At 39.4% G+C, this 132,317-nt stretch overlaps 4 protein-coding genes across 4 annotated transcripts; 3 read left to right on the top strand and 1 right to left on the bottom strand.

Moving 5' to 3' along the window:
* Positions 1 to 15,319: 15,319 nt before the first annotated feature.
* Positions 15,320 to 19,187, top strand: LOC130922357 (keratin, type II cytoskeletal 8-like). Its single transcript, XM_057847100.1, has 9 exons — positions 15,320 to 15,797; positions 16,509 to 16,717; positions 16,786 to 16,846; positions 16,940 to 17,035; positions 17,122 to 17,286; positions 17,356 to 17,481; positions 17,889 to 18,109; positions 18,193 to 18,245; positions 18,344 to 19,187. The coding sequence occupies exons 1-9, from the start codon at positions 15,420 to 15,422 to the stop codon at positions 18,493 to 18,495; spliced, it is 1,461 nt and encodes a 486-aa protein (XP_057703083.1). The 5' UTR covers positions 15,320 to 15,419; the 3' UTR covers positions 18,496 to 19,187.
* Positions 19,188 to 34,223: 15,036 nt separating this feature from the next.
* On the top strand, positions 34,224 to 37,351 carry LOC130921646 (keratin, type II cytoskeletal 8-like). Its single transcript, XM_057845774.1, has 9 exons — positions 34,224 to 34,716; positions 35,289 to 35,497; positions 35,581 to 35,641; positions 35,719 to 35,814; positions 35,901 to 36,065; positions 36,135 to 36,260; positions 36,694 to 36,914; positions 36,994 to 37,049; positions 37,130 to 37,351. The coding sequence occupies exons 1-9, from the start codon at positions 34,312 to 34,314 to the stop codon at positions 37,276 to 37,278; spliced, it is 1,488 nt and encodes a 495-aa protein (XP_057701757.1). The 5' UTR covers positions 34,224 to 34,311; the 3' UTR covers positions 37,279 to 37,351.
* Positions 37,352 to 63,299: 25,948 nt separating this feature from the next.
* vstm2l (V-set and transmembrane domain containing 2 like) lies at positions 63,300 to 102,342 on the top strand. Its single transcript, XM_057847113.1, has 4 exons — positions 63,300 to 63,463; positions 96,107 to 96,273; positions 96,463 to 96,507; positions 99,143 to 102,342. The coding sequence occupies exons 1-4, from the start codon at positions 63,358 to 63,360 to the stop codon at positions 99,398 to 99,400; spliced, it is 576 nt and encodes a 191-aa protein (XP_057703096.1). The 5' UTR covers positions 63,300 to 63,357; the 3' UTR covers positions 99,401 to 102,342.
* Positions 102,343 to 104,069: 1,727 nt separating this feature from the next.
* Positions 104,070 to 131,657, bottom strand: tgm2b (transglutaminase 2b). The gene is made up of 13 exons (XM_057847112.1): positions 131,553 to 131,657; positions 125,899 to 126,078; positions 120,365 to 120,583; positions 117,248 to 117,366; positions 116,739 to 116,867; positions 116,501 to 116,678; positions 116,234 to 116,366; positions 116,035 to 116,141; positions 115,715 to 115,954; positions 112,455 to 112,730; positions 112,014 to 112,174; positions 111,792 to 111,928; positions 104,070 to 104,813 (listed from the first exon to the last, which is right to left on the bottom strand). The coding sequence occupies exons 1-13, from the start codon at positions 131,590 to 131,592 to the stop codon at positions 104,663 to 104,665; spliced, it is 2,070 nt and encodes a 689-aa protein (XP_057703095.1). The 5' UTR covers positions 131,593 to 131,657; the 3' UTR covers positions 104,070 to 104,662.
* Positions 131,658 to 132,317: the final 660 nt, after the last annotated feature.

The raw sequence follows: 132,317 nt of genomic DNA, 5'->3' as shown, positions 1-132,317 counted from the left end.
CATACTAACAAGAAACAAATGTAAATTGTCACAAGGCTTGGGTGGCTGGAGCTGCTCAGTAAGTTTTTCTCACCAAACGCAAGCAGCAAAGCCTCGCCTTGAGCCAGATACACTGCAAATTTATAACATCTTAATCAGACTTTTTTTCTTAAATCTAGTCAAATAATTTTCTCCATCTTATTTTTTGTGTTAAAAACTAGTCAACAGATTAATGTGTCAGATTATTCCACTTACTTTAAGTAAATGTTACTATGGCTAGGCCTAGACTTCATAATGTATTGACGGGACCCTTGGCACGGGGCCAATAAATAGGGGGCCTGCATTGTTGGCGAGTTGTCAAAGCTGACCGAGTGGAATCACAAACAAAGAGCTTTTTTATTTGAAAATTGTTGTGAATAAATGCTTAAATGCGTGAATTCTTTATAGATATGGACGTAAAAAAGTCTCACTTGTTGGTTAAAAGCAAAAAAGGTGAAGTTAGCAATTATTTTACGTAAATATGTCGAAGTACAATGCTAGTCTATTAGTTAATGTAACTAGCGGCTACCTTATGTAAACAGAGCTTTTGCGTTGAAAATCTTTGTGAATAATGCTTAAATTGGCGAATTCTTTATTGATTTGAATGTAAAAAAGTCTCGATTCTTGGTTAAAAGCAAAAAAAAAAACAACAACTATGCAGTTAGCATTTATTTTACGTAAATATGTCAAAGTACAATGCTAGTATGTTAGTGAATGTAGCTAGCGGCCGCCTTTGGTAAACAAGGCTTTACCGGTGAAAACTCTTGTGAATAAATGCTTAAATCCCCGAAATCTTTATAGATATGGACGGAAAACAGTCTTAATTCTTGGGTAAATTCAAAAAAGCAAAAAACAACGTGGAGTTAGCATTTATTTTACGTAAATATGTGGCTGAGTGGTTAGCACGTCTGCCTCACAGTTCTGAGATCAAGGGTTCAATCCCGGGCTTCGGCCTTCCTGTGTGGAGTTTGCATGTTCTCCCCGTGCCTGCGTGGGTTTCCTCCGGGAACTCCGGTTTCCTCCCACATCCCAAAAACATGCATGGTAGGCTGATTGAACACTCTAAATTGTCCATAGGTGTGAGTGTGTGCGTGAATGGTTGTGTGTCTCATTGTGCCCTGCGATTGGCTGGCAACCAATTCAGGGTGTCCCCTGCCTACTGCCCGAAGTTAGCTGGGATAGGCTCCAGCGCCTCCGCGACCCTCGTGAGGAATAAGCGGCATGGAAAATGAATGAATGAATGAATGTCAAAGTACAATGCTAGTCTGTTAGTTAATGTAGCTAGCGGCCGCATTATGTAAACAGGGCTTTTGCGGTGAAAATTCTTGTGAATAAATGCTTAAATCCCTGATTTCTTAAAAGATATGGACGTAAAAAAGTCTCGATTCTTGGTTAAAAGCAAAAAAAAAAAAACCCAAAACATGCATTTAGCATTTATTTTATGTAAATATTGTCGAAGTACAACGCTAGTCTGTTAGGGAATGTAGCTAGCGGCCACCTTATGTAAACAGGGCTTTTCCGATGAAAATTCTTGTGAATAAATGCTTAAATCCCTGATTTCTCTATAGATATGGACGTAAAAAAGTCTCGATTCTTGGTTAAAAGCAAAAAAAAAAAAAAAAAAAAAAAAAACGTGCAGTTTAGCATTTATTTTACGTGAATATGTCAAAGTACAATGCTAGTCTGTTAGTGAATGTAGTTAGCGGTGTGGCATTGTCAACTAGTTGTCAGTCAACAAAGCATCACGAATGTTAGGAAAATATTTAATAAAGGTTTAAAAGTTACCTAGTGTTACTTTAAGCCCATATATCTAAAATGTGGTCATTTTTCAAATAATGTTTTGAACAATATCTATTTTTGAATTAAGAACATTTCTAACAAACAACCTTTTTTAAAGATCAAAATATACTAATTTATTGCTTAAAGTCAAACTTATTTTCAGCTTGCTATTTTTCTTATTACAATCTGAGTATAATTTACTTGAAGCGCGAGCAGGTAATTTTGCTTATTTATGGTAGCTTTAGGCTGAAAACAAGGGAATGTAACTAGTTTTAAGGAGGTGTGTTTTTGCAGTGTAGAAGCATTGACAGCACATGAACCTGTCAATTTTGTTAATTCGCAATTTCAGTCAATTGGCTGTAAACGGATTGCCATAATTGGCTGTCTGTTTTACAATGTGCTGCTGGAAAAACAGGGTGGGTATTGCGTTTGTCTTTTCAGTGAGCTATTTACTACAGCTCTGGTATGAACAAGTGAGAGTATCTGCAGTAATAGATCAGAAGAGCCACATTCATTGAATTTCTATTGCAGTTCATACACCCAATAAAACTCCAGACAAAAAATATGTATATGGCGGAAAACACTCAGGTGACTTGAAGTTCCGCTCTGAGACCTCCAATTTGGCCAAATTTCAAAATTGTCCGATATGCATGTGTGACACATCATTGGAAAGCTTAAAAATCTCAATTTTCTGGGGGAAGAAAATTTTTGAACAGGAGGGTATTTAAAACAAAACAAAACATTTAAACAGTAAAACCCTAAGTGGAGGCGAGAGCACGCGAGAGCAGAATTAAAGACGCCACGATTTTAACGAGATATTATCGCGTACTTACCTTGTTTCGATCCCAAAACTCCATGTAGCATGTCTCACCGACTGTCAAGACACAGCTTTGAATGGCCACAGCCAGATTTTTGGGGGATTTTATGGGTGAAACATGGTGATATAACAAGAGTCGCGATGCAGAAATCGCAGACAACAAGGAGTGGTTGAGATTTTCTTTTTCATATATTTGCCCTTTTAAACGTTATTTTTCAAATTTTCTTTGTTTGAATCGATTATTTATCATCCAACATATCGGGGAAAATGCGAAAAAACAAAACAAAATACACGATAGTTATTAGGTCGATATCCGTGACTTTTTTACAGACGCCAAATTATTCATTGTGACGTAATTTGTTTAAAAGTTTAAAATATGCGAGTGAATAATTTCTGTGAGTGAAAGTCTTTTTCTTTTTTTAAACTAAATATTAGACATCAGTTAATGATTCTAAGCTAAAAATGACAGACATTTCGAATAATAAATATTAATTGCTTACCTTCTTTTTATGGCTAGGTTGAAACAAAAGCGGTTGCGCGATGTCTGTAAACGTTTTTTTTGTTTTTAGGGTAAAACGGACAAATTAAAAATAGTTTGGGTGCTTAATGCGCCATGAATCTGCTATGGCAGCATATAGACATATTGTTTGGCTTAAAATACAGCAGTTTCTTTAAAAGACAAGTGCAAGAGCAGAAACTGCTTTTTCAGTCTTGTCTGTGTTTTCCGCCATATACTGTACATGTAAAAATATAGTTTGCTAGTCTCCTTGCTAGCTACACTCAGCGTGCCCTTAGGCAAGACACTATGCCCGACGTAAGAGGTACAGCACTGTTTGCACACCAATCTCTTTTGCATATGTGTGATCTGGCCCTCTGTGTAGTGTGCACAACAAAATTTACTGTGGAATGTGTGTTGAATTTATCTGTAATGGGTATAATAGATGAAAAAAAATGAAGGGAGAAACAAAAGGTTCCTTTAGATTTTGGTGCACAATTTTTTGAGGCAATAATTGCAATTCTAATTTTTGATGGCCTCTTTAAATGCATTGGGCAAATTACACGCATGTTGTTTTCAACTGATGTCAGTTCCCATTCTGTGTGTTTTTAATTGAAAGAAAAGTTGTCAAATATTTTGTCCGTATCAAGGGCGAAGGTTTGCATAGGGATTGTACGGACATAGCACTACCAACTTTTAAGGATGCTCAAATTGTCCCCTCCAACTTTTAAGCAACCTTATTCTAGTTATATAATGAGTTCAGTTATATAAAGGTAATTTAATTTGTCTTCCCATATATTGTAAGGATAGAATACACCCTCGCCCTCCCAATATTAAGTAAATTATTTTTATTACGCCCAGACTTACATATACAGTGTATCACAAAAGTGAGTACACCCAATACCAATACCAATACCAATACCAATACCAATACCAAATGCCAATACCAAAAGTTAATCTCAATACTTTGTTATGTACCCTTTGTTGGCAATAACGGAGGCCAAACGTTTTCTGTGACTCCTCACAAGCTTTTCACACACTGTGGCTGGTATTTTGGCCCATTCCTCCATGCAGATCCCCTCTAGAGCAATGATGTTTTGGGGCTGTCGTTGGGCAACACAGACTTTCAACTCCCTCCACAGATTTGCTATGGGGTTGGGATCTGGAAACTGGCTAGGCCACTCCAGGACCTTGAAATGCTTCTTACGAAGCCACTCCTTTGTTGCCCTGGCTGTGTGTTAGGGATCACTGTCACGCTGAAAGACCCAGCCACGTCTCATCTTCTATTTTGGTTTCATCTGACCATAAAACATTCTCCCAGTCCTCTTCTGGATCCTCCAAATGCTCTCTAGCTCTCTTCAAAAGCTCTTTGGTCTTGACCATAGTGGCGTTTGGAGTGTGACTGACTGAGATTGTGGACAGGTGTATTTTATACCGATAATGAGTTAAAACAGGTGCCATTAGTACAGGTAACGAGTGGAGCCTAGTGAGACCTCGTTAGAAGAAGTTAGACCTCTTTGACAGCCAGAAATCATGCCTGTTTGTAGGTTACCAAATACTTATTTTCCACTCTAATTTGGAAATAAATTATTTAAAAATCAAACAATGTGTTTTTCAGTTTTTTTTTTCACATTCTGTCTCTCATGGTTGAGGTTTACCCATCTTGACAATTACAGGCCTCTCTAATCTTTTGAAGTAGGAGAACTTGCACATTTTGGTGGTTGACTAAATACTTATTTGCCCCACTGTAAGTATATCTTTTCATGGGACAACACTGACAAAATGACACTTTGACACAATGAAAGGTAGTCTGTGTGCAGCTTATATAATAGAGTTAATTTATTTTCCCCTCAAAATAACTCAAAATATAGCCATTAATATCTAAACCCCTGGCAACAAATGTGAGTACACCCCTTAGAAACTACGTACATCCCTAAATGTCCTAATTGAGTACTGCTTGTCTTTTTCCCTCCAAAATGTCATGTGACTCGTTACAGGAGTGCTGTCAGCATTGCTGCACGGATTGAAGAGGTGTGTGGGGGGGTTTCATTCCCACCACCATGCTTGACTGTGGCCACGACACACTTATATCTTTATACTGCTCACCTGGTCGCCGCCACATATGCTTGAGACCATCGGAAACAAATTAATCTTCATCACATCAAACCATTGGACATGGTTCCAGTAATCCATGTGCTTTGTTGACATGTCTTCAGCAAACTGTTTCCAGGTTTTCTTGTGTGCCGTCTTCAAAAGAGGGTTCCTCCTGGGGTGATAGCCATGCACACCAATTGGATGTAGAGTGCGGCGTATGGTCTGAGCATTAACAGGCTGACCCCCCCACCTCTTCAATCTCTGCAGGAATGCTGACAGCACTCCTGTAACGAGTGACATGACATTTTGGAGGGAAAATGACAAGCAGTACTCAATTTGGACATTTAGGGATGTACATAGTTCCCATGCGGTGTACTCACTTTTGTTGCCAGGGATTTAGATATTAATGGCTATATTTTAAGTTATTTTGAGGGGAAAATAAATGAACTCTATTATATAAGCTGGACACAGACTACTTTTCATTGTGTCAAAGTGTCATTTTGTTGTCCCATGAAAAGATGTACTTAAATATCTGTAGAAATGCAAGGGGTGTACTCACTTCTGTGATACACTGTATGCCTTTTCCCTTGCTGAATGAGCCGGTCTCTTTTTTTTTCCCCACAAGCGCACATTTGATTGGCTGATGACTTGACCATCCCCCTCCCCACCCAACCCGGACAGACAACCCCTCACACAGCCCCGACAGATTAATGTCGACAACATGCCGCTTCCTCCGCCCCTTCGAGATAGAAGTTTTTTTCGGCCAGCAGCAGCCACTGTGAGTAATGTAAAAAGTAGTCAATGTGGAGGTGGGGGAAACACCACAAATTTTGCCACTGAAAGTCCAACCTGCATCAGAGTCAGCATAACATTAAACTGTGTGTACTTGCTAACCTACAATACTATGCGGTCAGGCTAGTACTGTACTGTAGCTGCTTATAGTCTGAAAATTACGGTAGGTCAAAAAGCTCCTTCAGAAACCTGTAACTAAGCAAATTTAAATGGCATGTGCAATAGTATGTATTATTAGTAGTTGACGATAGAGGCTCTAAGCTTTATGATGACAGATGTGCGTGGGTGTCTGTGTATTGTAGTAGTGTCTGGTGTTGCAAGGATGACAAAACCTTCAGTAATGTGCTTATCTATGAAAACTGTTGTGCATAACAGTGCTAGCAAAAAAAGCAAAGACAGAATATGCAATTGAAGAAACATTTACAAGTTTCATGTTTTTTTTTCAGCATTTATTTATTTAATAAAATTGTAAATGTGTGCAAAAATATTCTCTAAGGTCTTTGCCTCTCGGAATGGACATTTCACTGTGTTAAAAAAAAAAAAAAAAAAAAAAAACCTTTTCCATCATTGCTATAGTATTTTTTTTCGGTTTGTACTTATGTAAATGTCGGTCCACACATAATGTGAATTATGTTTTTTTTTTTTTTTTTTCCCAATAAACGGGATTAACTATGAGGAAGCCAAGACAAGCCTGCTAAACTGCACCTCCAAGGAATGTTCACACCTACTTTACACATACTGTAATGGAAAAAAACTTTAGATTGTTATCATACCTGCCTTAGTTTTGTTAGGATCAAATAAACCTATAACAGCCCATGAGAAGCATGCATTTTGGTGCATGCAGATTAAGAGTGCACATCTGTCAGAGGTTGCATTCATCTCATGTGATCCTTTAAAAAGACATACTTAGTGTTTGTTTATAGACGCATGCATTCATGCAGGGTTTATAGACTACACAGCAATATTTACAGGATTTGTGTGGCTTGTGACTGAATTGAAATATCATCAACAACAATATAAATTACGACTTACAAATGCAATAGTGTTTCTACATGCACGAATTAGATCATTTCCCTTTCCGATTATTTTGTCTCTACTACTGCAATTGTTTTAGCTTTCTAACATTCTGAATAAAGATGTCCCGATCGATCGGGATGCCGTCATGTAATTTTCAAAGTATCGGAATCGGCAAAAAAAATATCGGACATGCCTTTTTTTAATATATATATTTTTTTGTATTTAAATCGTTTTCTAATTGTATTTAACGTGACAGACAAAATGTCTTACACTCATACAGAGTATTTTTGGCTTAAAGTAGGGCTATCAAATTTATTGCGTTAACGGCGGTAATTATTTTTTTTTAATTAATCACGTTAAGTAATTAACGCATGCACTGCACGACCCACTCACGCATTATTGCGTTCAATCTATAAAGACGCCGTTTTACCAATAGATACAGTACCTGTCTTCAGAGTTACTAGATTGAAAAGACATGTCTGCAGCTCAACCACACCACAAAACTTGCACAGTTCTCGAAGAACAAGTCCAAAATACAATCTCATGTCCAAGATAAGATTTTGTCACAAGTCGCCCAAATATTTTCAACAACCCCCACATTTATCTCTTGCTTTGAATCTTTGAAAATAGCGCAACTTGCGAGGGAACGTGCTAAGTTTGGAATCAAGTTTTAGTTGTGCTTACACCTATACACCAGAGGGGTGTTCAAAAAGCAGGTTAATATGAAATCTCTGAGTAAGTAAAGTCTGAGATGCGTAACTCTAGCTGAATCTACTCAGAGTTGATTTAATCAATTGAGATTAAGACCAAGAGGAGCAGGATCCGGTTGGAGAGCTACCTTGCAGCAACATGTGCAAATGAGTAGATGAAAAGGTTCAGCATTCACACTGCACCAACTAGAGGCGTGCGAAATTTCCGATTCTTAGATTATTCGCGATTCAGTCGTGGAAGACTCGGGAACGATTCACAAATATCCAAATTCCAATTATTGAATTATACCAGGTAAAGCGGAAGTAAAACACAGTCAGCACTGTCTTTGGGACGCAATGAGGAATGGACCAAGAGTAAATTTCATGTTCAACTCATGCTGCTAGATAAAAAAAACAATCATACCTGACTACGGCCGACAGCCGCTACAAACAACGCCCAGTTGCTAGTTGCTACAAACATACGGCTAAAGTAGATATCATATATATGTAGAACTAGATGCAAAATGACAGACGACGTCGGTGTTAGAACATGTATTATTGAACATAGATGCGAAATGACAGAGTTTCCAGCGTAAGTAAACAGCCGTCATCTTATAGCAGTAGACCTCTCTAGAAGGCTCTGTTGTAGCGAACCTCATTAACTTTTTATCTAAAATACGCCTAAATCGGCAGAATCTTGTCTTGAATCTATCTTTAAATGATGAAATAGTTTTAAAACTTTGACAAAAGTAGACAGAAGGGAAATTATGGAATAACGGGAGCAATTTTAACAACTGCAACAGTTGATTCACAACATTAAATTAATTGAATGTTGTTTAAAGCTGCTGATACAGAATGGGGACTGGAGTTTTTTATTTACTGTTATTTTTGTATTTTGAACAATTTTGGAACTAATGTACAAAACATTAAAAAAATAAATAAATAAAAATAAATAAAAAATTTAAAAAAGGAGGGGGGTGCATCAATAATCGTTTTAATAATCGAATCGGAGCCTCTGAATTGTAATCGTAATCGAATCGTTAGGTGCCCAAAGATTCCCAGCTCTAGCACCAACCTACCTAACTTTTTGTGTAGCATGACGTGGACAAAAGGCACACTCATTGATTGGACAACTTTAGAAGAGGAAATCCATACTCCCCTCCCTCCTGGGAGGGGAGTATGGAGGGGCACAGCACCACGCTGTGACGCTGCGACATCACATAATATAGCATAGCATTATTCTTCCATGTTAAACTGTTTATAGTTTTTTATTTTTATTTTTTAAAATTACTGTCTATTATTTTGCCATGATAATATAACTGTGCATCTGTATGTCAACTGTCAATTTTTTTGTCAACTTACTGTTTTGTGAAACAGAAATTTGTTTGGATGTAAGTTTGAAAAAAAAAAAAAAAACGTCATGTAGCATAGTAGCAAAGCATACCAGGTTGCCGCTCGGCCAGCAGCGGGGACGCGCCCTCCCGACTTGAGTGAACAGGAGTATATAAAAAATGCATTGGAGAAAATTAAATCACAAAAGGGACCTCAAGTCACACAGGTGTGCAATCTCTTTCACTTGCATGACTGTTTGGACTGTCAAATTGTCGCCACTGCCAGGAGAGTGAGACTCCCCAAACCCTAGAGGCTCCGCCTGTCTCGGCTAGTCACTCTCACACAGTACTTTCAGCAACAGCATGCAAAAGACAGAACCCAATTCTGTGTGTCAAATCCAACTGCTTAGCGCGGCACAACAACATTTGGCCATGGCTAATCGTCTGTCATCTTGCCATTGTTGATTTTGAATAGTGTCCGCGCTGTACTTCCGCTAACAAGGATGCCCTGTCCCCGTGTACCGTCACAGCCCAGAGCATCACAGCTCCACGCTGTGACACTGCACATAAAGTTGCAAAAGCACACCATGTTCCAGTTGCTTTTACGAACAAAGCAGGGTGCCCTTAAATACGGAGCGAGACCCACGATTTTGAACGGACGAGTTTTGTTTTTTTTTTTGGTCCAGACTAGAGTTCGGATGCGCATTCACCTTTACAAAATTAGGCGGACTATCAGAGAAAAAGAACTCTGGTCCGTTTAAAATGGACCAAACAGTGCTAGTGTGAAAGCGCCCTCGGTGTTTCCAATATACAGTAAGTCGCACCAGCCATAAAATGAAGAACGAAGAAGAAAAAAACGCATAAGTTGTGTTTTTGGGGGAAATTTACATGATAAAATCCAACACATAGAGCGGATATGTTATCTTGAAAGGCAATTTAATATAAAAATACAATAGAAAACAACTTGCTGAAAAAGTGTACAGTATGATAATGTTACATGATGCATGAACAACGAAATACGAATATACCAGGACGCTCGGTCCTGGCTATACAGCGAGCTAAACTACCAAATGACGATACTGGATGTCCGAATAATTTGCTGACTTTATTTTGCCCGTCGTTATGACGCCATCATTTGAAGAGTGAAACAAAAAATAGAAATAATACAAATCAATTTCATCCTCGATACCAAACAGGTTCGCATCAACGTAAATTAGCTGCTATTACAGCAATGATGCAAACGGTTAGCATGCATTCGATAGCATTAGCACATCGTTCAAACAACCACACAACTGGCTCTAATTGTCCGATCACGGGTGGAAAACACACAACAACAACAGAAAAGACGATACACAAAGGCTTTGCCTCTGTAGAGATATTTTACAAGCATAAACAATGAACGTAGGTTCGCAGCCGTGTCTCTCGCTCTCTCGCCCACTCGCTCAGACACTGCGTAGCTGACCGCCTTCTCCTGGCGTGTGAGCGCTCTTCTTCTCGTAAACAAGTGCGAGTGCGCCCCCATTTGGGCATGAAAGCACTACAAACTAAAAGCATGCATTTCAATATAAAAAGTCAATAGTAAAATTGAACACACATTGCCAAAGGCAGAACGCGAACGTGGCCATAGCTATTAAGAATTATTCAGATAACTATAGGATCAAGAACATGCTAACCAGTTCAAGTTCAAACCAAGTTTACCAAACCATCAGTGTCACTCCAAAACACCAACATAACATTTACATATTACTGCTACGTACATTCCTCCTATTACTGCGTGTTTTTCTGCTTGTCTAAGGAATCACCGCCTAGTAAACGAACCCAAAAACCTCCCTGACCATCGTTAACATTGATTAATCAAAATGGTGAAGGCATGTGTGGTGGTTGGTTGCAGTAACAGAGAAGATAAACGATCATTTAGTAGTTGCTGTGTGCCGATTGTTAAAAGGCCAAATCTCTAAAGCAGCACGGTTTGTTTATCTCGGTCCATGATGCGTTTGTGTCGACAGCCGTGAAAACATCAATATGATGCCAACACGATCGCAGACATCATCAGACGGAGACCACGAAGCTCGTCGCAACGGTCGCGCAGCAAGAAGGTGGGCGCAACAACAGGTGTTGTGCCAAAAAATAGCCGCCCTGCGTGAAATGTCCCCCCTGATGGGAGCTCCCACACGGAAACGACTTTCTTGTACCGTGAATATGTATTATTTTACTCTGTTTGAACTAATAAATGTCATACCTGTGTGATTGTCATTGGGATATGGGCGTGAAAACCTGTAGACTAATACATTTTTGTTCAAAGATGGTTATGTGGCCCAGTCCACGATTTGTTACTAAAATACAGTACTAATATTTTGTGTAATTTAATTATTTAAAACTGATCTTACAGTTGTAAATCCATTACTTTAATGCATCCATGAAAACATTTGATGTTTTCACGTCAGTATAGCGTTATACATAAGCGTTCCCGTCAGGGGGGACATTTCACCCGGGGCAGCTATTTTTCGGCACACACCGGCCCGTTGTCGATCAAGTTTCATTTTACAATCGTGACAACGGTGACGCTCAGCTGACCAAATGTCGGTTTATATTCGGGCCGGTGCCGATTTTGGGTACCCGACTCCTCATCGTGAGATAAATTGGAGTATGATTGGAAATTTTGTGATCTCAGAACGAGCTCTGTTGCACGGGACGGGACAGGAAGGGAGGAAACATCAGTTTGGGCATCAAATAGGGATCTGGCGGCTGGATCGACCGAAGCTTTTCCAAATAACAGGTTTTATGCAACTCATCCAATGAGTTTACAGCGTCTGAAAGCACCGGGGCTTCCATAATTTGCAAGTGAATCCACCTTTAGAAACTACGATCATTGACAATACGGACACACAATGACGGAAAATGTGGCGGCACAATACAGCGATCACGTGATTGTGTGACGTTGGTGATTGGGGTCTATAGTCCGAAAAATACGGTCCTTTAATTCAGAGTTGACCGATAAACTCACAATTTAGTGAACCTTCTTTTTGGAATCCCCCAAATGCATGCATACCACATCAGCAAATTGTAATTATTCATGCATTTCTTGAGTAAACGTGTGCATTAAGATTTCCTCACAAAAAAGGAAAATATCAAAACACCACTTTCACATTGTCACTTCAGACTGTTCCAGTCGAAACCTGGCCTAAAGTTCTCAAAATATTACTGCTTAAGCCAACCTCCGAACCCTCAGCTCTTGTGCCTCAGGTGGCATTTCTCACTCTATCATTCTGGTTTCATGCTGAATTAACACTAGATAACCCAGCAGAGGCCGACTTGGCCTTTCCCAAGACAAATACTCCTAATATTCTCCTTATATATTCCCCTTCTCATGACACAAACTCAGCCTGTTACTGTTTTTCTCAAAGTTTTCACACATTTTTCTTGGACTAATTTTAGACACAATGACCACAATTTATGCTCCATGCCCCTGATTCAGTCCTTCTAAACTATAGACATTCCTGCTTTACACTCAAATTGCAGATCTAAAACGCTATATTCCGAAACAATGTATATATTTGAGCCATTTTTTTCTGTTTTTGTGTGTAGTGTAGGAGAAGTGAGTTAAAAACTGTGTGAAAAGTGTAAAACTCCATGAATACATGTAAATGAATAAATATGTAGCTTGACTTGAACTGACGCAAACTATCACATGACTAGTTCAACAGTGGTGTGTTCCTTTCCATTTGGGCCGCATACCAACACAATGTATTTCTAGTAGATGCATTTCCATATGAACGTTTTTTTTGTCTGTCGGACAACGACTTGCCAAAAGCATTTGGGTCATTTTGGCCAATTCTGGATTTTCCCAGGGGTTAAGCCATATCGGGCATTACTTGGGACTGTTAGGAGTACCAGAATTCCCTGGGACTTTTAGTGTTAAACCAAATCTGTACATACATTTTCTCCAAATAGTTGGTGGATAGCTGCCATTTTAGTTGGGGTAAAGTTCCACCGCATGGGAGAAATTAAAGGTATGCACATGTGAAACATTTGGAAAGCATTAAAAAGAATGCAGGCTCATTGCGACTGAACTTACACAGGGTTAAAAAAATGTGGATGTGGTTTGAGAACGGAAAAACTGGGTGTGGTTAAATCATGCATCCAGCACACCTGAGATGCACTCTTGCGGAAAATTATTTTCCAAAAAACAAGAAAATTTTGAATTAGAAAATATATAGTACCAATATAAGGGTTCAATGCTATACGTGAGGAACCACCCTGCAACAGTTTAATTTGCTATCGTTGCAAGTGACTTCCCTTTTGTGAGAATAACTTGCCTCAAGGCTTTTTGCTGAACAGCCTAAACAACAGAATGTTTGTCCTCTGTTGGTAATCTTACCTAATGATGACACATTGAGCAGGACATAGTATGCACATCAATTCAAACACTGCAAGTTGGTTTGAGTGGTTTATTGAATCGAATAGTATCAGCTATTTGGTAGGGAATTATGTTCTCCTTTTAGTAATGTGCAGGTAGAATTTTTTTATGCTGAACTCCCGGACACTCACCGTGCATTATTATTATTTTATTTATTTATTTATTTTTGAGTTCTTTCTAAAAACCACCGAAATTCAAAGAAAACTGCGTTTGGCACTGTTGTATCTACAGGTATAGCACACAATAAAACACAGCAGGTCTTACGCATGCATTATGCTACTGCATTGTTGTAACATAACTGTAAAAAGGCATACATAAGATTGAAATGATTTTCATTAAAGATTTTATTGTTTCAATGCTGTGCAAAATATCAGTGAACAAAAACACCAGTAACCCTGACCTCCAACTCCTCCAAGTTTTCTCATGTCAAATTGGTATACAGTGGGGCAAATAAGTATTTAGTCAACCACCAATTGTGCAAGTTCTCCTACTTGAAAAGTTAGAGAGGCCTGTAATTGTCAACATCGGTAAACTTCAACCATTAGAGACAGAATGTGGAACCTGTTTTTAACTCATTATCAGTATAAAAGACACCTGTCCACAACCTCAGTCAGTCACACTCCAAACTCCACTATGGCCAAGACCAAAGAGCTGTCGAAGGACATCAGAGACAAAATTGTAGACCTGCACCAGGCTGGGAAGACTGAATCTGCAATAGGTCAAACGCTTGGTGTAAAGAAATCAACTGTGGGAGCAATTATTAGAAAATGGAAGCCATACAAGACCACTGATAATCTCCCTCGATCTGGGGCTCCATGCAAGATCTCACCCCGTGGCGTCAAAATGATAACAAGAACGGGGAGCAAAAATCCCAGAACCACACGGGGGGACCTAGTGAATGACCTACAGAGAGCTGGGACCACAGTAACAAAGGCTACTATCAGTAACACAATGCAACGCCAGGGACTCAAATCCTGCACTGCCAGACGTGTCCCCCTGCTGAAGAAAGTACACGTCCAGGCCCGTCTGCGGTTTGCTAGAGAGCATTTGGATGATCCAGAAGAGGACTGGGAGGATGCGTTATGGTCAGATGAAACCAAAATAGAACTTTTTGGTAGAAACACAGGTTCTCGTGTTTGGAGGAGAAAGAATACTGAATTGTATCCGTAAAACACCATACCCACTGTGAAGCATGCGGATGGAAACATCATGCTTTTGGGCTGTTTTTCTGCAAAGGGACCAGGACGACTGATCTGTGTAAAGGAAAGAATGAATGGGGCCATGTATCGAGAGATTTTGAGTGAAAATCTCCTTCCATCAGCAAGGGCATTGAAGATGAGACGTGGCTGGGTCTTTCAGCATGACAATGAACTTTTGGTATAGACCAAATACTTATTTTCCACCATGATTTGCAAATAAATTCTTTAAAAATCTAACAATGTGATTTTCTGTTTTTTTTTTTCACATTCTGTCTCATGGTTCAGGTTTACCCATGTTGACAATTACAGGCTTCTCTAATATTTTCAAATGGGAGAACATGCACAATTAGTGGTTGACTAAATACTTATTTGCCCCACTGTACATATATACATCCTTCAATACTGTAAGCCTTTGTTTCCTTACATAACAACGCTTTCCCTCTGTTAACCTCTTACTTTCTTCTCCCGCAGCCTTTCCCAGGTTGGGTGTGTCACAGTTTGCCTTCTGACAATGCCTTCGTACCTGTTTTACAGGATTGGCCACTCCTGTTGTTCAGAGCCAGAGGCATGTAAGTAGGGAGTGACAGTGGTTGGCCAGTAAAAGTGAGAGGACAGGTTGTAATAATGAGGATCCTCCCCCATCAGCTCAGCTCAGGCATAAAAGCAAGCGGGCATTTCAGTCAGACACTCAGAGGGACTTGACTCTCCTTTGAAGCCAGCACATCTCCAGTTCTCTTCCCAGTCTTAACAAACAAACCCAAAACTCCAAGATGTACTCCAGAAAATCCTTTTCAATTGCTGGCTCAAGCGGCAGCTCTCGGAGATCCCTAGCGGGACCCACATCTGGTAGCTTCACCATCAAGAGAGCCAGTTACAATGTCGGTTCCGGTGCTGGTGGCTTTGGAGGTAGTGCTGTTGGTTTTGGTGCTGGCGGCTTAGGTTTTGGCAGTTCCTTTAGCTCTGGCTCAATGGTCAGCGGCGGTAGTTATGGGGGTGGAATGATTGCCCCGATCCAAGCGGTCACTATCAACCAGAGTCTGCTGACCCCCCTGAGTCTGGATATCGACCCTAACATCCAGGCTGTCCGCACACAGGAAAAGGAGCAGATCAAGACCCTCAACAACCGATTTGCTTCCTTCATTGACAAGGTTGGTTTCTATTGATTTCTCTTTGACTTGATGATGTTAAGTATCGCTTTGTATCGGTAGCAAACTTCTTGATAGTATTTGATAGCTTTGCCTGTATCTGCAGTACATTCAAGTCATCCAAACTTCAATGAATTTCACTGACTAAGCAGCAAAGCCACGACGCTTATCTTCCTGCTGTTGTATCCATCAATGAGTAACAGTTTGTAGGACAGGAGTGATTAGAAAATAAAGTCTGCTCAGTTTTAGAACTTTTTTTAAATTCCTGACTACGTCCAAGCTTCTCGTGGTGAACGCTTCCAGCTGTAATACCTTACATTAGGAAAAATGGAAAGCTGAATCAACTGCTTGTCTTTGTCAGCTTCTGCAATTTGATGAAGTTTGATAAACGCCTTTGCATCACAAAAATACAATTAGCGATAACATTTCATGGTAACACAACACATCATCATATAAAATTTCAAAGTAGTGCTAAATGAAGGTATTTGTAAGAGTTACTGCTGGGATAACAGGGAGTGTCTATTCAGATATGAACACAGGCTTGGCATAGAGATCAGGCAACACCCTTTTTTTCCTTGGTGCATCTCACTTATTTGCAAAATAGATTACAATAACTGACAACAACATTATAACCTTGTGTAATTCTTACACATAAAATATGATAGTGTCATTTCTATTCTATTTTAACAACAAAATATTGCTTCGTTTTTCCAGGTCCGATTCCTGGAGCAGCAGAACAAGATGTTGGAGACCAAATGGAGCCTCCTGCAGGAACAGACCACCACCCGCTCCAACATTGACGCCATGTTTGAAGCGTATATCGCCAACCTGCGCAGGCAACTCGATGGGCTGGGTAACGAGAAAGTCAAGCTGGAGGGAGAACTGAAGAACATGCAGCTCCAGGTGGAGGACTTCAAGAGAAAGTGAGTGGTTTTGATGATAGTGGATCAATTATTTAGAAAATAGCCTTTAATTTGTTCCCTGTCTAAAGGTATGAAGATGAAATCAACAAACGGACAGCTGCAGAGAATGAGTTTGTGGTCTTGAAGAAGGTCAGAATTATTTTATACTAGTTTTGTTCGTGTGTTTTATATAAGTTTGATTCTGGAAACCACTTTCAATCCTCTAAAATTCTGTGTTTCCAGGATGTTGACAGTGCCTACATGAACAAGGTGGAGCTGGAGGCCAAATGCGATGCTCTTCAGGATGAAATCAACTTCCTCAGAGCTGTCTATGAGGCTGTATGTCTACTTACCACTTGCTAATTTTGCCATTGTTAGCATCTGTCCAAAGACCTGATTGTTTGCAACAACGTGCGGTTTTGTAGGAACTTCGGGAGCTGCAGTCCCAGATCAAGGACACCTCTGTCATTGTGGAGATGGACAACAGCCGTAACCTTGATATGGACGCAATTGTGGCTGAAGTCAAGGCTCAGTATGAGGACATCGCCAACCGCAGCAAGGCTGAGGCGGAAAACTGGTACAAACAGAAGGTATGAGCAATGCTGACCACTGTTGCTTTATTCCACAGACTTGATATCACGTTGTATTTTACCCACCAGTATGAGGAGATGCAGAACTCTGCTGGACAGTACGGCGATGACCTTCGCTCAACCAAGGCTGAAATTGCCGAGCTGAACCGCATGATCGCCCGTCTCCAGAATGAAATTGAGGCAGTGAAGGCACAGGTAAAGATAAGTTAGCTAAACATCTTTAGGCAACATATTTCAGTAGAGAAAGAACTTGTTCAGACAATAAGCCAAAATCTGATTCTTAGCCCATTCAGATTAAAACTGGATCGCTGTTTTGCGGTCTGAACAGTCACAAAGCACATAAATCAGATTTTTGCAAGACGGATTGAAGCCACCTACAGGAGGTAGTTTCATATCAGATATACTGTAGACAAGATGTTTCTCAGTCTCCTGTCAAAATTGTCATTGGTGTGACCCAGTCTGAACAGGCCCAGATCTGATTTGGGCACTTGCTAAAAATCGTGTGAAAAGTCAGCCTTAAAAATTCAGATTTGAGGGAGAATCCGACTGGAATCAGACCTGCCTGAAGTCTGAACGCAACCTTTGTAATCACCTTTACGCAGAGGGCTTCCCTTGAGGCCCAGATCGCAGAAGCTGAAGAGCGCGGTGAGTTGGCAGTGAAGGACGCCAAGCTCCGCATCAAGGATCTGGAGGAAGCCCTTCAGAGAGCCAAGCAAGACATGGCCCGCCAGGTGCGCGAATACCAGGAGCTGATGAACGTCAAGATGGCCCTGGACATTGAAATCGCTACCTACAGGAAGCTGCTGGAAGGAGAGGAGTACAGGTAGAGCCAGCTTTCAATATAAAGTCTGTCATTGCTGTATAGTTAACATTGCTCACGTATTAATCAAAACGTGCCATTATTAGACTGGCCTCTGGACCCGCCAGTGCAACCATCCACGTGCAGCAGTCCTCAAGCGGTAAGCAATCAATCTTCTACAGTCATCAATTACATTATCATTTAAAAATCATACACAAACAAATCCCAATACTGTTTCTCTTGCACAATCTTCTTCAGGATACTCCAGCGGAGGCGGCTCAAGCTCTGCTGGATTCGGCTTTGGTGGTGCCAGCATGTCTAGTGGCTATGGCGGTAGTATGTCTGGTGGTTATGGTAGTACCGTCACCAAGTCCACAGTTTCCACAACCAGTTCCAGGAGATTGCTTTAAGAAGGAGAGTAGTCCCTCTTCACTTTCTGAAAACCTTCAATTGACCAAAATCGGTTTGTCCTGCCACAGTGCCACCATGGTGCAGGCATGCTAGTCCAAAATCGAGCCTTTTGCCAAATTATACCAGCTAAAAAAAACTGCTACCAAGGGTGTCCCAAGAATCTCTGGGTCCATTAAATACTCAGTTGCAACATTCATCGTAAATAAAGAGTTTCTGAAAACAAATGTGGCCTCAAACATGGGCCGGGTCTGTTGCGAATTGCAAAATGAGTCATATTTCTGTACTGACAGAAAAGAAGCCAAAAAGGAATGGACTGTTGTAACCATGCAAGGGAAACAAGCATGTTTTGCACACAATCTTGAGGAATAGATGCTATGAAATAGACAAGGAGATTGATTCAGTTCTCAAAGTCTGCAATTTTTAAATTTTAGTGCCAACACCGGTAAAGAGAACTGGAGTTGAAAAGTAGGAATTTCACGTTTACAATTTAGAATAAAACATGAGTTAAAATGTCTACTTCCATAGTCTTTTTATAGCACTTTCAAATATGTTCCCCTTCTTTTTTCAACATTTCATTGCCTTGATGCTTCAGTTACATTGACACCAGATTTATTTTGAAAAAACCCTCTGAGCTACATGATTGATGATATTTGCATCAGAAACATCACCAATAAAAATCTGAGTACCGGAACTTCTGTGTGTCTGAAAATTATTTCAAGGAGGGGGCTGCCTGGTGAGCATTGTACCACTTTCCTTTACCAGTTTACACAAAAACCTGCTTTTGTCTGATTCCAGAATACCATTCTTCTTTGATCCCTGGAAAAAAAAACAGCTACAACTAAAGATGTCCCGATCGATCGGCATCCCGATCGCGTCATTTTCAAAGCATCGGAATCGGCAAAAAAAAATCGGACATGTCTTTTTTTAACATATATATAATTTTTAATCGAATCGTTTTCTAATTGTATTTAACGTTCCAGAAAAAATGTCTTACACTCATCCAGAGTCTTTTGTTTTGGCTTAAAATAGGGCTATCAAATTTACCGCGTTAACGGCGGTAATTAATTTTTTTTACAAATTAATCACATTAAAACGCAATTACCGCATGCGCTGCACGACCCACTCATGCATTGTCGCGTTCAATCTATAATGTCGCCGTTTTATCTATATATAGAGGTAAAAGGTAGCGTAAAATGAGTACAGTGAATTTTGGCAGACTTTGGAGCCTTATTTTAATTGGCTAAAGCCTTAAAATCCCTCTCTCATCAATTAAAAATATCATGAGAAGCAATGTGGGGAAGAAAGGTAGTGGTTGATCTTTTTCTTAACACCCTATGTTATTTCCCAACGCAGAGAAGATATATCAATTGGTGCCACTACGCACAGTCATGGTTGCACTTCCCATCATGCATTTGGGCAGAACAGTTAAATGGCTACAGTATAATTTACTGAAAGCTCAACAAATACACTAGATGGCAATATTTAGTTACAATATACAAAGTCACATTTATCCTTTAAGAATTACAAGTCTTTCTATCCGTGGATCCCTCTCACAGAAAGAATGTTAACAATGCAAATGCCATCTTGAGGATTTATTGTCACAATAAAAAAATACAGTACTTAAATGTACTTAAATTGTACAGTACAAAATGTGTATGATCGGGAAAAATTATCGGGAATGATTGGAATTGAATCGGGAGCAAAAAAAGAAGCAATCGGATCAGGAAATATCAGGATCGGCAGATACTCAAACTAAAACGATCGGGATCGGATCGGGAGCAAAAAAACATTATCGGAACAACCCTAGCTACAACCCTTCCTTGACAAACTAAAGCACATCTAGACAACAGATTCATATTTATAATCAGTGGTGGATCTAGAAATATATTTATGGGGTCACGAGAAGGGGGCTGGAACTTTTTGAGGGTGGCAAATATTTAGTGATGGTACAAGACTTTATTGAGTTACAGATCAGCACCACTGGAGTGTGAAGCGTCCCCTGCCGAGTTACTCATGGGTAGTAAATTATGCACCACACCACACACCACAAATACCAAATGTGCATGAAAACAAAAACTGGACTGACAAGAAGAAAAGGCTCAAACACAGACAGAAAATGATTTATGATAAAATAACTAGACGCTTGGAACCTCTCTTCATGGATGACAATGTAAGGATCGAAGGACAGGATTGTTGGGACAGAAAAGCTATTGTGTTTAGTGAAATCAGTCCAAGATCTTTCATCGTTGAGACAGAGGATGGACATGAATTGAGTTATCGAGCCTTTGGACAATGATATCATATTCTGCAATGATTCGATTCAAGGGCCGTCGATCAATTTAATACAAAATTCTGAAAACGTTTAACACTATCAGTTCCAATTTATCTAAAACAATAAAAGATACAAATAAGTTTTGATGTCAATTATAATAATAATTTTATAATAATAATGACAATTATGTTGATAAAACTTTTTTTCAAACAAAACCGCATATCAAAATTATAGTCATTTTGCATTTTGATTGCATTACATTCATTTGTGCTCTGCAAATCAGAATATTGATCAATTAATTGTTACGCCCTTAGTGCCAACATGTATGGCAGAGTTGCTAAAAAAAAAAAAAAATCATATGTAAACAATACAAAAGTGCTATAAGAATCCTCACTGACACCACTACTTATATGATGGCAGTAGATGTCAAATTCACTGAGGCTTTTTTCCCCATCAGTGCCGACTGGGGTAGCAAGCCGGTATTTCAGGTTGCCAGTTGCCACCGTACGCCACCCTGGTAGATCCGCCCCTGCTTATAGTTACACTCAAACAAGTCACATTTTAATTATCTTATTGCCAGCAAAGCAGCCAACAGAGTATGCAATTTCGCTTCCGATCCCATCAAAGGTCATACTGTAGATGTGTTCCATGCTTCGGCACCCCTGTGTGGCGTTCACATGTTTTTTCTGGGCACTCCTACTACATTCCAAAACATTATCGAATACTCTAAGTTGTCTATGGGTGTGAATTGCTGTTTGTCTAAACTGTATATTTTCTTTGATCGGCAGGGAAGCAGTTCAAGCTGCACCCTGCCAGAATAAATGCATAAAGCATATAGGAAAGTTTATAGCACAGTGAAAAAGAAAGAATGGATGAATATTTATCTATTTCCCTAGTTTGAAAAGCTTAATACAACTTCCGTTAAAAATGCTAATTAAACATGTTCTAATAGGAAATGAAGCCAAAAGGGTGGATAGATGGACTTCTTCCTATTAAATGCTTGTAGTTTTCTAAATCTTGTGATTTTCCATTGGGTTTGGGTCATTTTGACTGTAGCAAAAATATAGCATTTTTTTTTTCTGGTCAGTTTCTTAACAAAAAGGGGGGTTCTCCTGGGTGGGTTGTTAGCCCTCCGCAGGATAGTCGGTTGGTGGGGCATCTACCTCACAGCGTACCGACACGCTGGGGTCTTGTATGTCTGGAACCTACCTGGAGACCGTCCTGCCAAGGGTGACCCTACCACGAGCAGGCTCCAGACGGTATAGCTCTCCAGGGTCACTGGAACGAGCTAGCCCCCTCGCCACATCAAGGCCAAGACCCAGAGGGAGATTAATTGTATAATCGACCACCTGAAGTGCAGGGTCTGTGAGCAAATACCCGGAGTGTCCCTTGGCAACTACCAACTGACCGACCTGGAGTACGCATGTATGGAGTATGTATACCACTGTTGTAGAACTCAGCCGGTTGATCTCTAAGCCAATTCTTGACAGCAGTTTTCACTTCATCATTGCCATATCGGTTGCCCCGGAGTCCTTCTTTCATTGGACCAAAGAGGTGGTGGTCTGACGGTGCCAAATCAGGAGAATATGGCGGATGTCCATCCAAATAAAGTGATGACCTCCATGGTCCTGATGCTTGTGTGAGGACGTGCATTGTCATGCTAGAGGAGCACATTGGCCATGTCCAAGTTGGCCGAACACGTCGAATTCTTGCTTTGAGCTTCCTAAGAGTCTCAATGTATACCTCAGAGTTAATGGTTTCCCCCTTCGGCAAAAAATCCACAATGATTACACCTTGAGAATCCCAAAAAACGGTGTCCATAATTTTGCCAGCTGATTTTTGGGCTTTGAACTTTTTGGGCTTATCGGCTATGCTGGTTTTACCCACCTCTTCGTGGTCTTCAGTACTGTTTTTAAATCGCTGTACCCATATTTTTACAGTACTATAGTCTATGGTATCATCCTTGAAGATATTTTCCAGCCTGTTGTGAATCCTCAGAGGGGTTTCTCCCTCTGCAACAAGGAATTCGTTTACAGCTTTTTGTTTCTGACGAGCTTCAAGAGGCCGCCATTTTGGAAGCTAGTTTAAGCTTTAAAAATCTGAAAATAAGAAAAACACATATAACAATCGCAAAAAGGTGTGTCCTATCATGTTTGTGCCAAATATAAACAAGATTGGTAAAATCCTGTACGAGCAATCACTTGAGTGCATTACTTTTTGAATGCCCCTCGTATTTATAGAGGAACAGTAGGTATCGACTCCATCCGCCAAGTGCCAAAATTTTTCAGAAAAAATACTCATAGGTGAGAATTCAAATACCATATTTTTTTCAGACTATAAATCACACTTAAAATCCTTTATTACTATCATTGATTTAAAACCATTTATTCATAAACATTCCCTAACTCTATATCATTTTTTTTTTTTTTTTTTTTTTTAATCTAAGATGCTATTTCCTCACATTAAAGTGTGTTTTAGAATTCAGGATACCATCTAACTCTGAAAACCGAACAATAATCAGGACAGCGTGTGCAAAAAGCTTAAAATCACAAGTCATTTCAATCCCAATTCACATCAAACCAATGATTAGGCAGGGATGTGTCTAAACGAGCTTGGAGTTGGACTATTTCCTTCAACTTTACCTGAGGCTGAGTTTTGGCAGGTATTATCATTCATTTATCCACTTATTTAGACATTAGTTTTACTTAAAATAGCTCCTGTCAAGGCTCATGCCAAATACTATAAATATTTCTAACTTTCCTATTGCCTTGTGCTCAATGTTGACACATGAAAAATGAGAATTTTTTCTTTTAGTGTTAAACACGCTGTTTTACATGCCCAAGTAAATGCACAGCATATTTTCTTCCTTTTTTTTTTAATCAATGTCACCGTCATTTATCAACAGGTCAATAAATCAGCCCTGGAATGAACTCAACCTCCTGATTGATCAGTAAGTATAGAGTACCGTGTGATTGACTGGTAAGCAACTGGTTGCCATTGATCAGCTTGGATTTGCTACAGGAACCCGGGTACTGACCTCCGTGAAGTTGGCCTACCATCAGATGCAAATTTATATAAAAATGAAGTCAATCGTTTGTGCTACGTTTGTGCTGCAAAAAGTTTCATTTGTGCTGCTATTGTTTTTGAGACATTTACAAATCTTCTACAGGCCAATATGAGGTCATTTAGCCCCCCATTTCGATTAAAAATGACAAAAAATTGTGTCAATCGTTTGTGCTGTAAAAATTTTTGTTTGTTTCAGTGGTTTTGTAGATACAGTGGTACCGCTACATATGAATTAATTTCGTTGCAGGACCTGGTTTTGTAAGTCAAAATGGTCGTATGTCGAGCAGGTTTTTCCCAAAAGAATACATTCATTATAATTCGATTGATTTGTTTCACACCCCAAAAACCTACGCTAAATATCCTTAATAAATACTGCTGGTAAAATTGCAAATAACAATTAAACATAGCAAAACAAATAAAATATAAACATAATAATAATGTCACGAATTGGGTTCTAATGTGGCGGTTGTGTTTTGCATAGAAGTGCAGCAATTAATCGACAATTAATCGATTAGCAAATTAATCGACGACTATTTTAAATAACTAATTTATCGTTTAGGACGTTCCTAACCTTAAACTTGTCTAAATATTGAAATTCTAACACATATGTAGATAACTTTTAAATACTATCAGATTCCTTCATTATATTTTTGTCAAGTCAAAGTAGCACATGAAAAAAAATCAGCTTTTACTTTGGAAAACAGCAATTCACATTTTTGCCAATTTTCAGACATCTTACTATCCAAATTAGCTTCTTGATGAAGCTGCAACAACTAATTGATTAAATCGATTGAAAACGATGAATAAATTAGTCGCCAACTAATTTAATCATCGGTTTTTGCCAGCAACTATGATCAGTCCTGTTTGGGTCCTTGTTTGTGTGTAATGTGAGGCAGCGGGCACGTGCCAGTGATTTGATCAAGAGAGAGAGAGTTCACTGCTACACTTGGGTTGGGTTGCTGAGTCAATAATATTACAAAATGTTGAGAGTCAGACTGTTTTTTGTGTTGTTAAGTTTGATGAAACGTTACTACTTATCACAGAGTGCTAAGCTAGTTAGCAATTATGCTACGAGTGTCCGAAGCGTCCATTTGTATTGTGTTTTGGAGAAGCATATTAACGTTTGGCTGATTGTTAAAATTGATGGTACATTTCTTTTTATACAGAAAGCACACACATAAACCCATTCACATAAAAGCTTAAAGTCTCAACGCAAACTCCCATTATAACTCTAAATTGTCATACAAGAGAGTGTGCTTCAAAATTAGATTTTTTCTTCATTGTTACTTACAACATGCCTGAAACAACTTCAAGTTAAACTGTGAAGGTATTTGAAAAAAGTGACATTTATCTGATTAATCGATTAATTGTTGAATTAATAGGCTGATTAATCGATTATAAGAATAATTGTTAGTTGCAGCCCTAGTTTTGCATGCTGTTGAATGCTGCTGAACGCACCGCGGGACTGACGAGAGAGAGGGGTGCAGTAGAGTTGAAAGTTTTGACATTTTTCATGTTGTTGGTGGTGTTGGCATCAGCTACGGCGGACAGTAGCCGTGTTTTGTTACATAAGTTCTGAAATTAATGATTAAAAACCTGACGAAGCTGGCGACTTCCTTGCCAATGTTACAATAACAATGATGATAATAATGATGTGACAAATTGGGTTCTAATGTGGCGGTTGTGTTTTGCATGCTGTTGAATACTGCTGACGAGAGAAAGAGAGGTGCGGCAAAGTTTTTACGTTTTCATGTTGTTGTTGGCGTCGGCTACGGCAGACAGTAGCCGTGTTGTGTTGCACAGGTTCTGCAATAAATGATTAAAAACCTGACCAAGCTGGCGACTTCCTTGCTAAGTTTACAATAGTATTGATAATAATAAAAATTAATAATAATAATAAATCAGAAATAAAAAGTGTTTTGATTGTCACCTTGACTTATAGAGCTTGGTGAACAGAGGTCGGAGGAGACTAGCTATATTGTCGAGCCAGTTCACTCACACTCACACCACGCTCATTTTTCTATAATTTACTTCATAATTTCAATGGTAAGTGTCACCTTTTTCCATTTTTTTAACACCTGCACTAAACTTTCTTGGGACTCATGTTGATTTCTCTCACAAGAAAATCCGCCGTGCCTCTGTCTTGCGGGAAAACAATTAAATGTCGACACTATCATAGATTGTCATATTTTGAGCATGTCGCCATATGTTTTACATCAAGTTTTACGTCGGATGTCGAAAGGATCCTATGTCGAAGTAACATTGTAATATGCTGTTAATTTGTAGAGATAACGTCATGCAGACCCTAATTTACTGCGAAATACACCAGAAGTAGTGCTGCTTGTTTGTGCTACGTTAGTGCTGTAAAAATTTTAATTTGTGCTGCTATTGTTTTACAGATCTTGAGATACTAAAATCGAGGGACGGCGACACTTTCAGCTCTTCCATATCCTAACTCCGGCAATTGATGGAGTGTACCAACTCACTCAATAACAGAAGGGTGTCAAAACAACATGCAAAAATGAATGGCACCAGTGTGGGTCTATTTTGCAGTAAATGGGTGTCTGCGTGATATCATTACAACAAATTAAAAGCAAAATATCTACAAAACTGTTGCAGCACAAACAAATAATTTTTTAGCACAAACCAACACATACGGAGCACAAACAATTGACACCATTTGTAGCCATTTTTCATCAAGATGGGGGCATAGTTCACCTCAGATTGACCTAAAAAAAGAATTGTAAATATCTCAAAAACAATACCAGCACAAATGAAACTTTTTACAGCACAAACGTAGCATAAAAGATGGACATCATAATACAAAGTTGCATCTGATGGCGGGCCAACTTCACGGTGGTCTGCAACATCAACTGCTGTGAGAATAAGCATTATGGACATAGGATGGCTGGAAGTTTAAAGTAAATTAGAACACAATTAATACCACAGAAACCTCCACTGCACTTGTGCAGCATTATTCAAGGCAAGCTGAAAAACTTGTTTCTCTGCATTGATTAGTGACAGGAAATTTAAGAACTTCGCAGGGTTACGTAATAGACAAATGTAATAAATGACAGAAGTCTCTGCTATCTTTTGAGTGATCGTGGACCTAGCATCCAAGCGTTGCCAAGCAAAAAATAAATAATATGCGAAAAATAAAAATGATTAACTTGTCTCATGTATGGACTCGAGGAGATTGTCGTGGTATGTGGTCTGACAAGCCACGTTGCAGGACAGGGGTGTGACAAGGCCCAGCATTTTACTCTGCCGCACTCAATTTGAATGCGTGGTGGGACACACCTCATGTTGCACTCAGAAGGAGATTCTGAAGATGAAGTTTTTCCAAAATTGGGTTAGGGTTGGTTAGGGTGAGGTAAAGTAAGTAAGTGTGGAAACATGATCTGAAAAAAGATTCGGGTTGTTACTCCGTGTAAGCAAAGCACCGCATACCAAATAGTAGCTCGGTATTTTACTATGTAGCTCGACAGCTTAGTCATAATATGAGACCTTGCTGTCAATGTCATCACTGAATGGATCATTTCCACTATAATAAGTGTTTGTGCAAACGTAGTTTCACCTGTTAAAACTCACCATGAACATTTACTGATTTAAACCAATGGTACAATGGCTATTAAATAAAGTGCCTGTCTAGATTGTAATTTCTACAATGACAACATTTGAACAAGAAAATGAAACTAAAAAGCAATTTGAACTAGGACTGCAAGCAGAACTGAACGGGGCCTCGCTGTTTGGCGCAACTCGGACGTACACTGCGAAAAACGCGAGAATACAGTGAATTTTTTTTGCCGTATTCCTTTGTTTTTATTCCCCTGCTTTTCGCGGTGTTGGCGTTTTTACGAAAAATGCAAAAACCACGAAAAATGCGAAAAACGAAGGAATACAGTGAAAAAAAATTCACTGTGTTCCCTCGCGTTTCCGCAAAAACTGCGAAAAACGAGGGAATTTCGCTATATTTCCTCCGCGAACACCGTGAAAAGTGCGGGAATACAGTGAAATTTTTTTTTTTTATCTGGAGTCCCTCGTTTTTCGTGGTTTTTGTGGTTTTCGCATTTTTGGCCCAATTCGACCAAATGGGCCAAATTTCATGGCTCTATGAGCTGCCTAAGTCCATGAAAAAAAAAAATCTGCTTTCGTTTTAATAGCGAACAGAGAGTCGTTATGGCAACAAACGGAGACATGTGGACATCGGCCTTTAAATGTCACCTTACAAAAGGTCTTGTAAATACAATTACCTAACTGGACACGTATAAGTAAAAGAGTGACTTTCTGTTGCCACTAGTTGGCGCTGCAGAGTTGATGCAACTGACCCTTCAGGGTACGACTCTCGCCAAGCACGGAAAGTTTGGTGCAGATATATTGTATATCTGCCAAGTTATGGATGTTCAAAATTTGTGGCAAGACAAAATGGCAACGGTCAATTTTACTTTCCTGTTTTGCCCCTCAGCTTCAACGAAACCTTAAAAATTTTCATCAGGCAGCTGAACACATGTCTTAAGGCTTTGAGGTCGATTGATTTCTTTCCCTTGGAGGAGGAGCCTGTCTCACAAAAAAGGACGTTTCCTGTTCCCACTAGGGGGCCTAATGGGTAATATTTCAATGCAGTCATGTTTAGGCTGGGATACCTTTCATACATGACAGATATGAAAAAGACTGCACCTTGTATCAGGGAGTTATTAGTCATTTACTAAATATGGTGTGTTGCCATAAAAATGGCCAACTATAGCACCCCGCCCAGGTCAGGCCCGTGAATGAAAACTCACTATTTTGATAACTTAAGATCTCATATATCTCATGAACAGTCTCACCAATTTTGAGGAGGATCCAACTAACTCACTAGGCGCCAAGGTCTCAAATGTGCACCCTGTAAATCGATAAAAATGTCAGATTCAATCCAAAATACCCGATTTCCTGTTGAAATGTGGGTGCAAGACACTTTTTGGAGCAGCTTTGCACAACGTATCGACTCCCCAAATTTCATCGCTGTGCGTTGAATAAAACCTAATAGGAGAGGCCTTTTTGAAAAAATTCAAGGGTCGCCACTGAGACATTTTGTTACATTTTTTCACAACGCTGCAAAATTATCTAAATTTATGCAAAGCCGCATGTATGTGCAAATTTGAGTGAGTTTTCGTGCATGTTAAGCCCCCTAAATTGGCCATTTTCATTTGCCATGAAAAAAATAATAATGCTTTGCATTCCAATAGGGCTTACGTGTCAGTTGGTGCGTGGGCCCTAATTGCCGGTACAAGAAATACATCAAGAAAATGGCCTGAATTGTTAGAAGAATAAAGTACCCGAATCACAATGGGCTGTACCCTAGAAGGTGACTGACAAAAGCAAGGCCACGATACTGTGAATCTTCAGTTCTAGACCGACAAACAGCTTCTGGTTAAACAACTAAGCATAGTTATGATCGACAAAAAAAAAAAAAAAAAACACGGTAAAATTTATGGCAATGCCAGCTGATGCCAACAGCAGTAAAAAGAAACAAGGGGGTTGAAGAGCACCGAAGGGGGAAACAACAGCTGGAACACATGCGGAAGGTTAAGGAGAGTGTGGTCTCTATGGAGAATAGTGCACCACCAAGGCGGAGATTTTTGGACCAAACCATTTGGTTTCCTGTCATTGAAATAAAATTGAGACTGTTAAGTCACAGGTAGAGAAAACATGTTGCAAACCATTAAATTTCCTTTGGAAAAGAAAATGGTAAGTGGTAATACCATGAAATTAGAGTTGTCCACTATTATCGGGTAGCTGATAATATAGGCCGAAAAAGCATTTAAAAATGATATCGGATAATATTGACATCGGTTTTTCACTATCAGTTTTGGGCCATCATATATGTTGCCTTCAAAGTGAATGTAGAAACCTTCTGCCTTTGTACAGGGGCTGTTCACAGCTTAACACAGCAGTTATGCTATTAAACTATTCGATGTTTCCAAACTAAGATGCTTGGGATTTGTTATGTGAGCGGACCATTTGCATTCATGGTGCAAAAATTACATGAACAATAAAGGATTGAAAAATAATGAACATGTATGGTCCACAACCGCAAACAATGATCCCTCATTTTTCGTGGTTAATGGGGACCAGAACCCGCCTCTGAAAGTGAAAAACCGCAAAGGAGCGCCCCCGCCTATGAAAAAAAAAAAGAATAAAAAAACAACAACTTTTATTTATATTCATATTTTTAATAATTGTTTTAAAGCAGTACAAATGTAATAATTATGATAAGTCCCCTGCCTTCTGCCCGTAGTAAACTGAAGATTTAAACGTCACTGTCCCACTGAATTACTTTTTAAACAAGAATAAAGTAGAAAAATGCTTGTCTTTATTAAATGCTTCATTGAGCGAGTCCACTCAAATCCCCTCAAGCTGCTCACTTACACATAATAAGTTGCCAAAGCAACTGTTTTACAAGTTAAACGATGATTGACGCATGCGGCGCTTTGAGTTTTCTGCTTTAAGCAGCTCTGGCAAGATCAAACTTTAACGTCTGTCAATCATCGTTAACTTTCGTAAGCAACTCTAGTGCACTGCCTGACTAAGAAAAGCGGCAGGAGTGAGAGTGAGAGACTACGTGATCGAATCGGGAAGGCTCCATAAAATACCGCATTTATTTATTTATTTGTTTTTTAATTGATAAAAAAAATCCGCGATGGACTGAGGGCACGAAGTTTGGAGCGCAAAATAGCGAGGGATCACTGTATATCGGTATCGGTTTGATATCGGTACCTGATTTTTGGAGTTGGACAATATCGGGATATCGATTAAAAAGTCATTAATGGACAACTCTACATGAAAACATTTGGGTGTTCGAAGTGTGACTAAAATCATTGTAGAATACCTATTGAATGAAAACAACTTCCAGTATTTTAAATAACGTAATTTTCTGACTATAAGCCGCTACTTTTTCCCTTCATTTTGAATCCTGCGGCTTTTAGTCCAGTGCAGCTTGTTTGTTGATTTATTAGGGTTAACTGGTAACACTTTATTTGACGTCTTAAGACTGTCATAAGACACTATCATCGGCATTACTGAATGCTTATGACAGAAGTCATTTGGTGTCATCCGGCAAATTATGGCAACTCCATTTACAGTATATCCAGCTTGGATCTTTTACTTCCATTCAAAAGTGAGATAATTTGACAGATAATACTAAATGACATCTGTTATAAACATTAATTAATGCACATGGTACTGTCATGTCATAAATGTAAAGGTCTTATGACAGTCTTATCGTGCCACTGTCAAAAAAAAGTGTTACAAAATACTATATCTAGCAATTAATGAAACAACTGGAACAAAAACTGAAGAAATAATTGGCACGGAACATGAATTTTGATTGTTAATTACATCTGTAGCGCTGCAATGCATGCTAGGAGGCATGTTGGACAACAACAAATGTTGACAGCAGATGGCGGCAGAGGTTGACTGTCTCCCCCAAGGGAGCAGTGATGGCCAAATGAAGCATCATGAAGCAATGAAGCTTTGCAGCCAATTGGTTCGAAGCTTCATGGTGATTCATTTGGTCTTTTGACCGTCGTATAATGCTGCTGTCAAATAAAGTGTTACTGGTTAATATCTTTTCATTTAAATATCCCAGAAAACAGCTGCGGCTTATACAGGGTCCCCCCAGGATTAATAAATCTAAATTCAAGACTTTTAAGACCTTTTTTAATGCCATTTCAACTGAAAATTAATCCTTTTCTCGCACCCATTATTTAGATAATATTGAATCATATTAAAAAAATAAAGCACTGAACATCAAATTTAACCTCAATTATTATTGTTTGACAAAAGAATGCACATTTACTGAAGATACAATTAAAACATTTAAATATGAGGTCTTTCAGATTTTTTTTTTTCCCAGGATAAAATGGATTTTACACTATTTTTGTGAAGCAACTTCAGAAATTACATTTGCAATACAACAGGTTTCCCTTTTAAGAGGACCTAGTCAAGGTGGTAGGTTGGTGATTGTCAAGTTGGTCACCTTAACTGTAAAGTGCTTGGGAAAATCTTGCAATTGGCAGTGAAAGTTTAAAAACAGCCACTAAATGGCAGTAGTTTACCATTAATTACCACAAAATAAAAAAGCTACACATGACCATTTCCCTTGGTAATTGTTTTTTTCTAATCACATTACAAGAAGTATACAAAACACATGTTAATCCTTTGTTAGCTATTGAAGACATTTCTTTTAATCAGATAGAGAAAATCCATACTCTTATTCAATCAAGAAAAACATTTAAATATATCAGGAGGTGTTTTACTATCACCTACATTATAATTTGCCTATCACCATGCCATGTTATTCAGATCAACGTTACCCCGCACCCGTTCCAATAATAGTGTCTACCGTGTTGTGTATCTGAGGGTGATGGTGGATCTACGACTCCGGTTTATCCATGCTAAGGCTAGTGCACCTGCCAATACCCCATTGAACATGGCTAACTCTTGAGTTAAAACTACGAAATTCAAATTCATTCGAAAGGCAAACCATGCAGAAATACATTATTGCATCTAACACATTTTAATTGGAGAAATTGGCAACTTACTTTGAAATGTTAAGGAGGTCCACTGCCTACGCATGACCCATAAACTGCGACCCAAAGTATCTGGATGCGACTTGGTCGCTGATCCAATACCTCACATGCTGGTCCAACTGTTTGGACTTGGTTGTCTTGTTGAGGCTTTCGTCAAACATAACAACTAAGGCATCTGAGAAGTTCTTTACGTTAGCACACAGTACTGTGCGATTGCCTGCTGTTGTGATGTTGATGCTAATGATGCTAACAGCGCGCACGCACGCATGAGGTGCATTATGATTTGTAGTGCAGTGCATCGTAAAAATTCTACGCGTCATCTTCGTTATGGATTGAAAAAAAAAAAATAAATACTTGGTCACGGATATAATTTAGTTTGCACTGAGATGTTCTTCAAAATTAAAACCACGGTGAAAAAATTCCAGACTTACGACAGCTAATTTAATACTTTTAATACCTTTAATAATGGAAAACTAAACTCAATGCTTTTTAAATACTTTTAATAACTCGCGGGTACCCTGTTATAGTCCAATGCGGCTTTTCAATGAACAAATCTTGTTTTCGTGCCAAATTTGGTGGGTGGCGGCTTATAGTCAAGTGCGCCCTATATTGTGAAAATTACGGTATTAATATTAGTCAAATTAACAGATTTTTAATTGAAAGTCACTTGTCTTACTAATATTGGTTAAATTCTACAAATAGAATTACATTTGCATTGCTTGAGAAAGTAGCTAAATACTAATGCAGAAGTGGCATAGTCATTATATTTCAAAGACTGCATTACTGTAATAAAATCGATTACTTTTTAATTATCAGTGACTTGTAACCTGTGCAGTACATGACAATTTGGTAGAAACTTGCTGTTCAACAGTGGCTGCTACAAAGACTTAGATCAGTGCTGAGGAATGCTGAAAACACTAAGAGCCCGGAGATGCATGTCACACATCTAACTTGGCAAACTGAGATACCGTACAGAATTTCACACAGCAATGGTAGGCTGACACCATTTATCATGGGCACGCAGGGTTTCTGAAAAGTGTTCTTTACTGAAACACAGTACATAAGAAGCCATTACAGCAATCTATACTGTAGTGCCTGCTCAACTGTTTAAGCAGCATGAAATTTCACAGCCTTCTGCCACTTGCTGTAAACCCAAAATTGTTTCTTGCAGTATTAACACAGTCCATCTGCAGCCCTCTGGTCACTAAACTAGACTATCCACCAGACCACTCCTTCAAAGTGGTCTGTCTTGTCTGCCTGGCTTTTTTTGGGAGTGGCTGGGCCTCCTAACCTTTATGATGAGGTGTGGTGCATTGCATGAAAACTATAAACTTGCATTAGTCAGTGGAAGTGACACACATTCATTGCTTTCTGTGATTCAGGTGAAGTCATTTGAGTAAATAATTGCTTATGAATGGACCAAACGATACAGTATATCAGACCATGTATGTACACTTCAAAGTTGCAAAAAGTGATCGATTTACCGAGCCAATCTCGTCATTTTATATGGACCGATGAGACAGGGTTTGTTTGCTGCTTCTGCTGTTGTGTGCGACCATTTTAATGAGTGTTGAAAAGTGCATTGGTAGGATATTTTCCTTAAAGTAAAAGGAGTGTCTCTGTTTATTGAAGAAAGAAAGCATATTTTAGATGTTTTTCAGGACTGGCAAGTCCTGTTATTCAGAGCCAGAGGCATGTGGGGGGTGGTGTGGGTGGGAGGGAGTCGAGTTGGCCAGTAACAGTGAGAGCACAGGTTGTAATAGGGAGGGTCTTGAGTCCACGCCTGTCAGCTCAGCTTGGACATAAAAGCATGCAGACCTTTCAGTTCGACACTCGGAGGGACTTGACTCTTTTTTGAAGGCTGCAGATCTTCAGTTCTCTGCCCCCTTGACCACCGCATCTACATCATGATTTCCAGGAAGTCCTATTCAGTGGCAGGCTCCAGCAGTGGGTCCAGACGGTCTTTGGCAGGACCCCAAACCGGCTTCAGATCCAGCTACACTCTCAGTTCTTCTGCTGGTGGTGCTTATGGCGCTGGTGGTTTTGGTGCTGGTGGTGTTGGTGCCGGTGGTTTTGGTGCCGGTGGTTTTGGCGCCGGTGGTTTTGGCTCTATGAGTTCTAGCTCAATGGTTGGTGGTGGTTTTGGAGCTGGAGGAGGCTTTGTGGCACCACCAATTACTGCAGTCACAGTCAACAAGAGTCTGCTGACCCCCCTGAGTCTGGAAATTGACCCAACCATCCAGGCTGTGCGCACCCAGGAGAAGGATCAGATCAAGACACTCAACAACCGCTTTGCTTCCTTTATTGACAAGGTTGGAAATTTGGATTTTCATTGACTTGATCACCACTGAAATACAGTTTTTACAGTATAAAAACACTGGAGTCGATTGGTTAGCACATCATAGGCACCATCTCGCATAAGCTGTATAAGGTGAACAAACTAGGTTTTACTGTAGGCCTCACTTTCAGCGGGTTTCAGGTGATCATTATTGCAGGAATACAATTATTGGCATCTGTTTTAAAACAGCAATAACACTATAAAAAGCCTAATAGTTACTGTTTTTTCTGCTATTATGCCTATCAAGTTTAAGCATATGACATAAGTTGCAGCAACTGATAAGAAGGTCTACGTAAAATAACATTAGTGCAACAGTAGGGTGTGGTTATTCACGTATAGAGGCTGAATTCACAGCCACAGTGGTAAAGGTACAGCCTTCAAACTTGATGGATAATGCGAAACCAAACAAAATGTAAGATTTTAAAACCATTGTCCGTTAGAATAAAGGAATTTTGTCAAAACACTGGTAATTCACGATATACTCTAAGGGAATGTGTAATAAAAAGCATACAATTCTGTGTTTGTGTGCTTTTTTTTCCTCCCCAGGTCCGTTTCCTGGAGCAGCAGAACAAAATGCTGGAGACCAAGTGGAGCCTCCTGCAGGAACAGACCACCACCCGCTCAAACATCGATGCCATGTTCGAAGCCTACATTGCCAACCTGCGCAGACAACTCGATGGGCTGGGTAACGAGAAAGTCAAGCTGGAGGGAGAACTGAAGAACATGCAGCTCCAGGTGGAGGACTTCAAGACAAAGTGAGTTCCGAGACATATTTTTCAAACTTAATTTGAAGACAATATTGGGATGATGTGGTGTGTAAAGTCTCCTTTTCATTTAGGTATGAGAATGAAATCAACAAGCGCACAGGTGCAGAGAATGAGTTTGTCCTCTTGAAAAAGGTAAAAAAATTAATGTGTTTTTAGATTAGATCCATTTCTTAAAAACATTTTCTGATTATTTCTTAAAATCCTTCCAGGATGTTGACAATGCCTACATGAACAAGGTGGAGCTGGAGGCCAAAGCCGATGCTCTTCAGGATGAAATCAACTTCCTCAGAGCTGTCTATGAGGCTGTATGTCTACTTACCACTTGCTAATTTTGCCATTGTTTGCATCTGTCTAAAGACTTGATTGTTTGCAACAACGTGTGGTTTTGTAGGAACTTCGGGAGCTGCAGTCCCAGATCAAGGACACCTCTGTCATTGTGGAGATGGACAACAGCCGTAACCTTGATATGGACGCAATTGTGGCTGAAGTGAAGGCTCAGTATGAAGATATCGCCAACCGCAGCAAGGCTGAGGCGGAAAACTGGTACAAACAGAAGGTATGAGCAATGCTGACCACTGTTGCTTTATACCACAGACTTTATATCATTTTGTATTTTTCCCACAAGTATGAGGAGATGCAGAACTCTGCTGGACAGTACGGTGATGACCTTCGCTCAACCAAGGCTGAAATTGCAGAGCTGAACCGCATGATCGCCCGTCTCCAGAATGAAATTGAGGCAGTAAAGGCACAGGTAATGATAAGTTACCTAAAGATGTTTAGGAAGTTATTTCAGTAGAGAAAGGCCTTGTTTGGGCTGGTAGCCAAAATCCAAGGTAGGATGGCTATTTTGTAGTCTTAAGTCCTAAAACACAGAAATCTATTTTTAGTGAGACTGGTTGAGGTAGTTTCATATCAGATATAGACAAGATATTTCTCGGTCTGAACAGCTCAGATTGGTTTTTGACTGTTCATGTCAATTTATGCTGTATGACGCTTTCGTTGCCACAGTAACATGTCAGAAGTGTCGATAGTGTGGCCCAGTCTGAAGAGGCCCAAATCTTATTTGGACACTTGATAAAAATTGTGTGAACAGTCATCCCTAAAATTCAGATTTGAGGAGGAATCCGACTGGAATAAGTCATGCCTGCAGTCTGAACGCAGCCTTTGTGATCACCTTTGTGCAGAGGGCTTCCCTAGAGGCCCAGATCGCAGAAGCTGAAGAGCGCGGTGAGTTGGCAGTGAAGGATGCCAAGCTCCGCATCAAGGATCTGGAGGAAGCCCTTCAGAGAGCCAAGCAAGACATGGCCCGCCAAGTGCGTGAATACCAGGAGCTGATGAACGTCAAGATGGCCCTGGACATTGAAATCGCCACCTACAGGAAGCTGCTGGAAGGAGAAGAGTACAGGTAGGGTAAACATTAACTAATATCTGTATAGATTCCTGAATCATGCAATCATTCATTAAATCGATTGATCAATCCACAGACTGGCCTCAGGACCCTCCAGTGCAACTATCCATGTGCAACAGTCTTCCGGTGGTGGTAAGTGTTCCCACTTCTACTGTCATCAAGCGTTTGCACTCAAAACTCACAAACAGATGAAAACATGTCCTCTTCTTCAGGATTCTCCAGCTCCAGCGCCGCTGGTGGATTTGGTTTCGGTGGAAGCAGCATGGCGGGGGGTTATGGTGGCAGCAGCATGGCCGGTGGTTATGGTGGTTCTGTCACAAAGTCCAGTGTGTCTACAACCAGCTCCAGAAGATACCTTTAAGAAAGAGTGCAGTCCCTCTTGCATTGTCTGTATCAATATCAATAAACAGACAACGTGGTCTAATAATATTGTCCCTCAGTAGAATATCATTCATAACTATTGTAGAGCTTTTATCTAAATCAGGCATGAAAATGCGTCAGGGGTTAAAAAGGTGTGAAGGGTGTGGAGGAAATATGTTCCGGTACACTGTACAATCCAACAAAATATTGAGCTCTGTCGACCCACACTGTGTTTCAGCAGGGCCGTGTAGAGACCGGTGGAGGGGCGGGTGCTCGTACATCAAAAGGGGCACATGAACAAGTATTTAATACACCTTACAACAACAGAACTTTAATTTTGACCAGCTTTAAATAATAACTGGCTGACTGCAACATACTTTAATTGGGAGGGGGCAACAGTTAATAGAATTTAACACTGTCATCAACACTTTCTGGCTGTGACTCAGTCAGTCTGCCTCTTTTCTTCCTTCAGCCTCTGCATCAAAACTTCCTTCCTCAACTTGTTGTTCATCTGAGAACAAACTACATCAGATGGTCACTGAGCCACCAACAGCAGTTTTCTCAAAATTATTATTTAATTATTATCCATATTTAACTACTCTAGCACCTAATAATTAACAAAGCAATGACATAAAATATTATAGAAAAATAACATTGTAGCTTTGTTTATAATTGCATTTTGTACCCAACTATCCTTGCAAACTTATTCTTACCAAGTGTGCTGTTCACCCTGCTGATGAGGTATCCACTGCATTTAGCAGCCTCATCCGACTCCTTTTTTTTTTTTTTTTTTTAAATCCGTCAATCTCCTTTCCTTACGAGGCAAGTCTATATAATCAAATATAAATCTTAAAAAAAAAAAAAAAAATCAGACTCCCCGGTGGCTTTTATTTTTTTTAAGCTTTCTTAATTTCTTTCTCTGTCAATAACTATGGAGGAAGATTTCTGTCTTTATTATTCAATTAAAAAAAAGTTGCTTCCATCAAAAACAAAGTTGCTTCAATCAAAATATATATTTTTAATCCCAAAAAATACTATACTTTACTGTACTGTACTATGATACTTCTGGAAAAAAAAGTGAAAAAATATGTCTTGTATATGTATCTTTTTTCCAATGTTAAATCTGAGTAAATACATTGAACACGCACACAAAAAATGGGGGGGGGGGGGGGGGGGGTACTTCGCGGTTTTCACTTACTGCGGCGGGTTCTGGTCCCCATTAACCGCGAATAACGAGGGATCACTGTGGAGTTGAAGAGGCTTATTTATCATATTTAGTTTTATTTGCTCTGATGGGTAGTTTCAGAACATAGCTGTCAATGTACACTTTGGACTTATATTTGTTCATTTATGTTCGGCCACTTATTCATTTCCTTATGATTTAAAATTTTTTAGCCAATTTTTGCGCGATCTTCAAAATATATTCCATTTCACTCTGTATAATATAAATCATTTGTACTTATCTTTCTGAATGTATGTTACTTATATCTTTGTTATTAAAAAGCAAAAAGTAAATGTTAACATTCACTTTAATTTCAATATGCAGCCTATGTTCTTAAGTAGTTAAAATTGAGAATTGGCATTTAGTATGTGAGGAAATGAGGGAAAATAAAAATTAGAGATGGAGGTCGGGGTTATTGTTGTTTTTGTGAACTTTTATTTTGCAAATCATTTAAAAAATAAGTTTTTGTATGTGTTATAGAAGTAACTGTACTAAAACAGTTTTCTTTGCATTTCAGTAGTTTAAGAGGTTTGGGGACCCCCCCCCCCCTGAAATAAATAAATATATAAAATTTGGCTACCTTCACGTCGGGGAGTTCCGGCAAGAAATTCTAGCCACTTTCACCCTTGGTTAATAGGTAACACTTTATTTGACAGCGTCATAAGACCGTCATAATTATGACATGACACTGTTATGGGCATTGATGAAGGCTTATGACAGATATCATTATGTGTCATCCAGCAAATTTTACCACAAACTCCATTTATGTCCAGCTCTGACGTTTTACATCCATTTAAAAGTGCCTGTAGTTAGCTGGGATAGGCTCCGGAAAATGAATGAAAAATGAGTGTTTAATGGTTTTAAACATACCCATTATAAAACAAAACAATTGGATGAGAAGGATCATCAGCATTGTTGCCTTAACAATTTCAAGTGTAATGTAAACTATTATCTTATTAGTTGAACTTGATGCAAAAAAAACCCCTGCATGCTTTCTTTGGCCACAGCCTGTACACCTAAACTGACATTTAATACAGTGAGTCAAGTATTATTTCACCAACATTTTATTGTTGGATGTGGTAAGAGTATGCTTTGTGTGGAACGATACAGTATCACATTGAGGTAAAGATCTGATATAGTATTTGCTTGAGAATCCAATTCACACCCATGGTTAATTGACTAAAAGCATCATTTTAGCAAACAGTTTTAGCATTGGTAGAGTGAATAATTTATTTACTTCTTATATCAGAAATTGCTTTGCATGAAATCAAATATTTAATATTGAAACCAAATTATTCATTTGCACCAAAATAGGAGTTTGACAAAATATCGAAATGTTGATATATCGTGAAGGGAAAAGCTACCATCATCGCACACACCATATAATTGTTTGCATTCGTCTAACACATTCATCGAACTATTGTTTCCGCAGACTCCACTACACGCCCTTTGACACAGTAAAGTGAATCGCCTTTTCCGGGCTAATGAGGGGGAGATGAGAAAAAATGGTAGTTTCTCGTAGGCACCGTCTAACTGTTTGCATTACTCTAACACACGTAATATAATTAATCAGGAAATAGTATTATTTTCATATTTACGGTAGGACTGCACTACTAATATAAAATAAATAGCACACCATAGTTTAATGAGAAGAAATAGAGATACACAATGCCGTCTTATCACAGAACCCCAACGCATGCGTCACAAACAAGATTGACGCACCAACTCTTGCAATGAGCTCTCCCAGCAAACTCCAAGGACAAAGCGCTTTGTCCTAAAACAAGTACAGCCAGCCCGGACAACAAAGTTGATAGCGGGCGTCCCATCCGCGCACGAACCTAAGCCGCCCAAAACCGGCCACCGAGGGGAAGACCCAAAAGCAACGCCCAGACACACCTTCGGACACGCCTTCGACACGGCCCGCTTCAGCAAAGACTTTAAAAAGACTGGACACTGAGATAACACAGATTTTTGCTGCTCGGTAACATGTAGCCTTGTTTTGGATCCAGAATTGTCCCTCCGTCGTCTGTTTTTGCCTTGTTTTTTAACATTGTCGACGAATAAATTGTCAACCTGTTTTCGGTGAGTGTTCTTCAAACTTTTGAAACATGGAGTCAGTACAAAGGGTTAAAAATAAGAAGAGAACGCGCAAAGTTCTGCCTTCCCAGTTGGCGCGCGCGGGGGCAGCATCAGCAGAGCGGCACTTTGTTAGGCGGTCACTGTTCCTGTGTGCCTTGGCCGGGGGGGCGAATTTCAACAATCGTGATAACTTGTATCCCAACAGGTTATCGATATGCTCTTCCCAAGATCGAAAAATCATATTAAATAGGATTCACTGTCTTTCTGTTCATTTTAGGGAATATACAGATCACTTCCTGTTGAGTTTTACTCACTGCCTATTCATTTGGGGAGATCCCTGGGTCACTTCCTGTTCTGTAACCCAAAAAATCAACAGGAAGCGGCACATAAATGCCCCCATGGGTGGGTGTTCGCGCGGCAGGCAGATGGGTGGGCGGCTGCGGGGGGCGGGGGTTGATCGGGGCCCTGTTTGGGGAGGGGGTACATCAGCGTTGCCTCCTCACGACAGGACCCGCCATTCCCGCACCTCTTTTAACGCACCACACACATCATACTCCACGGGGGAACTCCGCCAAGGGGCGGTGTGATGGGCGGCTGGGTTGAACCTCCATGCAGCGGTCCCACTGTCCCAAGCCGAGCTCTCCTATTTTAATGCATACACTGCACTACCCTACCCACACAATCCCATTACAGTGCTGGGTGATGGCTGCCAGTTGGGGACCTGGCAGCCGGAGTAATAGGGTGTTAGGTGGGTTCCACACTTTTTCTGCATGGCGTGGCTCCCGGGGCGTGGCCTCCTTTCTGCCTGGGCTGCCGACCGCGGGATTGGGGGGAGGTCGGGGCTCCAATCTCGCGTCGGCCCTCGGCGGACCCTCAGCACCCTCCTGCCTTCCTCTCTCTTCCCTGCCACGCCCTGCGGTTGGTGAGCCGTCGAGGGTCCCACGGTGTTTTGCGCCGGCTGGGGGGCTGTGGCTCGTGGGCCGGGTGGGCGGGCAGTAGCGGGGTGGGGGTGGGGGTTCGTGGTGCGTCCCCTCTTTCCATCCATGAAGGCCGGTTGATGAGGATGCAGGTGGCCCGGGGTACCACACTGGATCCCTGGGTGGTGGCAATGGCCCCATTGCTGGGCTGCGGGAGGAAGGATGGGCTGCGCTGGCTCACCCCCCCCCCACACACTTCTAGATGGGCTGCGGAAGGGCCGGGGCCCTGGGGTGGAACCTACGCGTCATCTCCATTTGTCTGCGGGACTATCACATGTTAGATAGGACTCACGCAAGACTAGGTGAAATTAACACACTCAAGTAGGAAACCTCGGTGTCAGGATTAGCAAAGAGACAGCATAGAATAGGATGCCACCATACTCACACTCACAAGGGATTAACACAAATCCTGGGTTCTAGACCACATGGCTGATTTAGGTACACTTCCAATCACTTATCTCTCAGACAACCCCCTCCCTTTTCCTTGGTTATCAGGCCCCCCACATGCTGTCAAACGGAAATACGATACCTCCAAGATATTCCTAGTTAGTTAGCGTAGGCGATTAATGTATTTCTTGTTGTTGTTTGTGCTTTTTCTGTCCCTCTCTCCCTCTTTTCTTTTGTTCCCCCATAGCCCCTTTCTGTTCGCTGCTTTCTCCTAATAAACGAGGTACGTTGAATGATCACAATGGTTGTATGTCATACTCCTATGTGATACATTGAAACTGTTAGTTTAGACAGGTAAAAAAAAAAATGCCCCCAAATCAGCAGGAAGTGAACCAGAATTCTCCCAAAATCAACAGGAAGTGACTGAAAGTCAACAGCATATGACCTGAAATGCCCCTAAATTAGTCAATGGTTGCCATTGACTGCCATAGACATATACGTCCAATCCGTTTGAAGTAGGGTTGTTCCGATCATGTTTTTTTTTGCTCCCAATCCGATCCCGATCGTTTTAGTTTGAGTATCTGCCGATCCCAATATTTCCCGATCCGATTGCTTTTTTTTTGCTCCCGATTCAATTCCAATCATTCCCGATAATTTTTCCCGATCATATACATTTTGGCAATGCATTAAGAAAAAAATGAATAAAACATTGACGAATATATACTTTCAACATACAGTACATAAGTACTGTATTTGTTTATCATGACAATACATCCTCAAGATGCCATTTACATTGTTAACATTCTTTCTGTGAGAGGGATCCACGGATAGAAAGAGTTGTAATTCTTAAAGGATAAATGTGACTTTGTATATTGTGACTAAATATTGCCATCTACTGTATTTGTTGAGCTTTCAGTAAATGATACTGTAGCCATTTAACTGTTATGCCCAAATGCATGATGGGAAGTGCAACCATGACTGTGCGTAGTGGCACCAATTGATATATCTTCTCTGTGTTGGGAAATAACATAGGGTGTTAAGAAAAAGATCAATTACTACCTTTCTTCTCCACATTGCTTCTCACGATATTTCTAATTGTTGAGAGAGGGATTGTAAGGCTTTAGCCAATTAAAAAAAGGCTCCAAAGACTGCCAAAATTCACTCTACTCATTTTATGCTGCCTTTTTGCTCTATATACGGGTAAAACGGCGCCTTTATAGATTGAACGCGACAATGCGTGAGTGGGTCGTGCAGCGCATGCGTTAATTGCGTTAAACGTGATTAATTTTTAAAAAATGAATTACCGCCGTTAATGCGATAAATCTGATAGCCCTACTTTAAGCCAAAACTAAAGACTCTGGATGAGTGTAAGACATTTTGCGTGTAACGTTAAATACAATTAGAAAACGATTTAATTAAAAAATATATATATTAAAAAAAGGCATGTCCGATATTTTTTTGCCGATTCCGATACTTTGAAAATTATGTGGTCGGACATCTTTAGTTTGAAGTGGGAAGGATGGCACCAAATGAATGAATGTTACTTCACTGCATATAGACCCTACCCACCGACGTCACAAAATCACGTGCTCACTGTATGGTTCCGCCCCCTTGTCCGTCATTTTGTGTCTGTATTATCAATGGTCTCAATTGATCGAGCAATTTATAATGCATTACATGGAAGACCCGGTGCTTTCGGATGCCGTAAACTCACTTGATGCGTTGCATAAAAGGCGTTATGTGGATAAGCTTCAGTTTATCCATTCGCCAGATCCATATTTGATGCCTAAATCGATGTTTTTCGACCCGCTGTCTCCGCCGTATTTGCCTGACATCTGCTAGCTACCCTGATATGTACAACTATCTTGTCCACACAAAATCAGCCTATTCTCACGAAAGTTTGAAAAACTTTAAGAGCTTGGAGGCTTATAAATACTTCGTTGCTGGTTGGGTGAAACAGGTCCTCGTCCACGAAAATTCGGCAGGAATCTATCTTGTGCTTGGAAAGGTGAGTTACGAAATTTTCAATTCAAAATCTTTTGTTATTGCTAACATCCACTGTCAAGTCTAATGTATTTCATGTCGTTTGTCAATGGAGTTAGGGCTTTTAATGTTTTATGGTTTAGCGATAGCACTCTCACTACATACATACGTGTATGTTGTCGGCGATTAGCCTAGCAATGATCTTAATTGTGGTTGTCAGCCCAAAACCCTCTAAATATATATTAAATGCATCTTACCAGATATAAAATGACTACTACATAATCTGTGGTAATCGTTTGGAGCCCAGTTTTCTCGTCGAATTCCAGCAGCCCATCTCGCTCTCTTCTCTCCGGGTCTCTCGGAATCCGGTAGAACTTCAAGTCTCTCCGTCTTCTCCGTGTATCTTCTCTGTTATTGCAACCGACCGCCACACACGCCTTCACCATTTTGATTATTAATGTTAACGAGCAGAAAAACACGTCGTAAATTGGAGGAATGTACGTAGCCGTAACAGGTAAACATGATGTGTTGACGGACAATTGGGCGGCACCAGTCAGGAGGAAGGAGTTGTGATGTCACGTGGGTAGGGTCTATAGACCTTTTGTGGCCATGGGTGGTAATGCAAATGCTACTTTTGAAGGAATTGTATTAAAAATGCAGACAGATCTAAAACCATTTGAAGGGAAACATACTTGTTGTGTTGTTGGGTCATGTCTGCTCAGCCAATTTGTAGATTGAGGGTCATAAATAAATATATTTATAGAAAGCAGCCACTGTGCAGTGATAGCAAATTCTAAGATTTGCTTCACCAAAGTCTGTCGAGAAAATGCTAGCCAGACCTACGTACATTGAAAACTACTGGAGGGGAAAATGATTGTGTGGCACGCGGGTGTGGGGCATTTGCTAAGGATGGGGCGGTAGAGAGGTGAAGACAGGTTGTTGAGTTGAAGGCATGCATCAGTGAGAAAAATGATTGAGCCTAGAGAAAAAGGAATGGTGCTTAACCCCATGAGCTCTGATACGTGCAAAACAAGAGGGAAAACAAACTACTACTGGGATTCTTACAGTAAAAACCTATTCTACATACACATCGAGCACAATTTAGAGCAACTGCTATTAGAGGATGGAATGAGATTGATATTAGGGCATTCAATTCTTACACATCAAAGTCATAACATCGCATGCAATGAAAAAATGTGGTATATAAAAGGAAAGAATAACTGCAATTATTGTATTTAGTTTTTTGCATAAGAAATGAGGTCATATTTGAATAATGGCCACCAAGCATGAACCTGTTAACTGAAATGTCACATGTAAACTGAATAAATGCAAAACACATATATATTTCATCTGTATTCTCCCTTCTCTCTTCATTTACTTCATTCTTCGCGTTTAACTGGTTTTGTGACTGACTTAATGTTGTGTTATACCACCCCCTATTGTTAGTTAAGAAGACACACGGCTGCCTGAGCTGAGCTAGACTTCCATAGCGTACCTCAGTATTAGGAAAAAGCTGTTACACTTTGAATGCTTATGACAAAGTCATAATACTGTAACAAACTTGACACGACCCCGTCACGAATATGAATAAATGCTTATGACAGATGTCTTTAAGTGGCATTCAGTAAATGATGTCACTTTTAATCCAAAGAGGACACTGTTTAAAAAAAAAAAAAAAAAAAAAAGGGTTAAATGCTGGACTTCTGGCCGGCCACATGTGCAAACCACGACCCATCCATCTTCCAAGGAAGTGGGCATTCAACCCTGCGACATTTTTCTTTGGGGTTGGTTGAAAGAACAAGTCTACTCACCCAAACCAACAACTTTGGAGGAACTTGAAGGGCGGATACGTGAAGTTAAGACTTCCATCACACAAGAGTTTCCTGTGAAGTCAGAAATGAATGAATAAATGACTATGTAAGGGACTATATATTATCAATGTGTATAAAACTCTACAAATGCAGGTTATCATTTCAACATTATAGTTTGAAACATGTAAATAAAGTAAATAGTAATATAAATAACAAACATAAAATCTCATATGATTCACGTGTCTTTGAGTGTACATACACGCATACATAAAAGTAAATAAAGTGTACATAAATATGATTTTTGAACTATTTTATTCTTATTACAAAATACTCATAAAAAAATTTAATAATCCGCCATGTACTGAGGGAGCGAAAGTTGAGCCGCGAAGGAGCAAGGGATCACTATACTGTATACACTGCTGGCCAAAAGTATTGGCACCCCCACAATTCTGTCAGATAATGTTCAATTTCTCCCAGGAAATAATTGCAATTACAAATGCTTTGTTCGTAATATCTTCATTTATTTTGCTTGCAATGAAAAAACACAAAAGAGAATAGAAAAATAAAAATAAATCATTATCATTTTACAAAAAGACTCCAAAATTGGGCCTGATAAAAGTATTGGCACCCTCTGAAAATTCATGTGATGCTTCTCTAATTTGTGTAATTAACAGCACCTGTTACTTACCTGTGGCACATAACAGGTGGTGGAAATAACTAAATCACACTTGCAGCCAGTTAAAATGGATTAAAATTGACCCGACCTCTGCCCTGAGTCCTTGTGTGTACCACATTGAGCATGGAGAAAAGAAAGACCGAAGAACTTTCTGAGGACTTGAGAAGCAAGATTGTGAGGAAGCATGGGCAATCTCAAGTCTACAAGTCCACTTCTGACCCAGAGACATAAAAAAAGCCAGGTTGGAGCTTGCCAAGACCTACCTGAGAAAGCCAAAAACATTTTGGAAGAATGTTCTCTGGTCAGATGCGACAAAAGTAAAGCTTTTTGAGAAAAGGCATCAACATAGAGTTGGGAAATAAATGAGGCCTTCAAAGAAAAGAACACGGTCCCCACAGTCAAATATGGCAGAGGTTCCCTGATGTTTTGGGGTTGCTTTGCTGCCTCTGGCACTGGACTGCTTGACCTTGCGCATGGCATTATGAAGTCTGAAGACTACCAACACAATTTGCAGCATAATGTAGGGCCCAGTGTGAGAAAGCTGGGTCTACCTCAGAGGTCATGGGTCTTCCAGCAGCACAATGACCCAAAACACACTTCAAAAAGCACTAGAAAATGGTTTGAGAGAAAGCACTGGAGACTTCTAAAGTGGCCAGCAATGAGTCCAGACCTGAATCTCATAGAACATCTGAAAATGGCAGTTTGGAGAAGGCACCCTTTAAATCTCAGAGACCTGGAGCAGTTGGCCAAAGAAGAATGGTCTAAAATTCCAGCAGAGCATTGTATAAATCTCAATGACGGATACCGGAAGCGGATGTTCGCAGTCATTTTGTCTAAAGGTTGTGCTACCAAGTATTAGGCTGAGGGTGAAATATTTTTGGCCAGCACTGTACATACATAAAGGTAAGTAAAGTGTGCACGAATATGATTTAAGAACTATTTCATTCTTATAATAAGGTACTTATAACAAAATTTTAAAATTCGTGATGTACGCAAAGTACCGAGTCATCACTATATACTGTATAGTGTGTGTGTGTGTGGGGGGGGGGGTGCTTGCGTGCGTATTTAAACGCAACATTTTCTATTTTTACTGAGGCACAAATTTGAATTTCAAGCTATGAAATTGTAAGATGGAATGTATTAATGCTTTTATAAGGCTTTTGGAGGCTTTCTTGTTTTTTTTTTTCATCTCACATGTGCAGATTAGAGGATGGTTCGCTGACAGCATGGAATAGAGTTTCATCTTTTCTGGGTGAACAGCAGGTGACTGCAACGTTAGGGAAAGCTTGGTATGAACTGGACTGCTTTGATGTTAAAACGGTGTACTCTTTACATTGTATGGTCAATCTTAACTGCAGTAGAGTCTTTTGCAAACATTTCACTGTAAATATGTTGACGACAAGGGACTGACAGTCTAATTTGAAGTTTCCAGCTTTGCCAAAAGTTATTAGTAGTTTATGTATTTTCTTAACAGCCATAGAACTCATACAGTGAATTGAATTAATCCATTTTAGGACAAGACAAGGAGGCAGTTTAATGAAGTGAACTTTGAGTAGCAAGTGACAAAACATTTTCGATTCCACACCGTGCTTTGGTAAAAGTGGAAGAATTGTATCCTTTCTCCAGAAAGAATAACATCACACACAAAAAAGGCAACTGACAAGGTACTCCTTGGTGTCCAGCTGAGGCTCCGGGGAAAGGGGACTAACGCTGTGATTTGTCGCCCTGCTGTGGCGGGCACATGCGAAACAGATAACTGACGTCGGTTGGAGGCGGCCGGAAGTTGGACCTGAAGCTATTCTGAAGCTTTTTATCACTTCAAAGGATTTACTCAGTGGGAACTTCTACCTTGTTGAGCACACCAAGGGATTTGTTCTGTTCCTTGTCGTCTTTGTGAAACCCATTTTCCCTCACCACCTCTCACTTTAGTCGCAGGTCTATCATTTGGGCGACAATGTTTTCTGTCACATTTTTTTCAATGGAACCTCGGACTTTAAAGCACTAATGTGAAGTAAGGTTGGCCAACCATGTTTTTGAATAATATCAATGGCTAAACAGTTATAAGCATATTTTCGTTATCTTTTTTTAACGAAACCCTTCCAGATTCTTTGTTCAACCCATGGGAACGCCCTTGACAACGAAAATGCTTTTCTTCGGCAATCTTCGGAAATCTTCGGAAATTACGTCACACCTAGAAGTGCGAGGGAAGTCCGCCATAGAACAGTATTGTTTGTTGCATTGCTTTTCAGTAAGATGCCACGGCGGTGTGTGGCGATGTTTTGTTCTCACTCAAACGAAAAGTTGTATGAGTGGCCAAAGGATAGCAAGGCACGTAAATTGACATCTTTCGTTCGCACGAAGCGAATGAATTTCACGCCATCATCGAGTAGTGTTCTCTGCTGCAAACACTTCGAAGATGCCTGCTTCCTTAACCGGTCTGCTTATGATCAAGGATTTGCCAAAAATTATGTGTGATTTTTGGATAGATGACTGATGACTTTGTCAAAGCAGAGCTGCCAACTGTTGTGGAAAGAACAGTATAAGCTAGCGACGTTAGCCGAAAGTTAACTCGTGGCAATCCCCGATCATAGTTGTTGTTGCGTTCGCTAGGTTAAGCGTATTTAAATTGTGCGTCATCTACGATCTTGTCTGAAAGGGTTAATCCACTGTCAATCGGGAAAGGGGTGTGGATGTGCATATAAGCGGGTTGGCGTCGCGGTAATTCACGGTCACGTTGCAGTAAGAGAACCACACCGCCGGTGAGTTAGTGCACATTTATTTGTATTTGTATTACGTATTTCCACCTTCATGCTTCAAGCATTGCATTGCATTTGTACGGTTCGGCGTTTCTTTCACGGTGATCGCTTGATAGCCTTTTAGTTTGTGTTTTACTGTACGAGAGCCACTGACAGGTGACAACAACATGCGTGTTGCTTTTAATGTCTGGCAGCGAATCAGAAAGCGCGCAGGTCACGCAGTGAATCATGGGAAATGTAGTCCCTGGACAACACTGAAGTGGTGCTTTGTAATCTGGTCGCTTGTGTGAAAAAACTACATTTCCTCACGCCATTAGACGACACTTCCTGTCCAGAGAGCCCAGAGCCGTATTGTACTGTTAGCTCCATCTGTTAATAAAGAAACAAATTTGTCAGCACGTCGTGTGTTTGATACATTTGTAAACAAAAAGCTCATAACAAGACACTATGCACGATCCGTTTAAGAGACGCTGGAGTAGTAGGAGGCGAGGAGGAGATTAGCGAGAAGCAAAACTTCGCGGTCGAATGTGGCGGCAGTCCACTATTATTTTGTTTTCTTATTGTTGCCACAATAAAGGAGAGAAAGCCATGAAAAACTCATCTCCTTCTTTTCCCCCAACGTTTTTATGTTATTATTTTATATGCACGAGAGCAGCCGGATCTGCCAAAATGAAGATGAAGTCTGATTATTATTTTTTTTAACAATGTCATCAGATAGACAAAAACATAAAATTATGTGCAAATGCCTGCATCTTCAAATCATGAAAATAATAACAGCCTATATTTTACCAATCTTGTAATCTCAATGGGTCTTGTATCCATTCCATGTCAGGTCGTCTAGGCACATTGTTTGCATCCTGATTAGCGTCTGGCTAATACATGTTAGGTCCAACATAAAATTCCAACCTCCTCTTCTTCCTCCAACTCTTCAAAACTTGGATCTCCTCCCTTGTGCTCGATCTATCGCTTATATCGCTGTTTGAATCATTGTTTGAAGGGCATTGTATGGCGGCCGTATGGAGCGGTGCCATCGCTGTTCCCGGTGTGACGTATCACTTCCGGGTTCATCCTCTTTCAGGCTCGAGATTCGGAAATGCGATTATTTTGTCAAATATACAACAGATACATTATTTTTTCATGCTTTATTTGTTGGACAATGTTTAATTACTTTAATTGTGACCCTATTTGGCATGTTATGAAATTACTTCACATTACTACTTTAAGCCTCGTAGGCTTTAATATGCCACAATTTTTCTCTTTTCCTAAAATATGTTACATGAAACACATAAAATATTGCCGTTGATTTACAAAATTATAATATTTAATACATGTTTTGACCTACAGAGGGCGCTATGTTTTATGAGCACAATGGACAGTTGGGGTGATAATGTAGTTTGTCACTGTCACTAGACGAACACTACAGTTGGTCTGCAATTCCTTCCTACGCGGCGAGACATCCAACACATGCGCACATTGATTAAAAGCAGGGAGTATTTACTATTTGTGTTTTCATTGAGTCTTTTATTACCTTTTCATTGCCTCAAATACCTTTTGCATGTGTTTCCCTCTCTTACTTTTAAGCATTTTGTTTTCTTGTGGTTGCTTTAAAGCTTTGTTGATCTGTTGACCACATTAGTCACACAGCGTATTTAAACCATCCTCATTTGATATTACTACGTTTAAGTATTTTCTTAAGGCATCTTGAGGTTCTGTCTGTATGCATGTAAACAAAACAAGCTGAAAGCGCACAGTAGTACTTTGGGTGTCAAATTCGCCTTTGTATATGTTTCGCGATGTAGCACATTTTGACAGAACACCCGTTGTTTTTTTCTTACTCTCGTCTCATCCTGTCTTTCCTGTTCATTTTGCCTTTGCTGCTCGTTTTGTGAAATATCGACAGTGCTGTCATGCTGATTAATGTTCCTCTCGGGTTCAAATTGAAAGGGCTGAACAGATGACATGTTTATGTCGCGAGAGTCATACTCTGGAAGCCCGGCAGTTTAACCCAGTGACATCACCGCCCTGTGACGTCAACAACGATGGTGACCTACTAGTTAAACAAATTTTACAAATTGTATAAAAACAAAAACATCAAGAGGGGTTGAACATGAAATTATTTTTTACTCATAATAACCAGGGGTGACATTGGCAAGAATTTCTTGCCGAAACTCCCCGACGTGAAGGTCACCACGGAGCCAGAAATTTTATTTATTCATTTTTCATTCAAAATTATATTTTGATTTGCAAAATAAAAGTTAACAAAAACAGAAATAACCCCAACCTCCATCTCCTAATTTTTATGTTCCCTCATTTCCTCATATACTAAATGCCAATTCTCAATTTTAACTACTTGAGAACATAGGATATACAGTGCCTTGCAAAAGTATTCGGCCCCCTTGAATCTTGCAACCTTTCGCCACATTTCAGGCTTCAAACATAAAGATATGAAATTTAATTTTTTTGTCAAGAATCAACAACAAGTGGGACACAATCGTGAAGTGGAACAACATTTATTAGATAATCTAAACTTTTAAAAAACTGAAAAGTGGGGCGTGCAATATTATTCGGCCCCTTTACTTTCAGTGCAGCAAACTCACTCCAGAAGTTCAGTGAGGATCTCTGAATGATCCAATGTTGTCCTAAATGACCGATGATGATAAATAGAATCCACCTGTGTGTAATGAAGTCTCCGTATAAATGCACCTGCTCTGTGATAGTCTCAGGGTTCTGTTTAAAGTGCAGAGAGCATTATGAAAACCAAGGAACACACCAGGCAGGTCCGAGATACTGTTGTGGAGAAGTTTAAAGCCGGATTTGGATACAAAAAGATTTCCCGAGCTTTAAACATCTCAAGGAGCACTGTGCAAGCCATCATATTGAAATGGAAGGAGCATCAGACCACTGCAAATCTACCAAGACCCGGCCGTCCTTCCAAACTTTCTTCTCAAACAAGGAGAAAACTGATCAGAGATGCAGCCAAGAGGCCCATGATCACTCTGGATGAACTGCAGAGATCCACAGCTGAGGTGGGAGAGTCTGTCCATAGGACAACAATCAGTCGTACACTGCACAAATCTGGCCTTTATGGAAGAGTGGCAAGAAGAAAGCCATTTCTCAAAGATATCCATAAAAAGTCTCGTTTAAAGTTTGCCACAAGCCACCTGGGAGACACACCAAACATGTGGAAGGAGGTGCTCTGGTCAGATGAAACCAAAATTGAACTTTTTGGCCACAATGCAAAACAATATGTTTGGCGTAAAAGCAACACAGCTCATCACCCTGAACACACCATCCCCACTGTCAAACATGGTGGTGGCAGCATCATGGTTTGGGCCTGCTTTTCTTCAGCAGGGACAGGGAAGATGGTTAAAATTGACGGGAAGATGGATGCAGCCAAATACGGGAACATTCTGGAAGAAAACCTGTTGGTATCTGCAAAAGACCTGAGACTGGGACGGAGATTTATCTTCCAACAGGACAATGATCCAAAACATAAAGCCAAATCTACAATGGAATGGTTCAAAAATAAACGTATCCAGGTGTTAGAATGGCCAAGTCAAAGTCCAGACCTGAATCCAATCGAGAATCTGTGGAAAGAGCTGAAGACTGCTGTTCACAAACACTCTCCATCCAACCTCACTGAGCTCGAGCTGTTTTGCAAGGAAGAATGGGCAAGAATGTCAGTCTCTCGATGTGCAAAACTGATAGAAACATACCCCAAGCGACTTGCAGCTGTAATTGGAGCAAAAGGTGGCGCTACAAAGTATTAACGCAAGGGGGCCGAATAATATTGCACCCCCCACTTTTCAGTTTTTTATTTGTTAAAAAAGTTTAAATTATCCAATAAATTTTGTTCCACTTCACGATTGTGTCCCACTTGTTGATTCTTGACATAAAATTACAATTTTATATCTTTATGTTTGAAGCCTGAAATGTGGCGAAAGGTTGCAAGGTTCAAGGGGGCCGAATACTTTTGCAAGGCACTGTATATTAAAATTGAAGTTAATGTTACTAGTATATTATGCAGAGTGAAATGGAATATATTTTGAAGATCGCGCAAACATTGACTTTTTTAAATCATAAGGAAATGAATAAGTAGCCTAACATAAATGAACAAATATAAGTCCAAAGTGCACATTGACAGCTAAGATCTTCTGAACCTTCCCATCAGAGCAAATAAAACTAAATATGATTAAAAAAAAGCCTGCTCAACTTTTTCATTGCACTTAAAGATTTGATCCATTTTATGTTGCATTGCCCTTTTTTTGTCGCATCAATTCAACATCAGCGCTAACCATCTCTCCTGATCACATGTCAGTATGTCAGCCAATTGAACGGATAAATGACTCCAGGCTTTTTGCTTTGCTGCGTGCATTCGCACATTGACGTGACTCATCATCGTCAGACTCAGATAACTGCAGCAGCCATGCCGTCCGTTGAATAAAATCAATAGTAAATATAGGTGGAAGCGGATTACGCTACACAAGCACTTTATTATGCTTGTTGTTAACACTTGTGTATGTAAATCTGATGTTGGTAGATTGTTTTCTTCTTGGAGATGAAATGCATGTGTGGCAGCTTAGCAATTTTTTTTTTTTTACATAGTGTTTTGACAGTCGCTGTCATATTTTCGGAATCAAAGCAAGGTGTACCGGAACAGCATTCCGGCCCTGAATCTTATCCCGGAACTGCGTTCTGGCCCTGAATCTTATACCGGAACTGAGTTCCTGACCGTTCTGGCCCACTTTCACCCCTGATAATAACGTTTATCTTTTAAGAACTACAAGTCTTTCTATCCGTGATTCCCTTTAAGACAGTAACGGAGAACAAGTTTCAAGATAATGACTAGGACAACATTTAAAATCTTTCTCGATTACGAACATTGGGGCTCGCCTATGGAATACATCTGATGCAGCGTTTACGAGTATAAAATCATTGAGTTACTTCAAAAAGAACTCCAATTGCTACATGGACCAAAATGAGTCATAGCTGCACTGCACACACACATCCGCTACAAGTTGTTCCCACAGCAAAAAAGGCAAACAAAGGATGATTAAATGTCAGGGACAGAGACTAAGACATAACATTGCTTGCTCTGAAGATATGCCCTCCAGTAAAATTAGATTACTGATCTGCCATTGCAACGTGAGCGCTGTGTTTAACCTGCTGTGACATGGAGCTCCTTGACTGGACACTCAGCTCATTGGACAAAATATTTTCTACAATGAGACCTACACCAAACCAACGGCCATGTCCGGCCAACACCTTCCCGTCTGGTTATGTGGAGGATGCCTGGGGAAAATGGAGGCCAATATGCTTAACGTCTCTCCAGATTGAGGACGTCGAGGACCTCTTTATCTTCGGCTCTCTGATGGCGCTCGCTTTCCTGCTGCTTCTTGGTGCCCTCTGGGTACACCGATTCTCGATGAGAATGTAGCGTCAACTCAACGATGCAATGGAGATTGCTCGTAACAACAGCGACAAATTGTCCTAGGTGACGAAGGAACAGGCAGTGCTAAGTGATGCCACCGCTCAAATGGTCACGAAAATCATCACGGAGATCCGGGATCATGAAAGGCTCGCTCGCGGGAACCGGGCAAGGGAGGATGATGACTAATCTTCCGGAGTGGATACAGCAGACGTGGGCCTCCATGATACCCCCGGCCATCCCTCCCTACACCAACTTGGACATCAACCTATCCAATGAACCTACTCAAATTGACAATATTACGAAATTCCATGGCAATCAATGACTTTTTGAATGATATAAGAGTAAAAAAAAATAAAAAATACTGGACTATTTAACACATAAACTGGACTATTTAACTTATGAATTACAACTGGTGATGGACAGTTTGGGAAAACCAATCTGAGATGTAAAGTTTTCAGTTAACTGTTACAGTCCTGAACCACCTTGGATGTAAGATAATAAGTTAGTGACCCTTGCGAGGAAAAGCGGCATGGAATATGAATGAATGAAACATTGTATTTATGTTTTTTTTGTAAATTTTCTTGCACCTATTCTTCATAATACTTCCACTGTTCAATAAATTATTCCCAACTGATTTAGGCTGAGGGACGTGGTAAACTATGCATTGATACCGTGTCAATCATAGGACACTGACAAGTACTATGGTCTGATGGAACACTTGCCTTAGTGCAAGTTTAAGAAAATGCTCTTCAGTGGCATGTTTTTATGTTTTAAGTGACTTTTAAGTAGATAAAGCATGCCCACAGTGATTCATTAAGGCAATACTTGAAGAGGTATGTGGATGAGAATAATAAGGGCACATTAAATGCTTCAGTTATGAATAAAAGCTTTTGTTATTTTTAAGAGGAACTGTAAACTCCACACAGAAAGGCCTGCGTGAATATTAAATTCCTGAATCTTCATGCTATTATGCAGTTTGTCACTGTGTTTCCCTCATGTAATTATAAATGTAGATTTATTATTTTTTTCTTTAGCTAGCTGTTATACCACAGTACTCCACACCGCAGCATTAAGCTGTTAAGCTCGAGAGGATTTTTCAGTCGATGAGGAAAACCTCATCTTTTCTGTGCAATGGATTAGCTGTAGTGACAGGTCATTAAATACCTGGACGCGCAGGCTAATCAGAATGTCAGCAGAGCTGCATGCCTCAGAAAATTATCACCTCAGTTTTAGCGCTCAAAGCTCATCTGTACTAATAGTATTGTCTCCACAATGGCATTTTTATGGCCACCTAAAGCCCATTGAAAATGCAAACACTATGACAATTAATGTATCTACGTATCCCGGGCTGGTAGAATTCTTACATCAAAGTGGTATGAATTCAGCTCACCATGACAGGGAATGCAAATTTTCAAAGTAAAAAATGTGTTTACTTTAGCATGTAAGAGTTATAGTGCTCAGATGTGTAGCATCATTACCTCCACCAATGAGGTTATGCTTTAAACTGCTCTCGTTTGTCTTTCCATCTGCCTCGGTGACAGATTAAGCAGGAAGTGGGGGTGAGATCCCTGTACATTTTGGGTTAGATACAGTGGTATAAAAAAGTATCTAAACTTTTTGGAATTTCTCACATATCTGAATAAAATCCCCATCAAATGTGATCTGATCTTTGTCAAAATCACACAGATGAAAATACAATGTCTGCTTGAACTAAAACCACCCAAACTTGTATAGGTTTTCATATTTAAATGAGGATCACATGCAAACAATGACAGAAGGGGGGAAAATAAGTAAGTGAACCCTCTGCCTAAGGAGACTTAAAGGGCAATTGAAACCATTTTTTACCAAACAAAAGTCAGGTGGGTGCCCAATCACTGATTAGTGGTTTAAAGTAGCCCTGCCCACTATAAAACACACACCTGGTAAGAAATGTCTTGATGAGAAGCATTGCCTGATGTGCATCATGGGTCGGTCAAAAGAGCTGTCTGAAGACCAGCGATCAAGGATTGTTGATTTCGATAAAGCTGGGAAAGGATACAAAACCATCTCTAAAAGTCTGGATTTTTATCAATCGACAGTCAGAGAAGTTGTCTACAAATGCAGAGAGTTTGAAACTGTTGCTTCTTTCCCAAGGAGTGGCCGTCCACCAAAGATGACGCCAAGAGTTCAGCGCAGAATACTCAGACAGGTAAAAAAATAACCCTAGAGTGTCTGCCAAAGACTTACAGATATCACTGGCACAGTCTAATATCTCTGTGCACACATCAACTATACAGTATGTAAAACTATGGCCAAGAATGGTGTTCATGCGAGGACTTCACGTAGGAAGCCACTGCTGTCTAAAAAAAACATTGTTGCTCATTTAATGATCGCAAAAGGCACTTGGACTGTGGACTGATGAAACCAAAGTTGAATTGTTTGGGAATAACACACAACGTCATGTGTGGGGGAAAAATTGAACAGCTCACCAACATCAACATATCATCCTCACCGTGAAGCATGGTGAAGGGAGCATCATGATTTGGGGCTGTTTTGCTACCTCATGGCCTGGACAACTTGCAATCATTAATGGAAGAATGAATTCAAAAGTTTATCAGGATGTTTTGCAGGAAACCTGGGGCTGTCTCTCAGACAGTTGAAGCTAAAAAAGAAAAGGATGGATGCTGCAACAAGACAATGATCCAAAACACAGAAGTAATTCAACTACAGAATGGTTAAAGAAAAACAAAATACACGTTCTGGAGTGGCCAAGTCAAAGTCCAGACTTGAACCCCATTGAGATGCTATGGCATGACCTAAAGACAGCGATTCATGCCAGACATCCCAGGAATCTGACTGAAACTACAGCGGTTTTGTAGAGAAGAATGGGCCAAGATTAGTCCTGATCGATGTGCCAGACTGACCAGCAGCTACAGAAAGCGTCTGGTTGAAGTTATTGCTGCCAAGGGGGGGGGGGCACAAAATATTAAATGTGATGGTTCACTTTCTTATTTTTCCTCTTTCTGTCATTGTTTGCATACTATCCTCATTAAAACATGAAAACCTACATATGTTTGGGTGATCTAAGTTAAAGCAGACAGTTTTTTCATCTTTGCGATTTTGAAGAAAGATTACATTTGATGGTGAATTTATGCAGAAATGTGACAAATTCCAAAAGGTTCAGATACTTTTTCATACCTCTGTATTTTTGATAACAAATTTTTTCAGCTTTAAAATGTTCTCATTTTGTGCAGCTATTTCATTGCATTTGTTACATTAGTTATTCTCATCAAATGCAAAGCAATTCTCAAAGCTATACAGTATTTTTTTCCTTCTCATTTTAAAACGAGCTTTTCCATAACGCTACACTTCTCCTAAAATGCAGAATAAGAATAATGCCAATGAACCAATTAAAGATGCACCCAAATGCCATCTGTCATGCTCCTGTCTGGACCTGAGGCCAGATATGAACATGCTGCCCCACCCACGTCAGCTTACTTACTGCCAGTTTCCCAACAGGCAATGTTGTTACCTGGGATCTGAGAAGAAAGGAGCTGAATGACCGCACGGCAAGATTCAGTTTATTCTTTTCAAATTGATCTTGTCTCATTGATACACTCTATTTTCAACTAATACAACTTGGTGGGTTTGGATCTCAATCAATAATAATAATAATGATAATTATAATAATTAGAGATGTCCCGATCCCGATCGATCAGGTCCGATCACGTCATTTTCAAAGTATCGGAATCGGCAAAAAAAATATCGGACATGCCTTTATTCAATATATATATTTTTAATTAAATCGTTTTCTAATTGTATTTAACGCTACAGACATAATATGTTACACTTATACAGAGTCTTTAGTTTAGGCTTAAGGTAGGGTTATCAAATTTATCCCGATAACGACGGTAATTAATAAAAAAAAAAAAAGTATCACTTTAAAATATTTAACGCAATTAATGAATGCGCTGCACGACCAACTCACGCATTGTCGCACTCAATCTGTAATGGCGCCGTTTTACCTATATAGAGAGCTAAGAGGCAGCGTAAAATGAGTAGAGTGAATTTTGGCAGCCTTTGGAGCCTTGTTTTAAATGGCTAAAGCCTTACAATCCCTCTCCCTTAGAAATATCGTGGGAAGCAATGTGGGGAAGAAAGGTAGTAATTGATCTTTTTCTTAACAGCCTATTTTATTTCCCAACGCAGAGTATATCAATTGGTAGCACTACACACAGTCATGGTTCCACTTCCCATCATGCATTTGGGCATGGCTACAGTATCATTTACTGAAAGCTCAACAAATACACTAGATGGCAATATTTAGTCACAATTTACAAAGTCACAAGTCTTTCTATCCGTGGATCCCTATCACAGAAATAATATTAGTAACGTAAATGCCATCTTGAGGATTTATTGTCATAATAAACAAATACAGTACTTATGTACTGTATGTTGAACGTATATATTCGTCCGGGTTTTATTCATTTTTACTTAATGCATTGCCAAAATGTATATGATAGGGAAAAATTATCGGCAATGATTGGAATTGAATCGGGAGCCAAAAAAAAGCAATCGGATCAGGAAATATCGGGATCGGCAGATACTCAAACTAAAATGATCGGGATCGGATCTGGAGCAAAAAAACATGATCGGAACAACCCTACACACTATAGCACCTCTGCAAGAAACGCACGACTCAAGATCTGCTTGAGACATTTGAATTCGGCACTGTTTCATCAAATATGTCGCACAATACATTCATCAGCACGTAAGCTGCTCTTTCTCTATTCATTGCAAGTTTCTGTCAAGCAACATTAGCCTCAGAGGGAAGGCGGCTTGTGGAGAGACGCTCAATGTGGCGCAGCTGGCTCTGCCAGCACACTCCTCAACATCCTTGCTACTCAGCCACAACCAGTTACAATTGTGCCAGTAATGAACAGTGAAGATTTACTGAAGCGCATAGACATACCCAGCGAACCAGGAAATGATGCTGCGCTTCTGCCATCATATAATTTTTCCTAAATGGTCAGTGAGGTGACAGTAACAGAGGAGAGTCGCTGGCCAACCATCTGTCTCGCCAGATCGTGATGAATTCTCTGGGCTGTGAAAACACTTTACTCCACTTTAGAACTAGCATTCAGGTTCCACGTTTATAAATGGTCTTTGCTGGGTAAATGACATTTCATCAGGTGAAAACAATTGATGCCTATAACAGTTTCCGGTCTGGTGCTTTTATGTGGCATAAATGAGAGACCATTTATTTCAATCTACAACTTTTATTCAATAAAACTGGACATTCGACAGTGTTTCAGGCAAGGGGTCCAATATCGTTCAAAATTGTTGGGCTACATGGCCACTAAACTTTAACATGGCACACCAGATTGATTGTTTCATAAATCCTCTATAAATATATTTCACATATCAATCTGGGATGGATCCAACTGAGACCTTTTTCATGTGGTGAACCTTCATAAAATATAGGGCTGCTGATTGGACGATGGCTCTTCTTCTCACACTCGTGAAAACATTGTTTTCTTAAGAAAAAAGCTTTTAGTTACGTTCTGTGCTCCTAATTTAATGAGGAAATTAAGTGTATTTCAGACAAAGCTTGACCTAGCTACAAGAACTGCTTTGCATTCCACCATAGTATTTAAGCAGATAGTCGCCTAAGAATGTCTGCATCTCCCATCTCTTTCGCCTGATTGGCTCGCCATCAGAAGGCAACCAATCCAGATTTAGCCTTATGACGTAATAGTTCGTGAAGAGCAAAAATGTCATTTTCAAAAGAGGCTTTTTGTCTTCTTGGAAGCTTCTTTTAGTAAGGAAATGGGAGTATTACGGAAAATTAAAACTGCAGAAAATTACCTACTGTACAGTCCCTGACAAAAGTCTTGTCGCTTATCCATTTTGTAGAAACAATTGCTAAAAACCTGACTTTATTCAATTGGTTTCAGAAATGGCTCATATGAAAGCTAAGACCCTCCCAAATGATGTCGAATGTACAAAAATATATTTGTTTCACTGAAAAAAGATTTATCATTTAATGAAGACATAAAGGTCAAATTTTGGCAAGACAGAAGTTTTGTCGCCTACAGAATTTAGTGTGAAAATTGAACAAAAAATGTACTTCAAATACAAAAATATGTTACATAACATAAGCGAATTAAGTAGTGGTGCTGTGAGATCCAAATTTAAGATTTTGTATGACTTCCATGGGCTTGTAGGACTGCATCCATGCGGTTCGGCAAGGATTCATACAATTTATTGATGAAGTCATCAGGAACATCAAAGAACGCAGTCTTGCCTGCCAGAGTTCATCAGTATTCTTGGGTTTCGTCTTCCATGCTTCCTCTTTCATTCTATTCATGTCTGGTGACTAGGCTGGCCAGTCCTGGAGGATCTTGGTCTTCTTTGCCTTGAGGAACTTTGAGGTAGAGATTGAAGTATGCGATGGAGCACCATCCTGCTGCAGAATTTGTCCCTTTTTATTGTTAGGAATGTAAGAGGCAGCTAAGATTTGTTTGATTTTTCAGACTATTTATCTCTCAGGGTGCAGACAATTAAAAACCCGCGTGGCATTTGCCAAGGCCCACAGCCTGTCAAAAGGATGGACGCTGGAAAAGTGGCAAAAGGTGGATTTTTCAGTTTAATCTTCCATTGAATTGACACCACAGTCGCCGCAAATATTGCAGGCGACCTACCGGAGCCCGCATGGATCCGAGATTCACTCAGAAAACAGTGAAGTTTGCTGGTGGCAGGCAAAATCACGGTCTGGGGTTACATCCAGTATGGGGTGTGCGAAAGATCTGCAGGGTGGAAGGCAACATACATAATTCTCGTACATTCTCGTATGCTCCACATTCATTAATAGTTTTCTAATAATTTGATAAATTATGATTTATTGACCTGTTTTGCACATGCACCAATCGTTTTAGATAAAACAAGACATGGAATCATGTTGTCCAAATGTTTTATTGCGATCAATATCTCCAATAAAAAAGAATCACATACTCATTTTGTTTATAGGTATATACCTTGTAGCATTTCCTTGTAACAACAAAATATGTGTCAGCCCTTCTGCATTTGGCAAATGTAATATTATTTGTAATTTCACCTATTTTTGGTCTCTTATGCAGCTAGCGTATCAATCTACACCTCACGTCAACACAGGCTGACAGGTTGTTCTCATTTTGTCCACGAATGATCAACGAAGTGATAAGAACAATCATACAATCTTTTCGGTATTTCCTTAGGTTTAAATCGCATCCTTAACTTCTTTTCGGTATTTCCTTAGGTTTAAATCGCATCCTTAACTTCTAGTCTGCAGCTGGTTTTGATTTTAGGCGTATGGCGAGGTAGATCCACACTGGTGCTTTGAAGCTGGACGCTGTTCAAAACATTCCACTTCAAACCATATATATAGTCTTGGGGTGGGCTTGTATTCATCATGTCTAGTTTACTGAGCATATGGAAAAGATACTGTATAAAACGAATAATAAGCATGTTTTCGTTGTGGAGACATTAATCTTGGGATAAAATATGTACAGCATGTTGTTTGATTTTCTCATACATTCATGTCTGATGAAACTGTTACAGTGACCTTGTGTGCGCCAATTGTTGCCACCATGTACACCTCAGCAATGTATCCTTTTAAGAGACTTATAAGAAAAGCATTTTGAGTCACTACTCACACCAGCTGTGATAACATGTCACACACATAGCCACAACAAAATGTTCCACAGCAAACAGATGCAAAAATGTCAGGGACATGACAAAGTCATAACCTTGTACGCCCTAAAATTAATCGAGCTGCTTGACTGGACGCTTAGTTACCTAACCCAGATTGTTGACTGTGTTATTTTACAGTTTTGATGTATGTTCCATGCCCGAATGTGCGTCTTTAGTTGTATGGGGGACGGGAAACTGATAAGCATATGCTTTATGTCGTCCGCCTTTGTCGTCTTCTTCGGTTCCTTCGGGCAAATCATCACATTTTGTAATTGCAATGATTGTCAATGATACCGACGATGATGACAATAAAATTCCATTAAAAAAAAAAAAAAAAAATAGGCGTATCTAGGAGTTCACACAGCACACAGAAAGTCTCCGAGTGTCATCTACGTCGTGCTGAATCCATTTTTGGAGATTCTGTGGGTTCCTCTGGTTTCATTTTGCAGTTTTAACTTTGTCAACACACTACTTCAACCGCAATTCATGTTGTTCTTTCTAAACCGGAACTTCGGAGCAGAAATTTTCTAAGATGGCGCCGCCCATGTGTCGCTCAGGAAACTTGTCTGTAAGAATCGCTTTCCATTCTGATATTGTATTCCACTACATAGTTGATTGGCTTAATCATCAGATGGCCGCAAAGTGGTTGGACAAAAAACAAAATACTCTAGCTGCTAGAGTATTTCAATTTACTTTTAACTGTTTATTTTTTTTAACATTCTAATATACATTTTGATGAATTATCATACTTTCTGATAATCATGACCCAGATTGAAGCATAAATCCAATCCACCATTGACAAGGATGCGTCTCAGATTCCTCAGCGTAATTAACTGTCACTGGTAGTGGTAGCCGCTTCACCTGTCCTCCTTTGTGCGTCTCCTTCCGCTTTGGGCAGATCAGCAGTGTAGTGCCGCAGCGTGTTTCTCCCCACCACAACGATTCCGTTTCATGTCCATGAGGGCTGCTGCGCTGCGTGGAGCTGCTCTGCAGATGCTCTCCACCTGATGTGACATTTTCATCGTACTCGTCAACATATTTGGAAGCAATGAGAGGCATAGTGGGACTATTGCACTACGTGGGACTTTACCTTCAACTTAATGCAGCTCTCACTATAGAACATGGTGAGCTGGATAATTATTTACATGGAAATGGTAAGTTTGAATTCTTTTTAATGGTTTACAGTGTTCCCAGGGAATAGGATTTTGATAGAGTGGTGATTTTGATTGTTAGGATTTGTATACATATTATGTAATTATATTGTATTCTTGGACTCTGGTGGTATTCAGACATCAAGAATTATTAAAATTTTTGACCAGTATGCTAACCTCCTTGCCAGAAAAACTGCATTTGAAATTGTCTGCCGCATAAATAAAAAAACAGAGTATTGAAAGAATAAAAATGGTTAAATATGTTGTTTAGTAATAGTTTAACTGTAAACGGTAATCATAATTAGCAATAAGCATTTGTTTATGTTTTTTTTTTTTTAAATAAGAAACTAATGTAATTTTTTAAAACTATAAGGCACACCAAACTATAAGCCGGACGCACATCAAGTTTTACAACTGTATTTGCTCATATACAAGCCACATGGACTGCAGGTCTCCGTGTTGTATAATGGAATAGTTACACCAAAAGAGCAGCTAATGAGCCTTTAAAAATAAGACGAACTGGAAAGCAGTTTATGGTCCTAAAATTATGGTAGTTTGCCAAAACGGTGACAATACGTAGTTACTAGGGATGTCCCGATATTGTTTTTTTTTTTTAAACAAAATTTCCATACATGTTACAGTACTGTTCTTCCGCCTTTTCCTGGAGGGTTGCCGAGTATAAAAGGTACATATTTTTGTTTCTTATGGCAATGCCATTGGATTCCTGGATTATTTTAAAATGATTTCGCCCTATTAAAAAAAAAATTAAAAAATTATGCAGTCATCCCTCGCTACTTCGCACTTCAAACTTTGCACCATCAGTCCATCGTAGATTTTTTTCCAATTAATTAAAAAAAACAAAAACAAAAAAAAAACAATATTTAATAGAGTTGTCCCGATCCGATCACGTACAGCCTCTCACCTCTCCCTCCTGCTGCTTTTCTTGCTCACCCAGCAGCTGCTTGTCAAAGTTAATGATGAGTGACATCTCTGAAGCTTTGATCTTACCAGAGAAGCTTGGGAGCACATAGCTTGAAAGGTGCCCAATGTATGAGATCGTTGAGCTGGTTAAACACTAGCGGTAGTGTGCTGTGGTGACTAATTGTGTGTGTGTGTAAGTGAGCAGCGTGAGCGGATTTGAGTGGACTCACTCAATGAAATATTTGATAAAGACAAGCATTTTGCTATGTTATTCTTGTTTTAAAATAATTTGGTGGGACAGTAACATGTTTAAAACTTTTTCTTTCTTTTTTTTTTTTTTTTTTTAATATAATTTAAATTAGACTTTAGAGTAAAAAAGGGAAACATGCCTTATATATATATCTTTTCAATGATAAATCTAAATAAATACATTGAACAAACCAAAAAATAAAAATAAAAATCCAATGATGACAATTGATTTGAGGAAAAAATCTGGAACCCAGTCATAAAATGACGGTTAAATCAAAACTAAAAAAAAAAAAAACATAAATAAGTAAGTAAGTAAGTAAAAGATTGTTCATCACAAATGAAATGCAAACATAGTTTGAAGCCTGGTAATGGAATTCCATTGGATTTCTAAGCATCTTCGACCTTAAGGCTATGGAAGCGCTTCGTCACTGTCGCCCTAATCACCCGCCATGAGGTGATGATGTCATGGAATAAATTGAATCATTAGGAGATCATTTAATCATACTGATGAGGCAGCATCAAGACCAGGTGCTCACGATTTGATTTGAGACGAGACAGAATGTTTTCACTGAATGGTAATAAATTGACAGGTTTCAGAATGTGCTACTTTATGACTTTTTTAAATTTTGAAATTGGCCAAAATGTTAATTGGAAGAGGGGGTGGGTCGGTAATTGATGTTCTTTTTTGCTCATTAGATTGTATTCTAATGGCAGCTTTTAGAAAAAAATACCCCAAAAAGTGTGAAAAGATCATTTACAGGTAGTCCCCGAGTTACGATGTACCCGACTTACGTGATTTCGACTTTTCAACGCCGGAGTCTCGTTCACCATTTTTTGGCTACGTAAACAGTACGTTAATGTGCCTCGCAGTATCGTATTTTATTACTTTATTTTATTAATATGACTGTTTTTCCCTTTTGCAAAATGTATTAGATTATAATGTTGGCTTTGGTCTTGTGATACAGGCTTTTATTTTGGCACTGGAAGCGTGGAGCAGTTAGTACTTCCGCACGCAAGGAAGAGCGTATGTACTTACAAAGAAGAATGTATTTGCGCACACGAAGAAGTTGCCCAGCCGAGTGAGAGAGGAGAGACTACAGTTTAGCTTGCTGTCTAGCAGAGGTGGGTAAAGCAGCCAAAAATTTTACTCAAGTAAGAGTAGCGTTACTTGAAAATAATATCACTCAAAAGTAGGGCTGTCAAAATTAACGCGTTAACGAGAGGTAATTAATTTTTTAAGTTAATCACGTTAAAATATTTAACGCAATTAACGTATGCGCGGAACGACCCACTCAAGCATTGCCGCGAACAGACTACAATGCTACAGACTACTACAGACTACAATACAGAGCTAGGGGCAGAGAAAAGCAAGTGGCGTGGACGCAGGTGTTACCGGCACCCGCCAAGGGGGCCGTTGTGATTTCCAATGTGACCGGCATTGTCAAATTGAGCAGTGAGGAAGAAAGTGGTCGAGCGAGAGAGGGAGCGAGACAGTAGAGAAAGTGCGCAGTTAGCGCAGGCTCAAGTGCTGCGTCCCCCACATGCTTTTGTTTTGTTGATAAAAGTACCCACAAAAAGCCATCCAACGCCAATCGGTGTTTATATGTACGCTGCCGTCTTCCTCAGGAGGAAATCGGATGAATCGAGCCAACTGACGATAACGAGCCAACTTGAACCGCCGGACCATAGCACCGCCAATTACCAAGAACAGCGAATTGGTAACGCAGGCATTTATTAGAGCTGCGCTATTTCATGGAATAAGCGGTAGCATCTCTTCCACAACTGCTATAACTATTATGCCAAGCGACATGGGGAACATTAACTGGAGATGATCTTTTTCTTAACACCATGTATTGTACTCAACGCAGAGAAGGTATACCATTTGCAGCAACCACTGTGACTCATGGTTGCTCATATTCCCATCATGCATTTGGGCAGTTAAAAACATTTATGTCGCTACAGTATCATTTAGTGAAAGCACAACAAAAATAATATTCCTATCTCTCAAAAATAAAATCATGTTCACAAAAAGAAAAGCACTCAATGCAAAGAGATCTGGCATTCCCAATCAAAATAGTGATGCAAAATAATACTCTATTCAAACATTAAGTTTAGCTCAACAAATACACTAGATGGCAATATTTAGTCACGATATACAAGCTATCAAAATTACTATAACTAGTACTCACATTTATCTTTTAAGAATCACAAGTCTTTCTATCCGTGGATCCCTTTCACAGAAAGAATGTTAATGTTAATGCTGTCTTGTGGATTTATTGTTATCAGGGGCGGACTGGTAATCTGTGGGTTCTGGAGGATCACAGAACGGCCGGTGCCCTGGACGGCCGGCGGCCGCAATTCATTATTATTCATCACTGTTTCTATCCCCCCTAGCCTCTGATTATCTACAGTTCGCATCCAATCCGACAGGTGGCAGCAATGCGCCTGGCTGTTAGAAGAAAGAAGAAAGCACTGAGTAGCCTTCATTGGTTCCTTGTGCAAGCAAAATAGCGACGAGCGTTAATGCACAATATGGATGGTGGTGGCAAAAAAGAAAAAGAGAAGGGTGGCGCGGAGAAGGTTAGGGAGAAAAAAATTAAAGAAACTGGAGAGCGAAGCATTAAAATGTCATAAGTTGACAAATATTTTCGCAAGCAGCAGTCTGGCTGCAACGGCCAGGTCGGGTAAAAGCAGCCCAGCCCCCGGCGATGGTGAGAGGGGGAGCGGGAGCCGCTCTGTGACGTGCAACCGGTACAGGGAGAGAGAAAAGAAGAGGAAGGGGGCAATGACAAGCTGGTGGAAGTTCCTCAGACAAGCGCAGGTCAAGTAAAAAGGGATGAAGAGGGTCACTTGCTCGGTGTACTGGCAATTCAGCATTCAGAGAAACACTAAAATACATGAATAAAAAATATTGTGGTGGTCAGTAAATGTTACTTTTATAGTGCAAGTGCAGTGAAATATATATGAAATCACTCCATTCTGAGGGGAAAAAATTATAGAATTATGAGAAACAAACAAAGAAATAACAAAACACATCTGTAGTATTTAGTAGCACCACATGTGGCTTTTATGACAGCTTGCAGTCTCTGAGGCATGGACTTGATGAGTATTCTTCATCAATTTGGTGCCAACTCTCTTTGATTGCAGTTGCCAGATCATCCTTGCAGGTTGGAGCCTTGCTGTGGACCATTTTTTTCAATTTCCACCAAAGATTTTCAATAGGGTTGAGATCTGGGCTATTTGCAGCCATGACATTGACTGGATGAGTCTTTCTCCAAGTAATGCTTTAATAGTTTTAGCTCTGTGGCATGATGCATTGTCATCTTGAAAAATGACAAACATATTTTCAATTGAAGGGATAAGAAAGCTGTCTAAAATTTCAATGTAAACTTGCGCATTTATTGAAGATTTAACAGCAGCCATCTCCTCAGTGCCTTTGCCTGACATGCAGCCCCGTATCATCAAGGACTGAGGGAATTTTGATGTTTTCTTTAGGCAGTCATCGTTGTAAATCTCACTGGAACAGCACCAAAAAAAGTTCCAGCATCATCACCTTGTCAATCTTTATTGGACAAGGTGTCAAGAGTCAAGAATCTGCATTGGACAAGGTGATGATGCTGGAACTTTTGAAAATTCCTTCAGTCCTTGATGATAGTGAGTGCTCGTCCGAGACTGGTGATTCCATACTTTTAGCTAGGGGTTGTAATTATTATGATGAAATAAAAAGGATCATATCTTTGGTTTTCCGTGGTCAATCGGTGCCAAATAAAATCTGGGAGAGAGTTTTAAATCCGCGCTTTCGATTCATGTTGAGGGTAGAGCTCTACATCAAATACTTCATTTGTTACGGTGATTTAAGGTCTCCATGTGATTAAGCAGGCTGGCATGATCATAGAACGGCAAGCTTGTGTCAGATTGGTGTAATGGAGTCATGTGATTATTGTTGCGACGTCTCATTGGTGAAATTAGTAGCGCTACTCTTGGCAATAGCAACGCTAGCAAAAAAAAAAAAAAAACCTAATATGTAGAATAAAGAGGAAAAATATAACGACTCTTGTGTAGCCGAAAGTCATGGACTAAGACTAGCATTTTTTCTTCACAAATCTAATCAAGTAAAAGTGAAAAGCATGGCTTAGTAAAACAACTCTTAGAAGTATATTTTTCTAAAAATTTACTCAAGTAAATGTAACGGAGTACATGTAACGCGTTACTATCCACCTCTGCTATCTAGCTAGGACTTAGCTCCAACGTCTTGGTGAGGACAGTACAATGACATTGTTGAAATTCGCCTCCCCAGTCAAGCCGCTACGGAAACAGCGACAGCCAAACAAAGTGCAGCTCTGCCGATGCTGCTTCGCGCGCGCCAACCGGGAAGGCGGAATTTCGCTCGTTCATCTCTGATGTTAACCCTTTGTACTGACTCCATGTTCCAAAAGGTTGACGATTTATTCGTCGACAATGGTCAAAAACAAGGCAAAAACAGACGACGGAGGGACAATTCTGGATCCAAAACAAGGCTACATGTTTCCGAGCAGCAAAATCTGTCTTATCTCAGTGTCCAGTGTTTTTTAAAGACCGTGGTGTAGTGGGCCGGCCGAAGGTGTGTCCAGGCATTGCTTTTGGGTCCTCCCCTCTGTGGGCGGTTTTGGGCGGCTTAGGTTCGTGCGCGGATGGGACATGGTTGCCACCACGACTGATGCTGGTCTTGTTGTCTCAAGCGCCCGCTATCAACTTTGTTATCCGGGCTGGCTCTACTTGTTTTAGGACAAAGAGCGCTTTGTCCTTGCAGAACTGATTTGCAAGTTTTGGTGCAATCAATCTTGCTCGTGACGCATATGTTGGGCTTCTATGATAAGATGTCGTTGTGTATCTATGCTGCTTTTCATTAAACTATGGTGTGCTATTTATTTTATATTAGGTGCAGTCCGACAGTAAATATGAGAAATGATACTATTCCCTTGTTAATTATATTACGTGTGTTCGAGTAATGCAAACAGTTAAATGGTGCTTACGAGAAATGGTACCATTTTTCCTTTTCCCCCTCAGGAGCCCCGATAAGGTGATTAACTTTACTGTGTCAAGGGCACTGAGTGAAGTCTGCCTAAACTATAGTTAGATGAATGTGTTAGACTAATGCAAACAATAATATGGTGTGTGCGAGAACGGTACCTTTTCCCTTCAACGTGTAATACATGTATTTGCATAGTTATTTTTAGATTTAGGGGGTATTTAGGGGTATTCAAAGGGTTAATTCCGATTAACCTAAAAATTCGGATTACGTTACCAGGTAGCACGCGTTTGTAAACCGAGGACTACCTGTAATGTTTTCTACAGTAACTGCTTGTATAATATATATTTCAAATGTAATTCTATATTCAAAAACTGTTGTAATGTTACCTGACCATAAGCATTTTTAATAACCAAGTTTTTTCCATCGTTGGCCTGGTCAATATTAATAATTGCCAAGTGTAGCAGCTCCGAATAGATTAACCACAGAAGGCAGGTTAGAAAAATCAATTAGACACATTTTTCCCACTGGGAGTTAATTATAATTGGCTTTAATTGTGCTCTCTCATATGTGGGATTTCAAGCTGGCCATGAAATGAGGGTGAGGGTGGGGGGCAATCACAGCTGCTCACCTAAATTAAAATCCCCTCTGTTGCTTTTTTAAAAATAAAACTACCCTAGAAAAAAAATAAAACCTCAAAGTCATTTTTTCTAGGTTTATTTGATAAATCACCAAAGCAGTACAGCTTTCATGTCGACGCTGAAAGCGCCGCTCTCTGGAGTGCTTGTTAGATCCAGGCCAGAGCCATTTGTTTCAGATAAATGCATCCGACTGAGGACCGTTCAGCTCCTGCAGCTCAGTTTCCACTTGAGCTCAAGTGTAAATCACATTGCCTCCCAACATGAAACGTATTGGTGCCGTGAGAAGATAAATCAGCGGGATGGCTCGGTCAGTATCGGCAGGTTGTTGTACAAAGAAGCCTTTGGTTGGTGCATGCTCAAACACAAAATAATGGTAGTCCCAGGCTCAGTTTGTTACCCTTGCTCTCTGACTGGAGGAAAGTGCAAGGTTAGTAGTCCTTGGCAGAATTCATCCTCTTATCCCTTGTGGGCATATCACTAAAACCGTGTGAGGGCGTGTACCTCTTCATTAGCGCCTGCAATCCTCTGTCAGGCCTCACAGCTTGGTGTCGTCTTAATTAGGATGGCACTTTGCATTGCTGTCCCATTTAATGGTGCTGGGACTGTGCAGGGGGCATGGAAACACATTACGCAGTCATACGGTGAAGAGTGAGTCACTCACCTGTTTTGTGAATAGCAAAGCGGTAAAGCCTTGACTTGTGCTTATTGTATATTAAAATGCTAAGATCTGAAACGGATTTCCCATTTTAATAAATGATTGAGCTGCAGTTATTTCCGCCTGTTCTAAGCGATTTCCCATTTTTTTCCTATTATATTACTTCCATTCGCCGCCTTAACATTATAAGTACACTAGAATGATCAAATGCAGTGGTTCTCAAAGAAGATTTTGAATAAAACAAACAAACAAACAAATTTGGAAAAATCCTTTAAAAAGAAAATAATTAATACTAGGGCTGTCAAAATTATCGCGTTAACGGGCGGTCATAAAATTTTTTAAATTGATCACGTTAAAGTATTTGACGCATTTAACGCACATGCCCCGCTCAAATTAAAATGACAGCACAGTGTCATGTGCACTTTTTACTTATGTTTTTTTGGTGTTTTTTCGCCCTCTGCTGGCACTTGGGTGCGATTTTATGGGTTTCAACACCATTGTGTAATTATTGACATCAACAATGGCGAGCTACTAGTTTATTTTTTGATTGAAAGTTTTACAAATTTTAATAAAACGAAAACATTAAGAGGGGTTTTAATATAAAATTTGTATAACTTGTGCTAACATTTATGTTTTAAGAACTACAAGTCTTTCTGTCCATGGATCGCTTTAACAGAATGTTAATAATGTTGTGCCATCTTGTGGATTTATTGTTATAATAAACAAATACAGTACTTATGTACAGTATGTTGAATGTATATATCCGTCTTGTGTCTTATCTTTCCATTCCACCAATAATTTACAGAAAAATATGGGATATTTTATAGATGTTTTGAATTGCGATTAATTACGATGAATTAATTTTTAAGCCGTGATTAACTCGATTAAAATTTTTAATCGTTTGACAGCCCTAATTAATACATACCATAATTTTCGGATTTTAAGCTGCTTTTTTCCATCATTTTGAATCCTGGGGCTTATAGTCCAGTGCGGTTGAATTGACAGCGGCATCATAAGACTGCCTAAATTATGACAGTATTATGAGCATTAATGAATGCTTATGACAGACAGCGCCAACCAGTAAATCACTTCACTAACTCCATTTATGTCCTGCTCAGATCTTTTACATCAATTCAAAAGTGAGATAATTTGCTGGATGACACAAAAATACATCTGTCATCAGCATTCATTAATGCCCATGTCAGTGTCATGTGATAATTATAATGCCCTTATGACAGTCTTAAGGTGCCACTGTCAAATAAAGTGTTACCAAATACCATAACTAGCAATGAATGAAACAACTGGAACAGTAACTGAAGAAATAATTCGCGAATAACATGAATTTTGAATGTCATTTACATCTGTAATGCTGCAGTGCATGCTAGGAGGCAATTTGGACGACAACAGTGTTGACAGCAGGTAGAAGCAGAGGTTGACTGTCTCCCCCAAGGGAGCAGTGATGGACAAATGAAGTGTCTTGAAGCAATGAATCAATTGGTTCAAAGCGTCATGGTGGTTCATTTGGTCTTATGACAGTCTTATGATGCTGCTGTCAAATGAAATGTTACCAGTTAATATCGCTTGGTGTAAACACCCCATAAAAAAGTGAAGACAGCTGCGGCTTATAGTCCAGTGCGGCTTATCTATGAAAATGCCATTTTCGTGTCAAATTTGGTGGGTGGCGGCTTATAGTAAGGTGCGCCTTATAGTCCAAAATGTACAGTAGTTTAGTCATATTAATACGACAGCATAAGGGGGTTAACACTTGCTGCTCTTGTGTCCCATACACCGCATGACCCCTTTATTGAACAAAAAAACACCAGAATATAACAACGGCAACCACCACTCAGTCACGATTGCCACAACTACCCATGAACCATTGCTGGTGTAACACACAATAAATACTAGTCGCTACAGTATGAATACCCAGCCAAAATTAATCACTTAGTAATATTTTGGAAAATTGTATAAAAATAAGATAAAATAAAAAATACAAAAATTAAATCCTGCGTCATGTTGTGGAGTAGCCAAAGCAACAAAATATCCTCCCAGCACATTTAAATTTGTACATGAAGTCTGAAAGCCAACTTTCATGCCAGAAATCCCAGGAATCTGACTGAACTACAGCTATTTTGTAGAGAAGAATGGGCCAGACTGATCTGCAGCTACAGGAAGCGCCTGGTTAAAGTTATTGCTGCCAAAGGGGGGGGGGGGGGGGCACAAAATATTAAATGTGATGGTTCTCTTACTTATTTTTCCCCCTTCTGTCATTCTTTTCATACTATCCTCATTAAAATATAAAAACCTATATATATGTTTGGGTGATTTTAGTTAAAGCAGACACCAAATCTGTGTGATTTTGACAAAGATCAGATCTTATTTGATGGTGATTTTATACAGAAATGCGTGACTTTTTCATTTTACTGTATGAGTATAGATTCACATTTAACTATGGAGCACCCTGAGAGAGCAGACCCCCACCTAAGCATCTAAACTCTAAGCATTGCCATATTTGGCAGAGTGGCCACTCCCTTTAAGCACTAACATTTCTCTTCTCACCACATCATTAAACCTGCAAAGTTAGTTAAATAGGGCTAATCCGTTGTCAAATTATTGTGAAATTGCTTCTCTGACCCCTGTTATCTTTGACCTGGTTACCCTAAGATTTAATCATTAATCACCTCTTCGGTTTCATCTTGCAAACAGATCTTGCAAGTTTGATAACAATCCCTTTATCCGTTCTTGAGTTATCCTGAACACAAACATACTATTTGGTCATTATAATTAGACTGCATGCATATATATATATATATATATATATATATATATATATATATATATATATATATATATATATATATATATATATATATATATATATATATGAATGATGAAAATCTATTAGAAAAAAGAAAAACACTGGTGTCCATTTAGGACTTCTGTATTGTGCGAAAAATAAAATTGGGGAATACATTTCCAAAGCTGTAAGTCACATCAGTGGACGTTGTAGCCAAGCCTCCAAAAAGTGTATCAATCTAAGGTTTCTCAGTACATCTGTCATTTGTTGCAGTAGGCAGCTGAGATTTCAGAAGAATCTAATACACAAACTTCTCATGACTTGTTTACTATGCCAAGCAAATGCATATTTTGGCTCACTTAGATGGAACAGCTACAGGCAGCAAAATTACCTCAAGATTTAGTCAAGTGGACGCAGGGAGCGCTCCAGGTCCACAGATTAGACAGGACTAATACTTGACTTTCTCCAGACACTGATAACACTATCATGTCATTGCCACACGCTCTCTCTCAAGATGCAGAAATTGAAAAAATTAAGTCCATATTCTCCAGTTCTTGTACATGTACAGTGGGGCAAATAAATATTTAGTCAACCACCGATTGTGCAAGTTCTGCTACTTGAAAAGATTAGAGAGGCCTGTAATTGCCAACATGGGTAAACCTCAACCATGAGAGACAGAATGTGGAAAAAAAAAAAAAAAAAAAAAACAGAAAATCGCATTGTTTGATTTTTAAAGAATTTATTTCCAAATTAGAGTGGAAAATAAGTATTTAGGCATCTACATACAAGCAAGGTTTCTGGCTGTCAAAGAGGTCTAACTTCTTCTAATGAGCTCTAACGAGGCTCCACTCGTTACCTGTATTAATGGCACCTGTTTTAACTCATTATCAGTATAAAAGACAACTGTCCACAACTTCAGTCAGTCAGTCACACTCCAAACTCCACTATGGCCAAAACCAAAGAGCTGTTGAAGCACACCAGAGACAAAATCGTAGACCTGCACCAGGCTGGGAAGACTGAATCTGCAATAGGTAAAATGCTTGGTGTAAAGAAATCAGATGTGGGAGCAATTATTAGAAAATGGAAGACATGCAAGACCACTGATAATCTCCCTCGATCTGGGGCTCCATGCAAGATCTCACCCAGTGGCGTCAAAATGATAACAAGAACGGTGAGCAAAAATCCCAGAACCACACGGGGGGGACCTAGTGAATGACCTACAGTGAGCTGGGACCACAGTAACAAAGGCTACTATCAGTAACACAATGCGCCGCCAGGGACTCAAATCCTGCACTGCCAGACGTGTCCCCCTGCTGAAGAAAGTACATGGCCAGGCCATTGTGCGGTTCGCTAGAGAGCATTTGGTTGATCCAGAAGAGGACTGGGAGAATGTGTTATAGTCAGATAAAACTAAAATAGAACTTTTTGGTAGAAACACAGGTTCTCGTGTTTGGAGGAGAAAGAGTACTGAATTGCATCCGAAGAACACCATACCCACTGTGAAACATGGGGGTGGAAACATCATGCTTTGGGGCTGTTTTTCTGCAAAGGGACCAAGACGACTGATCTGTGTAAAGGAAAGAATGAATGGGGCCATGTATCGAGAGATTCTGAGTGAAAATCTCCTTCTATCAGCAAGGGCATTGAAGATGAGACGTGGCTGGGTCTTTCAGCATGACAATGATCCCAAACACACAGCCAGGGCAACAAAGGATTGGCTTCGTAAGAAGCATTTCAAGGTCCTGGAGTGGCCTAGCCAGTCTCCAGATCTCAACCCCATAGAAAATCTGTGGAGGGAGTTGAAAGTCCGTGTTGCCCAACGACAGCCCCAAAACATCACTGCTCTAGAGGAGATCTGCATGGAGGAATGGGCCAAAATACCAGCAACAGTGTATGAAAAGCTTGTGAAGAGTTACAGAAAATGTTTGGCCTCCGTTATTGCCAACAAAGGGTACATAACAAAGTATTGAGATGAACTTTTGGTATTGACCAAATACTTATTTTCCACCATGATTTGCAAATAAATTCTTTAAAAATCAAACAAGGTGATTTTCTATTTTTTTTCCCCACATTCTGTCTCTCATGGTTGAAGTTTACCCATGTTGACAATTACAGGCCTCTCTAATATTTTCAAGTGGGAGAACTTGCACAATTAGTGGCTGACTAAATACTTATTTGCCCCACTGTATATCATGTATATTTATATTCTAACCTTCTAACTGTTTATGTGTATTTGGAAAAGAGGCGTTACTTGTCAGAGGGTGGTTCTAAAATCAAGGAGACTGACGTTTTTCTGAAGTATGAAGGCCACACAATTGCATTTGGAAAATATATCACATTTTGAATCTGTAATCAGCTTCTGTAACAGATATTTATGTTGTGTACAGTGAAACAATCATGCTTTTTTTTTTTAATTCGGTGCAAATAAATCCAATAAAACTCCATGCTTATACAGTAAGTGAATGTGCTTGAAGGGTCACCATAAAAAAGCAGGTGAGCCAGCCACTGTTTATCAACAGTGCCTTGCAACCAGGTTGTTTCATCGCTCGTCATCTGTTTTTTTTTCGGTAAGAGGCAGTTTTTGACAAAAAAACACACAGCCTATCCACAGGTGTGTTGAAAGTGAAGATCAACAACCGATAACATTTTAGAATAAGATGAATACAGGCATACTGTATTCTTTAAACAATGGAACACCAAACGGGTCAAAATTGATTAATGATAACAACATTTAATAATAGATACCCTTTGATAAATAACAGACAAATTGTGTAATATACTCCTTAAATTGTAAAATAAGGTAATTTTATTATGAAAAAGATTTTACAAGATAAGCGTTTTTTACAAAGTGTTTTTTTTTGTATTTCATAATGCCTTTTTCCACAATAGCCTTTTTGTTTTAATAAAAAAAATTTTAAAAGAAAAATCATTTCAATTAAAAAAAAAAAAAAAAAAAAAAAAAAAAAACATTTTCTATCACAGAAAAAGTTTTTGAATGCGAAAACAATAATTTTACACTCAAAAATTTGCATTTGACACTAAATTTTTCATTGGCTGAATGGATCCTGGAGACTGGCTAGCTGCGCTAGCATTTCGTAGTGACACTTTCATAGTTACTCAGAGAAGTTGAAAATCTGTTGGATAGCATTAAACGGGTTGTACGGCCTGAGCGAGGATTCCAGCAGCAGTGAGATTTTGATTAAATGCTTTCTGGAAGTTAAGCTAACAGTTCATTGACACTACCAAATGCTAGCGCAACTAGCCAGACTCCACAATGGAGCCAATCACTAATCTGCCTTATGTAATTGATTGATAGCACACGCTATCATTTTGAACATTTTGAAATAAAAATGCTATTGTGGAAAAAGACACGATGAAATAAAAACAATACTTTGTGAAAAACGCTTTTTATCTTGTAAAATCTTTTTCACAATAATATTACCTTATTTCACAATTCAAGGGCCGTATTATACACATTTTTCTGTTCATTATCAAAGTCGTATTTATTTTAAAATGTTTTTATTTTTTTAATTTTTACCCTTTTGGGTTCCATATTAAACAATGTTTCTTCCTTGAAATGTACCTCAAACTCAATTCAAATGCTCTTTCATATTTGTACTCAAGTCATATTGGACTCTTCATTTTTAGTAGAGATGTTAGAGCAATACTCCAAACAATAGTGAGCATTTGTTGATGGTCGTTCACAATCTCTGACCTGACAGGTGTTGTATATGTATCCGGGGAGTTGTCAACAAGACATGCTAATACATGCTCTCGCACACTATGAGGAAATGGCAATCGGCCCCATAGGTTACATGAGTAATTCAGCCCGCAGGTGTGGATGATGTGCAGTAAAAGGCAGGCAGCTGCTCCCCTCTTAGTTCATGATTTTTACCTTCCACCTTGGAAGGAGGCTGAAGGGCTCACAACATTCTCATTATTTCCCCTAGGATCTCCCTGTCTGTTTACCCTGCACTGAAACTAAACCTAATGTAGCATTATTGACTTTCTGGCAAATTCCCACACGACTTATTTTTGTTTTCCAGCAAGTAATGTTGTCTTTTTCCATAGCCATTAGGGGCTGTCATCAATCTTAATACAGGAAATGCCTGTTATAATAAATGAATGAATGATAACACGTTTTCATAAGAGCTGCCATAGCATTTGAATCATCACTAACACTGGGTGACCAAACGTCCTCTTTTGCCCGGACATGTCAACTTTTTACGTTCTTTCCATGGCGTCCGGCGGTTTATTTTTTTAAAGTCATGAAATGAGATGTCCGGTTTTAATTATTTTTCACTGGACCAATGGCGTACCGCACTCATGCTATTTTTAGACCATGACGTCGCGTCGTAAAGCGGAAGTAAAGCAGAGGTGGACCAGTTTTCAGTTTCGGTTTTTTCAGTTTTAGGAAATTTTGGGTAAACCAGATTTTTATTTCAGTGATACAGTCAGTCAGAGATGAGGGCGGGAGAAAGGAGGAGGGTTCAGAAGTGAGGTAGAGTTGGGTGTTGTCGGCATAGCAGTGAAAGTGGATGTTGAATTTACGAAAAAATATTGCCAAGGGGGAGTAGGTATATCATGAAGAGTAGGGGCCCCAGGACAGAGCCCTGAGGCACACCGGAGGTAACAGGGGAGGGTGTGGATTTAAATGACTTTAGTTGGATATATTGGCTGCGCTCAGAAAGATAGGAAGAAAACCATTTCAACGGGGTGCGGGTGATGCCAATAGTGGAAAGCATATACAACATAAAATATACAATATAAATGAATAGTACATCACATTTGTAAAATATAAACACATAATAAAATAAATAATAGCCCATTTAAATAAAATAAATTGAAATGAGCTAAAAAAAAAAAACTGTAATTAGATAATTAGAATAATACACAGATCCTGCCTACACAATTAAATTGATTCATTTCTGTGTGGCGCTTTAACTTGAGAAAATCCACCAATAAAGCTTTTGAAAACCGTTCATAAGGGGGAAAAAATGATTCATTGAGGCCTTTCATTTGTAAAATACATGTTAAAATCTTTGTCATTGGGATTGCTTTTCTCTTTAGCACAGGACTTCTTTTTTCTTCTTTCTTTCAGAAAGAATGCTGACCAATACGCAGGGTCTGAAAGGCAAATTGTTGTTGGATTATTATCTTTAAATACCCGCAACTTTTTGAGCAGAAGTCTAGCTTTGTATAGGCTAATGTTCCTATTGTTGAAAGCACAAAAGTGTGTAATAAACAACTAGCCCATTTATATTTTGCATTTTGTTTTCTTACTGTACCGAAAATGAACCGAACCGTGACCTCAAAACCGAGGTACGTACCCAACCGAGATTTTTGTGTACCGTTACACCCCTATCTAATTGTAATTCTTATAGCATTAGGTGAAAATCCTACAATGCTATTCACTCACTTTTGTCATTTGAATGGACATGGTGTTAAGCCTTTAATCTCTCAAGTCAGTCTATTCATTACACACGCCTCATTCACCTTTTGCTTTAGCCTTGCCTGATTATTAAAGCCATTAATCAAATTAGGGAAATAACTCCTCCCAGAGGGGTTCTGTTCACACGTTATTTACGCTCACCTTGGTGAAAGTTACACTGTTAACTCACGTCCTGGTCTTCACACAGTCTTTTTCCCCCCTCTTTCAATTGTTCTCTTCTGTTCCCCCAGGCCTGACAGAAATGGAGCCATTAAGTTAATGATCCTTATTTTATCAGCTGGCCCCATGAGGTGCCACCTTTGCACATGACAAATGTTGCCATTTAATTTCAAGATGCATTTGGTCAATTATTCCAGCCAGCAGTGCTTGTTTTCCAATGACCTTTTAAGGCAGAGGTCCTTAATGGGCTAACAGCAGACTCAGAATGCATTTAATTTTAGCAGCAAAATTGATTTTAAACCATTCTCTAACATGGGAGCTTTTCTTATCATTATAACTTAGAAGAAATACAGGGACCTATCTTTTCTCCTATGTGTACGTGTACAATGACAAAGACTACTCTCTTCTATTTTGTTTAAAACAGTAAAGACTAAAATTTAGGCGTGACACAACTTGTTGATTAGAAAGAAGAGATTATATATACAGTGTATCACAAAAGTGAGTACACCCCTCACATTTCTGCAGATATTGAAGTATATCTTTTCATGGGACAACACTGAAAAAATGACACTTTGACACAATGAAAAGTAGTCTGTGTGTAGCTTATAGACCCTACCCACCGACGTCATAAAACCACGTGCTCGCTGTATGGTTCCGCCCACTTGTCCGTCATTTTGTCTCTGTATTAGCATTGGTTTCAATTGATCGAGGAATTTAAAATGCATTTCATGGAAGACCCGGTGCTTTCTGATGCCGTAAACTCACTGGATGTGTTGCATAAAAGGCGTTATGTGGAAAAGCTTCGTTCTATACAGTCGCCAGATCCATATTTGATGCCTAAATCGATGATTTTTGACCGGCTGCCTTCGCCGTCTCTGCCTGACCCTGATATTTACAACTATCTTGTCCACACAAAATCAGCCTATTCTCACGAAAGTTTGAAAAACTTTAAGAGCTTGGAGGCTTATAAATGCTACGTTGCTGGTTGGGTGAAACAGGTCCTCGTACACGAAAATTCGGCAGGAATCTTGTGCTCGGAAGGTGAGTTACGAAATTTTCAATTCAAAATCTTTTGTTCTTGCTAACATCCACTGTCAAGTCTAATGTATTTCATGTTATTTGTCAATGGAGCTAGGGCTTTTAATGTTTATATGGATAGGCGATAGCACTCTCACTACATACATACGTGTATGTTGTCGGCGATTAGCCTAGCAATGATCTTAATTGTGGTTGTCAGCCCAAAACCCTCTAAATATATATTAAATGCATCTTACCAGATATAAAATGACTACTACATAATCTGTGGTAATCGTTTGGAGCCCAGTTTTCTCGTCGAATTGCAGCAGCCCATCTCGCTCTCCTCACCGTGTCTCTCGGAATCCGGTAGAACTTCAAGTCTCTCCGTCTATCTTCTCTGTTATTGCAACCGACCGCCACACACGCCTTCACCATTTTGATTATTAATGTTAACGAGCAGAAAAACACGCCGTAAATAGGAGGAATGTACGTAGCCGTAACAGGTCAACACGATGTGTTGACGGACAAGTGGGCGGCACCAGTCAGGAGAGCGGAGTTGTGACGTCACGTGGGTAGGGTCTATATAGTAGAGTTAATTTATTTTCCCCTCAAAATAACTCAAAATATAGCCATTGATATCTAAACCCCAAAAGTGAGTACACCGCATAGAAACTACGTACATCCCTAAATGTCCAAATTGAGTACTGCTTGTCATTTTCCCTCCAAAATGTCATGTGACTCGTTACAGGAGTGCTGTAAGCATTGCTGCTGAGATTGAAGAGGTGAGGGGTCGGCCTCTTTGTGCTCAGATCATACGCCGCACTCTACATCAAATTGGTGTGCATGGCTGTCACCCCAGGAGGAAGCCTCTTCTGAAGACTGGACACAAGAAAGCCTGCAGGTCTCATCAGACCATAGGACATGGTTCCAGTAATCCACATGCTTTGTTGACATGTCTTTAGCAAACTGTTTGCTGGCTTTCACTAACAGGCTGTCCCCCCACCCTTCAATCTCTGGCTTTTTTATGTCTCTGGGTCAGAAGTGGATCTTCCTGGGTATCCTACCATAGAGTCCCTTTTCATTCAGACACCGACGGATAGTACAGGTTGACACTGTTGTACCCTTGGACTGCAGGACAGCTTGAACTTGTTTGCATGTTAGTCGAGGTACTTCATCCACCATCCGCACAATCTTTCGTTGAAATCTCTCGTCAATTTTTCTTTTCCATCCACATCTAGGGAGGTTAGCCACAGTGCCATGGGCTTTACACTTATTGATGACACTGCACACGGTAGACGCAGGAACATTCAGGCCTTTGGAGATGGACTTGTAGCCTTGAGATTGCCCATGCTTCCTCACAATTTTGCTTCTCAAGTCCTCAGACAGTTGTTTGGTCTTCTTTATTTTCTCAATGCTCAATATCGTACTCACAAGGACACAGGACAGAGGTTGAGTCAACTGTAATCCATTTTAACTGGCTGCGAGTGCAATTTAATTATTGCCACCACCTTTTCTGTGCCACAGGTAAGTAACAGGTGCTGTTAATTACAAAAAAATAGAGAAGCATGACATGATTTTTCATAGGGTGCCAATACTTTTGTCCGGCTCATTTTTGGAGTTTTATGTAAAATGATATTGACTTATTTTTTTGTTTCCATTCTCTTTTGTGTTTTTTCATTGCAAGCAAAATAAATGAAGATATTACTACCAAAGCATTCGTAATTGCAGTCATTTTCTGGGAGAAGTTGAGCATTATCTCACAGAATTCAAGGGGTTCCAATACTTTTGGCCTGCAATGTAAATACAAGCATTTGTTGACAAATTAGCTAGTGATTGCTTAGTCTTCTACCATCCAGTCACTTTGAAAAAATATATATAATATAAATACAAGTGGTTTGAAAGCCGGTAAATTGGCAGCAGACTGGCACTTGCTTGTGCATCATTGCTCTATCTTTTGTTGTCATGGTGATAAAAGCCCTGTTGCAGTTACATGAGACAGAACCACTATCAAAAACCAAACGATTTCAACTGTTATTAGAGATCGAATGCCATCAAATTCCCACAGTCTTACCTTTGTTTTATGCATAAGAAAATGACCGTGTCCTAGTTTAGGTTTGACATTTATATAGTTTGTTGATTGATTGCAAGAGCCTTCAAGAGCCAAAACACTTGCAAAATGATTCTAATTTGGCCCTGTTGTGAGGTAGAAGAACAACTCATTATGCTTGGAAGCAACAATTGTTTCAATTTGAAAGACCCATCAGTTGACTGATAAGTCATACAAATATACAGTGGGGCAAATAAGAATTTAGTCAACCACCAATTGTGAAAGTTCTCCTACTTGAAAAGATTAAAGAGGCCTGTAATTGTCAACATGGGTAAACCTCAACCACGAGAGACAGAATGTGGGGAAAAAAACCTGAAAATCACATTGTTTGATTTTTAAATAATTTTTTTCCAAATTAGAGTGGAAAATAAGATTTCTGGCTGTCAAAGAGGTCTAACTTCTTCTAACGAGGTCTAACAAGCTCTAACGAGGCTCCACTCGTTACCTGTATTAATGGCACCTGTTTTAACTCATTATCGGTATAAAAGGCACCTGTCCACAACTTCAGTCAGTCACACTCCAAACTCCATTATGGCCAAGACCAAAGAGCTGGACACCAGAGACAAAATTGTAGACCTGCACCAGGCTGGGAAGACTGAATCTGCAATAGGTAAAACGCTTGGTTTAAAGAAATCAACTGTGAAGAATGAGGGGGCCATGTATCGAGAGATTTTGAGTGAAATCTCAGCATCCATCAGCAAGGGCATTGAAGATGAGACGTGGCTGGGTCTTTCAGCATGACAATGATCCCAAACACACAGCCAGGGCAACAAAGGAGTGGCTTCGTAAGAAGCATTTCAAGGTCCTGGAATGGCCTAGCCAGTCTCCAGATCTCAACCCCATAGAAAATCTGTGGAGGGAGTTGAAAGTCCGTGTTGCCCAACGACAGCCCCAAAACATCACTGCTCTAGAGGAGATCTGCATGGAGGAATGGGCCAAAATACCAGCAACAGTGTGTGAAAAGCTTGTGATGAGTTACAGAAAAAGTTTGGCCTCTGTTATTGCCAACAAAGGAACATAACAAAGTATTGAGATGAACTTTTGGTATTGACCAAATACTTATTTTCCATTTCATTTGCAAATAAATTCTTTAAAAATCAAACAATGTGATTTTCAGTTTTTTTTTTTTTTTTCACATTCTGTCTCTCATGGTTGAGGTTTACCCATGCTGACAATTACAGGCCTTTCTAATATTTTCAAGTGGGAGAACTTGCACAATTAGTGGTTGACTATACTTATTTGTCCCACTGTAGTACCATATGGTGTATGGGTGTTGTTGTGTGGTGTGAGGTGTGTGTGTGTGTGTGTGTGTGGGGGGGGGGGGGTTATGTCATATTAATAAAGTAACAAGAAGAAGAAATTATTGGTTTTCGACCCCCACATTGCCACTCAGGGTTGATTTATCCATCTCATTTTGCCTGTGTTCGGAAGAAAAACAATATAATTGTAAGTTATCGCTCGAGATCCACTTATATGCTCATCTGTGTACACGATTCTATGTTTTAGCATTCTTCTCCACTTTTTAATTTTTAATGAGGTTTTGGTGGCCAGCAAGCAGCCTCTTCTCAGGTCCTTATGGCCTCTTCTCTTTCTCAGAGCTCAATATGCAGGGAAGTGAAAAATGCCACGGAGGATCACTTTAAAAATGCATGTTGTGGACCTGCATCATGAAACAATCATTCCCTGCCACTGGTAGAAAGAAGCCTGCGGCAAGCAAAATTTATGCTTAAATAGCCTCTGTGTCAACTTTACTGTGATGACTGACACAACCTGTTATTACGATTTACATGCAAGTCACTCTTCAATTTAAATTACTTTTGATTTTACTGACACTTGCAAGAACAGTTGACGGTATGACATTCATCACAAATGTCAGAGTGAGCAATGAGAACGCAAGTAACAAAATTCGCTGCATGGTAGAAAGGTTTGCAGCGGCAATAGACAGTGTTGTTCATCTCACTCTGATATATTCTTCTCAGCAGAGCTAAGGATCAGCTCCACTTCAGGAAGCTTAGTGCAAGATTTCATGATGGTGGTAGCTGAGGGAAGACGGTCACAGAGGAGATTTGATAAATAGATTGCAGCAAGCGGCCCAATAGGGACCTAATCGGACTGCAATCACTGCACTCTCGTCTGCAGATAGATAAATTGATTCTTCAATGGATGGAAGGTGTACCAAATGTACCTGCCACGAGGGAGGAAACAGTTCAGGGTCATTAAAACCGTTCTTTTGCTTTAAATGAGGCAGTTGTAGTTATTACACAGCAGAATATTTAATTCAACAATTTTTGCAGTTTCCAGGACAATAGCATGTGGGAACACTGGAGACTAAGATTGTAACGGTATTTGTATTCGTCTCGTACCGTTACGGTACAGACATCATGATTCGGTGCATGTAGTCAGATGGCAAATATGTTTGAGTTAAAAAAGTAAATAAAATAAAAAAATCCACATCGGACTTAGTCCTCCTCCAATCCAGGAGGCGGAAGAGGTAATGCGCCCCCACCAGTACTTCTCAAATAGTGGGGTTTATCAAGGTTTCTTTGGCCGTGTATTGCATGTATCCGTCTGCCTAAACAGCCTCATAGCACAGATATAAGTACGTCTGCTATTGGATGCATTATTGACGTAAGCGCGGCGTTGCTCGGAAACAATTTTGGGCCCCGCCTCCTAGCGCGAATTCATTCAAACTTGCCATTCCACCCAAGACGGGTGTCTACCGCACACTTTCGCCGAGAAGTCCAATTCCACATACACAATGAATGGGTTGCTGCTGAACCCTTCACGCTAGGCTGCCACTAGTTTGAAACGGCCTTAACACTTTACCAGTGTACTTAGTTGCTAGCTGGGTTCTCAATTCTCATGTAGAGAGTGAGACAGGCAATTTTCACGTCATACACCTATAAATGCCAACCATCACACATCCGAGGCTAACACACACACACGTGCACTAAATAATAATGAATGATTATGAATAAAAAGTGTTTTCAACAAGATTGCAAGGCAATGTATTGTGACAGGATCAGGGAAAATCAAAGCAGAAATAATGTTACTTACAGACACGTCTTCTTGCATAACAAGCAGAGAATATACAGTGGGGCAAATAAGTATTTAGTCAACCACTAATTGTGCAAGTTCTCCTACTTGAAAAGATTAGAGAGGCCTGTAATTGTCAACGTGGGTAAACCTCAACCATGAGAGACAGAATGTGGGGAAAAAAAAAAAAAAAACAGAAAATCACATTGTTTGATTTTTAAAGAATTTATTTGCAAATCATGGTGGAAAATAAGTATTTGGTCAATACCAAAAGTTCATCTCAATACTTTGTTAAGTACCCTTTGTTGGCAATTGGGAGGCCAAACATTTTCTCTAACTCTTCACAAGCTTTTCACACACTGTTGCTGGTATTTTGGCCCATTCCACCATGCAGATCTCCTCTAGAGCAGTGATGTTTTGGGGCTGTCGTTGGGCAACACGGACTTTCAACTCCCTCCACAGATTTTCTATGGGGTTGAGACCTGGAGACTGGCTAGGCCACTCCAGGACCTTGAAATGCTTCTTACGAAGCCACTCCTTTGTTGCCCTGCCTTTGTGTTTGGGATCATTGTCATGCTGAAAGACCCAGCCACGTCTCATCTTCAATGCCCTAGCTGATGGAAGGAGATTTTCACTCAAAATTTCTCGATACATGGCCCCATTCATTCTTTCCTTTACACAGATCAGTCGTCTTGGTCCCTTTGTAGAAAAACAGCCCCAAAACATGATGTTTCCACCCCCATGCTTCACAGTGGGTATGGTGTTCTTCAGATGCAATTCAGTATTCTTTCTCCTCCAAACACGAGAACCTGTGTTTCTACCAAAAAGTTCTATTTTGGTTTCATCTGACCATAACACATTCTCCCAGTCCTCTTCTGGATCATCCAAATGCTCTCTAGCGAACCGCAGACGTGCCTGGACGTATACTGGCTTCAGCAGGGGGACACGTCTGGCCGTGCAGGATTTGAGTCGCTGGCGGCGCATTGTGTTACTGATAGTAGCCTTTGTTACTGTGGTCCCAGCTCTCTGTAGGTCATTCACTAGGTCCCCCCGTGCGGTTCTGGGATTTTTGCTCACCGTTCTTGTTATCATTTTGACGCCACGGTGTGAGATCTTGCAGGGAGCCCCAGATCGAGGGAGATTATCAGTGGTCTTGTATGTCTTCCATTTTCTAATAATTGCTCCCACAGTTGATTTCTTTACACCAAGTGTTTTACCTATTGCAGTCTTCCCAGCCTGGTGCAGTTCTACAATTTTGTCTCTGGTGTCCTTCGATAGCTTTTTGGTCTTGGCCATAGTGGAGTTTGGAGTGTGACTGACTGAAGTTGTGGACGGGTGTCTTTTACATCGATAATGAGTTAAAACAGGTGCCATTAATACAGGTAATGAGTGGAGCCTCGTTAGACCTCGTTGAAAGAAGTTAGATCTCTTTGACAGCCAGAAATCTTGCTTGTTTGTAGGTGACCAAATACTTATTTTCCACTGTAATTTGGAAATAAATTCTTTAAAAATGATACAATGTGATTTTCAGTTTTTTTTTTTTTTTTCCACATTCTGTCTCTCATGGTTTAGGTTTACCCGTGTTAACAATTACAGGCCTCTCTAATCTTTTCAAGTAGGAGAACTTGCACAATTGGTGGTTGACTAAATACTTGTTTGCCCCATTGTATCTGTATGTAATATTACACACACAAAATGAAAGGCAACTGTCACTCAACACAACTGTCCACCTTCTGAGTGAGAGGCCTCACGGTTTCCGCCACTGTATATGTTCAAATACAGTATAACGAACTGGCACTCGAAATCCTGTTGCATTTTTAGCATTGAGACTAGGAATGACAGTAGAATCAAAATGTTTTACAGCGCAATAACTTCAAAGAAACTTCAATAAAATCCATCTGATTAATATTTCTATTAAAATAACTGAAATGGTTTTCTTATCATTTCAAACCATTGTACTATGAAAGCAATTTTCAGAAGTGGTATTTTCAGGTAAACTGAGTTAGTGTCGTTTTTAAAGCAACAATTTGCTGCAGCCCTTTCTGCATTAAAAGTATTCTTTGCTTATCTCTCTGCAGAGTAAAAAGTCACATTTAATCAAAATTCATTCAAATTAAACACGGCATACCGTCCACTTATGTCCGAAGCAACCCAAATTAATGAAACAGAAACACCGTGTCCATGCCTTTACGCAATGCAGGGATAATGCTTCAAAGTGGAGAAAGTCATTTCAACACAACCAGACTAACAAACTCGGCTGCAGACAAACCCTTGCAAAAAGCAATTAAGCTGCAGGAACTGAACTTTAAACAGCTTAACCAAATGTCGACAGAACAGAAAACAACAGCTCAATCAACAGCGGCTCAGTGAGACTAAGACCTTTTACAAGTGAAGACCAATACAAGACCTAGACAAGCCCAGACTGTGAGTAAATTAAGACCATAAATATTAGCTTTAAATTATTATTATTATTATTATTTTTTGTAATAGTAGAGTGATCCCTTGCTACTTCGCGCTTCAAACATCGCGCCCCTAGTCCAACTTTCCCTCCTGAAGCGAGAAGGGTCTGACCGCGGGCGCAGCCACATTACAAACCACACCTGCTGTTGGTTCAAAGGGTTTTGGGGAAAATAGGCCCTAGCCCAATTCTTTCCCCTAAACTTAACTAGACACAGGGGTATTGCGGATATTGAGATAACTAGATTGTAACCTTTGCTATGTGTGGAAGTCATTTTAGTTTTGTTTTTAGTTGATAAAATTGCGCCTGTTATTCCAATATTTCCCTTCTGTCTACTTTCGACACGTGAAGGTTTTAAAAGTGTTTCATCATTTAAAATGGACTCATTCCCTCCCAGCCATTTTTACCCGTGAAACCCCCTTTGCTCCCAGCCGTTCTACTGGATTTTGACTGATTTTGCAAGGCCCACAGAAAATTCAGTTCTATTTCTATATAAACATGGAACCCATCAAAGAAAGATTAGACTCTCTCCTTTCAGCAGGAAAAAAAAGTTCATATCTTTTTCCATTCTTTAGAAATCAGCATTAGAACATAGCTTAGTTTGAGCAATTTTCCAATTTCTGATGAAAACACAGAAATAGAGCTTTTTGTTAAAGCATACATTTCAAACATAACTTTGACTTTAACACAGCTATTTTTTGCTTTTGTGACATCCCAAACATCTGAATAATGTTTTCCTTCTACAAAATAACATAAACAACGAGACAAATAGAGCTTTGGTAGCAAAGTAAAAATGTATTTACACATAGCTAAACTATTGAACTGAGAGATGACGCTGTTGTGGCAGCGACAGCCGGGGTAACTATTCCCTCATCGCTGCCTGTCTCATCAAGATGGATTTTTTTGAGTCTTTTGTGGTGACCACTGACTTGTGGCGGAGTTCGCCTGGGGATTTGTGTGGGGCATGTTGTGTTCCTGGGGGGGAAGTGGTTTGGCCGTGCGCGTTTCCGGCTGAGTCGCGGGACACTGGAGGGTAGCGGAGGACGTGAGCGGCCGAGCACGGCGGCGCGGGCTCTGCTCGGCGAGCAGCACGGACTCAACGTTCGTCCGCTGCACTGGTGGTCCCGGTCGTTCTGCTCGGTCGTCCAACGCCTGGCATCCCGGGCTTCCTCCCGGTCGTCCTGCTCAGACTTCCCACACCTGGTGCCCTGGACGTTCATTCGGTCGTTTTCCGCCGGCGCCCCGGCCGTGCGGCCCTGCCGTTTGTTCCGTTGAATCGGGTTGCGGGTCTTACCAAATAAAACTGCCCTCCAGTGGCCAGTTTTATTGCTTTAAAATAGATTTTAAGCATTGTGCTTTGTAGCTAAGTTGCACCAGAACCTAGAGATGTCTCTTGTAAAAAAAAAAAAAAAATTAAAAGACGTATAAATGGGACACTGAAACAAATAAAAATATAACATATTTATGCGTTTTTGGGAGCAAATGAGTTAAAAGGTTCGCTAGGAAGGTTCACTACAACAGAGCCTTTCTGAGAAGTCTACTGCATTATGATGGCAGCTGTTTACTAGCGCCGGCGAGTCTGTCATTTTGCATCTACTTCTCTATAAATGTGCTAATGCCGCCAATCTGTGATTTTGCATCTAGTTCTATACACATGTGATATCTACCGTAGCATTATGTGGGTGTAGTTTGTAGAAACTGGGCGTTGTTTGTAGCGGCTGTCGGCCGCAATCAGGTATTTTTGCCTGAAACTTTTCTTTCTCACCAGGCAGCTGCAGCTTGTTAAAATTAACAATGAGTGACAAGAGAGCTTCTTTGAACTTGCCAGAGTCTAACTTTTCAAAGACGCCGCCTCGTTTAACTTGTTAAACATTGGCTGTAGTCCCTATGGCAACTCATTGTGTTGTGTTGTGTGCTGTTCAAAGCAGCATGAGTTGATTTGAGAGGACTCACTCAACGAAGCATTTAATAAAGAATTATGCTTTGGGGAAGAATATGGGAAAACATGTCTTATATGTATCTTTTTCCAATGCTAAATAAATAAATTAAACACACCAAAATACATTGAACACACAAAAAACACATTTTGTAAATAAGCTACACCTCTACTTCGAGGATTTACATCCCCATTTAACGCGAAAAACGAGGGATCACTGTAGTAGTTTAGTAGTAGAAGGTTAGTAGAACTTAAGATACAGTATTTTTTTGTTTTACCTACCCACCAAGCAGGATGAAAAAATTTCTGACATTATATTTTGACGTGTTATGGTATTTGACATGTCATGTTTTGATATTAACAGGATATCCAAAAAAGGTTGAAATATAGTGCAGTTATGATTGTTTCCTTTTTTTCGGTGTTGATAAAAAAATTCAATTGAATTGGAGAATCCAAGTGTCAATTTCCCATGTGAGTGATGTTCATTCATTCATTCATTCATTCATTCATACATACATTCATTCATTCCTCTTCCTTATCGCTTGTTCTCAAGATGGTCACGGGGGGGGGGGATGGCGTATTCCAGACAACTATAGGGAAGAAGCAGGGTACACCCTGAACTGGTAGCCAGCCAGTCCCAATGCACAATGAGATTAAAAAAAAAAAAGTGCTCACATTTATACCAAGGGAGAATTTTAGACTGATCAATCAGCCTCCAATGCATGTTTTGGGAGGAAACCAGAGTACCTAAAGAAAACCCACGCAGGCACGGGGAGAACATGCAAACTCCACAAAGGAAAGTCGGAGCCAGGTATTGAACCCTTCATCACAGAACTGTGAGACGGACATGCTATGAGCATAAGCGGATTTTAAGGGGGTGTCGGGGGGCCAGGCCCCCCCTGGTAGCCGAAAAGTGTCATTGCATGTAATTGTAACTGGAACAAAAATGAATGAAATGAACAAAAAAATATATTTTTAACATGGGTCAAAATTATTTTTCGAAAAGATCATGTGACTAGCACCTTAGACAGTCATTTGCTTTGCATATAATTTAAAAAATATATATTAGGGGAGGGCAATTTTATTTTTCAAACGTTTTTTTCTTTGATTGAAAATATTTTTCTTGATTGAAGCAACTTTTTTGGGGATTGAATGATTTAGACACAATTGTCCTTCCCCATAATATGACCCAAACACAAAAAGGATTGCTTCAATCAAAGAAAACTTTTTCAATTAAAAAAGTATGTGTTCAAATGTAAATTTTTCAATCTCACATATTTTTTCACATTCAAAAACTTTTTCTATGATTAAAATTTTTCCTTTTAGATTGAAGAGATTTTTCTTTTTGAAAATACATATTTTTTGAAGCATTTTATTTTTTGATTGAATAATAACGACAAAAATGTCATTATTCAAAATGTGGCCCAAACACAAATCAACATTACTTCAGTCAAAAAAAAAAAGTTTCTTCAATCAAAAAAAACAAAAAAACAAAAACAAAAACAAAGAAAAAAAGGTTTCACATGTTTTTTTTTTTTTTTGGGTTGGTTTTTTTTTTTGTTGAGTTTCAAATTTATTTTTGCATTCAAACACATTTTCATTTTGAATGAAGCGACTTTTTTTGGGGTTGAAAATACGTATATATTTTGATTGAAGAAACTTTTTTTTTTTTTTATTGAAGCATCTTTTTTTTTTTTTTTTGATTGAATAATTCAGATTTCAGATATCGTACAATACCAAACAGCACAAATAATGTTCAAAGCTATAAAAAATTTATTACCTTCAGAATATTCAACAGTTGTTTACAAACTACGAAAAAAGTTACAATTTACCGGGATATTGGGACTTCAAAGAACCCAGATTTCGGACGACAAGGAAAAGTTTTTGCATATCAGTATGTGGGGTGAGACTACTGAAGAAATTTTGTGTGGATTTAAAACAATGTATAAATATTGGACAATTTAGGAAACTGTATAAAGATATGATTTTCAAAAAATATAAGGATGATGGAAATATGGATAACAACTAGGGTGTTGTGGTTATTGGGATATGGGACGTTGCTTTCATTTATTCATTTATCTATGTTTTCTGGGCTGTTTAATGGACTGGGCTTTTGCAACATTTGTGTATAGGTCATATGCAGGGTTATATGGTGAGATTGTATATGTGTTAAACAAGAATGTATATACAAGAATGTATATATTTAAATGTAAGGAACTGAACTGATATGTCAGGACTTAAGGACAAGGGGTGGGAGTAAATAAGTTTTTACTTCTTCTCACTCCTTTTGGAATACTCATATTTTGTTTTTTTCATTTTTTTTCATTATTGTCACCGATTATCGGTACCTATGTATTAAGTATTCGAAATAAACGTGTTCAATCAACAATAATGACACAAATCTACCTCCATATGGCTCCGCCCAGGAGATACAATTTTTAAGCGGGGTAACTACATTGACACGACACTGGCGGGCGTATCATATTCAATGGATGACGATCTTGGTGAAAAGTATTGCCTAAGAAGCCTGATTTAATATTCCCCTCAAGTATGATGGGAAACAAAAAAAAACGCTCATTGTCAACTTATTATTATAAATATTGTAAGTTAACTTTATGGCTGACACTGCGTTTCGGGATCATCAACATGTTGTGCCCCCCCTGGCCCAAAAGTCAAACTCCACCTATGGCTATGAGTAATAATCTCAATGTATCGCTCAACTTCATTGAAATATAAACAGCTCAAATCAGTTCACCTTTATACTGTATTTGGTTTTAATTTCTTTTTAGACTATATGTGTCTAGTGTTCCCTCAACTTTCATTGTTTTTGGACTGCATCTATGTGGTACTCTCCATCTTTAACACTTTTTGACACTAAACTCGAGTCAGTTCACCTCTACTGCCTCCTCCCCTGACAAATGAGACCACCGGCAGTCCATGAGTTGCACAGCATCAAGGACATGACTCTGCAGGGTCAAGTAGTTCAAAAGATACCAAATCCCTTGTCAAGTTTTGCTTTTGGAATTTGTGAGCTACCTGGGACAAGCTTGTCACTGTGCATGCTCAAAGTCAAGTACAGAGGTTTGAGGTCTATGCACTCAGAAGTTGTACTCTGTTATCATGAGAGCGAGTACTTTCATATCCAAGAGCTGTTGATAGTGTCATGAGTTGCCTTATTCTTATAGGAGCTCATGCATTCTGTAGAAAATCAAGAATAAGTATGCCCTTCACAAAGTTTCTGGATGTGAAAATTGTCTTTGGGTGGTAGAAGCTCATCTATAAAAAGCTGGTCTTTATAACTATAGGGCCTGGGTGATTACACAAAGAAATAGCAACTGGTTGTTTACGTGTTACTCATCTTCATCCTGACTTCTACTGATATGCATTTTAAGTTACCTAATTCTTTTAATTAGAGATGTCCCGATCCGATCACGTGATCAGAAATCGGGCCGATTGCGCCATTTATCAGAGGATCGGAATCAGCATCTTATAAAATCAAAATATAATTATGTCATGTCATAATCTATCAATGATTTTTTTTTTTAGGTTTTTAATGGAATTTAGCAGCTTACAAACAGAAAAAAAAAAACGCATTTTTGGTCATTGTTTACATGGGCAATAATACAAGATGTTATTGATTCAGCAGTGAGGGTCACTCTGTTGTTGATGATGATGATGAAACTTTTTTATTTCGAGCATGCACACACAAAAGAAACAAAAAACATACAATATAATTCAACAAAAATAATTGCACTCGAAAGGAACTGGGAAGAAGAAAAAACTTATTTTATCCCACCCTTGATCTCATTGTCCAGCATCCTTACTTGTGGGATACTGCTGTCCACACAATGAAAACGAAGAAAAAGGAAAAACAGACAAAAACAACTAAACCAACAGACAACCAACTAATGTTGGCTCATTCACAATAATTTCAATATTTACACCAATTGACAAAAACAGCAACACACATTGTCAGCAAATGTAATTACATTGTGACCAGACCATATTTTTATGCAACGATGTAAATTTTGGGATATTTTGACACTGCTTGAAATGATTGTCTAAATTGTTCCAAAGTTCCACTCCACATACAGACACACGAAAACGTTTGCAAGTAGTTCGAAATCTTGGCAACATAAAATCTCTAGAGCCTCGCAGACTATGGATATTCTCACGAATCTTACAAAGGTTTTGTAAATTATGTGGCAGTAATTCATTTTTTGCTTTAAATGGCATTATAGCTGTATGATAGTTTATAAGATCTTTGATTTTTAATAGTTTTGAGTGAGCAAATAAACGGTGGGTGTGATCGAGAAATCCGACCTTATGAATGATTCGTACCGCACGTTTCTGCAATGTGACTAATGAATTGATGGTAGATTTGTGTTTCCCCACACTTCAATACAATACGTGAAATATGGGAGCACTAGAGAACAATACAAAGTGCGAAGTGCACTATCATCAAGATATGATTTCACTTTGTTTATTAGTGACAGGCTTTTGGAGATCTTGGTTTTGATGTGTCTGATGTGGGGTTTCCATGATAATTTAGTATCTACAATAACTCCTAGAAATTTGAATTCATTTACATTCCCGATTGGGACCCCGTCAATGTTTATTTGTAGTTCTGAGTTATATTTTAGGTTACTAAATATGATTACCTTTGTCTTATTTAATTTAAGTGATAATTTATTTATATCCATCCACCTCTTTAATTTACTCAATTCTTCATTTACGGTAGTTCCCAGTTCATGTTGGTTTTCACTACTATAGAATATGTTTGTGTCATCTGCAAAAAGTATAAATTTCAATAACTGAGATACAATATATACTGTATATCGTTGATATAAAAATTAAATAATTTTGGTCCCAAAACGGACCCCTGAGGGACCCCATGAGAGATACTGAGATATTCTGACGACCATTTCCCCATTTTCACATATTGTACTCTTCCTGTTAAATAACTTCTCAACCACTCCGCAGCAACCCCCCTGATACTATACAGATGTAGTTTCTTGAGTAAAATTGTGTGATCAAATGTATCAAAATCTTTCTTTAGATTTAATAAAAATTCCAACTGCATGTTTTTTTTTCATCCAATGCATTTGTGATTTCTTCTAGTGCATCTGTAATTGCAGTTCAAGGTAGGTCTGGGGGACTCAAATCTTAATCAATTTAACTGGATCTTGTATATGTTCATGATAAAGTGCTGTTATTTTTATTTTATTTTATTACTTTCTTTGAAGGGCCATTGTTTATCAACTCGTCTTCCTTCCTCTTCGAATCCATGTCCACTCTTTCTGGAAACTCCTCATCAGACTTGGCATAATTTACTGTTTGTACTCGCTTCCTACGGACTGGATGGTCTTCTGGCGTTCCACAACTTATTTTACCCCTGCCTTGTTGTTGTGATGCCATATTTTCAATATAATTGTGATCAAAATTGATTATTCCAGCAGAAAGATTATATAAAACTTTGTCGATCCAAGATGGCAGCCACTGATGGGAACTTCGAACTTCTGGGTCTAGGAAATTCAGGCACTTCTGGAGCTATTTTTTATTTGTGTGATTCAATAAACAGGCATTTCAATGAAGTTAAGTTTTGCATTATTCAATTTTTTAACTCCAATTTTTACACTTTTACTGCAAATGAATATCGGCTCTAAAAATTGGTTATCAGCACCTCTAACTATTAATAATCAGTATCGGTCCTGAAAAAATATTGGTCGATCTCTATTTTTTTACAATAATATTCAAACCTAATTTATATATATATATATTACGTTTTAAGGGCTGAAAAGTAGCAAAATAATCCAAACATTGCTAACAGATACAAAAATATATACGTTTTGTACTCTGCAACACTCCTGGAAAAAGCGGGAGAGGAAATATTGTAAGAAGTACAGTACTGTAACATGTTTGGATTTTGTTGTCTTTTTTGGTATCGGAAGATTCCCAAAATCAGGTGACTCGGGTGCAAAAATATGCAATCGGGACATCCCTACTTTTTTACTTTGCTGTTATCTTTTTTACATATTTGTGGGAAGTAACAATGTTGAAAGTTTGCAAGACCTGCCTTACCACCATTTTGTGACATCTGCAGGAGACAAAACCTTTCTGAAGGGTTCTCAACTACTTCCAATTTCTTTCTTGAATTTGTTTTGCTCCATGAACACTTTTTGGTTATTAATCATTCAAACGCTCTCCCAGCTCTCTTCACAGAGGTGCCCCACGACGTCACGACAAAGAGCGGCAAGGATGTAGAGATGGCGTGCTCCTTCCGCGGCGCAGGTTCTCCTTCTTCGCTGGAGATTCAATGGTGGTACAACAAGGAACACAGAGACTGGCCCAAGAAGCCTGCACATATCACAAATGATGTAAGAGACACTTTTGATTTTTGATTGTGTCTGATCACATCAATATTTAAACATGAGAAAAGGAAAATAAAATCGTAGAACAATTGTATGACAAAATTCTCTGAAAACACACATTTTGCACACGAATCATTCCTCAAGAGCAGTGTTGTTTTGCTGATTTGTAGCTTACTAACATTTTCTTCTGCGCAGGTTGTTCCTCAGCAAGAGCCCTTGAAAGACGCCACTAAAATTAGTGTAAGTGCAAAGCTATATTTTCTTACCAAATGGAGCCTTTCAGTTTAACAGTACACATTAAGTATTAAGCAGTAATTCATGCTGTGGCTTGTATTGATAATATTAACACCAACACTGGTATTAAAATTGATAGATATCAGTGTTTTGAGATTGATACGTATGCACAGCATCAGATTAATGGAAGAACAATGCCTACATCTTCTGTCCTTATGCAACATTACCACTTTCAGTCATGCGCTCAAGTCCAAACAGAAATTGTGCATTCTTGGCAGACTATATGTTTAATTTTGTAATAATATCAAAGATGCTAAGCATTTACTTAAGGCAACTACAGTGGGGCAAATAAGTACTTAGTCAACCACCAATTGTGCAAGTTCTCCCACTTGAAAATATTAGAGAGGCCTGTAATTGTCAACATGGGTAAACCTCAACCATGGGAGACAGAATGTGGGAAAAAAAACAGAAAAACAAATTGTTTGATTTTTAAAGAATTTATTTGCAAATCATGGTGGAAAATAAGTATATGGTCAATACCAAAAGTTCATCTCAATACTTTGTTATAAACCATTTGTTGGCAATAACGGAGGCCAAACGTTTTCTGTAACTCTTCACAAGCTTTCCACACACTGTTGCTGGTATTTTGGCCCATTCCTCCATGTAGCTCTCCTCTAGAACAGTGATATTTTTGGAGCTGTCGTTGGGCAACACTGACTTTGATCTCCCTCCACAGATTTTCTAGGGGGTTGAGATCTGGAGACTGGCTAGGCTTGCCTGGCTCTGCCAAACTGTTCTCCCTGTATTTTTCAAACACTGAGAGTATACTGTAGTCTGGGAACCAGCCCATTAACGGCCTCTTGAGCAGGTACAAAATCAATCGACAAATCAGATTCGTTTATTTGCGTGACGTGTTCTTAACGAGCAACGTCACTCTTGCGCGTCGAAAGTCGTCTCCGCAACAACACAGATGGTGAACAGGAGAGCCGAGAAGATGTTCCAATCTACGGTAAAATCAGTTTTAAATGACCAAAAACACATCGACACGAGTCATTGACAAGAGTCTGTCTCGCGCTAGCCATGGTGAATAAACTCCGTTCTCTTCGTATGTTTACTTCCGTGCGCAAGTCCCTTGTCCTTCTCTCGTCATTTTACTAACGTCACGTCTGCCCGTCGCTGATTGGTCCACTCCGCTGTCTGTTTGCTGTGGCTTGCGCCGCCCTGGAAATTATATCCGTGTGAATGGTGGCAATGGCTAGGCCACTCCAGGACCCTGAAATGCTTCTTACGAAGCCACTTCTTTGTTGCCGTGGCTGTGTGTTTGAGATCATTGTCATGCTGAAAGACCCAGCCACGTCTCATCTTCAATGCCCTTGCTGATGGAAGGAGATTTTCACTCAAAATCTCTCGATACATGGCCCCATTCATTCTTTCCTTTACACAGATCAGTCTTCCTGGTCCCTTTGTAGAAAAACAGCCCCAAAGCATGATGTTTCCACCCCCATGCTTCACAGTGGGTATGGTGTTCTTTGGATGCAATTCAGTATTCTTTCTCCTCCAAACACGAGAACCTGTGTTTCTACCAAAAAGTTCTATTTTGGTTTCATCTGACCATAACACATTCTCCCAGTCCTATTCTGGATCATAGAAATGTTCTCTGGCGAACCGCCGACGGGCCTGGACGTGTACTGGCTTCAGCAGGGGGACACATCTGGCAGTGCAGGATTTGAGTCCCTGGCGGTGCAGTGTGTTACTGATAGTACCCTTTGTTACTGTGGTCCCAACTCTCTGTAGGTCATTCACTAGGCCCCCCTGGTTCTGGGATTTTTACTCACCGTTCTTGTTATCATTTTGACACCACAGGGTGAGATCTTGCATGGATTCCCAGATCGAGGGAGATTATCAGTGGTCTTGTATGTCTTCCATTTTCTAATAATTGCTCCCACAGTTGATTTCTTTACACCAAGCGTTTCACCTATTGCAGATTCAGTCTTCCCAGCCTGGTGCAGGTCTACAATTTTGTCTCTGGTATCCTTCGACAGCTCTTTGGTCTTGGCCATAGTGGAGTTTGGAGTGTGACTGACTGAATTTGTGGACAGGTGTCTTTTATACTGATAATGAGTTAAAACAGGTGCCATTAATACAGGTAACGGGTGGAGCCTCGTTAGACCTCGTTAGAAGAACTTAGACCTCTTTGACAGCCAGAAATCTTGCTTGTTTGTAGGTGACCAAATACTTATTTTCCACTCTAATTTGGAAATAAATTATTTAAAAATCAAACTGTGATTTTCTGCTTTTTTTTCCCCACTTTCTGTCTCTCATGGTTGAGGTTTACCCATGTCGACAATTACAGGCCACTCTAATCTTTTCAAGTAGAACTTGCACAATTGGTGGTTGACTAAATACGTATTTGCCACAGTGTATATGACAAACGATTGGTAAGAGAAAGAGAAGGGAAAAGAGTTTGTTGTCAATATCTTTGTTCAAATGAGCCAAATAATGATAGCTTTATTTTCTTCCGGTCATTATTAAGAAACAACAGATTTTAGTCAATTGACAGATCAACAGTAACAATGGCAAAAACAAAATCAGCATGTGGTAAGTCATCATTTTTTAAGAGATGAATTTAATTTCTTCTTAGGTCGTGAAAGTAGCAGGCAGCAACATTTCACACAAACTTCGGCTGTCCAGTGTCAAGCCGTCAGACGAGGGCACCTACGAGTGTCGTGTCATCGACTTCAGCGGCTCTGTGGTGCAGCGCCATCACGTTTGGGCCTACCTCCATGTGGAGTCTAATCAAAGCACAGATGTCCACGGGTCAGGGCGTCAGTCAGACCAGATCAACAACCAGCACAGGAGTGAGAACGATGAAAAGAGGATGAGGTCGCATCCCTCCTGAGTGACTGCACTATAAGCCTACTGTCGAGAAAGAAGCCAGCTTGTTAGTGTGCATGTACATGACTGAGCAGGACAAGGAGATCATCATCATCCTCCCTGCAAGTGGAGGCAGTCTTCACAACTGGTTTACACTATTATTTATTTGTATACTAGGTAACAGTGCTGTAAAATTCCAGGAAAAATACATTATAATAACTCTTGTTCTATACTTTTGCTTGTTTTAAATGTTAACTGATGGATGTGGATTTTATGAGTAAAACCTGTACAGGTGATCATGACTAGCAATGAAACAGGATATCTGAAGATTGTTTTGAATGTGTTGCTAATTCTATATGTATAGTACATAAATGTAAATTCCATCCTGAATTGAAATGAATTATTCATCGGTTTTCGTTAGCAGGATCGCAGGTGAACTGAACTGAACTGAAGTGTACTTGGGATCTAAAGCGCTTTACACTCTTATTTGGTCAGACAGTCAGAGGGCACAGTGTTGTTTTCGTTAATGATGACTATAACGAAACTATTTCGTCGATCCACAATTTTTTTCATGATGACGAGACTGTAAAAAGCTAAAAAGGCGTCTAACAAGACGAATGCCAGTTTTCGTCTGACAAGACAAGATGAAAAATGCGCCATAGTTTCTGTCACATGTTCACAATGTGTGACATTTTATGTGTAGTTAGCCTGCATCGTAGCAGTGTCTGTATTACTGATGTAATGTGCTGCACCCCACCCCCCAGCTCTGTCCTCGCCAGTCTCCAGACTTGCTTGTTTTGAAAAACACACGATAAGATTTGTTTTCTTTTCTTGGCAAGAGAGAACATGCATTGTTGCTTTAGCCTGTAAAGGTCTGTGCTGAGTGATCATGACACACTAGATGTAACTCCTAGCATTAGAATATCATTCATCTACGCTTTAGCATTAAGCTAATGACAACGGTGAAAGTCCTCTTAAACCCTCGGACAACTTTTTTTTACATACAGTTCATGGCGTCCAGGTGGGTGTGTGATTAATTGTAAATAATGTACTGTTTTCCTGCTGAGTGTGTATTATTACCAAGTTGGCAGTGTTCTTGTAGACACTACAATATTTGCTTGTCTGTCAATAGTTAGAAACATTTATTTATTTTTAAAGTAAAACTTGTGAATTTTACAGATGAAAACAAATTTGAGTAAAAATCTACTAAAACTAGATGAAAACAAACACATTTTGAAATGACTAAAATATGACTAAGACTAATAAGTACTATCACCCAAAAGACTAAGACGACAATTAAAAGGACTGCCAAAAACAGCACTGATAGGCAGGGGCGCTGGAAGTCACTCACAGCAGAGGGGGGCTAAGGATCTTTTTCACTTTTTCCCATCCAAAAACAGCCCTTTCGGTCTAAATTTGTCATGCTCTCGCGTTTTCTACATACAAGGCGTGCATAATGGCAATACGCACGCACGCTGGATCGTTTACGTACTTTTACTATGCTACCACAAAGACAGCGTTCCATTTCACTTACTGTGTGTATTGGAGTTTTTGTATTGGAAGAAAACACACTCGTGTAATATAATGCAAATCCCCGCAGCTAGACGGTGCAATGACACACGAACACATTTGAAAGCTAAAACCGAAGTTTGTGGGCTCTTTAACACCTCATTTTCACAACACTAAAATAAATTCCACACGAAAATCCACAAATAACTGCGCTCTGCGCAGCAGCAGCTCAACAGCAACAATAACAATAATATGGCTACAGTGCAAGCATGTCTTACCTAAATGAAGACACCAAAGGACAATGATCTTGAGTTTCGACCTCGAATTAAAATTTCAAAAAATTTCGCTGTTTTTGTGCCATGTTATCGCCTCCTCTGTCATCACTTTTCCATTCCAATAGCGCCTTATGCAACGTGACCCGGTAGCAACAACAACAAAAAAAAACTACCAAATCACTCCCCTCCCAACACCAGGGGATGCTGCTGTACCCTCACCCAACTTCCCGCGCCACCGCTGAGAGTGCACTGCATACACAACCCCTAGCAAAAAGTATGGAATCAACAGTTTCGGACAAGCACTCACTAAGACATTTTATCATGTAGAACAAACTCAGATGAAAAGCTTGAAAAAAATACTGAATTACCGTAATTTTCGGACTATAAGCCGCTACTTTTTTCCCCTCATTTTGAATCCTGCGCCTTATAGTCCAGTGCGGCTTGTTTGCTGATTTATTTGGGTTAATTGGTAACACTTTAATGGCATCATAAAACTGCCATAAAACCGTCATAATTATGACATGACATTATCATGGGCATTAATGAATGCTTATGACAGATGTCATTAAGTGTCACTAATTCAATTTATGTCCAGCTCGGACCTTTTACATCCATTCAAAAATGAGATAATTTGCCGGATGAAACAAAATGATGTCTGCCTTAAGCATTCATTAATGCTCATGGCAGTGTTATGTCATAATTATGATGGTCTTATGAAAGTCTTATTGCACCACTGTCAAATAAAGTGGTAGCAAATTCCATAACTAGCAATTAATGAAACAACTAGAACAGTAACTGAAGAAAGTTAACTTAGAACATGCATTTTGACTGTTGTTTAAACATCTGTAGCACTGCAATGCAAGCTAGGAGGCATGTTGGACGACAACAGTGTTGACAGCAGTTGGCAGCAGAGGTTGAGCGTCTACCCCAAGAAAACAGTGATGGCCAAATGAAGCTTCTTGAAGCAATGAAGCTCTGCAGCCAATTGGTTCAAAGCTTCATGATGGTTAATTTGGTCTTACAACAGCCTTATGATACATTTTGTGGTGTAAATATCCCATAATACAGTGAGGACAGCTGCGGCTTATTGTCCAGTGGGGCTTATCTATGAACAAATGCTAGTTTTGGGTCAAATTTGGTGGATGGCAGCTTATAGTCAGGTGCGCCTTATAGTGCAAAAATTATGGGTAGTTCTAAAGTGCAACACTTTAGCATTCAGAAACACTAAAAGAAATGAATAAAAAACATTGTGGTGGTCAGTACATGTTACTTTTATAGAGCAAGTGCAGGGAAATATAAATGGAATCGCTCCATTCTAAGGGGAAAAAAATTGGAATCATGAGAAACAAACACAGAAATAACAATCAAAACACATCTCTAGTATTTAGTAGCACCACCTCGTGCTTTTATGACAGCTTGCAGTCTCTGAGGATTGGACTTGATGAGTATTTTTCATCAATGGTGACTCTTGACAAGGTGATGATGCTGGAACTTTGGTTTGGTGCTGTTCCAGTGAGATTTACAAAGATGACTGCCTGAAGATAACATCCAAATTCCCTCAGTCCTTGATGATATGGGGCTGCATGTCAGGCAAAGGCACTGGGGAGATGGCTGTGGTTAAATCTTCAATAAATGCACAAGTATACATTGAAATTTTAGACAGCTTTCTTATCCATTCAATTGAAAATGCGTTTGTAATTTTCCAAGATGACAATGCATCATGCCACAGAGGTAAAACTGTTAAAGCACTCCTTGGAGAAAAACTCATCCAGTCAATGTCATGGCCTGCAAATAGCCCAGATCTGAACCCTATTGAAAACCTGTGGTGAAAATTGAAAAAAATATGGTCCACAGCAAGGCTCCGACCTGCAACGATGATCTGGCAACTGCAATCAAAGAGAGTTGGCACCAAATTGATGAAGAATACTCATCAAGTCCATGCCTCGGAGACTGCAAGCTGTCATAAAAGCCAGAGGTGGTGCTACTAAATACCATAGATGTGTTTTAATTGGTATTTCTGTGTTTGTTTCTCATGATTCCATATTTTTTCCCCCTCAGAGTGGAGTGATTGCATTAATATTTCCCTGCACTTTCTCCATAAAAGTAACATTAACTGACCACCACAATATTTTTTATTCATTTCTTTTAGTGTTTCTGAATGATAAAGAGTTGCACTTTTGAACTAATTCATTATTTTTTCAAGCTTTTTTCAAGCTTTTTATTTTATTTGAGTTTGTTCTACATGATAAAATGTCTGAGTGAGTGCTAGTCCGAGACTGGTAATTCCATACTTTTTGCTAGGGGTTGTACAAACCTACGGTTAAGCCGAAATGTACACTCGTATTTACAAATTTTCAAACATACCTACTTACACACATACTTACATACTTTTGTAATGTCGGCGGTAGCTGGCAAACCCCAGGAAATCTGCACTCTAATAACAGGCTGGCCAAGATCCAAACCCAGCATCTCCGAGCTTTGAGGCATGCTTAACTACAGGTCACGTACTGCCTAAAAGAAAACTATATCATTTAATATAAAGATACTTCTTTCAATGAATTTACCTGTTTCCAGACAATTTATCGGTTTGCGGATGAATAGGTGACTGGAATGTTTTTGTTGTTGTTGTTTTTTTTTTAAGAGGGATAAAATGACTCATATTTAGTCACAACTGCAAAGTATTTTGGTGAAGGTGTTGCCCTTTAGATGTTCATCAAGTTTTAAAAGTTTGCACTTGGCAACAATGTGTCTTTTAATAGTTACTTTCGTCATTTTGTCCACCACAATCCAGTAAAAGTTTGTGTCAACCTGTATGCAAACTTAGCTTCCTGTCTTTCTGTACTCATTTCAAACAGAAAGGGGTTTAAAATTCTCAGTTTCATTTAAAATTAAACTTGGGAGTCCTGGGAAAAGAAATCTGTATTTATTCTTAGTTAAACCTTAGACAAGCAACAACGTTGATTACGTTTTTATAGCCGTGGACAGCAGAGGGCAGTGCTTTCACATATTGTTATATATTTATTTGTTCGTGAAGTTCATTCACTGTACTGTACAGTACGGTATGTGTTGTTAGTTTGGTGTTCTATTACCAAGACCATTCTTCATATGGATCTTTTACAGAGTTAGTCAAGAGTGCCATGGAATCACAAAGGTAAAACATAAAACAAAATCTGAATTGGTAAATACAGTATTTAAGCAAATGGAAAATACAACACATTCAAAAACTACAGGAACTGCATTGTGAAACCATTATGCCAAAAATCTTTTCTGTCCTCACATTTATTTGAAGACTAAACAAAGAAAAGTATGTCTCGAATGGTTATGTGTACATATAAAATTATTATCACATGTTAAAACATTCTGTCACATTACACTTTGTCACTGAATAAAACAAAACAATTATAGTGCTTTATTTGACGTATAATTCAAACACAAGTTGTATAAACTGAAGACCTCATATGCCTCTTGTCTCCTGAACAGTAGTTGTCGCCGGTACAATGTGATTATTTTCCAATGATGACGTTTTTGTAGCCCTTGACGTGACACAATTTGTTGCTGTCAAAATCAACCACCAACTTTCTCAGGCCACTGTGGCTTGGAGTGAAGTATATTTTCACTTTGGCGTCTTCTCCAGGTCCTACCGTGGAGCTTAGCCTGTGGGCCAAAAGTAAATATTAGTACCCAGCAATCTCACAGGCCTCCAGTAAACTAAATATTTATCTGGTATATGACCATAATACTGTAATCATATGCATTATATCTTTTTGAGTAATATTTGAACTGCTTGAGCTACCACAGATAAGAGAAAAAAAATGTGAAACATAACTTTAAAGTGCCTATGACAGCAAAAAGCATGTTTATTTCATATTTTACGCAGTATTTTATGCTCCTGAATTAAATAGACCGCTTGGATGTGTGTGGAAGCAATCCATATATTTATTCAATTTTTTAATCCCGTGCCATGATAATGAGTGACTTCCTGGATTAACGAAGACTGCGAATGTGACGTCGGCGGGATAACCATCTTCAGTATACAGCAAGGTTGAGAACAATAAACAGATACGACCGGATATCCGGTTTTACAGGTGAGAGATACAAGTGTATCGATAGTAAAGTTACCATTCAACAGTAATTAACCATTAAATTTTCAAAGAACCGATTGTAGAGATAGGATTCGGCTATTGCAAGCACAAGAATCGGCTACTAGTGCCTAGTACAATGCATTGCTTAGTATGATAATACTTCAGCTTTTAATTCACATGCTGCGCTTGAGTCGCCGCACGCATAATATAATATGGACAAGTGCCACTCACAGTCGTGGTTACCTCAACTTCCCATCATGCATTTCGGCTAGGGCTGTCAAAATTATCGCGTTAACGGGCAGTAATTATTTTTTTGTAATTAATCACGTTAAAATATTTGACGCAATTAACGCACATGCCCCGCTCAAACAGATTAAAATGACAGCACAGGGTCTATGTGCACTTGTTACTTGTGTTTTTTGGAGTTTTGTCGCCCTCTGCTGGCGCTTGGGTGTGACTGATTTTATGACCATGAGAATTGTGAAATTATTGACATTAACAATGGCGACCTACTAGTATATTTTTTGATTGATAATTTTACAAATTTTATTAAAACGAAACATTAAAAGGGGTTCTAATATAAAATATCTATAACTTGTATCAACATTTATCTTTTAAGAATTGCAAGTCTTTCTATCCATGGATCTCTTTAACAGAGTGTTATTGTTAATGCCATGTTGTTGATTTATTGTTATAATATACAAATACAATTATAATAAACAAATATCGTGGAATATCCGTGGATCCCTTTAACAGAAAGAATGTTAATAATGTTAATGCCATCTTGTGGATTTATTGTTATTAGAAACAAATACAGTACTTATGTTCAGTATGTTGAATGTATATATCAGTCTTGTGTCTTATCTTTCCATTCCAACAATAATTTACAGAAAAATATGGTATATCTTAGAGATGGTTTGAATTGCGATTACTTATGATTAATTAATTTTTAAGCTGTGATTAACTCGATTAAAAATTTTAATCGTTTGACAGCCCTAATTTCGGCAGAATCGCTAGTAGTCGCCGTCATTACCCGATCGTCATGGGCGTGTCATAACAATGCGAGAGCTAACGAAACCACAGTAACGTACGTTCCGTAGCGTTTTCTTCACAGCCCAAAGCTTAACAACGAAGTACCATGCTAAAGCAATAGACAATTTGAGCACCGACGCCACCGACGTGCAGCGATTGATTTTCAACGGACCAGGAAAACAAAAGTCGGACTTTGAAGTGATGAGGGCAGCCAGATCTGTATGGGACAGAGCTAGTGTGAATGTGAAGCGGTACAGAGATCGTGAGTTTTTAACCCCTTAAAAATAACCCACTACGATGGTGGAAAGGGCGGCATATTGTTTCCACGAAACGAAGTCTACTTAAACATGAACATGTGGATCAGTTGATTTTCCTCAAGAAAAATCTGCCCTTCAAAAAAGATATGGACAGTGATGAGGAATTAAAAAATGTGTAAGCACACTTTGCTGTGTATAAGGTTAAAATAATGATTATTGACCTGTCTGTCTAAAATGCCATGTTTTTATTCCCCCAATTATACCAGTGGTAAAGCATAATTTATTATTTATTTATGATGATAACACTAACAGGTTTAATTCTTTTTTTCTAGAGCTGCTCCATATAATTAATATTTTTTGTTTGAAAGATGTTTACCAGGGGTGTGACAAAATATCGAAATGGTGATATATCATGATACTTTGCATCCCAAAAGGTTATCGATATGCTCCTGCCAAGAATCGAGATTTCGTTTTAAAAAGGTGTCAATGTTTTAAAAAAAAAAAAAAAATTAAAAATGAAGATCTACCCACAGCCATTTACCCAGTGCCTTTGCCTGACATACAGCCCCATATCATCAAGGACTGAGGGAGTTTCGATGTCTTCTTCAGGCAATCATCTTTGTAAATCTCACTGGAACGGCACCAAACAAAAGTTCCAGCATCATCACCATTCCAGTGAGACTTTAAATGGCCCAAAATTACCTAATTGCCTGGCATTGACTGCCACTGACAGCCATAGACGTTCAATCCGTTTGAAGTGGGAGGGATGTACAGTTAAAACGAGTAGGACGTCTACTAGTGATAAACTAATTCAAATTCACACTAGAAGCTTGTTTTTTTTGTCAATTAGTTGTTTGTAGAATATCCTAGAATGATTTCCTGAAGAACGTGTCGATAATCGTTGTATCGCCATATCGTCAGATCATCGTTATCGTGAGCTTTGTACAGCATATCATATCGTATTGTGAGGTACCAAGAGGTTCCCACTCCTAATGTTTATGTTGAAAGTTTGCACTTAAATTACCTACCTCTTGTGTTCAAAACACCAGGAAATACAGTAATTGAATTACTGCACTTTATTGTTGTCTGTCACTGGAGTTTTATTTTATTATCAATCCCATCCAAAAAAATGGCGGTCATTTAGTAAGCCTTTTTTTTTTTTTTTTTAAGTAAAACATACATTGGTATGAAATTTTGTTGTTTGATTTTGCTATTAGAAATGTGGTCTTTTTTATATGTTTAAAATACTGTACGAACACACACAACAAATGTTTACTATCGTATCGTTTTCAATCTGTGTCGAATTGTATCGTTCTTAAACTATCGAATCGTATCGAATCACGCGGCCTTAAAAATGTATCGTTTTTTAATCGAATCGTAACCTGTGTATCTGGATACATATCGAATTGACTTCATGCCAGAGATTCCCAATCTTAGTTTACAGCCAATACTACAGTTAGGGTGACCATATTTTGATTTCCAAAAAAGAGGACACTCAGCCCGGCCTCAAGATACTTGAATTTTACTCGAAGTTCACTCAAAGAGGCCTATATTACTTTAATATATTTAAAGTGTGCCCCCTCACTCTGGATGGAAAAATGCAGTTTGAAAAAAATAAAATAAAATAATGACAAAAAAATAATACATATACGTATTTATAAATATAGTATAGTATAATGCAGACCCATGGAAAAGTCCAGTCAATACATACATACAGTAGGCTTATAAATTACAATCACGACAATTGCCCTTGACAAATTGTTATTCCCATTCAATGGATATTCTTATTCAATGTTCTAGATTGCACACAAACAATAACCAAAATAAACTGACAAACTATTCAACCAGCATGTTTCCAAACGTAGCAGTTCAAAACTACGTTTCCCATAATGCCTAGCGTGGTTTAGCTTACTGATAGCTAGCTGAGGCAAAAATCTAACTTTGCTATAAAGGTTTACAATCATCGGCAGCGCACCGATGCGACACCAAACGGGATTTTACAGTCAAAGCTTCGACAGAAGTCAACAGTTGCCATTATATACGTATTTATCGTAAAAAAAACTTAACAACTGGGCAGGCGTTGTGGCCAAATCGTCAGCCCAGTAGATGGCGGTAATGCCTAATGATAGGGGTAAACTGCCAACAAAAACAAGAAGCACTACTTCTTCCCTCTCTACCACTAGGAGCCATGTCATCGCATGCAGGCGCTGCCACCCAGCGGCCGGAGGAATTCTCTTCAAATTGGTCCCGTGAAAAATTATAAAAACCGGACATTTTCATGAATTTATAAAACCCGCCCGGACGATGAGGATACTACGTGAAAGTAGGACTTGTCCGGGCAAAAGAGGACGTTTGGTCACCCTACAGTATGCAGAACGAGTGCAAATTCAGCCTATATAATGTTACTCATGACTGTACTTCAGTATTCTTTTCAATAAGTACTTTTTTACTTGTAGTTGAGTACATTTTTTGGATGAATACTTATACTTTTACTTGAGTAATATTATTTTGAAGTAACGCTACTCTTACTTGAGTAAAATTTTTGGCTTCTCTACCCACCTCTGCACTCATGTGACATGCTGCTTTCCTCCTTTTGTGAAACATGTGTCGGGTGCTGCTTGGTAAGTTTTGTTTTCTTATCTTGGCAAGATATACCATGTTGCTTTATCATTTAAAGGTCTTTGCTGAGTGATCATCACACAATAACTTGTAGTGTTAGCATTCTGTTCATGTTAGCATAGCGTTAGCATTAGCATTCAGCATGGTGAGTGTCGTCGTAAACCCTTGGAAAACTTTTTACATAGTTTGTGGCGTCCAGTATGTGCTCGTCTGTCAATGTTCATTCGAAATTGTTGGAAACCCTTTATTTATGTATGTATGTATGTATGTATGTATGTATGTATGTATGTACAGTGCCTTGCAAAAGTATTCGGCCCCCTTGAACCTTGCAACCTTTCGCCACATTTCAGGCTTCAAACATAAAGATATAAAATTGTACTTTTTTGTCAAGAATCAACAACAAGTGGGACACAATCGTGAAGTGGAACAAAATTTATTGGATAATTTAAACTTTTTTAACAAATAAAAAACTGAAAAGTGGGGCGTGCAATATTATTCGGCCCCCTTGCGTTAATACTTTGTAGCGCCACCTTTTGCTCCAATTACAGCTGCAAGTCGCTTGGGGTATGTTTCTATCAGTTTTGCACATCGAGAGACTGACATTCTTGCCCATTCTTCCTTGCAAAACAGCTCGAGCTCAGTGAGGTTGGATGGAAAGTGTTTGTGAACAGCAGTCTTCAGCTCTTTCCACAGATTCTCAATTGGATTCAGGTCTGGACTTTGACTTGGCCATTCTAACACCTGGATACGTTTATTTTTTAGCCATTCCATTGTAGATTTGGCTTTATGTTTTGGATCATTGTCCTGTTGGAAGATAAATCTCCATCCCAGTCTCAGGTCTTGTGCAGATACCAACAGGTTTTCTTCCAGAATGTTCCTGTATTTGGCTGCATCCATCTTCCCGTCAATTTTAACCATCTTCCCTGTCCCTGCTGAAGAAAAGCAGGCCCAAACCATGATGCTGCCACCACCATGTTTGACAGTGGGGATGGTGTGTTCAGGGTGATGAGCTGTGTTGCTTTTACGCCAAACATCGTTTTGCATTGTGGCCAAAAAGTTCAATTTTGGTTTCATCTGACCAGAGCACCTTCTTCCACATGTTTGGTGTGTCTCCCAGGTGGCTTGTGGCAAACTTTAAACGAGACTTTTTATGGATATCTTTGAGAAATGGCTTTCTTCTTGCCACTCTTCCATAAAGGCCAGATTTGTGCAGTGTATGACTGATTGTTGTCCTATGGACAGACTCTCCCACCTCAGCTGTAGATCTCTGCAGTTCATCCAGAGTGATCATGGGCCTCTTGGCTGCATCTCTGATCAGTTTTCTCCTTGTTTGAGAAGAAAGTTTGGAAGGACGGCCGGGTCTTGGTAGATTTGCAGTGGTCTGATGCTCCTTCTACTTCAATATGATGGCTTGCACAGTGCTCCTTGAGATGTTTAAAGCTTGGGAAATCTTTTTGTATCCAAATCCGGCTTTAAACTTCTCCACAACAGTATCTTGGACCTGCCTGGTGTGTTCCTTGGTTTTCATAATGCTCTCTGCACTTTAAACAGAACCCTGAGACTATCACAGAGCAGGTGCATTTATACGGAGACTTGATTACACACAGGTGGATTCTATTTATCATCATCGGTCATTTAGGACAACACTGGATCATTCAGAGATCCTCACTGAACTTCTGGAGTGAGTTTGTTGCACTGAAAGTAAAGGGGCCGAATAATATTGCACGCCCCACTTTTCAGTTTTTTTTTTGTTAAAAAAGTTGAAATTATCCAATAAATGTTGTTCCACTTAACGATTGTGTCCCACTTGTTGTTGATTCTTGACAAAAAATTAAAATTTTATATCTTTATGTTTGAAGCCTGAAATGTGGCGAAAGGTTGCAAGGTTCAAGGGGGCCGAATACTTTTGCAAGGCACTGTATGTATGTATGTATGTATGTATGTATTTATTTATTTATCTATTTATTTATTTACTTATTTATTTATTTATATATTCGCGGACTAAAACTTTTGACGTTTATAGATGAAAACATTTTGAGTAGCTGTTGAATAAAACTAGATGAAATTTGACAAAGATTTTTTCATTTAGAAATGACTAAAATATGACTGGGACAAATTTTCGTCCAAAAGACTAAGACAAAAATTAAAAGGGCTGCCAAAAACAACACAGGTTTGCGGGAAATTTGGAACATCAGATGCCTTTGATGCCACATTCAGTTTACAAGGACATTAGACATTCCCCTCCTCATAGTTGAATCCTGACTCATATTAGCCGACGTACTGCTTACCACAAACTGTGATGCTAACCAAACAACATTTCCTTGCTACGGTTGCCTGTTACGTGCAAAACAGGTATGTGATTTCAGCTACTGTCCGCACCACGGTCCGCTTAGAAGCGAATCGAGACCACCTCTCTGACGAGGTCTCGAATTGGCTGCTTGTTCTGCGCCAGAGTTCGCTGGTTTGTATTCATACTAGCCCAAAAAGTACACACTTTTGGTTTGGTCTAGACCAAACAGGGCAGGCGTGAATATGCCTCAAGTCTCCTGAAGTCGAGGCTTTTTGGTAGTTGGATGGAATTGGCATTTATCTCCAGGTAAGATTTTGAAACGAATCCAATCAATGGCAACTAGACATTGCACCTTTCAGAGATTACTCTTCCTCCAGTTAGGTTAGCCCCCTCCATGCTGAAGCAGCAATCCTCTAATGGCTCTGGCAGAGGATTTTTTAGCGTGATCTCGGCCGCCAGTTTACGATTCTCCTTGGGTTCACCCAGGATCTATAGAAGACACCATTGAAATAGGCCTAATTTTGAGTGAAGTCAGAACATATGTTTCCTTATTACTACATGATATGACACTCACCCGGACTTTAATTTCAGGATTTTCCAGAACAATGTTTCTCACTGCTAACGTTGCATCCTGGGTGGAGTAGTCGAACAGGAGAGCTGCCAGACGGATCATGTTGTCCTCAGTAAGCTGTGCGCCATACTTTGAATAGTTGAGCCGTAGGGGAATGTTCCTGGCTAAAGGAAAAAATACAATGTATACAACTCAGCCCAATTGGTATTTTGGTTGTATTTTAGCTGTAAGTGACAAAAAATTACATACTTTTGTTTTTACAGCTCAAAAAATGTCATGGGAAAATATGTATCTCGGTTGAGAACGGGTTTGCCACTTGGGATTTGTGGCCCCTTGATAAATATTTTTTTTTCTTCGGTTGAGCATCCCATTTCAGATCATACACTTGTATTTTAAAAACTCAGTATACACATTAATACAATAAAAAATGTGAGGTTAGCTCACCTCCTCCAGGTGACAGCTCAACATTGAGTAAATCTTTAAAGCCACAGTTCCCTCCCTGAAAGCCGTTATAGGACACAGCACAGGATCCGAAGAGTAGGCGGCACTTCCTGTCGCTCTGTGTATTGTTCGTAACCACAGCGTACACGTCAAAGTCGCAGCCCTTTTTCATCTCGGTGGACACTTTGATGGTAACATTCAAGCCTTCATTCTCCTTTAGCTGGAGTAGCTTGTTTTGGTGGTCAGCCTTCTTGAAGACCTCACGCTCCTCATCAGAGCCTGATCATACAGAGAATAGGAACAATTTCATAATCAAATAACTTATTTTTTTTTTATAGTGAACTAGCAGTACGGGCCAGCGTTGCTCGAGTTTGTGTAAAGTGAGCGCAATACAACCGAATTACAAATAAAACATACTTTCCTTAGCTGTATTGTAGTAATTAGAGATGTCCCGATCGGACCCGATGACGATCGATCGGGTCTGATCACGTCATTTTCAAAGTATCAGAATCGGCAAAAAAATATCGGCCATGCCTTTTTTTAATATATATATATTTTTTAATTAAATCGTTTTCTAATTGTATTTACTGTTACAGACATAATATGTTCCACTTATCCAGAGTCTTTAGTTAAGGCTTAATATAGGGTTATCAAATTTATCCCAATAACGGCGGTAATTAATTTTTTTAAAAATGTATCACGTTAAAATATTTAATGCAATGAATGCTTGCGCTGCACTACCCATTCACGCATGGTCGCACTCCATCTGTAATGGTGCCATTTTGCCTATATAGAGAGCTAAAAGGCAGTGTAAAATGAGTAGAGTGAATTTTAGCAGACTTTGGAGCCTTATTTTAATTGGCTAAAGCCTTACAATCCCTCTCCCCTCAATTAGAAATATCATGGGAAGCAATGCGGGGAAGCAAGGTAGCAATTGATCTTTTTCTTAACACCTTATGTTGTTTCCCAACGCAGAGAAGATATATGAATTGGTAGCACTACGCACAGTCATGGTTCCACTTGTCATGGTTCCACTTCCCATCATGCATTTGGGCATGGCCTTCAGTATCATTTACTGAAAGCTCAACAAATACACTAGATGACAATATTTAGTCACAATATACAAAGTCACAAGTCTTTCTATCCCTGGATCCCTCTCACAGAAAGAATGTTAATAATGAAAATGCCATCTTGAGGATGTATTGTCATAATAAACAAATACAGTACTTATGTACTGTATGTTCAATGTATATATTCGTCCGAGTTTTATTCATTTTTTTCTTAATGCATTGCCAAACTGTATATGATCGGGAAAAATTATCGGGAATGATTAGAATTGAATCGGGAGCAAAAAAAAGCAATCGGATCGGGAAATATCAGGATCAGCAGATACTCAAACTAAAATGATTGGGATCGGATCGGGAGCAAAAAAACATGATCGGAACAACCCTAGTAGTAATAGTATAACGACACTATAAAGGGGTTAATAGTACACAATGGTTTTTCTATTATTGTGTACACTATTGTGGCGAGCAACTTGGAGAAGAATGAGAGGGACAGTTTTTATGTTTCAGACTTTCTGGTCTTGTGCCGCACAGACCGCACAACCCTAAGAGACAGCGCCTATATTGAACAGAAAACATCAGGAAATAAAAACGGCAACCACCACTCTCAGTCATAGTTGCCACAACTACCCGTGAACCATTGCTGGCGTAACACGTAAAAAATAACAGTCGCTACTGTATGAATATCCAGGCGAAATGAATTCCTTAGTAATATTCCAGAAAATTGTACATTTTTTTTAAATCCAGCATCTTGTTGTGGACTACTCAAAGCCACAACGTATCATCACTGCACATATAAATTTGTACATGAAACCGTAAATTTTGAAAGCCAACTGCGACATTGCAATCGTAAGAGACGCCCTCCCAAAAGATGGCACTGTCGCCTCCACAATGAGTGATTTTCTATGCTAATTTTTGGAGTTTCTAATTAATTTTCCGCACTAAATGGAGGCCTACAGCGATCAAACCCATCAAAGAACACTCCCAGAAACATAAAGTACAACTGTGTAAAATTTAATCAAATCCGCCCAGCCGTTTCAGACTCCATAGGGAACGAACACACACATATACACACACGCACACCCCGACGCACACACAGACAAAGTTCCATTTACATATACTGTAAGTATAAATTAGTATTTGTCATGGTTAGTTGCATTGCTGTGTATAAAGATGCACCGATACAGGGGGGCCAATCCGGCCCGAAATGGTGGCATCGGTATCAGCGAGTACCAACAAAGAGGGCACTGATACCATTTACCAGTCCAGTATTATAACAATTGACCGTAGCCTTTTTTTCTCCTAACGCTCACTACACTCTCGGTTGTGTGATGACACGTGATCACTTTGCATGCCAAGCAGCTATCGCTATTGGCCTGCTCCAGACCAATGAGAGCGGGCTAATAGCCGCTCTTAACCAATGCCGGGGCAGCTTTTTCATATGTAGCTACAAGAGGAAAATGTCGGTGGTCTGGACATATTTCAGTTCATAATCTCCGTCAAGTACAATAACTGCATGCAAGATTTAGGGCCTGAAAGTTTCGAGAGGTGGAGTGTAATCGGCCAGTTTCAATACCTCGAACCTAATAAAACATTTGAAGACGAAACGTGACCAAACACAAAGAGTTTGAGGCTACAACAGCAGCAACTGCTACCAACAGAAAGGTCAGCTCACTTTGTCTACTTTACTTCTTTTATCTTTGTGTTTTTATCCTCAAAACTCCTGAAATGCATAGAAATGTATCTATTTATATATATTCCGTATTGGTTCAATTCGGAACAATTCCTTGTTTCAAAGGACAGGTGGCAAGCCTATTCAAAAGTGCTGTAGAAGTAAGCAAAGTAAGCTAAGCTAAGTGGCTATGTGTGTGTGTTGCTGCTGGTGCACAGAAAGGGAGGCTAATAGAGATACAGGATGCTGTGGTCAATTATTATTACTTATAATTTCATGAGAGTTGCACTGTTTGGCCTTTGTGAGACAAAACTAAGGGTTTAAAAAAGTTTAGTCATTATTCATTCATTGTATTTTTACTCTCTTACTGTTGGCTAGTACTATAAATGTTTTAAATTCACGAATTTAGCACTATTTTGGCCTTTGATAGCCATGGGTTTATTTAACTATTGTCAGCCATACCAGGTATGCAATAAAAAGTTCTATTGGATTCACTTATCGGTATCAGTGCAACACTAGTTGCGTACCTTCGGGATGCTTGTAGAGATGAGTGATGTCCTCTCTTTTGTCACTTCCGATGCCTTTGGTGCTGATCATCTTTCCCACCAGCTGGGTAGAGTTGACTTTAGATGTGCTGCCATCCTTTTTCTTCATGAAGGTGATGACGTCAGCGTTGACTTCAGCAAAGACAAAGGGAGCGTCATACTTGTACATGAGCTCACCCTCCTTGATTGCCTTAACAGGGATGGGCCCGCAGCAGTAGACTCCTGTTGGTGTTATGACATACTGTATCAATATTCAGAGATAAAAACGTTTGAATGGTTTAGTAATCAAACGTGCTGGTTACCGCCACTTTTTTCTTGAGGGGTGGGGTCACTGACTTGCCAGCCGTTATAAGCAGAACCAGTTAGGTCTGGTCTGGTCATCCAGCTCTCCACCCAACAGTGATAGTTCCTGCAGATACAACCATAGTCCACACAACTCATTGATATTCTACACTAGAGTACCTGTGCTATTTTGAAAAATATGATTTGACAAATATATACCAGATCATTTCTTTTGTTCGAATGAGTTCTCCATTTTCATTGATGTAGCGTTCGATCACCAGGTTTCTGTTAACGTCATGGGCTGAGTAGTAATTCGTGACAACCCTGCATGGTATTCCAAGTGCTCTGGAAACTACAGTTTGAGTAAATGAATTATCATGGAAATACTGTTAAAAAAATGTACATCATAACTTCTCGCATATTTCCTTCTACATTAAGTGTGTTTCCTTATGATAGACTTGAACACTTCACATTGTCCTATCTTACTTGAGCAGGCAACAGCAGCGAAAACCCAGCACTGGCCGAAACGAACAGGCTGACAAGCCTGTGTGTCCCAGTTACGTAGAATCTCCACACTACCCTTCCATGACATTGGGCTGACTCCACCATCAAAGTCAGTTGTCCAGTTTCCCAGCAAAACCCCTTTGTCATCGTTACAATTCACCTGTAAGGCAAATTGAGTGTAACTTTGTAGTTAAATGCATGTGTAAAAATGTCAACTTACCATGGCACTTAATACCCTGGACACATAGATGGGATTTCTCCTGCCTGAGCAATCTTTGCCTGGATTGCGCAAACATTTAGGATTCATATCCAAAATCCTTAGACACACATCCAAGATTCCACTTTCAAACTGTAATTAAAAAATAAAAGGTTATTGATGCCTTTCATCTGAAGAACAACATATGTGAGAAACATTTTTTGCAAACCACTGAACAGGTGCAGTTAAAGCTCATAAAGCCTCAGTGATCACATAAGTCATGTGGTAGTGCCAAGAGCAGAATTAGACTTGAAATAATAACAATCCTCTTCTGAATGTTGCCAGATTTATTTACATTGATCAAATAGTCCAGCTTGGTCAGTTGAACAGTTGTGCAACTTCGCATATAACTCTTTACATTGGAGTTAAGTTTTATAAATATGTGTGAGCTCCGAGACTTTGGGCTCTGAAGAACAAACAAGAATATGTGTGTGTGAGTTAAAGACTGCCAACTTCAGTGTTAGTCTTGGTACCTGGCCAAAATTCCATGGAGTTGCTATAGGATACTTGGCACTGCCTCGAAATATGATACCATCCTGGGACAAGACATATTCTTCCAAACTCTCCTTACTGTCCAGATATACAGCATCTCCTGTTGCCATGAGACACCATCAAAGTGGGCGTGATGACCCGGATGCACACCATGCAATACAGATTACAGAGGTATTATCCATTAGGAGTAATTTTCTTCTTTCATTTAATAGATCGTAATCAATCAATCAAGCAAATCAAGTAAGTAATCTGCCAGACATCTGTCCATCAATTATCCATGAACATTTTCAAGTTTTCCGATAACAACTATTTAACTGATATCCCGATATTGTCCAACTCCAAAAATCCGATACCGATATCAAACCGACACAATACAGTATATACGGTGACGCACTTAAAGTGTTATGGCTAATTGTATTATGATGCCCACTGGATACTTTAATAATGATAAATGTAACAACTTCAAGGTTTTCCAAATAAAATAGAGATGTCCCGATCGATAGGCATCCTGATCGATCGGGTCCGATCACGTCATTTTCAAAGTATCGGAATCGGCAAAAAAATATCGGACATGCCTTTTTTTAATATATATACTGTATATTTTTTACTTAAATCGCTTTCTAATTGTATTTAACGTTACAGACATAATGTGTTACACTCTTCCAGAGTCTGTAGTTTAAGCTTAAGGTAGGGTTATCAAATTTATCGCGTTACCGGCAAGAATCATTATTTTTTACATTTATCACGTTACAATATTTAACGCAATTAACACATGCGCTGCACGACCCACTCATGCATTGTCGCGTTTAATCTATAATGGCGCCGTTTTACCCATACAGTATATAGAGCTAAAAGGCAGCATAAAATGAGTAGAGTGAATTTTGGCAGCCTTTGGAGCCTATTTTTAAATGGCTAAAGCCTTACAATCCCTCGTTCAATGATTAGAATAATCGTGGGAAGCAAGGTAGTAGTTGATCTTTACCTTAACACCCTATGTTGTTTCCCAACGCAGAGAAGATATATCAATTGGTACCACGACGCACAGTCATGGTTGCACTTCCCATCATGCATTTGGGCAGAAGTTAAATGGCTACAGTATCATTTACTGAAAGCTCAACAAATACACTAGATGGCAATATTTAGTCACAATATACAAAGTCACATTTATCCTTTAAAAATTACAAGTCTTTCTATCCGTGGATCCCTCTCACAGAAAGAATGTTAATAATGTAAATGCCATCTTGAGGATTTATTGTCATAATAAACAAATACAGTACTTATGTACTGTATGTTGAATGTATATATTCGTCCGAGTTTTATTCATTTTTTTCTTAATGCATTGCCAAAATGTATATGATCGGGAAAAATTCGGGATCGGGAATGATTGGAATTGAATCGGGAGCAAAAAAAAAAAGCAATCGGATCGGGAAACATCGGGATCGGCAGATACTCAAACTAAAACGATCGGATCGGGAGCAAAAAAACATGATCGGAACAACCCTAAAAATTAACGTGATAAATAAGAGAACAACTTCAACTGAAGTTATAGAAAATAAATGTCCAGTCAAAATAATGTAAATTGAGATGAGCCATAATATTGATAATTAAATAAAAGGAATCACTAACAATTAAATCACTTTTACATCAGTTACCCCAAAAGCCACAGGGTCTCTCCTTAGGGGGTGACCAAAGCATTACAAATACTGGCAGGCAATCATAGGACATGCCAATGCAATAACAATTCCCAAGATGCCTTTTGCTAGGCTTTTGCACAGATTTTTGTATTTTATTACTTTTATAGTTTCCTTAGTGACTATTTCTTTCTGGTAACAAGCTATATGAAATGAGTTTATCATTCATAATGTTTCCTCATTTATCATTCATTATTTATTGCTCATTTAATTTTTGCACCATAAATGCAAATGATCTGCTCACATAACAAATCCCAACCATCTTGGTTTGGAGACATCTAATAGTCAATATGCATAACTGCTTTGCTAATTTGTGACCAGCCATGTACAAAAGCAGAAGGTTTCTACATTCAGTTTGAAGGCAACATGCATATTGGCCCAAAACCCATAGACTTCACTATCAGTTGACGGGAAACGCGGCTGCTGCGTTGGGGGCTTATTTTCAAAAACTTAAAATGCAAATATTTTCAAAACCAAAGCCACGAGCGACCTAAAACCAAAACAGGCACCTCCCTTAGGCATGTATGAGTCTCCATGAGCAGCAGCATAAAAAAATTCAAAGTTTTCAAAAATTCGAAAATTCCCTAATAAAATTGCGATTAATTATATTTATATAACTAAACTTAAAATGGCTGTAAAATTCTCAGATTTTAAGATAGATGCACACAAAAAAATAAGCAAATGCATAGATAATCACCTATACTTTCAGGATCAATAGCAATATTTAACATAGCATATAAGTTTCTTGCAGTTGACCGAAAATTACCTGATTATTTGAATGTAAAGTTACGCTATCACAAAACAAGTAGCATTTTAAGTTGAAAATTCATGTAAATAAATGCAAAATCCCGGAATTTCTATATGTATGAACTAGATCTAGATTCTTGGTAAAAGCAAAAAAAAAAAAAAAACAGGCAGTTATCATTCATTTTACGTAAAATTTCAAGTTAAAGTTACGCTAATTTTTTCCCTTCATTTCATTTTTTTCACTATATTTCAAAGTGCATGCATTGTGTTATTTTATAGTATAATGATTACCTTGACTCCTCGACCAAATCACTTTTGAGACACTCCTGCCTGCTTGTATGTACTAAAACTTTCGTCCTGTTTCCACCTAAATCCGACGTTAGAACGCAGTGTGTGTTTGACTTTATCGCAGTGAAAGCAGTCACGATGCTTTGCCTGGCCCGGCCCCCTACAGGAAGCCGTGGCGCAATTTCTATAGGAGTCTATAGGAGAAGTCTATGCAAAACTGATAATGAGAGACAGATGTCAATATTATCCAAAATCATTTTAAAATCGGCCATTATTATCGACTACCTGATAATATCGGACAACTTTCAACATTTTTATATATTTTTACTTATCTGTCAGTACAAGAACCAAAAAAAGATTCTTAGTGCCCACCTGAACACCAAGGATTAAATAGCAGGATGAAGTCAATCTTTGCAGAGTGTCCCATGGTCAGGATGTAGCGTCCTATGGGTGCATCGGGGGCAGCGCATAGGGACAGCGCCACCGTGTCTCCTGGTGGGCTAATGACTGCCGCACTCCAGCGCGTAGAGTCAATTTTGGGAGTGAGGCCAAACGAGGCCCGGGTGCCATACTGCTCAGACGGTTGAGGACCTGGAGTTGCAATCATAGTTAAAGAACAAAAAAGAGCCAAAGCATTTAAGTCTGGCCAACAAATCTCGAGGGAATGTTTTCAAACCAAACTTTAAATCTCTTCGTGTGGATAAATCTTTAAAAAATCACATAATAATGACCTACATGTGTGGAACTCATGGCTTCAATAGGCCAATTTTCAGATTGCTGTTAAATTACATAAAACTGGTTGTGCTTGCACTTTCACTGCCCACTAAACTAAAGGGACTGTGGAATCAAGGATAGTTCTTGAACCCATTAAAATATGCTTAACTTGAAATTGGAGATACTGTTATCAGTAATTACACACATCTCCTGTTGGCAAGCGATGTTTCCTGCTGAAACTGTCCGATTTGTTGGCAAGTAGTCTTGTCACTGTAGGTTGTGAGAAGTTAACCAAATGTCAAAATACGAGTAGCAGTCGATGAATGAAGTACATATATCGCTCTAGGAAAGAGTGAACATGTACTAAATATCAGAACATCATCCAAGTTGTCAGTAAATGAGGCTAGTGTAAACATAAAGTCAGAGTGTTTCCTTTCGCTTTTCATCAGCATCACATCTCATTTCCTTTTGCGCATGGTCAAAATGACAAAAAGCTGCAAAACAACAGTGTCAGCATGAATTGTTTAGGTACTGCCCTGGGCGTGTCCAGGATTCCATTAACATCCTAACAGGACACAACCACAATAGGTCACTTTCCACCTTTGGAACTTGTACCCCCGTCCAGACAGAGGGTTATTTCTATTTTACATTTATATACTGTGGCAATTGTTTGTTTGTTGATTAGCATCTAAGGATGGGAATCGAGAACTGGTTGTGTGTGTTCCGATTCCATGGAATCGTTTGGCATTTTATCTAACGATTCTCTTATCGATTTATGTTTGGTAATTAACGCATGTTACACACATCCGATTCGGCACGTAGGACTACATGATTACTCAAAGAGAAACTTCTCATCAAGTATAATCTGGAGAGTCGTCGTCGAGTGAGTTTGAATTGATTTACACAGGGCAGGTCATTATTCATGAGACTACTTAAAGAAATAGTGATTTTTCCAAAAAAAGTCTATCTATAACGGGTCTATCGTATTCCTCATCGAATACTCTATAAGAAAAATATGACATTTATGCATCTAAAATAATCCTAAACGATTTTATTAGAAATGTTAATACTCCTGTTTGAAAGATTCCTTGGGTATGCATTTGTTCCCATAGCAACCAGTCAATTACTTCCTGTTATTGTCCTACGTCACATGCGCTGCGTATTCTGAGACTGAAAATAGGCGTAAGGTGCGCATTTCGAGCAGAGGACGGCCACCTGTTAAATTGTGTGCGACTGTGCGAGGAAGTATTAATCTGTGTGCGTCCATTAACAAATAAGTATTTCCTCTTCATGTCACAAAGTTCTTATGATAAGTCAGAGCCGTTATCAGCGCGACCGTTTCGTATTTTTTACTGTTACATCGGCTGCGTCTCCCGCTCATCCTCACTGCGTCGAGGAGAGCATTGTTTACATTATATTCGCGTTGCACACTTGTGTTAAGAGGGAATGTGTTAGTTTAGCATCTTAAGATGATGTTGTACATCCATATGAGTATAAAGTGCTTAGTTTTTGCCACTTTTATGGCCAAGATGACCGCACGTGCACGCAGCGTGCTTCCGGGTTGTGCACGCGCGCTCGCGCCCCCCACCTTTGTGCTCATTATACTGTGTGAGTCAAATATACAGTGGGGCAAGTAAGTATTTAGTCAACCACCAATACTGCAAGTTCTCCCACTCGAAAATATTAGAGGCCTGTAATTGTCAACATGGGTAAACCTCAACCATGTGAGACAGAATGTGGAGAAAAAAAAAACAGAAAATCACATTGTTTGATTTTTAAAGAATTTATCTGCAAATACTGGTGGAAAATAAGTATTTGGTCAATACCAAGAGTTCATCTCAATACTTTGTTATGTAACCTTTGTTGGCAATAACGGAGGACAAAGGTTTTCTGTACCTCTTCACAAGCTTTTCACACACTGTTGCTGGTATTTTAGCCCATTCCTCCATGCAGATCTCCTGTAGAGCAGAGAGGTTTTGGGGCTGTCGTTGGGCCACACGGACTTTCAACTCCCTCCACAGATTTTCTATGGGGTTGAGATCTCGAGACTGGCTAGGCCACTTCAGGACCTTGAAATGCTTCTTACGAAGCCACTCCTCTGTTGCCCTGGCTGTGTGTTTGAGATCATTGTCATGTTGAAAGAACCAGCTACGTCTCATCTTCAATGCCCTTGCTGATGGAAGGAGATTTTCACTCAAAATCTCTCGATACATGGACCCATTCATTCTTTCCTTTACACAGATCAGTCGTCCCGGTTCCTTTGCAGAAAAACAGCCCCAAAGCATGATGTTTCCACCCCCATGCTTCACCGTGGGTATGGTGTTCTTCGGATGCAATTCAGTATTCTTTCTCCTCCAAACACGAGAACCTGTGTTTCTACCAAAATGTTCTATTTTGGTTTCATCTGACCATAACACATTCTCCCAGTCCTCTTCTGGATCATCCAAATGCTCTCTAGTGAACCGCACACGGGCCTGGACGTGTACTGGCTTCAGCATGGGGACACGTCTGGCAGTGCAGGATTTGAGTCCCTGGCGGCGCATTGTGTTATTGATAGTAGCCTTTGTTACTGTGGTCCCAGCTCTCTGTAGGTCATTCACAAGGTCCCCCCATGTGGTTTTGGGATTTTTGCTCACCGTTCTTGTTATCACTTTGACGCCACGGGGTGAGATCTTGGATGGAGCCCCAGATCGAGAGAGATTATCAGTGGTCTTGTATGTCTTCCATTTTCTAATAATTGCTCCCACAGTTGATTTCTTTACACCAGACATGTCCAAAGTCCGGCCCGGGGGCCAAATGCGGCCCGCGGTCAAACTTCGTCCGGCCCCCATCCTCTGTCATAAAATCAATTACGTCTGGCCCGCACACAGACTTAATAAATTGGTCAGCAGTACTGCTACCAGCATATGAAGTAGCTTACACACTAAATGCTGCTCCTCATTTACCCACTAAAAGGCAGCAGCACTCTAAGCAACATTACCCCGTGCGACCCATTACTTCCAATTTTCTAAAATGGCGACAATCAACAACAACAAAAATTAGTTGACTGTGACGGCCGACGCTTCAAGGATAGGTGGAAATTGGACTATTTCTTCACTAAAATACGCAACAACTCGGTCTGCCTCATTTGGAAAAACAGTAGCTGTTTTTAAAAAGTTCAATGTGAGGCGATAATACCAAACAAGACACGCTGACATGTACGACAAGATTATAGGGAAGATACGCAGAGAGAAATTGAAGCAACTTGAAGCTAGTTTAATTAATTTCCCAGCAGCAGTATTTCGTAAGAGCCCGAGAGTCAAAAGAGAACGCCACAAAGGCTAGTTGCGAGATTGTTTAAATAAAAATAATAATAATAAAGCAAATGTGACACACAGAATGGCTTGCTAAAATTTGCTTAAAGCTTAAATATATTGTTCTAAGTAAAGGACATCAGCCAAGGTCGGCCCCCCACATTTTTACCACCCTAAATCTGGCCCCCTTTGCAAAAAGTTTGGACACCCCTGCTTTACACCAAGCGTTTTACCTATTGCAGATTCAGTCTTCCCAGCCTGGTGCAGGTCTACAATTTTGTCTCTCGTGTCCTTCTACAGCTCTTTGGTCTTGGCCATAGTGGAGTTTGGAGTGTGACTTACTGAGGTTGTGGACAGGTGTCTTTTATACCGATAATGAGTTAAAAATGGTGCCATTAATACAGGTAATGAGTGGAGCCTCGTTAGACCCGGTTAGACCTCGTTAGAAGAAGTTAGACCTCTTAGACAGCCAGAAATCTTGCTTGTTTGTAGGTGACCAAATACTTATTTTCCACTCTAATTTGGAAATAAGTTCTTTAAAAATCAAAAAATGTGATTTTGTTTCCACATTCTGTCTCTCATGGTTGAGGTTTACCCATGTTGACAATTACAGGCCTCTCTAATCCTATCAAAAAGGAGAACTTGCAAAATTGGTGGTTGACTAAATACTTATTTGCCCCACTGTATGTAGTATTAACTGCTTTACAGTCAATTTCCATTGATTACTGCATCAATATGATGTAATTTTCTTTCCTTTCAGAACCGCATATATACCCACACATTCCAGTCTTCTTCCACTCATACAAATACATCAACATCTTTCCACACATGCGCTCATCTGCTCATTGAGTCATTCTCATATCAAGTGTGATTTCCTTTATGTAGTTGTGCCTGTTGCCAAGTTGGATTAAAAGTGCCAAAGACCAAGTCCACTCTTCGCTCCTTGTGTTCCAACCGACACCCCGAGGCGAATGAACCATAAAACATATTGAACCCAGAACCTCATACAGTCCATTAGTCCAAATTAGAATCAATAAGGGAATCGATAAAGAATCGAATCGTTAAGCAATATCGATAATAGAATCGTAAAAATCTTATCAATTCCCATCACTATTAGCATCCCTACTACTACTAGAGTAACAAATTTCTAGCATTTGCCCAAGTATTTAAAAAGTGGAGAAGTTTTTAAAAAATGTGATTCAATCCCAAGTGTAGTTTGCACCCATACAGTGGGGAGAACAAGTATTTGATACACTGCCAATGGGTTTTCCAATTGGCAGTGTATCAAATACTTGTTCTCCCCACTGTATATCAGTACAGTGAGAACAAATGTGAACGGGACCCCCTAAGTGGACAATCGTCCGGTGTGTGTGTGTGTGTGTGTGTGTGTGTGTGTGTGTGTGTGTGTGTGTGTGTGTGGAGGAGGTGCAAGTGGAAGTTTTTTTTTTTTTGCGGGCCCCTCCAGACAACCAGCCAAGCAGAGATGGCAGAGATATTTTAACACTTACTCGCTATATTACAGCTCTGCGCATCATCTTACCTTTCTATTTAACCCTCCCTTCGCACAACCACGCCCACTTTACAGCCGCAAACCGGGCCCCTTGGCGGTCCGGGTGTGGTTGCACCCTCAGCACCCCCCTAAGTTCCGCCCCTGCATCTCTACTGTATTCTATATAGCTCGTGTTTATTAGGGTCACATGGGAGTTGAAGCCAATTGCAACTAAATCTGGCCTCAAGCTAGTTGTAGGTGACATGTGGCCAAGCATTCAAAATCATACCAGAAAAAAAAGTCTTCACAAAAAGTAAACTCGCACAAGCTCAGTATGAAAGTCTACAAAAAGAGTTTTATTTTAAGGTTTTATCCATGAATTGAGAAAGCTGTCAAATAAAGAGCTTCACCTGTCTCGGCAATGCATTGCAGTGAGCTGATTCCTGGTTGGTAGCTCCCTGAGCGAAGGTATAAGCTGATGGTGAACACTTGCCCCCTCCTTACTATCAGCCGGTCCACACCATTGAGGTCAGTGTAATGGTCTGTGTTGTTTAAATCACATTCCAAGTCCCAGTGATCAATGTCCAGATCTAAAAAAAATTAAAAGATTAAGAACTATAAATTGTATTGCACGTCTACCGCTGTCAGTGGCAGCTTTTACACCTTGTTAAAGAAAAATAGTAGAGCTGTCAAACGATTAAAATTTTTAACTGAGTTAATCACAGCTTAAAAATTAATTAATCGTAATTAACTGCAATTCAAACCATCTCTAAAATATGCCATATTTTTCTGTAAATTATTGTTGGAATGGAAAGATAAGACACAAGACGGATATATACATTCAACATACTGTACATAAGTACTGTATTTGTTTATTATAACAATAAATCCACAAGATGGCATTAACATTATTAACATTCTTTCTGTTAAAGGGATCCATGGATAGAAAGACTTGTAGTTCTTAAAATATAAATGTTAGTACAAGTTATAGTAATTTTATATTACAACCCCTCTTAATGTTTTCGTTTTAATAACATTTGTAAAAATTTAAATTAAAAAAACAAACTAGTACCTCGCCATTGTTGACGTCGCCGAGTGGTGACGTCACATTGGCTCCCTGCCGTTTTTCCCCACTGTCTTTAACTAAGTAAGGTAGTGATTGAAATACACCACAAGGTGTCAATGGCAAGTTTTAAATTGAGATCTAGCCAACGAGTGTGTTTTGTCCCTCAACTGATGCCGTAGTTTCCGGGTTCATTGTACCTTACGTTCATTTGAGTGTTGGCTTCACCACGTACGAGACCTCTGATAGTTTGTATATTGTGACTAAATATTACCATCCAGTGTATTTGTTGAGCCAAACAAGAGCAAGACGAAATGTTTTAATAGAGTTTGACCAAAGTCTGAGTAAGTTTTACGTGTATTTTGCATAGCTATTTTGATTGGGAATGCCAGTTCACTTTGCATTTTTGTTTAACTGTGTGAGAATAGGGCCTCATTAATACAGATTGAATCGCTTTTCTTTTTGTGAACATGTTTTTTTTTTTTTTTTGAGAGAGAGAGAGAGAGATAGGAGTATTAATTTTTGTTGTGCTTTCACAAAATGATACTTCGGTTTGTTGTGAAGGAGTTGCCGAAGCTTATGCCAATGAACGACGCGGGCCAATGACCGCCTGTGTCCTGTGCTTTTCTCTGCTCTCAATGTGCAAAAAATGCCGTCATTGTAATCTTTTTGAGGCAATGCATGAGCAGGTCATTCCGTGAATGCGTTAAATGCGTCAAATATTTTAACGTGAATAATTAAAAAATAATAATTACCGACCGTTAACGCGATAAATTTGACAGCACTAAAAAATAACTTTTGTTCTTGGCTTTTAAACATTTTATTTGTGGTGCTTATTGATGTAACATCGCCAAAGAAATCGCCAGCTTCGTCAGGTTTTTATTAATTTATTCCAGAACATTAAAAGAGAAAGTAAAATCTCTACCGCACCTATCTCACTCTGTAACGTCAGTCGCGCGGTGCCTTCAGATACAGCGTGCATAACATTAAAACCACATTAGAACTCGATTCGTTATGTTATGACAGGAATTATTGTTATTGTATTATTATTACAATTTTTTATTTATAATTTATTTGTTTTGCCATGTGTAATTGCCATTTGTAATAGTACCAGCAGTATTTATTAATAATTAATTAATATTAATAAAGGTTTTCGGGCTGTGGAACTAATTAATTGAATTAACATGTATTCTTATGGGAAAATCCTGCTCAATTTACGACCATTTCCAGTTACAAACAAGGTCCTGGAATGAATTAAATTGGCATGTAGCGGTACCACTGTACTTACATTGTAACTTTTACAACAAAATTGCCACTTTATTCCCATATGGACTCCGAAACGGCTGGGCTGATTTTGACGAAATTTCACAGTTTTACTTTTTGTTTCTGGGAGTGTTCTTAGATGGGTTTGAGCTCTGTAGGCCTCCATTTAGTGCAGAAAATTAGCAAAGCCGGGCCATATGGGTAGTTTTTTTGGCTAGTTTTTTTTTCTTCCACTTAAGTTAGAGCCCAATCGAATGTCTTAAACTTCTCCAAGAAACATGGAGATGTGCCTTTACAAAAATAGAAAAAAATAAGAGTACCACATACTGCAACATTATTTCCAGATTGAGTCGTGTCAAACATAATGTCATGTGTCCTGTAAAGCACTTTGGTATAGCTCTGCTAATTGTGAAATCACAATAAAAATAGCGTAGTTGAGATTTTGTGTTATCTTTGTGACCTTTTGCATCACTAAAATACGTAAGCATGTCAGAAAAAGGTGTGTTACGTTTAGTTCGGGACTTTCCGGAGCTTGATCCTGATCATTGTATTGAAGGTGGGGAACACACACATATACACAGACACGTACTGTACAGCTGCTCCTTTTCTCTTGGGTGAGACATGAGTAAGATGTCCCACCCTCTGATTTCCTGTCATAGCATTTTCTATTTCATGCTTTCATTGCTAGTCTTTCATTGCTAGTCTCAAGCCACAACAGGCCACTATGGGAAATGTCAGCCGTTTAAGCAACTCTAAGTCTGTTTTGTCTAAGTGGCTACACATAAGCACGGAGTTGTGATGTGTGGTCAGGCGAGACCAAAGTAAACGTAGACTAAGCCTCCAAGACTTCCTGCTGGTTTACGAAACCAATGGGGGATCTAGTCTGAGCCTTGCCCTACACATTGCGGTTTTCTTGACTTTGGTTAGTGTCTTAATTGAACAGATGTTAGCGCAACAAATTGGAGTAAATTCTTTAAAGATGACAACATGACTTGAGAGAAATAAGAATCAGCCTTGCAGTTTGTTCCCGCATGACTTTGGTTCATTTCATTAATATGTGCAAGTATCTCTATTAAAAAAAAAAAAATCAATCAATCAGATTGTTGCACAGATGTTAGTGAAGTGAGCAACCATCTGTGAATGAAAATGATTAAGGATTTTATCTTTCAAATCCATTTTTTCTACTTTTGATTAGAAAACTATAATGAAATGCACTCATATGTTGATCATACTTTGGGACCAATAAAGCGAATTGTAAACTGAAAGAGTGCGGATCAAATTAATACAAGTGAACACATCTGATCCAAATCTGTCAGTGCCGACATGTTTGTATTTAAACAGGTAATAAATGCCATTACCTCAGTGGGGGTTTATGTAGCTGAGCTAAAGCCAGTAAAAATACATTTAATTAACTAGAACATATACAACATACAAAGAAAGCAAACCAACATTACTTAGGTGTCACAAAGCGCTTACATGTGTGTTCACATTCACACATACTGTATATTTATACACCAATGGGCTGCTGCTGCCATGAAAGGTGCTGCCCTGTCTTCCCAGCCTGGTGCAGGTCTACAATTTTGTCTCTGGTGTCCTTCCACAGCTCTTTGGTCTTGGCCATAGTGGAGTTTGGAGTGTGACTGACTGAGTTGTGGACAGGTGTCTTTTATACCGATAATGAGTTAAAACAGGTGCCATTAATACAGGTAACAAGTGGAGCCTCGTTAGAAGAAGTTAGACCTCTTTGCCAGCCAGAAATCTTGCTTGTTTGTAGGTTACCAAATATTTATTTTCCACTTTAATTTGGGAATAAATTCTTTAAAAATCAAACAATGTGATTTTCTGTTTTTTTTTTTCAACTTTCTGTCTCTCATGGTTGAGGTTTACCCATGTTGACAATTACAGGCCTCTGTAATCTTTTCAAGTAGGAGAACTTGCACAATTGGTGGTTGACTAAATACTTATTTGCCCCACTGTATTTGGCCAAAAATAAACTGGTCCGGCCCACATGAGCTCTAATTGCCATGAATGTGGCCTGCGAACCAAATTGAGTTTGACACCCCTGGCATAGAGGCACGATACAGGCTTTCTGGTGCATTCCTAAACTTTGGTTATTGTCTAGATAGCATTACATCACAAGCGGAGCTTCAATAAGAGCAGCTGAGGCCGAAGTTTACCTTTTAAGGCAAAAAAAATGCCAAAACAACAACAAGCATGCTGTAGCTTTTCAGAAAAAACTATGAGTCTCAGTTTGGTATATGATCACCTAAAAATACTGTGCAATATGCCGTTTTAGCAGTTCAATATGTCTCAAGTAAGGTACGGTAAGTTTGTAGCAATTTCTTACATTGCAATTTCAGGTCACAAAATGTCAAATACTGGATTCAAACATTTAAAAAGCATGCTTCAATAATGCCTGAATTTGAGTTATAAAACATTGTGACTTTAAATGCATCTATGAAAAATGGGTATTTGTGAGCATCCTGATGACTATGTTTCATTCCATTTTACATATACTGTACCAACTGTATGGAATATTAAATAATAAAAGTGCATTTATCCAGTATGACATGACAAAATTACTCCATAATGGTCAAAACTGTCGACTTCACCTTTACTGTCACACGTCCCGAATGATATTTTATGCCACTGTAGGTAGGTGGGCTTTTGTCATTTCCCTGCCGGCTTTGGGGAATGTAAACAAACCAGGAGGCGTGACAGCTAACTGACATGCTAACCCGAACCGAGTGATGTTTCAAAGTCTTCGAAGCGGAAAATCACACATAACTAGCCCAGATCATTTCACTCAGCGGCGGGGTTGTCAATTGTCATCGCCAGGGTGCGAGCAAGTTAAGCTTGTCGTTCATGTATCTATGATAAATGGGTATTTGTGACCATCCTGTTGACAATGTTTCATTAATCTTTTTTACATATACTGTACCAACTGTATGACTACACCATTCGGATATGATTTTGAGGGTTTAAAATATATTTACTATATTATTATATATACTATATTTTTAGACATTTGTCTACAGTTGGCAGTGTTGCTGGCACCATTTGGAAAATGTGCATCCATTCTTAACGCAACATGCTAAAGATAGGCTATGGCAAGCTACTAATTGTCCAAGCTGACAGCAAAGATCATCTGTCAAATTGACTGCCTTCTCTTTGGGCAAGTTGAAATTCCTCCCAGAGATTAATGCTCTACAGCAGGGGTGCACATTACGTTAATCGCGATTGACCAGTCAATTGCAACGCTAGTGTGGATAGCTCGCGGTATTCAAAAGAAATTGTACATACGTATTTAATTATGTTAATTAAGTTAAGGTAGATCGTGGGAGGTTGTCTCCCTGAAAAGTAGCTCATGGAGCTAAAAAATATGTGCACCCCTGCTCAAAGGGTTAGTAGAAAGGGTCTTTGCCCATTCTTCTCTGCTTCTATTCTGAGTCGTACTGCTTTTTGACATGCATACATTTATAGAGGTGTGATAATGTGTGTAGGAAATGCACACAAATCTGCAGAAAATCCATTAAGTTGCTATGAAAACAAGACGAAATTCTATTATAATTCAACATTTACACGTCATCCTTGTCAGTAAGCGCTTGAAAAAAATTGGGGGGATTAATTCTAAACAACATGGTAAACTTGTTCCTGAAAACATAGAGACATGCAAATAATTTTTATATGCTGGATATGTGAAGAGATAAAAATCTAATTGATGTGAGTATGACATACCTTGAGCCATGGCTGTGTTTTGGATGGGAGGGTCAAACATCAACCAGCTTAGTGGAAATAAAGTATGTTTGCCGTCATCTGCACGTTATTTGTACTCCTCCTGCCCATGGCGGTGTGTGGGCGGGATGCGACCCTCCCCTCAAAAAAAAATCGGGGGAGGGTAAGGTAGTGGGAGCCATTCCCACTGAGTCAATTCACATTTGAGTTGGAGTGGAACTTCCCATGCATGGAAGAAGTGTGCCTCTATTGCATTTTGTGTAACATTGCACCAGTGGCCACACAAGGCCGGCTTGTTAGGATGATTCAGCAATGATGTCATGCCGGGTTTTTTTTTTTTTCGGAAGGACTAATAGAACGGTAAATTACAGGCATTCATATACGAGAGAGTCAATGGGTGCTCAAGTCAAAAGTTCAGTCATCAGCAATGACGTCCTTTGTTCATTGCACCTTTTAACTGCAAAATATGAGCATTCAGCACTCAACTGTCTTTTTGCAGAGTACTGCTCAAATGCAAATAAAACGAGTCAAGTGTGCGATCCTTGTGATCGTTGCATTTTGAGGAAGGAAAAAGCTGATTTTCTCTTTTCACTGATTCTTTAATTCTCTTAATGAAAAGGAGATTAAGACCCACAATTCAGGAACAAAAAGGAAGCAATCATCCCCTTAAACCAGGCATGTCCAAAGTCCGGCCCGGGGGCCAAATGCAGCCCGTGGTCAAATTTCATCCGGCACCCAGCCTCTGCCATAAAATCAATAACGTCTGGC

This window comes from Corythoichthys intestinalis, chromosome 9 (genome assembly GCF_030265065.1).
Source record: "Corythoichthys intestinalis isolate RoL2023-P3 chromosome 9, ASM3026506v1, whole genome shotgun sequence".
Taxonomy (NCBI): domain Eukaryota; kingdom Metazoa; phylum Chordata; class Actinopteri; order Syngnathiformes; family Syngnathidae; genus Corythoichthys; species Corythoichthys intestinalis.
The sequence above is the reverse complement of the archived record's forward strand: the minus strand, read 5'-3'. Positions and strand labels throughout refer to the sequence as shown.

What these genes read in the sequence shown, in the direction of transcription:
- vstm2l (XM_057847113.1), top strand. Translation starts at nt 63,358, where the DNA reads ATGAGAGGCATAGTGGGACTATTGCACTACGTGGGACTTTACCTTCAA. An exon ending in TAATTATTTACATGGAAATG is followed by an intron (nt 63,464 to 96,106) that starts GTAAGTTTGAAT and finishes ACGCTCTCCCAG; the next exon opens with CTCTCTTCACAGAGGTGCCC. An exon ending in CTGCACATATCACAAATGAT is followed by an intron (nt 96,274 to 96,462) that starts GTAAGAGACACT and finishes TCTTCTGCGCAG; the next exon opens with GTTGTTCCTCAGCAAGAGCC.
- tgm2b (XM_057847112.1), bottom strand. Translation starts at nt 131,592, where the DNA reads ATGTTTGACCCTCCCATCCAAAACACAGCCATGGCTCAAG. An exon ending in GCAATGCATTGCCGAGACAG is followed by an intron (nt 120,584 to 125,898) that starts GTGAAGCTCTTT and finishes TTGCAACTCCAG; the next exon opens with GTCCTCAACCGTCTGAGCAG. An exon ending in CTCCATGGAATTTTGGCCAG is followed by an intron (nt 116,868 to 117,247) that starts GTACCAAGACTA and finishes TTTTAATTACAG; the next exon opens with TTTGAAAGTGGAATCTTGGA.
- LOC130922357 (XM_057847100.1), top strand. Translation starts at nt 15,420, where the DNA reads ATGTACTCCAGAAAATCCTTTTCAATTGCTGGCTCAAGCGGCAGCTCT. An exon ending in TCAGAGCTGTCTATGAGGCT is followed by an intron (nt 17,036 to 17,121) that starts GTATGTCTACTT and finishes GCGGTTTTGTAG; the next exon opens with GAACTTCGGGAGCTGCAGTC. An exon ending in CTGGAAGGAGAGGAGTACAG is followed by an intron (nt 18,110 to 18,192) that starts GTAGAGCCAGCT and finishes TGCCATTATTAG; the next exon opens with ACTGGCCTCTGGACCCGCCA.
- LOC130921646 (XM_057845774.1), top strand. Translation starts at nt 34,312, where the DNA reads ATGATTTCCAGGAAGTCCTATTCAGTGGCAGGCTCCAGCAGTGGGTCC. An exon ending in TTGCTTCCTTTATTGACAAG is followed by an intron (nt 34,717 to 35,288) that starts GTTGGAAATTTG and finishes TTTCCTCCCCAG; the next exon opens with GTCCGTTTCCTGGAGCAGCA. An exon ending in AAAACTGGTACAAACAGAAG is followed by an intron (nt 36,066 to 36,134) that starts GTATGAGCAATG and finishes TTTTCCCACAAG; the next exon opens with TATGAGGAGATGCAGAACTC.